This window comes from Vipera ursinii, assembly GCF_947247035.1.
Source record: "Vipera ursinii genome assembly, chromosome: 2".
NCBI classification, from domain to species: Eukaryota; Metazoa; Chordata; class Lepidosauria; order Squamata; family Viperidae; genus Vipera; species Vipera ursinii.
The window spans coordinates 56584824-56703554 of NC_139513.1; the positions used below are offsets into that span (position 1 = coordinate 56584824).

Genomic DNA, 118731 nt, shown 5'->3' on the forward strand with positions numbered 1-118731 from the left:
TTACTCAATCCAATTTGGGGTGTTTGCACAATATTGTTGTTACAAATACAAAACATACTATTTTGTGATTTAGTATATAATATGAACATTGTCACACTTAAACCAGAAGGTAGAAACTGCACACATTATGAAAAAAATTAATCAAACCAAAATAGAATAGAATAGAGATGGAAGGGACCTTGGAGGTCTTCAGACCCTCCCCTCCCCCCCCCCCCCCCGCTGAAGCAGGAGAACCTATACCATCTCAGACAAGTGACTGTCCAGTGTCTTCTTAAAAATCTCCAGTGATGGAGCACCCACGATTTCTGAAGGCAAGCTGTTCCACTGGTTAATTGTTCTCACTGTTAGGAACTTTCTCCTTAATTCCAAGTTGCTTCTCTCTTTGATCAGTTTCCAACCATTGTTTCTTGTCCTGCCCTCTGGTGGTTTGAAGAATAACTTGACCCCCTGTTCTTTGTGGCAGCCTCTCAAATACTGGAACACTGCTATCATGTCTCCCCTATTTCCTCTTTTCTTTAGAATAGCCAAACCAAAGTCCTGCAGCTGTTCTTTGTATGTTTTAGTCTCCAGGCCTTGGATCATCTTAGTTGCTCTTCTTTGAACTTTTCCCCCGAAGGTCTCAACATCTTTTTTGTAGTATGGTGACCAAAATTGGTTGCAGTGAAGGTCCCTTCATTCTATTCTATTCTATTCTATTCTATTCTATTCTATTCTATTCTATTCTATTCTATTCTATTCTATTCTATTCTATTCTATTCTATTCTATTCTATTCTATTCTATTCCTATCCCAATCCCAATCCCAATCCCAATCCCAATCTTAGTCCCTATTCTATTCTGTTCTATTCTGCCCTAGTCTTAGTATAGGGACGTGGTGGCTCAGTGGGTTATGATGCTGAGCTTGTCTATCAGATGGTTGGCAGTTTGGCCGGTCGAATCCCGAGTGCCATGTAACAGAGTGAGCTCCTGTTACTTGTCCCAGCTTCTGCCAACCTAGCAGTTCGAAAGCACGTAAAAATGCAAGTAGAAAAATAGGGACCACTACGGTGGGAAGGTAACAGCGTTCCGTGCGCCTTTGGCATCTAGTCATGCCAGCCACATGACCACAGAGATGTCCTCGGACAAGTGCTGGCTCTTCGGCTTTGAAACGGAGATGAGCACCGGCCCCTAGAGTTGGAAACGACTAGCATGGATGTGCGGGGGAACCTTTACCTTTACCTTTAGTCTCAGTACATCTGAACCATCACAGCACACTGGATTTTACATATTCTTAATACACAGGGCAGAAGCTGGGACTAGTAACAGGCGCTCACTCTGCTAAGCGGCACTCGGGAGGGGGAACTTTTACCTTTTTTTTAAATACACAGGGGTCGTCTGAATGGCACTATTTTATCCTTTCAATATTTTAAGAAGAAAGTGATATTTCGTATCTCGTCACCCATATTTTTAACGACAATATAATTGACATTTTGCACGTTGGTCAAAATGCTCGTAAGGCTCCTCTTTAGAGTTCAGCTGCTAACTTAAGTGGCCGCAGAGTGTCTCTGAGCCAAGGTTAGGACACCTTTTCCGCACAGGCCGGCGTTCGTCTTTTAAAGATGCTGCAAGCACCCTCTGGAAAGGCAGGAATTGAAAGATAAAGAGGCGCATTCGGCACCGGCCCAGCGATGCGTCCCTTTTGGAGAAATAAAGCAAAGTCAACGCCCGTAAGAACACCTCCACCTCCCCGTTTAGCAAAGAAAGCTCCTTCCTCCAGCTAACCCTCGGGCACCGCGAGCCCTCCTCGCAGGGCGGGTGAATTTAAAGCGGAGGGCGGGACCGTCCGCCAAACAGACCTCGTGCCCATAGCAACCAACGCCTTGTTGACGACCCGGTGCAGGAGCTGGTGGAGTTGGACGCCGGGCCTCCTTGCCGTCGTCGGTCCCCTTATCTCGGCAAACCCCAACCGATCCCACCTAGCTTGAAGCACCATCACTGAGAAGAGAAGGTAACAGGCGACTGGGCTCGGCCGGATGCCTCCCAAACGCGGCTGCAGACCGAGAGCGAGCGAGAATATATTTCAGACAAGGGGGTATTTTATGGCTCCAGGAGTTCAGCTAGCATTCCTTTTGAAGATTTACTGTATTTTCCGAGATTGGGCAAGGCAGCTGTTGCTGCAAATGAAGCTACCTTGCTCTTCCTGCAAAACCAACCCGCCGTTGAATTCACGGCAACTTCTCCTTCCTATGCAGATGCTGCGGTTTCTCGGGGAGGCGCTTGAAAAATGAACTGAACTGATGTGATATTTAAATTGCTTGTAGTTATTTTATAAGAGTTAAAGTGCAATAGATTTAATAGTTTATTGTTGTTCGCATAAGGTAGATTATGATTGTTTGTATTTTGACACCCTGTATTGAGCTCTGGGAAGTCGGGGAAGGGGGGAGGGGGAGGGGAGGGAGGTGTTGGGGAGGTTTGGGGAGAGGGGAGGGGGTTGGGAGGGGTTTTGTCTTTTTAAAAAAATGTATTGTAAAACTTTTCAATAAAAAAAAAAGAAAAATTAACTGAACTTACCCATACTCGCCTTGCAAGTTTGCAGGGAGAAGAATAAAAACACCTGTTTTGCTTTGTGAACTAACTCATGGCGATCTTTTTCCTTGGGGAGCCATTTCTCTGGAACGAGAAGAGCTCGTATTCCGTTTGGGGCTGGATATAAATAGATGGTGTATCTCGGTATTTCTTGAACCCTTTCCTTTCAGGACCCCCCTTCTATTTTAAAAATGGAGGCCCTCAAATGAGATTTAGCTTGTATGTGATTTATATCGACCATATTAAAAATGGATGCATTGCCTTCCACTAATGCTTCTCACAATTGCTTGATGGGATTTCATTACTGAATTATTTTTTCCAACATAAGCTGGCAAATGATTTTGATTTTGTGGAATCTGAGAGGGTTTTGAGAGACCCCAAGGGTTCACACTTTGAAACACACTGTATATCTCAATTGCTGGAAATGGAAATGGATGCAAAAATCCTCTTATTGTTATTCCCTATTTAGTGGTATTCGGTACCATATTGACTAGATAGGTACTTGAATGGTTTGTTGCACAGTCAGCCAGATATTTAGACTGGATTTGGCATTTTTATCTACCTATCGAGTCCTTCACAAGGACCTGGAATAGGCAGATGATGCTTAGTTTACAGTGTTAGAGGTGTTAGGTTATTTTCTTATATATTTCTCTAATTCTCCCCTTCTTGTTGTTGTTGTTAGCTATGAAGTCGTGTCCGACCCATTGTGACCCCTATGGACAACGTTCCTCCAGGCCTTCCTGTCCTCTACCAAATTCTCCCCTTACAAATGTTTTTGAAATGATTGGCCCTGTTCTCACATAATACTATAGCTTACAAATATTGAACATATCGGCAAGCTGCACAAAGTAGATGGAAAATTTCTCGTCTTATGCAATCAAGGGAAAGAACAATCTGTATTGTATTTTTTATTTAATAGATTCCTGATTTGTCTTTACATGTTTTATCCTAGCTGGTAAAGATGAACCAGGAAAACAATCCAGCTACTTGGTGTAGGTATATCAATTGATGTAAGTTTCTTAAAATGAAGTTCCTGATGCATGTGTTCAAACTGATTTTGCAACATACTACGGTATTTTGGAGCAATAGGCAAGTAAGGAATTTGTCTATGGTATTCCAAATATGACTGAATCATATTTTATACCACAGCACAATATTTTTATTTTCTGTCCCTTTCTTAGTTCCCCTAGCATGGAATTCACATTTTTGCACCATTTTTGTGTATTTCAGTCAACAGTTCAGTTTTTCTTATATGGTAATTGTAAGAACTGCAGGGTATATACTTTCAATTTACTAATGGAGCCACTGAAAAATAAGTGTATTTGTCCTGTGTAACTCTACTGTAGGTTCTGTATCTTGAGCCATATCAAGAGTGAGGAATATTAGAAACACCTTTTTTATACATGTATATATGCCTTCATACAAAAGTAATCACAAGTTCTGGCTTAAAATGAGGGTCATATTCAGGAATCCAAAGCACTTAATTAAATCAATGGTCATGAATGTTATTAGTTTCCATTATTTATTAGAATATTGAAAAAGAACTGTATCAGTCAAATGAAAATGTATATAAAGTTGTATAACACTGCACATATCAACATAGGATTACTTAATATGATATATTATTACTTCCACCCATCTCTGCATAATCAGTAAATTAACACCTTTATCTACATTAAAATGATTTTTTCATTGAAAAAAATCATATTGGCGTAATCTGATTTTTATGAAAATTAGTTTAATAATCTTACTGTTTTTCTGTTTGTCAAAAATACTTGCTTTTATTTTAGATGTCAGCTCCAAGTAAATCAACAAACTCTCGTGATGAAGATGAAGATTTATGGAACCTTCAGTTACCACCTATAGCTCTTCCTTCCACATCTAAGGAGCCAACTGAAAAACAGAAGAAATTGATGAAATACCGAAGAGTAGTGGAACAGCAGAAGTTGCTTAACAAAATCATGTAATATCTCTCTTTCTGTACAGCAATTATTATGGAGTGGTAGTAGTTGTGTTTGCCTTATTCTCTGCTCCAGGGCTCAAAAGGCAGTTTGTAGATTCCTACCTGACATACATGCCTTCCACTATTTTTCTACCTATACATCTGTGCTGTAAGTTGTTGGACATACAGATATTAACAGATGGTCATGTTTGATTCAATACCAAATGCTTTGATTTAAAATGTACAGAAAAGCAGATACTTAAAAGGTAAAATATCCAGCATGAGCGGACCTTACATAGTACAATGGTATAAACCAGAGCTCATGGTTGCAAGTAGTTCTCAACTTAAAACCATTCACTTAGCAATTGTTCAAAGTTACAATGCACTGAAAAAAAGTGACTTATGACTGGTCCTTGCACTTACAACCTTGGTGTGTGATCATGATCTGAGTGCTTGGCAGCCAGCTTGCATTTATAACAGTTGCAGCATCCTGGTGTCATAAGATCACCATTTGCAATCTTCCCAACTGGCTTCTAACAAGCGAAGTTCCCCGAAATGGAAGGGAAGGTTTCAAGTCACCTCCTGTAATTGAATCCCTCCACTTTGCTGTTGGTCATTCTCTTTTTGTCTTTCCTTCCACTCTTTCCCAGCATTATAGTCTTCTCAAGGAATCTAGATCTTTTCATAGTGTGTCCAAAATTAGAGTCTGGTTATTTGTGCCTTCATTGAGAACTCTGGATCAATTTCTTTAATGATCCAATTGATTGTTTTATGGCCTGTCACTGACATTCTCAGAAATCCTCTTCAATACCAAAGTTCAAAAGTGTTGGAAGTGTCAGTACACTTTCTATCTGTTTTTTCCAATGCCAATTTCTTTTCCATAGACACTCAGAAGGAAAACCTTGCTTATACAATTCTGGTAGTTGTAGTTATAGGCACATCTCCACATCCGTATACTTTTTCTAAGACCTTCATGGCTACCTTTCAAATGCTAGTCTAAGGCATATCCCTTGATTGTTGAAGCTTTATGTCAGGCCGAAAGTCCAGGTCCACAGGGAAGGTTCAATTCAAATGATTTATTGCTAAAAGCCTATGTAAAGGAATTTTCTCAGACAGTACCTGGTTAGAATTAGATAAGGGTCAATGGCACTCAAGGCGGGTGGGGTGGTGGTGGACTTGGTTCGCTTGTGCCTATGTAAGGGTTCTAGGCTGAGAGTTCACCTACCCCCAGGTTCTGCCATTGATAGCTATTTCTAGTAGGCAGAAGCTATCATCTGCTTCAAAATGTTCATTGTCAGTTCTAAGGCTTGACCTGTTATGATTAGTTTAGTTTTCTTTATACTAGTTCTTATTTTTCCGAACATTGCTACATATTTTCTTCAATGTCATTTCTGTACTCTTCTACATTTACCTTGTTATAACATGTCTCTTTCCATCTCTGATGTCTTTACAAATGTCATTGTAATATTGCTTCTTGTCTCCCTTGTTTGAAATGCTTTGTTCCTTCCTGAGATTTTTTTCTTCCTTTGCTTTAGCGTCTCTTCTTGCAATTTAAAGTTTCTTCTGACATCCAATTTATTTTCCTCTTTTTCTTGGTCTTCGTCTCTTTTTTCACATTCATCCATAACAACATATTTCAGTTTATTGCAGAGTTTCTCTGGTTCAGTCAGGTGTGGAAAACCAAGAATGACACATGTAAATGCCCAAAGTAATTCTTTTATTGCTGTTCACCTAAATCAGACATGTCAAACACAAGGCCTGTGGCCCCCACTGCCCTGGCTCCGGCCCCACCCAGCCCAGCTGTCCCCAAGGTACACACACAGGAGGCGGTGAGTGCACGGGGCCAACGTCATCCGGCAGCAGGGAATGCATAGCCTGCTGTGAATACCGGCCTGGCCCTCAAGCAGCAGAGCTGCAGTGGCACTGGCAGCACGTGGACTCGGGGCACATGATATGGACCACCTAACATGCCTACTCCGTCCCATCTCTTTTTAATTGGAGAGCAAGTCGCCACTGCCCATCTCAGCCCCCTCGTGGGTCTTGCCCTTGGTCCGTGGGTGGAGCACATTCCCCTTGTGCACCTCAGTACCTGCCGCAGCTATGGCCACCAGACGCGCAGGTCCATTAGGCCACCACCCAGAGCTGCAGGTCTGTCCAGCACAAAAGAGGTGAAGTGGTTGACTAGGAAGCCCCAAGTAGAGGTGGTAGAGCATGCCCAGGGCCAGCAGGCAAAAGGCCACCCTAAGCAGGGAAAGCCGGATCCCCATCAGCGCCATGGCCACCCAGCCCCAGCAGAGTTGGGGGGAGGCACGCAATCCTGGCTGGGCCTGGGAGGCGCCGATAGGGATCTGGCTTTCCCTGCTCGGGATGGCCTTTTGCTTGCTGGGCGTGCTCTACCACCTTTACTTGAGCTTCCTAGCCAGCTGCTTCACCTTCCTTGTGCTGCGTGGGTCTGTTGCTCCAGGTGGCGGCAGTGTAATGGACCTGTGCGAGCAGGTGGCACCGACCTAAAGCGGGGCCAAGGTGCATTGGGTGCGTGAGGGGAACAGGCTCCATGCATGGACCAAGGGCAAGATCTGCAAGGGGGCCAAGGAAATGACCAGCAGTGACCTGCTCTCCAACTGCAAGCAAAAACAGATGGGATTGAGTAGGCACGTCTGGTGGTCTGCATCACACGCCTCCCCCCTCACCTTCCCTACTCCACCTGCTGATGGATGGATGGCCTGGTATTTGCAGAGTGCACCGGTTGAGGGGCCAGCAGACTGGTTCACTGGCCTCTGTGTGTGGGGGCTGATGGTGTCAGGTAGTAGCTGCCCTGGCCTCTGCCTCACCTTGCCTTGTCTCGTGGCAACGGCACCCTTGCCCTCACCCCCTGCCTCGCCTTGCATCACCCCGTAAGACGAGCCTTCTGCCCACCGCCCCACCTGCCAGAGACCCTCTGGATCTCCCGCAACCCTGCCCGGCCCCCACAGGCATCCCCCCATCGAGCAATAGTGAGGTAGTCACATCCACCCCACCCACACCCATCCAGTCAGCTGTGACCACTGCAGCCATGCCTACCCAGTGGGCCACACACCCCCAGCCCCCCTGAGGGCACTAAAATGCTGATGTGGCCCTCAATGAAATTGAGTTTGACACCCCTGACCTAAATAGGCAGAATCTTCCCAGACTAAAGCACACACTACACAACTATCTGTGAAGTCTAATTGTCTCATTCCACCGGAACTGGTCTGCCAAATCTGTGCTGGCAGAAGAGACATAATTTGAGCTCCGTTTATAAAGGAATTCCAGTTGGTGAGGTCCAGGAGAAAGCTTTCTCTGCTGTGGCTCCTGCTCTTTGGAACATCTTAACCCCTTGAGGTGTGATTGTCTCCCACTCTTTTGTCCTTCTGCAGGAACCTGGCTCTGCCAGATGGCTCAGGGCTCTAACTGGGGAGCATCTCACTTGAGGTGGTTGTTGAATTAATCCCACCTCCCCCCACCACGCATCCTGTACTCCCCAATGTTTAACTATATTTTATTTTGATTGGGATTTCGGTTTTTATTCTTTCAAAGTTAATTATTGGTTAGGATTTTGATGTTTTGATTCTGGAAGCTGCCCAGTGTCAATTTATTATGAGATGGGCAGCAAATAAATTCAACAAATAAATAAATATTATTCAGTTATTAACTACATTGTACAAAGTGATCTTAACTTCATTCTTTAATTGATTTGTCTGTTATGTTCCATGGATAGATGGGCATTTATACAAATTAATTAAGTGTACATGTATAATCTTTGCTATGAGTTTCCTAAATATGAAAGCGACATAAATTTTCCTTTGTTGTTTTTTATTATCTGAGTACTAACTTCTTTTGACTATAAAATCCAATTCCAATCTATATTTGCTGATCCTAAGATGACAATGTCTACTTGATACATTTCATCTTTCGCTAAATTCAGATTTTGCACATTCTCATCATTTTTGCAACTTTGGATTTTCTTTTCCTGCATGGCAATATCTGCAGTCAGATATTCTGAAGGTTTTAAATTAACCTTCATAATGTTAAAATACCATTAGCTTTTTCTGAAGGGCCATCATCTGGTACTATATCACTGATCACTTTATATTTGTATCCATGTGGTTTTCTTTTTAAAATACAGGACTGGTTTATGAATGACTTTTCCCATGCAATATGAAATCATGCCTTTGCTGTTGTCACTAAGGTGATCGTCTGTTTCCAGCAACAACTTATATTGCTACCTATCTGTTGTTTTAATTGGGCAGCTGGGTTGACTTTCATCCCTTGGATGACCCTACTGAGAGTATATATTTTTGGCATATGTTACTGATCTTCCTTCATCTTTCCATGGAATATACCATCACCAGTGTCATCATGACGCTGTGTAAGAGAAGAGGGGCTAAATTTAAAGTAGGAATAAAATAGATGTTGAGACTCTAGAAAGAGTGCAGAGAAGAGCAACAAAAATTATTAGAGAACTGGAGGCTAAAACATACAAAGAACAATTGTGGGAATTGGGTATGTGTAGTTTAATGAAGAGAAGGGCGACGGGTGACATGATAGCAGTATTCCAATATCTCAGGGGCTGCCACAAAGAAGAGGGAGTCAAGCTATTCTCCAAAGCACCTGAAGGGAGGACAAGAAGCAATGGATGGAAACTAATCGAGGAGAGAGCCAACCTAGAAATAAGGAGAAATTTCCTGACAGAACTATTAATCAGTGCGACAGCTTGCCTCCAGAAGTTGAGAGTACTCTAACATTGGAGGTTTTTAAGAAGAGATTGGACAACCATTTGTCTGAAATGGTATAGGGTTTCTTGCTTAAGCAGGAGGTTGGACTAGAAGATCTCCAAGGTCACTTCCCTTTCTGTTATTCTGGTAAAAAAATATAAATAATTAAATGGCTAATCCTTCTCAAATCTATGTGACGTAGTTTGATTATGTTTGAATGTTAGCCAGTTTGCTGTTCAGTATCAACTTGGTAAGGAATTGATTCAAGTCTGAGATACGTACAGAAATATAAAAGAAATTTATACTGCTCACTCTTTTTTGTTGTACTTCAGAGTTAATGTTGCCACAAAAGATTATACAATGTCCATGGAGGAATTTATTAACAGAGAGCCTGAGCCTGTTGCTCCACAACTGCCTTATACTGTAAGTTTTTATTTCAACATATATATGGATAATAATAGTTGTTGTTGTTTTTCTTTACAGCACTGTCATGTCAGTCTGTATTGTATTCAGTCATGATGAATTGCTAGTTTTTAATCTCCTGAATTCAAACCAGTTTGCATCCATCTTCCTTTACCTTACTGAATATGATTTATTCTTTGAAAAACATTTGTGAACAATCCTGGCGACACAGGCTCACGCTTTTTCAAGTAGTTACATATAAACCCTGCAGTAAAGAAAAATTCTGTCATTACGTTTCAACAAAATATTGAACAAATTGAGGAGCAATTTCAGAGAAATAATAAATATTGGTGTGAGGGAACCAGCAACTCTTTGCTTTTTGGAAGAGAGGAAAAAAAATGACACCACATTCTTGAGTGGTTCATAAATAACACTACACCATTAGTGTAGTGTGGTTGGTTTTCAATTATTGTTGTTCATTCAACCAACTATAGGTCAAGAAATCATAGGCTACTAATATATAAATGCTACTATTGGATCTATTTCAATCCTAACCAAAGAGACTTGATCCTCATTTATAAAAGTCCCATAGCCTTAGATAGCAGATAATTTCAATTAAATTGAAGAGGAACCTGTGAAAAGTTTTTTTATTAGTATAAGCAATACAATCACTGTTGATGCTATCGCTATGAGCACTTTAGCTACTAAGCATTTATGATTCTCTGGGCAGGTGTTAACAAAGTTCCTTGTTTTTGAATTTTTCACTTTTACTGCATAAATGGTTACACTGAGCTCTGGAAATAATTAAGATCTTTATTTCGTGGAAATCATATTAACCGTTTTGAGGCCCTTATTGGTAGAAAGGTGGAGTAGATAGAATAGATAAAAAATATCTTATAATAATGTCTAGGTCAGGAACTAATTGATTACTTTGAAAGTCCAGTTCTTTCATCCATTCGGGTTGCAGTAAATATCTATGTTTCCTTACCTGCTGTTTTTCCCCCCTCACCACGAATACTCTGCTTTGTTCCCTTTCTTAATGCAGATCTGTACTAGCTGGGTGAGCTGCAATGCTGCAGATATCAGCAATAGTACAAAACAGGAGGAGTTTTCATTTACTGTATAGCTGTTAAAAGTTATAGTTTAGCCTGATTGAATTTTGAACAGAAGTATTTTTTTATTGTCTTATTCTTATCAAGAATTTCTCATTCAATTTTGTGATCTTTTCTTAATTTTCCTCCCCAACAGATGAACAGTGAACAGAAACAAATTAGAGTAAGTGATTTAAGGATTTTTAAAAGGCTTATTATGTTTGTAACAGGTTGCATAAACTTTATAAGTTTATGAGAGATGGAAATGTGGCTAATATTCATAGGGTTTGTTGTTCTTTATCTGTAGAACTACAAATGATGAAGATGTTCTATACCAGGGGAAGGCAACCTTGGCTCTTTTATGACTCATGGACCTCAACTCCCAGAATTCCTGAGCCGGCTGGCTCAGGAATTCTGGGAGTTGAAGTCCATGAGTCATAAAAGAGCCAAGGTTGCCTACTCCTGCTCTATACTATTTATTAATGTAATTTGAAGATCATATTTGTTAGGATATCCTAACGTTGCAAATTATTAATTTAACTTGACAGTCATGTTCATGGTTTTGCTAGCCTTGACAAATCAAAATTATAAAGATTTTGATTAACATATTGGTAACATGAATTTCTGATTTTTAAAATAGTATTCATATTTACACATTAATTAAGAATTCTAATTAAGATATGCAAGATTTTTTAAAAAGTTTATGTATAATTTAATAGAAATATAGCATATATCCCTCCTTTACCATATGTAGTACTTTTTTGTGTTAGATTATGCTTGTAGAGTGTAAAGATAAAAATACTGAACATTAGTCAGCAAACAATGCTAAACATATTCTTTCCTGCATAGGAAGATAAAAATAAGCTAGGGTCTGTTCATTCCTGGGAGGCTGGACAGGGAAAGTTATTGTTCTGCCCAGGCCATCTTTTTTAGGGCTGTAATATTTTATCTCAATGGCACAACTTGGAAAACTTTGCCTTAAAACTGAAAGAACTGTAATCAGGCTGCAGGCAACAAAAAAGACACAAGGCCAACACTATTTGTCTTTTAGCAACAGCTAGCAAGACATTCTCATACTGTAGAGCGGGGGTGTCAAACTGCCAGCCCGCTGGTCGGACGCATCACGTGGAAGCCACGCCCACCCCATTTCCAGCAATGGCAAACAGTCCCAATACATTGTACAACATCATGTGATGTTATGAGTTTGACATGTCTGATGTAGATTATGGAATATAAGGATAAGCTCTCGGAGTAATATTACAATTTATATATTCAAATCACAAACAATAAAAATCATTAGTTGTATTTCATTACACATTGATGGTTTCATTTCAGAATAATTATCTCTTTATGAAGAAATGTGTTGAAAGTAATCCAGTGGTACCTATTCAGCAGGAATGGTTAATCTCCATGCTCACATTGGTACCTCAACCTCTCATGGAGGGCAAGGATAGAGAGAAACTGGTTGAAGAACTCTTAAAGGAGATAACAAATGATTATGAAATGAGTATGAAAAGATATATGGGTAAGTTCCACTAACAATATCATGTTACAATAATACCCCTTTTCTCATACATTTTTCTATATATTTCTTTTTATAACATAAAACATGTAATTCTTGCCTAGATTGCAAAACTATATTGATATCTGATTCTATCAGAAATATTATCAGAGATATTTTTCTCAAAGCATGATAATATGTTACTTACCTATATGTTAACAATAATCATTTATATATAGGACTATTGTATGCATATATATGTAGTCCTTGCCTTACAACCATTCATTTAGTCACCTTTCTGTTACAAAGGCACTAACAAAATTGACTTGCGACACTTTTGCACATTTATGACCATTGCAGCATCCTCACAGTCATGTGATCAAAATTTGAATGCTTGGCAAATGATTCATATTTATGACGGTTGCAGTGATCCAGGGTCATGTGATCACCTTTTGTGACCTTCTAACAAGCAACATCAGTGGAGAAGCCAGATTCCCTAAACAACCATGTTACTACCTTAACAATCCAGGAATAAACTTAGCATTTGATATCCCTAAAGTATGCTGTAGCTTCTATGTAGTTGTTACATGTTTTTAAAAGCCAAATCAGTATCAATTATTTTGTCGAAAAGAAAACATTTTAAACATTATTTTATGAGTAGTATGCTAAAATAGTATGCATAGGCTGTTTCTCAAAATACCAGCATATCTCTGTAGTGTGTCATGGTGCTGACAGACAGAGACAAATAAAGCAGGACTCCGAAGCTTGGAAATTCCTCAAAGAACATGTTTATTAGTTACAAAGTATCGGCACATCAAAAGTGAAACCAAGTCTGAAGACACACATAACAATTCTCCAATATAAAGTTAAGAAATCCCACCTCTAAAGCTATGCAAGCAACTATGTTCTCCAATGCATCTTCTTGGCGGGCTTCTCACAGAACGTCCAGCCAGCAGTCTCGGGAGCAGCCAATGACCTTAGTTCCCACGGGGCAAAAGATTATTTTGACTAGTGAAGCACCTGGCAATCCCCGCTTCCCCCTTCAATGTGTCAACCAAAAATGAATAGGGAAAATAGCTACAGCCATGCTCATTTTCAAAGTTGACATAATGTTTTGAATAGTCCTTGAAGATAAATATTAATCTGTAAAATATTACTTTTAAATAACATTTCCTAACACATATTTCTGATATATCACAGTACGAAGCGTTCTTATCAAGCCTGAAGTAAAATTACTTGAATATGAAAAAGAAGGACCTTTGCTAGTTGAACCTGAGTGAGTAAATTATATTAATAAAGCTACATTCTAGATGTTTTTCTGAAGCAAAAGTGAAAATCTTTTTTCTTATTTCTGATAGTCTGAGTTTGACTTTTAAAGAGTTTAAAATTGAAAAATGTTTCCCTGTTTGTTAATCAAAGTAATATTGTTTCTTTTTTTCTCCCATGTATTTAGTATTGTTGTTTTGTTTATTTTGTAGAGGATTAGACTTTTCTAGACCATGGCATAAAAGTTTCATACAAGCAAGAAAACAGATTTTTGAAAATTTACATATTCTCCATCCAACTTTAAGAATGCTCCTTGAAATTGATTACAGAATGTTTTCCAAGTTACTTATAGTAGATGTATCTGGTTTCAGGTAACATTTATAGTTCTGAATTTAATTTTCTAAATACAGAATATATGCATAATTCTAATTAGGCACACTGCTTATTAATTGTTATTTATTTTCTTTTGATAAAATATATCACTAATATAATTTTTACAATTCACTTTGAATATGTTAGTATTTGACAATTAATTTGTGCAGGATTCTTAAGATGATATAAGATATCCACCATATAATATCTACTACAATTGATAGTCTCTTCTCCACATTAATTATGAATTTATTCTCCAGTGGGATTGTACATAGCCAGAGCGACACATGTACAGACAAGAAGAAATATGAACAAGATTGGGAAAACATCCTTATTAGCAATCAGGAAAAAATAAATTCCATTTTATGAAAAGAAAATTTAAAAAGAATCCTAGTGAAGAGTGAATGTGACTGAATAGCGGAAAATCTGAAAAAGAAGTGGAAGTGGAATAAACATAATTGTAGTTCCCCAGAATTCTGACATTCCACATCATAATACTTTATTGCATATTTCACTTAATTTTTATGTGAGTTTTAAATCAGGACCAAAAATACACCAATAATATAAGGACTCCGGTTTTTAAAATAACTGTTATCATGTACATTTGTTTTGCATTTGTTGTCCATTGATTTTGCTTGACATTGTTTCATTTCTTAAATTGATACAGGTCAAGAGGCCCAATAGAATGTGAATCCCTTCAAAATGATGTGTCTATAAAATGCTTAAAAACAGAAGAAAAGATATTAAACACATGGTATCCAAGGGTTATCAATCTCTTTACCAGAAAAGAAGCACTGGAGGGTGTGAAACCTGATCAAATGGATTCTTTCTATAACTGTGTGACTACACTTATGTCTAATCAGGTCTCTTTTTCATGACTTTTCAGATCTCTGTAGAGCATTATGCATGCATCTTAAGAATTTTTGTTTTCCATCACCTTAGCAAAAGAAGAATTCAGATCATTCATAAAAATCTTTCAAAAAACCTTTCTGAAAGATTTATGAATCTGAATATATGAGAGGTTATTGCAAGAGTTATGTGATTGTTCCTGTTTTATTCTAAATTTCAAAATGTAGATGTTTATATTATGGAAGTTGTGAATAAACAAGTCAGTATAGAGGATGTGCTTAAGATTGCTTTAATTGTGTGTACTGAAATCTTTTTTAAACCTTACTTTTAGCTGAAGGAGTTATTAAAAAGAACTGTTGAAGCTTATGTGAAGTTGTTTGATTTAGAAGATCAGAGATGGCTGCCTTTGTTCAGAATGGAATTGACTTTTGATGATGAGAAAATGGACTTTTATCCTAGCTTTCAGGATCTGGAAGAAACCATTTTATGTATTGTTACTTTGATTGCACAAACTTTGCAGGTTCTGTTTTATCTATTTTACAATAATCTCATCAAATATGTAAAATTTATATTGCTTAATAACTACGCATCAGCTCTGATTTAGATTCCCATATGTTTCAGATATTTTCAGGTAATTCACAGATGATTGTAAACCTCACATCCAATGCTAAATGATTTTCATTATCCATGAACGTAAAAATAACTTTCTTGCACTTAATAGTTAAAACACAAACATTGTTTGAATTGTGAATCTGCTCCGGAAACATAGGCATTACTATCTAGGCTGGATTTAGAGCAAAACAGTTCTTTCAGTTTATTGAGAAGCAGCTGGCTACAGAATTGGTTGGCTAGCTCTTGGGATATCAACACCTCTCTTCTCTGAAGCAGTCTTGAGGAATATGTTTTTTTTAAAATGAATGAGAAATTACATGAATTTATATATAGGCACTCATAACAACTCATAGTCTATAGTAACCAGAAGTGAAGAAGACTAAATAAATGCTTGATTTCCTATTAAATGGAATACTAGAGATATTGCCATTGGAAGGACAAATTAGGCTTGTGTGAGAGGAAAAAAATGTCAGTTTTTTTTACAATTCCTCAATGTAAAGTCTAGTTTTAGGTGTTACAAATAGAAAACATGTGAATAGATTTATTGTGCTGTTTTATGAATAAGGCTGCTTTAAATATGAAAAGTATGTACTATATGCAGTGACTATGGAGATTCTGTCATCCAGGTCGCAGTTATCCCAAAGATGCTTTTTCACGAGGCAACCGGACTTTCTTGTTTTTCTTTGAAGACGTTTCACTTCTCACCCAAGAAGCTTCTTCAGCTCTGACTAGATGGTGGGAAATGGAAAGATTTATACTCCTTGCCGACAGCTGGTCATTTTCCTTCTTTTAGTGTGGAACCTGCTTGGAACTGTTGAAAGGACTGGGTTGTAGAGGGGGAGGGATATGACATCATCTATCTCCACTCTACAACACAGTCCTTTCAACAGTTCCAAGAAGTTCCACACACATTTGCACCCACAGAGATAAGCCTCAAGGTAGCACTAATGACTCGCTAAAAGAATGCAAATGACCACCTGTCTGCAAGGTGTATGAATCTTTCCATTCCCCACCATCTAGTCAGAGCTGAAGAAGCTTCTTGGGTGAGAAATGAAATGTTTTCAAAAAAAAAAAACAATCCCAAGAAAGTCCAGTTGCCTCGTGAAAAAGCATCTTTGGGATACCATATGCAGAACGCTACTAGGAAAAAAAGGGAAATCTTTCAAAATAATATTCCATGAAAACCTGGATGCTACTCGTAGCAATAGTTAGAATTCAGTATTGCAGACAATTTCCAGGGCTCAAAGTTGACTCATTTTCCAACTTCCAGATGTGTAAAATGAGGACTCAAATTGTTGGGGCAATATGTTGACATTGTAAATTGCCCAGAGAGAGCTGTAAAGCACTATGGGGCTGTATATAAGTCTAAGTGCTATTGTCACTGCTAGAACAAAAGGTGCATTTCTGAGTGCATATTGATGATAGAAAAAAGAATTTAATTTTTTCTCAGATTCTTAATTTGTAAAGACTAGGGATGCATAAATAGCCTGTTTCATACAGTTGGATGTTCCACAGAGCTGCTGTGGTGATCTCTTTTCGAAAATATTCACTTGTTTCTGGAATGAAAGTAAAAGGTGATAAGGTTAGTTAAGAAGCAGAGTGATATGCAATATATTCATGTGTATGTTTATTCAGAAGTCATTCTCTTTGGTCAAAAGCAATTCACGTGTGTTCATTCAGTTTTACTCTGAAAGCATATTCAGAAATATTCAATTACTGTAAAGCTGATAAGTACATTAATGTTTACAGTAATTTTTATGAGTTTGTGTTGAGCAAGCTGGTATGTAAATAGTATTACATATTATGAAATGATTTCTTAAAAGCCATAAATAATCCTTGAATTTCTTTTGAATAGAATGTCCAGACAATACATTCATGGTTAGGAGGTACAAACGTAGTAACAACTATTGACACTGAGCTTCCTGACCATGTTATAGCATGGGCTTCATCTGTACTGAAGAGAGCAATCAATGAGAATTTGAAAGGTGCAAAAGCACATTTTGATTCTTATGGTGAGTGGTTTACAATGATTCTTTTCAAAGTCATCTTCCAAACTTAATAAAATTGCTGTTGATTTGTGGTGACTGTTATTACAGGAGAATTCTAAGATCATTTAGGATTAAAGACCAGCACACAATCCACTGATGCACAAATTGGCTTATTACAGTGCCAGAAGCAATAGACAAGCGAAAAATAGGTGGGGAAAGCATATTTTGCTTGCTTTATTTTTGTCACATTCTCTTCTTCATTTTCTTACAGTGGAAAAATATGGCTGGCTTGTAGATGGTGCTGCAGATGACCGTATTAAAACATTTATAGCTGAGGAGCATAGTTTTGATGAATATGCAGAGGTAATTTGTTAAATTGTATAATTTATAAGTACACCTGGCTTTTGTTCTGTAATATACATCAAATAAAATGCCATGACTCTTATTTGAATTATGTCAGTTCAGTTGAATATTCAGTTGATACTTTTTCTCAACAAATCAGGACTTCCATCTGAGCCTTGGGGGATGATCTATGAGGGAAAATTTGTGCTTTAATCTTTGCAGAGATGTAGGGTTCCAATTTTGTCCTTAAACTTCTAACTGGGAAAATTGGCCTCTTTTTCCCCAAAATATTTTTAAGTGTTATGGTGCTTTAAATCTTTGTAAAGCTTAAACTTTTCATTTTTCTCCTTAAAATACCTCCTCAATCCCTGATGGCTCTAAGGGAAACAAGAACCATTATGATGCTCACCATAGATCAGGGCTTTTCAACCTTTTCACTCATTGTACCACTTTTAGGATATGGCAATATCCAAGTATCACCAGTGGCCTAGCAAGGTCTCAAAAACTTAATGACCCCCCCAAAAGAAAAAAGTGATGAAATACAGGTAGTCCTCGACTTACAACAGTTCGCTTAGTGACTGTTCAAAGTTACAATGGAATTGAAAAAAGTGCCCCCTAAGCCACAGCCAAGCAAGGCACCTGCCTGTTCACCCGGCGGTGCTCTTCTTCTTGCCCAAGGTTTTCATTGTTGTAAGCATTTCTGTTGAAGATTGGCTGTGGGGGTGGGGTGGGGTGGTGTTTGTTTTTTAATCCCCCTGTCTGCTGGGTGGTTGCAGCAGGTTTAAAAAAAACAACACAAAACTTCACATGACCCTGGGACACTATGACCATCATAAATATGAACCAGTTGCCAAGCATCTGAATGTAAATCACAAGACCCTGGAGATGCTGCAACATTCCAGCTGATCAGCGCTTCCTCTGGGCTCAGAAGCGCCAGGATCAGCGCTGAGCTCCAGCTGGAGCCTGGCACTTCCACTGAGCCCTGAAAACCCCAAAGAAGTGCTGATCCTGGTGCTTCCACTGAGCCCTGACAGCCCTGCAGCTCCAGCCGTCTCTCGCTCAGGCTTGTGCAGTGCTGCCACCGGTTCAGCTTATTCCCCTCCCCTGCTACAACTTTTCTAGGATGGTCACGTACCACCTGCCAGGTGCCAATGTACCACAGGTAGTACCCGTACCACTGGTTGAAAATCCTTGCCATAGATAATTGATTGCTTTCCCCTGGTATATTTTTCTCAAATCAACCCTGACAACCAGATTTCACATTTCTAGCTATTATGAGAGTACCGTAGACATTTTGACAAAAAATATAAGTAACCTGATTTGAAGAAATTGTATTTAGATGTCTCCTTTATAGTCTTTTCTTGTAGTTTCTTTTGGGTTTTGTTTTTACAGCTCTATACTGCTCTAACTTCTTTTGATTCAATATATTTTGCACTGAAAATAAACAGTACATTAAAAAAATTACACAAATTTTACAAAAATTACACAAGCAATCTTGATTCATCTCTGCACCAAACTCCCAGTAGAACAGGATAACTTTTCATAATAGAAGCAAGGTGGGACTCCTATTACCTATTTTATAATGGTGAAGTTGTCATTAAGAATGGACCCCCTCTTAATCTCACATGAGATGGGTACCCAGAAGAGGATTTCTTGGGAAGAATCCACATGGTAGGCTAATTCTGGTTGGGAGAGACAGTCCTACAGGTAACCTTGGTGTCAATCCATGTGGCATTTTAAAGATCAAAACTGGGATTTTCAATCATGCCCAGAAGCCTATTAGTAATCAATGCTGCGATTTCTGGCTATATAGATGTCGCATAGTTGAACCTATATGCTGTTTACTACATGGTTGTAGTAATTATGATACCTTGAACTATATGTGTGCCAAGTTACAGGCATTTAGATGTGAAATTAATATTACTTTAATGCCTATATACTATGACCAAACAAACTGAACTGCCCAGTCAAGCCACAGAACAGCAAGCTTGTATATAATTTACAAAAAAAGAAAAAAGACTGTTCATCATCTGTAGCTTGGTAAGCTAGGAACGAATATGCTGTGGTGATAGAGTAATAGCTTGGTTTGCGATTATGTTCCATGCGCTCAGGTTCAGTTTTTTTCCTGAAACAAAAGACAAAATGTCCCCTTAAAATGCCCACCCTTAATTCCACAACCTGATTGTATAATAGTGCCTGGAATCACAACTGAATTTCCCTTTAACGTTGGATGACAGATGTGCAACCTTCACTGCACCACTGCAGCTAGCTCACTTATTGCAAATGTGGGCAACTGATGGCCCATGAGTTGTGTGGGAACTTCAGCACCCTTTTTATGGTTCCCAGAATCTTTTTGTGGCTTCCAGAGCACTTACATTATATGTGGTATGATTTGAATTTTGGATATGAATAAAACAATTCTTAAAGAAAAAATATTTTTGAGTTTTGATGATGTATTCATAATCAGTAGGAGGCTGCTATTTTAGAATAGGCTTGATCTCACTTGCATGAAGAAAAACAGAATGCTATGCTAGCTGCTCCCATCAGTGCTTTTTGCAAGTAATTGTATAATGAAAATAGTACTTTATTTACATAAAGTACTAGTACATATCTATATTAAACTGATCATAAAAAGTTCTTATCAGTTTGATGGAACTTTCTTCCAAATACTTGTTTCAAGTGTATTCAATTATGCATCTGTACGTAAAGTAACAAATATAATTATGTTTTGAAGCTTGTAGACGAATTTTTAAATCTTTCAACGGAAATAATGAGCTTGCCAATGATAGCTCACTTCCCTATGGTGCGTTTAGATTGTGATGACTTGAAGCAAGGGTTATGTGAAAAAGCAAAAAGCTTTGCATATAAATTATTGGATTTATTAGCTTGCAATCATAGAGAAGAAAATAACAAGTGAGTAATTTTTTATTACAAATTATCTCTTACTTAGAAAAATATTGCCACATATTGTATATAGCACTGTTAATTTTTCATTTTGTATAACAGATCTCTCCAAGTTCCAATGCCCCCCCCCTTTCCACCTGCATTTTGGGTGTTTGGCAACCAACCTGCATTTATGGCTGTTTGCAGCAATCCTCAGACACATGATTATATTTTATAAAAAATTGCTGAAAATTAGCATTTATTTCCAAATTGCAAGGAAACTGACCCATAGTGAACAATGACTTCACTTAATGACTGTGATATAAAAGTTGTGAAATCTGTTTGGTCACCTTCTTTATGACCATCATGACTTATGACCATAATGGGTAGACTTCATTATTGTTGTAAGTTGAGGATTACCTATATTGTTTTCTGACAGTTTGATTTTTCATTGTTGCACTTAAAAATTAAGCACTATGTATAGGTCTGTATAATATGCATTTCAATGTAATGATCAGTAATTGTTATTTTTACATAACAGTTATATTGTTGCAACTAGAGCACTAAAGGTACTAGAGATAGAAATGTACAGAATTGTGTTACAAATCTAAAATGTGTAAAACTCACATTAAAATTATTTTTAGGATATGTAATGAATTTGAAAATATTAAAGAACGTGCATTAAAAGTTCCTGAGACAACAGAGGAAATGATGGAAAGTATAGCCTTTATAGACAAGGCTAAAACCATAGGTATCCAGAAGTTGTATGAAAGGATTAAGGTAACTATTTTAGCAGACCTGGTTTTCAAGTGGCAGATAGCATGTTAATTTAATTTCAGCTAATCTTGATTTTTCTCCTATATTGTAAGATGTAAGTATTAACATCTAGTCATTGCAGCATAATTTCAAACACGACTGTTATAATATGAACTTTTGGGTTGTTTACACATAATGACTTTTTAATGTTTTAATTAGAGTTGGTGGTTTTGGGGTTGAGCTTGAGTCCATTGTACATGAAGGGTAGGTAGAATTATTAGCTCCTTATAGTCATTTTGAGAAGATTGAAATATATTATTTTGAGCTGTTCTTCCCTAATTGGGAAAAAGTAATAGGTGTTGGAATGATATACCTAGTCATATAAATGAGCCCAATCTGTCTTCAAATTTACATCTTGTTCAAAGCAGATGTAAACTACTTAATTTATTTTATAGGAATGCCAGCGACGAATGAATTATCTTTTGGATGTTTATTTATTTGAACCAGAAGACTTAACACTGAATGCAACTGTTTTGTTGTGGCCTCAAAATATTAACCCTATCTTTGATGAAAACGATGAAGTAAATATATTTTTTTAACCATTTTACATGCTATATTGTCTGAGAAAAAAATAGTTTTGTAAGTATCTCAGCTTCAAACTCTTTAAGTTTGAAGACTGCTGCTAAACAAATTTACTGTTACAGACCAAATAATTCACGAATGGTATGTTTGAATTGATTCAGTGTGATTTAATGAAGTTAGATAATGCTATCTATAAATGCACTCCACTTCTTCTTTGTCTTATAGATTATAGAAATGTCTAAACGGAAGGGTGAAAGTGAATTATTAGCCAAACGTGAGAAACTGATAATGGAAGTAGAAAAGCAGATTCGTCGTATGCATGAATTCACAGAGTACTGTGATTTGGACCGCATGCAACAGGTCTGTGACATTTGGAATAATTTTTGCTTGGACTTTGCACAAGGAAGATACACAGCAGTAAAATAGTAGCAAAAAAGTACTATCTATATAGTCAGAGGACAAAAAATTACATTGATGAATCTTGATGTTCTCTAATGCTTAGTAAATTAAATTCTGTTCCTGACAATCCCATTAAAACATTGCTACTTCTACTATTAACATAAATGTATTTCATTGTTGGAATGGTAACATTAAGGTGTTATCTTCAAAGTAGAAAGTCCTGAGGCAGCCATAGTTGATGAGATAAAAGTTTAATATTCTTTGGATTTATATGTGGGATAGTAACATGTTTGCATCTTGATGATGCTACAAGATGATTTAATGGGCTGATGACATTTGTATACCTTAGGTTTCATGCAGGAGTTGCAATAAAAATTAACATTAAGTGTTTATTTATAAGAAATTTACTGACAAAATGAAATTTGAACATCAGGAATATGCTGTATATCTCTTCAAAAGAAGTACTGAGGTGGTAATAAATGTAAACCAAAATGATTTCTTGCTTTGTTCTGGTTTTTATACAAGAATCTGAACAAATCTGTTTATTTCAGCTTGTTTGATTTAAAAAAAAACATTTATATTTATAAGTACTTGTGTCCCTTAATCTTAAATTTAATCAATTTATTCTTTTGGAATTTGAAATTTCTAATGATAGATAAATCTATTTTCAGTACGTGACTGACATGAGAACATTGCAAAAACGCATACAAGATGCTGATGAAACAGTTACTTTTATTAATAAAGAAGAGAAGCTTTTAAATTGGGAACTGACTGAATATCCAGAGTTGGAGACTTTAAAAGTTAACACTGAGCCATATCAGAAACTTTTTGTTTTTATATTGAAGTGGCAGCGGACTGAGAAACGGTAAGTTATACAAATATTTTAAGGGAGTAGCAACTAGTATCTAGATAGTTTTTTAATCTGAATTCCATAGCAGTTGTATGATTTTTGCTAAAAAGAAAGTCTATGATTTTCATTCTTTTATAATTTACATGTTTGATTTTAATTATCACTTAGGTTAGTGTAAGTATAATTAAGATGAATTTAATAAAGTTATAGTCATTGCAAGTGATGGCAATGTTTCTGGATTTTTACAGTGCTCCATTCACATTGCCTCTAATTTACAAAATAAATTTATACTTAGTGCAAAAACCAGTGATTAGAAGGTGTGCATCCAGAAATTATCAACTGTTGTTCATTACATGAGAAATAGCTGTGTTTTTCCCATTGTACTCAGTGTTCAATCTGGGGATGAAAAAGGGTCTTCTTCATCAATATCAAACCCCTTTCTTCACGGACCCAGACAACAGTACAGAATGATTAGAATATTTACTCTGGTCTTCAGTTTAGTTTCCTGTAGGTAACATCAGAAAATTGAGGAGAAATATAGTAAATAATTTTTTTTAAAGTTCAATTTACCTCCCCTAAAATTACAGTGATGTTGCCAGCTGTGCAGAGAGAGTTAATAATTATTCACAAGCATTTTAAAATAGATGTTGAGGGTAAAACCTACCAATTTATTCTCATTGTACAGCCAATTCCTACTACTCAAGAAAGATGTACAGAACCCCCCAGGCAAAAGAATAATAGAACGGCCTTCCAATATTCAGGTCTACATCAGTTTCATCCATACTGTCTCATTATTTAAGAAGGACATTTAGATGGGCTTTACTCTAGTCTTTATGACCTCATAAATTGCGAATTCTTCATACAGACATAAAACATATGCCTTCCAATTTTTTGAAATTATGCTATTTTTTTTCTTTCCAAAGGTTGAGGAAAACAAAAGATCAGCTGTCCTTGTTTTGATATACAGTAATTATGGGAAAGATCTAGTTGAGGAAGTGGAAGTGACAGAAAATTGGGAAAAAATAATCAATATAATACTTGAGATCTTGGTTTTAAAAGAAACTAAAACAGTGTAGTCAAATGTGCATATTTATTAAAATTCTAAATGGATTTTATTTAAATGGATTTTAATCAATGCAGAGCATTGATAAGATCCAATGGCAGGAGAAACTAGTTGTAAATATTGCTCAAGATGAAGACATTAAAGGTATAATTATGAGCAACTGTAATGAGGAAAATGAAAAAGAAGTCAACAGGAAAAGCCAATATGACTACACAAAAAGCAAAAGTGATGTTCTTAAAAGAGTTTGTTTAAATATGTTCAAACAGAAAGAAAAGCAGTCAGCAATAACTTACTCAATGAAGACTGGAAATTACTATCAGCAAAGAAAAGGCAGAACTATTCAATACTTATTTTGGTTCAGTTTTTTTCTGGCAAAGAAGTATTTGTTCCATCAGGATACTTTGAAGAGCAAGATGAATGGATCAGAGTGAAGACTGAGACTGATAACAACTTATCATGGAGTACTCTTTCATTTTGAATAATAAATTTCCAAGATCAGATTAATTGCACTTTAGTGAATTAAAGGAACTAATTTGTGGTTTGGCTGAACTTTTATATAGCATCTTTGCAAGTTCCTGGAGAACTAATGAAGTACCAGATGATTGGAAGCAAACAGATATCTTCAAAAAGGTGAAAAAGGAAGATTCATCCAATTTTATAGAAGTCAGTTTGATACTTGGCCAAATTCTTAAACAGATTTAAAAAGAAATGTATCTGTAATCCTCATCAAAACAATGCATCCATTACCAGATATCATTATGGATTAGTCAAGAACAAGTCTTCCCAGACAATCAATGACTGACAGTTTGATTGGATAACTTTCTTAACAAATAATGAGAATGATGTAGACATCAACATGCTCTTGATTTCAACAAAGCATTTAGCAAAGTCATCCATAACATGCTGATTGTCAAAATAATTAAATGTGAGTTGGATGGCATGCCAATTAAATATATGCAAGGCTTATTTGACAACTGTATACAGAGAATTGCCATAAATGCTTCTTCCTCATAATAAGGAGAGGTATGGACCTTGGGAAACACAAAAATCAGTGTGAGGTTCACTATTAAGGTTGGAATAACTAATACCTTAGAAAACAGAAATAACTGCACAATGATCTTGAAAGGTTAAAGAAATAGGCTAAAGTAATATGCACAAATGCTAAGTTCTTCACTTAGGAAAAAAACCCTAAATGTTAATAAATAAAAATAAAAAATAATTGCGATAGAACTTGCCATTATACCTATATCTGTACTTGTAAGAAAGTTTTTGGAATACTAAGTGATTAGAAACTGAATATGAGCCACCAATATGGTGTAAGTGCCAAAAAGGTAAATGCAGTATTGGGCTGCATTAATACAAGGATATTTTCCACATCATAGAAGGTAAAATTCCATTTACTCTGCTTCAGTTGTGCCCCACCCCGGAGGGTATATTCAGTTCTGAGTTATTATTAAGTAAACAATAAAAATAGGATGTACATCTGAAAGTTGGCTGTGAAGAATCTGCTTAGCATCTGATAGAAAAAGCCACTTGGATTTGTTTGCATTGGACTCTGGCTCAGCCATTCCTATGGAGCTGACAGAAGAGAAGTCTATGAGACGTTTGAGCCTGTGAGAAATTTAAAGCCTGGCTCTTTCAGTAGGATGAGATGATCTATCTATCCCTGTTAGTGTATTTTGTTTTTATAACAGAGATGGAGTTTGATTTATCCTTCTTCAGTGTGTTGCACATATTACATTCGTCTTGGTTATTGCTTTTATTTTGTTGTTTTTAAACCATAATATGTAAGCTTCCTGGAATTAACTCTGGTGATAGGTGTGGCCTGCAAGTAAAGAAATAAATCCGTATCTAAAATGTATTTTCATTCATTTCTTTTTTAGATGGATGGATGGTTCTTTTCTAGATCTCAATGGAGAAAAGATGGAAGGTGAAGTAGATGAATTTTTTCGAGAAATTTATAAGACATTAAGATTTTTTCAGCAACAGCTAAAGAAAGCTGAAATAGAAAGAAAAAAGTCACTGCGAAGAGCAGTAGTTGAAGAGAGAGTAGAGGAAGAAAAGAAAGACAGTCCAACTATTTCAATGTGTAATGCTGTAATGCAGCAGATTAAAGATTTCAAAGTAAGTGATTTAATTGTAAAGCAAAGTTTTTAAAAGTACATGCTAAGATACACTAAGAAATTTTTTACAATGGTGATAATTCCATGATATGCTGAATTGCATCATGGGCAAAACTAATGTGCTATACAAACTGTTACATCCAGTAAATGAAGAAGTTATAGAATAGCAGATTTAATTCAAGTAAGGTTTAGATTTAAAGGCTCTTCCCTGGTCAGCTGAGCCACGATAATAATATTAACTCAGTCAAAAGTGGAACAACAGCCTAACCCATCGGTAGGCAACCTTGGCTCTTTTATGACTCGTGGACTTCAACTCCAAGAATTTCTGAGCCAGCATGGCTCAGCTTGGAAACCTCTCCCTTTCCCCTCAGCATGGCTGGCTCAGGAATTCTGGGAGTTGAAGTCCACGAGTCATAAAAGAGCCAAGGTTGCCTACCCCTGGCCTAACCTATGTAGTCAGTCTCAAAGAGGAAGAACTGAGGCTATAGAGTGGTTAGAAATGCACAGTGTCTATTATAAAACATGTTGCTGGAGACCCTGGCAGCCACTGACCACCCATTCTTTATAGTGATCGCGGTGGCTCAGTGGGTTAGGACACTGAGCTTGTCGATCAGAAGGTCGGCAGTTTGGCGGGTTGAATCCCAAGTGCCGTGTAACACAGTGAGCGCCTGTTACTCGTCCCAGCTTCTGCCAACCTAGCAGTTCGAAAGCACGTAAAAAAATGCAAGTAGAAAAATAGGGACCACTACGGTTGGAAGGTAACAGCGTTCCGTGCGCCTTTGGTGTCTAGTCATGCTGGCCACATGACCACGGAGATGTCCTCGGACAAGCGCTGGCTCTTCGGCTTTGAAACGGAGATGAGCACCGGCCCCTAGAGTTGGAAACGACTAGCACGCATGTGCGGGGGAACTTTTACCTTTACCTTTATATATAAATCAATCAAGCATAATACCCCAAAACTGAGTTCTTTTATCCTTTACCTTGGGTTAATCTACTAAATCAATGGGGGTAAATATGGAAATGAGATTCTCCCCTCCCCCCCGAAAAAAATAATAAATTGAAAGTTTATTAGATTCATAGCACACTGATATAAAAATGATAAAAACATGTTATAAAATGGTCCATAAATTCAAAACAGAATAAGTGAAGTAGTTGCACTGCAATTGTTTAAAATAATTAAATTGTGGAAATGGTAAACTAGGGACCAAAGAAGGCATAGCTGATGGAAAAATGTACTAATTCAAATTAGCAGAAAGTTTATTAAATTCCAAACCTTTTCCAATGTAAGCATGTATAAATATTTTAAATAGTTAATGTTAACATTACTTACATGAAGATTCAAGATTCTTAGATAGTTTTCAGGTTTGGATGATAGTAGCAAAAGTACATAGAAAAGCTAATAAAGGAAAAGAGTTCTAAAGAAGAGACATTTTCACATCATTTCCAAATGGCCTCTTTCTGCATCTTGGGAGAAAGGGTTAAAAGCATAGAATTATACCATAGTACCCAATAAAAAGCTCTTGTTTTGTCTGGGGCATGAGATTCTATGATCTGACCACTGTGCTTTAGATATCACCACAAATTGCAATGGTCACTAGTTTTCATTCTTATTGGTTACTGGTTATGGCCTAGATCACAGGTCTGCAACCCGCGGCTCCGGAGCCGCATGCGGCTCTTTCAGCTGTCTCCTGCGGCTCCCAGTCCTCTGCCATGTGCAGTCCAAAAAAAAAAAAAAGTGGGACTAAAAAATTTCAACCAATCAATTCAAATATGCAGGGTAGGTGCATATCTCGCCTTGGCTCCACTCTTCAGTCAAACCCTGTTCTGCACATGCACGCATGTATGCGCATGTGCACACATTTTTTGCGGCTCCCAGTTTTTCCTTTTGTGAGGGAACCGGTTCCGAGTGGCTCTTTCACTGTTTCAGGTTGCTGACCCCTGGCCTAGATAGAACCTATCACCTAAAACCCAAAATATATCAACAGACAATTAAGCTAAAACATTATACATTCTTACATTTTACACTTTTTAGCATTCTTTCTAACTTACATCTGGATTGTACTGCTAGTAACCACGTTATAATTTAATCATTCCAAAGGTGTTATTGGCACCAGTCAAGAAGGCACTGGTGATTTCCACACGTCTTGTCAATACTGTTCTGTGTGAAGGATCATGGAACATCAGGCAATTCCTGAAGAAGGTGTAAGGGGATTGCCAAAATATTGACCCAATTAAATGAGATGTGAGCTGCCAGGATCACCACTAAGGAGATATGACTGACTGGATTGGTATTATGCAGTTAGGGCCAATGTCTTCTGAAAATTATAAGCAATTTGCATTAGAAATGTGTGTGTGAGAGAGAGTATGTGCACAAGTATGTATGCAGAAATAAATATGTGCTTTCAGCTAACCTGCCAAAATTCCCAAATAAATTTCAAATTTTATGTAACATTTTAATTTTTTCCCTCTCAATTAGGAAAATATCCCCTTAGTGACTATCCTTTGTAATCCAGGCATAAAAGCTCGTCATTGGAACCAGATGTCAGAAATTGTTGGATATGATTTAACTCCAGATTCTGGAAGCACCTTAAGAAAAGTGTTAAAGCAGAATCTAACTCCTTACTTAGAGCAATTTGAAGTCATAAGTATGGGAGCAAGTAAGGTATGATAAAACACTAACTATTAAACTCAACATCTCAAGATCCAAGGGAATTAAATAATAAAACAATGTATTTCCTCTATGGTATAGGAATTTTCACTAGAAAAAGCAATGCATAATATGATGGAGACCTGGGATTCAATTTTCTTCCAAACTAGCTTATATCGTGAGACTGGAGTTAACATTCTGGCTGCTGTTGATGAAATCCAGGCAATTCTAGATGATCAGATTGTAAAAACACAAACAATGAGGGGATCACCATTCATTAAGCCATTTGAAAAACAAATGAAGGTATTTGCTTTCTCTAGTCTCTTTTAATTCTTTTAAACTGTTGACCCACATTTCTTGATAAATTTGCTCTGGACTGTAATCTTTAATCAAAGGTAATCAAAATATAATTTATAAAACAGTTGTAAGGTATTCATTACACACACACACACACACACACACACACACACACTTCATACATTAAAAGGTGCAAATCTTTAAATCTTAAACTTACATTTTTTCTTAAATATTAGGTTAACAGAAAGATTTGAAGGGGTGCTTTAGTTTGATAAAAGTATGTATAAAGAGGCTACTTTCTTTCACTTTTCACTCTAAGCCAGACATGTCAAACACAAGGCCCGGGGGCCAGATCCGGCCCACAAAGTGGTTTCATGTGGCCCCAAAAGCCATCCTGGAAACAGTGAGGGAACAGTCCCCGCTGCCTTGGCCCTGGCACAGAGACCCTCCTTCTGCCAGAGACTCCCAGATCTGTCCCATTCCTGCCCAGGCCCCCATAGGCACCCTTGATGCCAATGATGTAGAGCTGGCCATGCCCACCCAGTAGGCCATACGCACTCCAGCTGCGCCCACCCAGTAGGCCACACCCACCCTGGCCATACCCACCCGGCCCCCTGAGGGCAATCACAATGCTGATGTGGCCCTCAATGAAATTGAGTTTGACACCCCTGCTCTAAGCCCTTATTCACCCATCTCATTCTGAGTAAGCAAAATAGGAGTCTGCAGAGACATAGTACACTCACAAAAGTAGTTCCTGGAGCTCCTGCTAAAACTTCAGAGCAAGATGAAGTGACAAAATAGATTTCATTTCCTCTGTGGCTGAAAACACTCTGTCAAGATAAAATATTGTTCCCTCATACTGTACATTCAGTTTAGTATTTGATTAACTGATTGATTGAGGGTCTTGCCCTTCCACTTGATTGAATGAGAATGGGAAATGGCACGCCAAATGATACAAAAGTAAGGTAAAGTAGGACAATGAAGACAGAGTTAAGATGATCAAGTAATTATTAAAACAAACATAATTTTCAAAATCTGGGTTCAAGAATTACATTTTAATCCTTTTCTAAAATTAGAGAAAGTGAGGATCACACCCAGTTCTTGGGTACATTGTGTCCCATCTTTCAGTTATTTGCAGATAAAACCTTTCTGTGGTAATGCCTGCATTCTAGGAATGCTGTTCTTAAAATATAAGATTTGCCTACTACTGTATCTTTTATTTAGATTCCCTCGAAAACTATCTCTTTACTCAGAATTGCCCACTCTCAATTATAGATGAGACATAAGGAATTTCTAAAGTAGCCCAATTTAAATGAATGGAAGAGAGTTTTCAATTTAATTTGACCATTATTCTGATTTTGACTTTGTCTTTCATAATATATGATATATATAGATACTCTGTGCTAAAATCTTAATGCATTTTTAGGAATGGGAAGAACGCTTAATCAGAATTCAAGAGACTATTGATGAGTGGCTAAAAGTGCAAGCTCAGTGGCTTTACTTGGAACCAATTTTTTCTTCAGAAGACATTATGCAACAAATGCCAGAGGAAGGGCGCCAGTTCCAGACTGTGGATAGGTATTGGAGAGATATTATGAAATACTGTATCAAAGATCCGAAGGTAAAGTAGTAGTGATGAGTCTGCTCTGATTAGGTGAAATAAGTATACCACCTATTTAAGCTGTGCACAAAACTTTTAAGGGACTTTTTGTTGTGATTCAGTGTCAGCCTGTGCTCCCAGCAGCTGAGTCCAATGAATCTGAGGAGGAGGAGGAGGAGGGGTTTGGAGAGCCTTTGGTGTCAGAGGGAGGCTCTGATGCACTGCAGGACTCTCAGCTTGGCCCCTCCAGTCATGTTCCTCATGAGGCTCAACTGTGTGAGTATGAGGTGTCGGACTTAGATGAGTCACAGTGAATCTGTTCAGAGACGCTAGAAGCAGAAGGCAATTCAGCAGAGCAGAGCAGAGCAGAGAAAATCAATGAGGCAAGTCAGTGAGAGGAGGAGAAGGCAATGAGAAGCCATGCCTTGGGACTGCTAATAAAAGGGGAAGGTGTGGGCAGGGCTGGTTGCTGAAGGCAACTGTTTGGAGACATTCTAAGAGAATTCTGGTCTGTTCTTCCTACTTCTGTTTAACTCTTGTTTGTTGACTCTTGTCTGATATTTTGATTTATTTATTGAAGGAAATATTCTGTTGCTTTTTTGTTTGAACTGTAAATAAATTTGGGTTGGGTTTTTCCAGCCTATTGACTGTAAAAAGGAAAAAGGGATTGTCCCTGACACACAAACAGGGCCAGTCGAAGGCTGGAACAGAACACTTTTCTTTTGTGAAGTAGCCTATTAATTGTAGTTGCAAAAAGCTATTACTGAAAGTCTTATCATACTATGTGAAGCAGCAGAATGGCAGAAATTTATTTTTTTAAAAAAAATCTGAATATATTGCAAAAATATACCAGCTTTTTTATATGACAGGTGGCTACTTAATAATTGAAAAATCTACATAAAGAAAAAAAATTCTATTCCCAAATCTAAAAGTCAGATTTCACATGAAACAAAAATTAGTGTACAATTGATGAAAAATGACTTTGCACAATGGAATGTTTAATTATTTTTATCATTATTTCAAAATTACTAAAGGATGCTTAATGAAATAAGCTTTATAATCTATAATTATGATTCACTCACCAAAATTTCAAAAATAGAAATATTTCAGTGTTAAATAATACAATAAAATTGGCACTCTTAATCAATTCCTAAGTTTGATAATAGGCTGGGATGAAAGTGAACAAACCAAAACAGTCATCAGATAATACTGCTGTTAGTAGGAAACCAAGGTCCGAATTTGCGGCTCATTCAGTTCAGAATGGGACCATACTCTGATGTAAGGTTTAACCAATTAACTGATGAATTGTCACGTTTGGTTTAGGGTTAGGATATACAGCTGGTAATTGTGCAAATCTATTCCTTGACTGCTTGACTACTGCAAGGCCATGTCCAGAAACTTAACAAAATATGACAATTAGGTCGTGCATGTAGAGAGGTGGCTATGAATATCAATATAAATAATTATCGATTTCCACTAACAGTCCATTTTTTATTAATTTTTGATTAGCTGATGCATGCTTAAACATTAATATTTGTCAGATGCCTGGTAAAATTTCTGAACTTAGAATCGTTTATAAATACTGCACGAATAACATTTTTGGTAGACGTATGGAAGAACATTACTTGCATCTTCAACTGTGTAGTGCTTTCAGCCACATGAAATTAATGAAAAAGTGTTTAGAAACAGTCTGAGGCTCTATGAAGAACATGTTGGTGTATGTGTTTTTGCCACTTTTTCAACATATGAAATTAGTAATAGGTTTTTCCAAGCCCTTGTTGCAAATGTACTTAGCAGTGTAATTGTTGGACAAGAAATTCTAGTCTAGGGTTTAGTTTTGTTTTCTCTTCTTTTTTAGGTTCTTGCTGCCACTTCATTGACAGGGTTGTTGGAAAAACTTCAGAACTGTAATGATCTTCTTGACAAAATCATGAAAGGATTGAATGCATATCTTGAGAAGAAGCGTCTCTTCTTTCCACGGTATGCTTCTGTTGTTCTTTAAAGCTGGAATAGATTATACATTAAAGTGGAATAGATTATACATTAAATTCATATTTTATGCAGACATACTTAACTGTAGTAATTGATGCATTATTAATTTATTTTAGCTTTTTTTTCTTGTCTAATGATGAGATGTTGGAGATACTATCAGAGACTAAAGACCCTCTCCGTGTCCAGCCTCACTTGAAAAAGTGTTTTGAGGGCATTGCTAAACTTGATTTTCGACCAAATCTGGATATTAAGGCAATGTATAGCACTGAAGGTGAACGTGTGGAATTTATTTCAACTATTTCAACTTCTGAAGCTCGGGGAGCTGTTGAAAAATGGTTAATACAAGTTGAAGATCTTATGTTGAAGAGTATTCATGATGTTATTACAAGATCAAGACTGGTATATTTTCTGTTAAATATTTAGAATCTTATTTAGTTGATATGCACCATTATTAGATCTGACTAAATTGGATGTGTTCTCTCAGTCATTTTGAGGGAACCTACAGCTGAATAGATGGGAGAGTGAATAGATTTAGATAAGTCAATGGGAGGAGCTTGAAAGTTTTTTCTTCCACGTAGATTAAACTCAACTAGTAATCAGTATCGAGATAGATTACAGTTAGCCAACTGTAATAAGTACTGTAGAACAAATTTCACTAACCTCACTCAAAACTGCTTATCGTTTATAGCTGATGGTTATTAAAATGGACGTGGATATTCTGATCTTCACCTATTAGCCATTCCAAAAATGGGGGAAACACTGGCTTAGCCTTGATATTGTAATGCTAATCTTTGGTTTTGCATTTTGTGAAATTAGTGGCTGGGTTCAATTTAGTATATTATTAATCATGATTACTCCTAAATAACACTGATAATTACCTTAGGTATATCCAGAAAGCCCAAGAAAGGATTGGGTGAGAGAATGGCCTGGGCAGGTAGTTCTATGCGTCTCACAAATGTTCTGGACAAGTGAAGTTCATGAAGCCATAGCTAGTGGCCCAGAGGTACTATCATGACTCATATTTTTTCTGATATTATTTTTGTATTATCTTTTTAGCCATGTTATATTTATTCTACGATGCTTATGATATTAAGTCTCTGTTGAATTAATGATGCCAGTTATATATGTAAATGAAATATAAAAGTCAACGCTCCATGAAGCTGAATTTTGCTTTTGGTGACTATATTTATATATCTATACAGTTTTGTTTTTGTTCTGTCAGATAATTTGTAATTGTTTTTCTTCTTGAAGTTTTTCTCAACTTTCCAATCTAATTTATCCATATCTAGAAAAGTTTATATCTCAAGGCTTTATTAATACTGGAGACTCTTACAGTACTAAATTTTATTTATCTCAGTAGTTTTAGAACAGTAACATCAATCCAACATTTGTTTTCTGGATATTGTAGTAGGGTTATAGAGCTACACTGATCCAAAATAGAAAAGGTGCTTTAAAGAGGAAGTATGTCTGCTTGCATGTCAACTCTAGAGCACCTTTTCTGACACCTTTTCTGTTTCAGATTTAAATGCAGATTCCTACAATTTAGTCATTAAGTAATAAGATTTCTAAAAATTAATTCCCGATTAATTTTTTTTGGTACAAAAAATTATGTGCGTACGTGAAGGGAAAGTCAGAAATGTACATGACCAGCATTTGGTTATTAAAGTTATTATAGCAAAACTTGATGTTTGATGAAATTGGCAATAAAGAACAGAATAACACAGAGAAACTCTTATCTATTCACAGTAAAGTGTGTTTTATAGTTGAATTTTCCATTTTCATTGTTCAGGGTTTGAAGAATTATTATCAGGCTCTTCAACATCAGTTAAATGATATAGTAGAGCTGGTAAGAGGAAAGTTGTCTAAACAAACAAGGATTACATTGGGTGCTTTGGTCACTATTGATGTGCATGCTAGAGATGTTGTCATGGAAATGATTGAAAGTGGTATGTAACATAATTTGTATTCATCATCATAAAATAATACATACTGTTGTGTGCTTGATTTTTGCCTGCTTATTTAAGAAATTATTTTTTAAATTAATTATCTTTATTAAAATAATAATTCTGTCATCTTAGATAAGTCTTAATTATTTTTGGATTGTTTTCCTTTTCTGTTTTCTTGCTAAAAAATATTAGGTCTAAAACATATTCCTTCTTTATATTCCACTAGGTGTGTTAAAGGAGACAGATTTTCAGTGGCTTGCTCAGTTGCGATATTACTGGGAATATGATAATGTACGTGTGCGCATCATCAATTGCAATGTAAAATATGCTTATGAATATCTTGGCAATTCTCCTCGACTCGTTATTACTCCTCTCACAGACAGATGTTATCGAACTCTGGTAAGGTTTTAAAAATTCAGTTTCTAGTAAGGATTCTAAAAAATCAGTTAATTACAATAAATCCTAATTGTATTTGCATTTTTGAAGCTACCTTGAACAAATATTATTGTTCTCAGAATTTCTGGTATTAAAGAGTGAGATTGTAATACTCTACCCTTGTTCTTAAATTTATTAATTTAATAGCAGTATTGAATTCTCCTTTGCTGGATATTTTCATCTGTAGTTGAATGGATTCTTTAATTTGAATTCTTACATTGAGCAGAGAGTTGGAATCAAAGACCTAATGTTCTCTTTCAGCCCTATGATTCTAAGCAATGAAATTTATGTATAAGTAGTGTTCTCTAGATGTAGAGCAATTCCTCAAGTTATCTAATCCTGATGAAATACAATAACTGATTCTGATTAACTTCAAATAACATTGTGAAAAATGGCAAATATAAATGAGTTTGTTTTGAATTAGGAATCTGTTCTTGGAATAGCAAAAAAGCTATGCACTGCATTATTGATTCAAAGGAAATGACAGGTCTGGTTTGAAGTTAGCTATGCGATTACATATAATTTCATTAGTTCTCAAGTGTGATGGTTTACATTTTGAAATATTACCATTAATGTCTTTCTTTTAGATTGGAGCATTTTATTTAAATCTTGGTGGTGCTCCAGAAGGTCCGGCTGGGACAGGTAAAACAGAGACCACCAAAGATTTGGCTAAAGCTGTTGCGGTACAGTGTGTTGTCTTCAACTGCTCTGATGGCCTTGATTACCTAGCCATGGGGAAGGTAAATTGAAATTGCATTTTTAAAACTGTGATTTTAATTTTTAAAATATTCCCAGGTTTCATAAAAAGAAGAAATGCTTGTAAGTAATCCCACTTCATAGTTTGTTAGTAATTTTTTCATTCTCACAGGGCTGAATGCAAAGTTTAGTAAATTCTATTTGTTTTTTAATTGGTTACATTAGGTGTAACAATTTATTCTATTTAAAACTTGTATAACTGCCCATCTTAAAACTAAACTGTGGGAAGCTTACAATCCAAAAATAAAACAAAATATAACCAAAGAAACAATAAAACCAAAATCAGAAAAACCTGGCAGTACAACCACACAAGCTGCAATATTCTCATGTCACTGTAAGTTCACACTATCCCAATGCTTGGAGAAATAACCAGGTTTTAAATATTATTTCATGATCCCCATTCATTTACAAAATTAGGCATCCTTTTAACACAACCAACAGATATGGTGGTATCTAAGACATATGGTCCCAACTAAATAACCAATTTCACCAGTTTAACACCTTATTGATTTGGAAGGTTTAGCTTGATAGCTATATAGCCTCTGGAATATAAATTGAGAGCAAACCTCACTCCTTACTAACACTGATGATGTTATCTAGTTTGGGTAATGAAACATCTGCAAGAAAACAACCAAGCTCCGAGAGTACCAAGGACCCCTCATTTCAACCCTGAGCTACAAATATTCTCCTTTATTGGTGTGTTAGGTTCTGAGGATCCTGACTCAGATGGTTAAATTATGTCAGCATGTTAAATTATATATTATTGCTGTGTCTGCTGTTTTGTCTTCAGTTTTTTAAGGGTTTAGCTTCTTCAGGAGCTTGGGCCTGCTTTGATGAATTCAATCGCATTGAACTGGAGGTACTGTCTGTGGTAGCCCAGCAGATTCTTTGCATCCAGAGAGCTATACAACAGAAGCTGGAGATATTTAATTTTGAAGGAACTGAACTGAGGCTTAATCCCAATTGTTTTGTTGCTATTACTATGAATCCAGGTTATGCAGGTCGCTCTGAACTACCAGATAATCTGAAGGTAAAATAGCAAAATAAATAGATTAATAGGGTAATTCAGATATACTTTTAAATAGCCATGTATTAAGACTGTGAGTGCTTCACCTAGAAAGGCACATGTATTTCATATGCATAAAATAGGTAGTCATATAAACATCATGTGCCAATATATTACTTGTATACCACTTAACATTTCTAACAATAGATATGCATATAAATTAGTGAAAGTGGCAGTTGTCTTGAATGAATTAATAAACTAATAAATTGAAGATGGATATGATTTTCTGAGAATGGAAGAATTAGAGATCCTATAGTACTGTGTTTCCCTGAAAGTAAGAACTGGTCTTTCTTTCTTTTGGGCTCTGAAGTAAGCACTAGGACTTACTTTTGGGTATTGCTTACTTTTTACCGGTACCAGCAGGCTGCGAACACGCCCCGTCTTGTTTCTCTTTCATGCTCCTCTGCTGCCACGTGCAGGGAAACAAAAGAAGTTCCTGGGGGGAAAAAAGGTCAATCAATCAATTCCAACTTCTCACGAAAAAACATAGATCTCGCAAAGTTGGAATTGACTGATTGACCTTCCCCCCCCCAAACTTCTTTTGTTTCCCTGCATGCAGCAGTGGAAGAGCATGAAGAAGAAATGGGACAGTGCTGGAAGTCAGGCAAACAAAGGTATGCAATTCCTGGGTGAATTGAGGGCATCTGGGCAGTGGTGTGGCAAGCTCTCCAGCTCCACGGGGAAGGGGCAGCTGGCATGGGCACTGATGGCAGGACACCTGCTTGATACAGCACCCTCCCTCCTCGAGCCTTCGGTGCTCCCACCTGCCACTTTGGTGGTTCTGTAGGCAGAGCTATGAAGAGGGCCAGGTGACCGAAAGCGCCAGCAGTCTGGCTTGAATGTGAAAGGAAACAGGCTAGGCAGGTGAGGGGGGAATCTGCCCACTTGTTCTGCGGCTGCTTTTGTCTGAGCCGCATTGGGCTCACCAATGGCACGGCCATGAGGCCGCGGAACAAGCCAGCCGGCGGTAAGGAACCGGTATACTAGCACATGGGTCAGATGGAGCCTCATGGTAGTGGCATTGGGCACAACACGTGAGGTGGCAAATGGCTGTAGTCTGCAATAAATGGCCATGGCTGGCAGCAAATGGCCAAGGCAAACGGCCGTTTGCTGTCTCGTGCATCACACCCAGTGCTGCTGCCACGATGCCGTGGAACAAGCCAGGCAGTGGTAAGGAACCAGTATACCAGCATGTGGGTCAGATAGGGGGATCCCCCAAGCCTCATGGCAGCGGCAATGGCCGCAACGTGTCAGGCAGCAAACGGCTGCAGCCAGCCGAAATCAGCTATGGAACAAGCCGGGCGGCCATAAGCAACTGGCATACCATGGGTCAGATCCCCCCTCCCCCACCGGCTTTGCCTCGTCGCAGAGGTCTGCGCAGGCTCTTAAGTAGGGTTTACTTTTGGGGGAGGGCTTATATTAGGCCCATCCCCCCAAAAATCAGCTGGGGCTTCCTTTCAGGGGAGGGCTTACTTTCAGGGAAACATGGTAATATAAATTTTCTTTCTAGGACCAAGGTTGAAAAGCATTGCTCTATAGGCTTTTGAAATGATTCAGTCTGAAGTGAGCACTACTGCTTTATAAAGAATGCTTACTGGTCACACACACATCTAAAATAAACCTTTACTGCAGAGCAATTTTATTACATGGCTTTTTATTGTGAAAGATTATAGATATTGCTCATACAAACTACAGTAATTTTGTGATACTCGTTTTCAGAGATCATAGCAATACATACATTTTTATTCTATTCTTTTAGGTTCTTTTCCGAACAGTTGCCATGATGGTTCCTAATTATGCCCTCATTGCTGAAATCTCTCTGTATTCTTATGGATTTCTGAATGCTAAGCCATTGTCTGTGAAGATAGTGATGACCTATAGATTGTGTTCAGAACAACTTTCATCTCAGTTTCATTATGACTATGGAATGCGTGCAGTCAAAGCAGTACTAATAGCTGCGGGTAACTTAAAACTAAAATTTCCAACAGAGAATGAAGATATACTGGTAAGAACTGCCTTGCAGTGTACAAATTTGAAATTAATGCATTCAGGTTAAGTGGATAGTTTTGCAATTAACCATAGATTAATTTTGCTTAATTAAGTTGCTTTTTCTGTTTTGTCAGCTTCTTCGATCAATTAAAGATGTTAATGAGCCTAAATTTTTGTCTCATGACATACCTCTATTTATGGGAATTACAAGTGATTTATTTCCTGGCATTAAGCTTCCTGAAGCTGACTACAGTGTGAGTATATTTGTAGAATTTTGTTTGCCAGTAATATTTTTATTTCCCCTAATTAATAATTATTTGCTACATATGCAGAATGAAGACAAAGTTTTGAGTTGTAATTATGGTAAAGAAAGTTTAGACCATTTCTGTGAAACAAAAATTCATTCAAGTTCAATGTATTTGTAGAAGTTCTTTAACTTTTAATAATTAATGAAACACATTTCATTCTTTCAAAATGTGGCTTAATTTTGACATTTATGTCTTTGTTTCTAGAATAGTCTTTCTAGACTTTTGATAATCTAGCCCAGCTTTCTTGATAAATATGTTTTTCAATGTCGTCATAATTTAAAAAGTCCAACTCCATTAGCAAACAACCAGAATAGCTGACCGATAGTATAATTCTATGCATGTCCACTCAAAAGTCACTCAAAAGTCAACTACAAAGGATGGTAGTTGAACACAATTAAACTCTTGTTTAATATATTTAAGATTATTCAGTACATTATAAAGGATTGTGCAGTATGTTCACAGTCACTCATGCTTTGAGCAGTTCCTGATTAGATGATTGCAATACTACATGTGGCTTCTTTTGAAGAGGACACTGAAGTCCATGGTGTGGGTAGTTAGAGGTACACCATGGCACACTCAGGTTGTAGCAATACTTCACAAGCTGCACTGGCTTCAAATACACTATTGGATGCAGTTCAAGATGCTGATTACATTTGTAAAACCCTTCATCGCACAAAGGCAGACTGTTTTCAGGACGGCCTATCTCTGAACATTTCTGCCCATTCCACAAGACCCAACAGATTGGAATTACTTTGGGCCTTCTATCTGAAACAAGCCATCTGATGTGATATAGAAAGCCTGTTTCTGTCATGGTGCCTACCCTATCAGAGATTCAGAGGCTTTGACCCTGTGGCCTTTTATAAGATTTTGAAAATATTTCTTGTCCTGGCCAATTGACAGTGGTATTAGTTGAGCCATTTTTTTAAGGATTAGGTTACTATGTTCCCTCTCGGATACATTGTGTTTTATTTCTATTTTGGGTTTTGCTTTTGGTTATTCTTTATTTTTAATCCAACATTAGCTACCTTCTGGAGTTGTAATAAACAGGATGAGAGGCCATTACAAATTGAATAAATAAATCTAATAAATTGATTAAAGAAACAAATGTGACTTACCTCAGTGTTAATTTTCTTTCCAGGGCCATTCTTAATATATTCTTGATATCGAGTAATGTTATATTTTGAATTATATTATTCAATTATATTCAAGAAATGAAAATATAGAATTTATTTTTTAAAACTGTATTTCAGGATTTTCTGGAATGTGCAAACGAATGTTGTAAAGAGCATAATGTTCAGCCTGTTAAAGTTTTTCTAGAAAAGATGATACAGACTTATGAAATGATGATAGTTAGACATGGGTAAGTAAATTTATAATAAGTAACCTTCATAAGTATTTGTTATGGTTTCACCAATATAATAGTTGGTTTACAGGAGAAAATGTTAATTGCAATACAACTAAGAATAATGTAAGGTTATCCCATTGGGGATCAGATAAAAGTGATATGACTGGGATGGATAGGAGAAAGATGATGCCATACCATGTGTATGCTGTGGTTAGATGCAAGGGTCATAGAAAACAAGAAGCTTAACTTTTCCATTATATAATGACAATAGAAGAAGATTTAACCATGCTAGTATAGGTGATGAATGAACTCAGGGTTACTTCATAACTTCAATCTAAATGATGATGATGATGATGATGATGATGATGATGATGATGATGATGATGATGATGTTGGAAGGACCTTGGAGGTTATCTAGTCCAACCCCTTTCTCAGGCAGGAAACCCTATACCATTTTGGACAAATGGCTGTCCAGTCTCTTCTTAAAACTTCCAGTGTTGGAGCATTCACAGCTTCTGGAGGCAGGTTGTTCCACTGGTTAATTGTTCTAACTGTCAGGAAGTTTCTCCTTAGTTCTAGGTTGTTTTTCTCTTTGGTTAGTTTCCGTCCATTGCTTCAGGTGCTTTGGAGAATAGCTTGACTTCATTTTTTTCTCACTTTCCACTTTCTCACATTCTTTTTTAAATATAAGGCAACAAAACAAACCATTCCATTCCATTACATGATCACAGTTGTATGAACTTGCACTATTCTGTTGTAATTCACTCCTGGATATTAGCCAGGTTTTAAGTGTATTCTGTTTAGAGAAATAAGTCAGTCCAGCTTTTGGAACAAAGCAGATAGAGGAGGAGTCAGGGGTAAGAATAAAACAGTAATATAATATAATTTATTTTGGTATTAATAACATTTATTACAATATTTCTTGGTTTGGGGCATGTTTTTTATCATATTCAAGAGACCCGATGGAGTAAACCTAATAAGATTGGTCCATACAGTGAGTTAAATGTTAAAGTGACAATACTATGTGAAAAACTCAGAACTCTGAATTATAATGTATTTGTTTAAGGAAATTCAAGTTTGTATTAAAAGTGAAAAAGATATTTGGACATGGCAAAATGCCATGGTATGCAAAATGATATATTTAACTATTTGTCTAGAAGTGATTCTCCTAAACAATCTTGCCATGTTGTCAAAGACAGAGTAAAGAAGATGAATGATTAAGAAAAGGGGCAGTTGGAACTATGGCTGATTTTATAAATGTATGCTGTTGTAAGGAGTTCAACATAGGGAGTCTATTATTGGATTCACATAGTATTCCAAAGCAGTGCAAAATCTGGCACATTATGACTTTAGTGCAATATGTAATAAGTCAGACATACCTCTATAACTGTACCTAATGTATGATCACCCTGCATTTTTGGAAAAAAGTGTGAAAGAGATCTTCCAATGGAAAAGTGAATGGATATATGCAGCTTGCATACATGCAAAAGAGTACTGTAAAACACTATGAGACTGTATATAAGGCTAAATGCTATTGCTATTGCTATGACTGTCGCGGAACAATTAACAGTCCGACCAGAGGTGGATGGACCGTGGTTCATTTGCATGGTCAATATCAAAGAAAAGAAAACCAAGGCATATTCTATAGTAAAACTTTTAATGAGAAAACAAAAGACCTAGACTGACCACATTCTCTCATGAGGCAGAAGAAGGAAGTAAAACTGAAACTGAACTTTTTTTTTTTTAGGCCTGCGCACAAAACAGTTTAAAACCAAAACATTGGCTGGACATAGCTGGAGTCACTATGGTTACAAGATAAGATAAGGTGCAGAGCAGAAAGAGATGTACAATTAGAAATGAGCGAAGCTGGCAAAACTAAAAAAACACGCAGTGACATCCCCTTCTTTTGTCAGCGAAGCAGAAAATCAGATAAGGCACATCTTCTTGCGCAGATACTCGTGTTGGGCTGTAGGAAGTGGTTTGTTCAGCATATCAGCAATTTGGTCATGTGTAGGCACATACTGCAATTTGACAAAACCTTGTTTAACTGCTTGTCTTATATTTTGGTAACGGATGCCAATGTATCTAGACCTGGAACCTATAAAACGATTCTCAGATATATAGACCACAGATTCGTTGTCCTCCATCACAGTGATCGGTTGAATTGGAGGTGTCCAGATATCTGTGACTAAGGCATCAAACCACGTTAGAGAATTACATGCATCTGAAACACAAGCATACTCAGCTTCTGTAGAAGAACAAGAAACAAAATTCTGTTTACGCACATGCCAGTAAACAGGACATCCATTCAAAAACATCATATAACCTGAAGTGCTTTTACGTGATTTCTTATCACTTGCCCAATCTGAATCTGCATAACAACATAACTCTGCATAGTCAGTATGTGTGGGTTCTAACAATAACTTCATGTCTTTGGTGTGTTTTAGATATCTCAATAATTTCTTAACACATGTCCAATGAAACTGTTTTGCCTTTCCTACATGTCGTGATAGGAGATTAACACTAAGTGCAATGTCAGGTCTAGTCCAACTACTAATATATAGCAGCGACCCAATGACTGAACGATAAAGTGTTTGATCCTCGAACTCAGGACTCGGTTCATGTGTCAAGTTGTGAAAGTCAGTTTGCATGGGTATACTCACAGGTTTAGCATCCTTCATGCTGCAGTGATGCAATAGTTGTTCAATCTTATCTTCCTGTGTAAGACTGAACCCCTTCTGAGTTTTGGTAACTTGAACACCTAAATAAGTGTTAATATGTCCTAAATATGGCATCAGCAGCATCATCTCTAGGAAAATAAACTCCAGGATCGTTAGAATGAATCCTGGACCAGTTAGCATCTTTCTCAAAAACAGCAGATTGTGAAATGACTACGACATGATGAGAGTCAATGTATTTGCTCCATTTTGAATTATCATCAATGCCCATAAATCTCATCCTTTTTGCTGCAGGACCCCCTTTCTTTCTTTGGGCTAAGGGAATATTAACCATAGCATAGGAACCAAAAATATGGAGATGTGAGAGGTCAGGCTTGTGTCCATATAACATGAAATAAGGGGTCTGATTTATCACACTACTCCAAGTGCGGTTGATGATATGGTTAGCATATTTGATAGCTTCACCCCAGTATGGAAGACTGAGGTTAGCATCTTCAAGGAGGCAACGCATCATTGTTTGCAGGACTCCATTTCTGCATTCTACCACTCCATTTTCAGCTGGAGTGTAAGGAGCTGAGGTCTGGTGTAGTATCCCATTCTTACGCATCCAGTCCTGGAAACGCTGAGACATGAATTCAGCACCACGATCACTCTGAATTCTGGCGATGCTGACTTCGAATTGGGTATAGACAAGATTGGCAAAGTCTTTAAAGATCTGAAAGGTCTCAGATTTTTCTCTCATAGGAAATACATAACCATATCTAGAGTAATTATCAACAATTGTCAAGAAATATCTTTTACCACCAATTGTTGGTGCAAAAGGACCCACTATGTCAGTGTGTACCAAATCAAAAATGCATGTTGACAGGCATGTAGCGCATTTTGGAATTGCTGCTGCTTTAGATTTGGCTTTCTTGCAGACAGCACAGTCCAAGAACACCTTACACCCCTTAAGATCCAAACCTCTTGTGAACTCTGGCATCTTCTTCAGAACACGGAAACTGGCATGACCCAATCTTCTATGCCACTTATGGATACACCTGGAATGCAAAGGTTTACCTGTTAGTGAATTCTCAACATTAGCATTTTTATTAGGAACCTCAGGCTTGCTGTGAGCAACCTGTGTCTTATTTGACCTTTTATTGGCTTTAGGAGCCTTTGAAGTAGTAACAGGATTTCTCTCTGGGACATCTCTCACTGGGCCTGTGCTCTCCCTTTTTGGAGCTTGTATACTTGCCTGCTCTTGCGGCTTAGACTTTGGTGTTAAGTAATAAACACCACCAATCAACATGGTTTCAGCAACAATATCTCCATCTTTAACTACATAACTTGCTTTTTCGAGATGGTGTACCTGGAATTTTGACACCCTAGACAAGTGACTCTGACTAAGCAAACTATTATTAGCTGATGGTACGTAGTAAACATCGGGAATGAATGCACTGAGCTCTTCAATATAAACAGTTCCTTTTCCCATGACCTGAACAGGATGATTTGAAAAAGAGTACAGTTCACGAAGTTCAGGTTCAGGCTCATGCATCTCTGTGTAAAGCTCTTTTCTGTAGGTAACATGTAATGCTGCTCCGCTGTCCAAAGTCCAAAGTAGGCGTCTGTCGTACTCTGGTTGAGGCTGTGGATCGTTGGTTACAACCAATGTGGCAAGTGGAGCTTGAGAATCACGCCTGGGACCACGACCACGACCTTGTCATCCGCCTCTACCTCTGCCTCCTCTGGAATCTGTTCCTCTGGGCTGGTACATGGCGGGCGCTGGAAACCGTTGGGGACAATCCCGGGTGGCATGTCCCACACGATTGCAGATGTAGCATCTTGGCATCCTTGGAATGTAGGCCCTTCCACGGAAGGAACGCCTCGCTGAAGCTTTTGATGCAGGTGGTTCCCTTAAATGTGGCGTGGCTTGCATAAGTGCCTCTTCTTCGGTTAAAATTCTGCATACATGATCCACTGTGCGTTGAGCAATAGGCACTTGATTAATCTTAGAAATAGCATCTTTCCAGTCATAATTCAAAGAGTTAATGATAATGCTGATCATTTGAAAGTCATCAATAGGATAGCCTCTTTCACCCAGTTCTTTTCTTATTCCTTTCATTTTAGTTAAGTGTTCTCCGATATGCTCACCAGGTTTTAATCTAGAACCATGGAACTCAGACAAAAGCAAACATGTAGACTCAATGGACTTAGGCTGGTAACATGCCTCTAATTGAGTCCAAATTTGTTGGGCAGTTGCATCTTGTGAAAAAGTGAGCTGCAATTCAGTGTCCATGGACATCAATAACGTTGTGCATGCTCTATTATTCAAGTCCCTTATGTCAGGAGGCCATGGCTGGGCAGGAGGATTAAACACCATCACATGAGTACCTTCTCCACGAAGCAAAAGTCCAACTTCACTGACCCATGCCCTGTAATTCTGTCCTGACCGCTTCAGTTTTGAATCACCAGCCAGTGGTACAATAGAGGGTGCCTGTTGAGGAACATGCAATTGGGGTACTGGCTGTGCAGGTTGTGCAATTGGAACTTGGCCTGCAGGGGGCACCAGTGGCGCCTGTGCAAGGGCCTGTGGCAGTTGCATTGAAGCTGCTACAGGTATTGGTGCTGGGGGTGGCTGTACTTGAGCTGCAATGCCACCCTGGCCAGCAGAAGGTGCTGGTGCTTGAGCTGCTACATTAAGTTGGCCTGCAGTCAGCACTGGCCTTTGTATTTTAGGAACCAGTGGAGGCTGCACTTGGGGTGAAGGCTGCTGTGCTCCATCTGAGACAGGAACTTTAATAGTAGCAGTATTAATAGGCATTCTAACTGAAGCTCCCAATGAATGAGGAGGTGTGGCAGCTTGGAGTGATGCCTGCTGAAGGGATATCTGTGAAACTGCATTCTGCATTCTTTGAAATGCACCTTGTAAAACAGATTCACAATCAGATGGTGCTATAACATTGGATTCAGGCACCATTGTATCCTCATGTGTCATTTGACACAGAAGGCAGTCAGGCTCCCATTCATCTGACACAAGATTCCACTGTGGGCGTGCCTCTGTCTTTGAGGGAGAAGGCAAAATGGCGATCCCTTGTGGGTGTGGCTTTGCTTGTGAAGAGGGAGGCAAAATGGCTGATTCTGGAAACTGAATGCCAGCAGAGGTTCTCCCATGCTTTTCATACCATGCTGCACACAACTTTGCGTTTAGCAGATCCTTCTCTAAAATTTCAATTTGTTCATAATAACTTTGCAAAACTGACCTTGGCTCAGTGTAGAGAACCCAGACCTACAAAAGACCTTTTTTAATTCCTATATTAATCTGCTTTCCTCTGCCTGCAAAAGACCTTTTTTGATTCCCATATTAAAAGAGTTTAACACTTCTGCCTTTTCTCCAAATCTGCAATTGTAAGGCCACATTCCTACATTCCATCTCTGCCTCTGGTGATATAACTCTTTTCTTATTTGCAACCACATTCCTGTCTCTGATTCACATGTGTTTACAACAAAGACTTGTTTCATTTAAATTGCCCAGTATATAGTTTTCCTGAAGATGTCCTTGCTTCAAGATAGGGCCTCTGCCTTCCTGTGATAAACCTTTGCTCCTTGCTTCATAACAAAGACTTGTCTTTTATGTTTCAAGTTATGTTTCAAGTTATGTTTCAAGTTATGACAACCCTTATATTCTCTGTAATATAATAAGCTATGCTTTATTGTTTCCTGTAATGACCTTTATCAGTTCTCTGTTAGCATAAACTATTGTTTCCTTTGACCTCACATATGTTCATTAGCAGACGTATGCAATGAGTTATGTTTTTCCTTTGTGTTAATTCCTCATGTGTACTTCACCCCTCCCAAATGAAACAGGCTAATAAAAAAAGGGTTTGTGGAGCTGTGAAGAGGGGACACATCATCCACCCCGAGCACTCCATGCTCCCTCACTTTCTTGTATTAGGTGCCTCAGTTTGTCTTACCCTGTCTCTAACTCTGCCTAAATCATCGCAGTTCCCAAGTGTGACCGTCGGAACTTCCGGCATACTGGGTCGGTGGTAAAAGGCAAGATCCTTCCTTATTCAAGGTGTTCACCCTTGCCGAGGGTCCCTCCAAATTCTCACCCCTGTTAAGGGGCTCTAAGAGTTGAAGCCAGAACCCTGACCGGTTGCTCATCGCAACAACTGGGGGCTCGTCCGTTGGATCGCTCAGCTTCAACTCCGTAGTACGACTCCTGTCTAGGGGTGTGCTACCTGCATTCCTGTTTCCACGCACCTCGGAGAAGGCTTTACTCGTGAGTAAACGGGCTCATCACCTTTCAAAGTTTCGTCAGGGCATAGGGACGAACTTTTTAATATAATGCAGAATGCTAATTTTGTTCAAAAACACAATGGCACCATGGTCCATCTTGTAGGAAGGAGACTTTTAACAAAACTTTTACGATATATTAACAAAAATTGTCTGGCTTATCCAGAATCAGGCATTTTGTCTGTTACAACCTGGGAAAAGCTACGTAAATATCTTCACAATCATCCCAGGGCGCCTGCTGATATTTTGTCTGCATGGCAAGCAGTGATGGCAGCATTAAAACTCTTGCCATCTCCTTTAGATCTAACATCTTCTATCTCTAAACCTCTTGATCACTCTTCTGATCTTCTGCCTTCATCCGTGCCACCCCCACCCTATGAAAAATCAGAGAAACTTCCTCCTATTGCTGTGCATGTCCCCCCCTCTGCTCTGCCTCCAGAGAATCTTCCTTCTGCCTTTTATTTTTGCCCTGCTGTGCCTGTCTCTCTTTCTGCTCTCGGCAAAGAGGAAAAAGCCTCTGAGCTTGTTGATATTTCTAAACCCCCCCCTCCCCCCTTCCCTCCTCCTCCTTCTCCAAATCTCTCTCCTCACTCAAGAGGCACCTTTTGTTCACTCTATGCCTGTAGCTCATGCCCCCCGGGACATTTTTTTTATTCTTTTCTCCTCTTAATGCTTCTAACCCATCTGAACTTCTCACGGATTCTCTTTTTCATTAAGCCTTTTTCAGTTTGTCATCTTGTTATCTTGTTAATTTTTTGCCGCCACCAGCAGCCGAAGGTTAACCAATCCACCCTTGCATCATGACTTCATCAACTATGTGTAAGGATTTTTTAATAAGTATAGGTAAGCTAACATGATTTTGACTCTATCACAATATCTTGTTTGGGAATCTGAATATAAATAAAAAAGAAATAGAGAAAAATTTCTGCTGTATTACCTCAAGGAATAAATAGGGATCAATTATTTGGCACGGGACAATTCATTACTAATGACCAACAGGCTCAAAGCCCAAGGGAGACTTTTAATTTGAAGAGGCTTTAGCAACTTTCCACAGGATATCCTCACGGAAAAGCTAAAATGTCTTTTGCAAAAGTTTATAGACTGCAGGAAGAAATAACAAGGCAAATAGACAATGAATATGCCCGAAATGAACTCCTGTTAAAATTGGCTTATGTGGGGCTTGAAAGAGCCTCTTGGGGCGAGCTGTTCTCAGTAAAATCCAGGGGCATGCCTGTTGAATTCAACTGCCTGGACCTGCCTGAGATCTAGCTAGCTCTTTGGATTATTGTTTTGGCCTAAAACCCCAAATTGATATGTGTGTTTCGTTTTGTTTTATGTGTATGTATATATATATATGTATATATATGGACATTTGGAACATTAAGCTTGGACTTGGAATGGTGAGAAAAATAGGAGATGGTTAAAGGGCCCTATAGAAACCATGTTCGGTTGGAATCAACTCATGATTTTTCTCACCTCTCGTAGGACAAGCCATATGTCTAAATAAATGTTGTTTTAATAGTATCTGTGTATATATGTCTGTCTGTGTTGTTCTGTGTTATTTCCAAGACTTGGAAGAGGGTCAAAATCCTCTCTGATAACACCAAACAAAAAGGCCTTATTTAATAATGTATGGTTTGTCTAGAGAAAGTATGAAATGGAATTTTTGTAATGTATGGTTTGTCTGGAGAAAGTATGAAATGAAATTTTTGTATGTGAAATTGTTTATGCAAGCAGTCAGAATGGAAGTGAATGAGTTAATTTGCTGATATGTACATGTGAGTGTGTTAGCCCTCAAAACTGCAGATTTTATTGTTGCAAAAGCCATGGATGATGTGTGAGAGTAAATGCATGTAAAGGAGAGCAAACTATATTTATTTATTTATTTATTTATTTTGATGGTGAGATTTTTGTAAAGTTTCTTTTACTCCCCCCCAACCCTGCTGTGTTACTTTAAGAGTGAGAAAGGGAGAGACAGCCAGAAGGAGGGGGGGTGGCTGGTCCTTTTAACCATTTTTTTTTCTCTGCTTAGAATTCCAGTCTGAGAAAGGGGGGGGTGGATGTGAAGCTTGATGCCCACTCTTGCAGTTTCAGCTTGCAATTTTTTTTACTCGAAAGAGGAGAGATTCTTTGTTGGAGAAGTTTTTGGAATTCTTTGAGTTTTAGTTAAACTTCACCTAAAAGAAATTACTCTGATCTTTTTGTGGAGTTGTTTTTTGTTTTTGTTTTCTTGTTTTTGATGTTTTTGTGTCTGTGTGCAGGACACATTGATAGAAGGTGATATCTGGGAGAATTTTCCTCCCTTAATCTGCACTATTTTATGCCTTACAACAGGCTCTGAGATTGTTAATAAAGATACACTGACTCCACATATGATTAATGTAGAGGATTGATTAATAGCTAAGAGAAACAGTTGGCTCATGCAAAAGTTGATAGAAGCTGGAAGCAGAAAAGTCAGAAATTAGGCCAGAATGGCAGAAGGGCAGTGAATGAATGGAAAAGAGAAGGGAGAAACAGAAAAGTGGTTTTTAAGTTGGTTTGCACAGATTTGTGAACTGCATGCATGAATTGTATGCCTTAACACAAGCCTTAGAATGCTGAAGGAACAAGAATGTACTATAGAAATATGGATAGGGAGAAACATGGGAAGTAGTAGAAAGAGAAAGGTGGATGTTGCATGATGGGACTCGGATGTTCCTTTTGCTGCTATTATTTTAAACACGCCTGGACTATTTACTGCTGTTATTGTTCAATGTGCTAACCAATTGAAAAGTGGATTCATTTATCCCATACGCCCAAAGTTTCTGTTTTAACCAGAGAAGCACAATTAGCTCAATTATTTTTATGTCTTTGCAAATTTGGGAATCATTTTTTCAAACCTCAAGTGAATTGCAATTTTCCTTAGCTGATTGGCATGGCAAGGTTTCTTGCCACCCACCACCCGATTATCGTTTGCAATGCAAATTGTTCGCACTAACCAAGCAAACAACACCCCAGCGGTCAGCTCAAAAAGCTGAACTGGCTGCTTCAATTTTTGCTTGTCAAATTTTTTTCCTTTCAACCTATGTTTATCACACAATTCAAGTGATTTATGGATCTTATTTATCCCCCTCCATTCAACCAGATTTGTTACAACTTTTTTTAACCTTGCAAAATTTGCTTTTTGAACGTCAACATCTTATTTTTTTTTGCTCACATTCTTAGTCATCAGCCTTTTCCAGGTTTTTTGCAAGTGGGAAACAATGTTGCAGATCAGGCTGCCTCCGGACCTTCAGCCTGTTCCTTGCAACCCCTCACCCCCTGGGAAAGTCATTCATATTTTCATCAAAATTCCAAAGCTTTGCAGAAGCAGTTTATTTTCATGTTTCAATTGATACTTTTTCAGGATTCATCATGGCCACCCCCCTAAGGGGAGAAGCCACCAAACATGTAATCAATTATTGTATTCGGACCTTTGCAGTGCTGGGATGTCCAAAAGAACTCAAAACAGATAATGGCCCTGCCTAACCACACCTTGAAACATGCTTTAGATCGTTATAAAAATCAGAACAGGGGAAAACGAAACTCCAACCTCCCAGCAGTGCAAGAAATTCTTAATCTTTGCCTCTACACTCTAAACTTTTCTAACTTGACTGGCTATCCCTTAACCACAGCTGCAGAGCAGCATTTTTCTTCTTCTTCTTCTTCAGATCTCCCTAAGCCACAGGTTTGGTATCGCCAACTTCCAGACCTAACTTGGAAAGGCCCTGCAGACCTTCTCACTTGGGGAAGAGGCTACGCAGTTGCTCAACTGCCAGACAAAGTGCTGTGGATCCCAGGTCACCACGTTCATTCATATCATGCCTCCACAAACACAACTGCAGAACCCATTAAAGATGACAGCATGGTTTGTGACTTTTTTCAGCTTTGTTCTTACACCACTGACTGATGCCACTAAAACACAATTTCATCTGAAAGCTTACCCCAGACGTCAACTCCACTTCATCAGCTATCCCATCCAGTTCTTTACAATGACTCACACCTTTGACATTACTTCCAGTCAAAAATGACTCTTTTCACACTGTTTTTGCCCATCTCATGGACCCAGAGGGAACAACCTGTTGTTAACAACGAGTCTACCATCATCATCTATGTGAACTCTGTAGCTCATGTTCCTGTCCAAACTTGAAATGGTTTCAACTTTCAGGAATTACTTGGCTCCTGGTTTCCCAAAGTACCTGGTTTACACGCTATTGTAGCTTTTATTAGTATGATTGTATTAGGATGTATTATTTTACCTTGTGTCTTGCCTATTTTTATCAGAAGTATTACTAACAGTATTTCTTTGATTGTGCTTGACTCCATGGCAGAATTATACTTGGTATCAAGGAATGTTTAACTTCTCTCCCTGGCTGACCACCCTTCTCTCAGCTATAGCTGGTCCTTTAATTTTACTATTACTTGCATGTGCAATTGGCCCATGTGTTATGGGTAAACTTTTAAATTTTCTACACCGAAGGCTGAGCAGCATTAGCGATGACATTCTGTTGATGAAACACACTGTTGACAGTGAATACAAACACCCTCTTTTAGAATTCACTTCTGACCCAGAGACTGATGCACCCTCACACCAACACTCTTTGAAAGGAACATTGACGCAGGCTCAGGAGGTATCGAAGGATTTCTCTTTTTCCAGCGTAAGTATCCTAGAAGAGAAAGTTTTGGATTTTGAGGGGCCTTCTCAGTAATTGGCTTTAAAAAACAGAAAAAGAGGAGTTGTAGAGAACCCAGACCTACAAAAGACCTTTTTTAATTCCTATATTAATCTGCTTTCCTCTGCCTGCAAAAGACCTTTTTTGATTCCCATATTAAAAGAGTTTAACACTTCTGCCTTTTCTCCAAATCTGCAATTGTAAGGCCACATTCCTACATTCCATCTCTGCCTCTGGTGATATAACTCTTTTCTTATTTGCAACCACATTCCTGTCTCTGATTCACATGTGTTTACAACAAAGACTTGTTTCATTTAAATTGCCCAGTATATAGTTTTCCTGAAGATGTCCTTGCTTCAAGATAGGGCCTCTGCCTTCCTGTGATAAACCTTTGCTCCTTGCTTCATAACAAAGACTTGTCTTTTATGTTTCAAGTTATGTTTCAAGTTATGTTTCAAGTTATGACAACCCTTATATTCTCTGTAATATAATAAGCTATGCTTTATTGTTTCCTGTAATGACCTTTATCAGTTCTCTGTTAGCATAAACTATTGTTTCCTTTGACCTCACATATGTTCATTAGCAGACGTATGCAATGAGTTATGTTTTTCCTTTGTGTTAATTCCTCATGTGTACTTCACCCCTCCCAAATGAAACAGGCTAATAAAAAAAGGGTTTGTGGAGCTGTGAAGAGGGGACACATCATCCACCCCGAGCACTCCATGCTCCCTCACTTTCTTGTATTAGGTGCCTCAGTTTGTCTTACTCTGTCTCTAACTCTGCCTAAATCATCGCAGTTCCCAAGTGTGACCGTCGGAACTTCCGGCATACTGGGTCGGTGGTAAAAGGCAAGATCCTTCCTTATTCAAGGTGTTCACCCTTGCCGAGGGTCCCTCCAAATTCTCACCCCTGTTAAGGGGCTCTAAGAGTTGAAGCCAGAACCCTGACCGGTTGCTCATCGCAACAGCTCAGAGGCTGCTTCTCCAAGACGTGTACCCGATGCCAATGGAGTCTGTAAACTTGAAGGAAGATCTCTCTGTGAAACGGCTGCCTCCTCCTCAGCAGAGGGATAATCGGCCTTCCTCTTTCTGCTTTTCCTGGGCATATTGTCAGCAATGAATCACAGCCTCCTCAGTGCTGGACTAACTGCCTAGCTAATTGCCTATCAATAAATCTTGAAAATAAAAATAAACCAACCTCGGGGACCAAATGTCGCGGAACAATTAACAGTCCGACCAGAGGTGGATGGACCGTGGTTCATTTGCATGGTCAATATCAAAGAAAAGAAAACCAAGGCATATTCTATAGTAAAACTTTTAATGAGAAAACAAAAGACCTAGACTGACCACATTCTCTCATGAGGCAGAAGAAGGAAGTAAAACTGAAACTGAACTTTTTTTTTTAGGCCTGCGCACAAAACAGTTTAAAACCAAAACATTGGCTGGACATAGCTGGAGTCACTATGGTTACAAGATAAGATAAGGTGCAGAGCAGAAAGAGATGTACAATTAGAAATGAGCGAAGCTGGCAAAACTAAAAAAACACGCAGTGATAATGACTGAGCTGTTGGAATTGGGATTCATTATTTATTTGATTAATGTGATCACCTGGTGATAAACATATGTCCATAAAATACATTATATGTATATAGTGTAAATATAAAAGAAACAAACAATAAAATAAGCACAATGATACAATAAACAAACTCTTGACAAGCAATAGTATTCCTTCACACCCCATAAGACTTTGAATTAATTGGGATTTTAATAAGTTATGGAAAACCAGTAGAGGCTGACTGATGTTCTGGAGGGACACTATTCTGCTTGAAAAATTCAGCTGGTTTTCCTTATTGTAACTTCGTAAAAACTCAGTGTGCTCCTGCTCTCTCATTCTTTCCTTTTCTATAATTCCATTTTCACTTTTATGGCAATAAATGGGTATAGATTTCTTCAGGATTAATTATGTGAATAATCCCTTTGCTTTTCTGGGCTGAAAAAAAATGCTGAAAAACAACTTTTATTTTACCAGGTTTATGCTTGTAGGAGAGCCTTTTTCTGGCAAGACCAAAGTTCTGCATGTATTAGCAGATACACTTTCCCTAATGAACCAGCATGGGTATGGAGAAGAAGAAAAGGTAATACACAGAACTGTCAATCCAAAAGCTATTACTATGGGACAACTCTTTGGACGATTTGATCCAGTATCTCATGAGGTAAACATTATACATTCCTTAAGGCTTAGATTACGAAAATGTATCTTATAGTTTTGATCAATCTAAATCTTCAGGTAGGGTAGCTTCATCAAATTGCTAATGTGTACTTGTATATTTTTGTGCACGTTTCAGAAAATGTTCCAAATACAAATTAAAGTGAAGAAGATCAATCCTTTTTTATTTGATTAGTTAAGGCTACCCATCTTATCAATTGTATAATTAAAATGTAACATAGCAAAACATAACTGTCCACACAAGGCAATAAGAATGACATATTTTTAGGCTTCACAAACACCCTAACCTAGCAGCACAGGCAGATATTAAGGGGCTGCCCGGACACTTGGAGAGCGGGAGTCATACATATCTCCATGGGAATGGTATTCTAGAGGGTGGAAGTGTTTTAATGAAATTTATCAAGTCACTGCACAATTGTCAGCAATCATGGAGAAAAATTCTTAACCTTAGTTTGATCATTTAATAGTATATGTAGTTTGCTGACTGTCAATTTAATATGGTATGTGTTTGAAACACGACTAGTTTATTTTATTTTATTTATTTAGTTACATTTATATACCGCCCTTTCCCTGAGGACTCAGGGCGGTTTACAGGGAATTAAAAAATCCAACATACAAAAGTTAAAAACCAAATTAAAAAATATTAAATTGACCCTGTATGCTTAAAAACCCCAATTAAAAATTTCTCCTCAGCCTGGGCCCGAGAGCTCAAAGAGCCAGGTCTTCATATATTCGCAAATCAGTGTACATGTTAGGTTATTATAAGCAATTAAAGTTTCCTTATGTCTCTCTTCTTCATTCTAGTGGACAGATGGCATAGTTGCCAATACTTTTCGAGAATTTGCTTTAACTGAAACACCTGACCGCAAATGGGTTGTTTTTGATGGTCCTATTGATACTCTTTGGATAGAAAGTATGAATACTGTGTTGGATGACAACAAAAAGGTAATGCTGTTAATTACATTGGATTGCTGGGTGGGGGTAGAGATTGCATTAGCTTCCAAATTATCTGCTTCTTCCAATTATTGTATACATATACTGTACTTAATTTTCAGTTAAACAGAATTTAGGAAGTTTATTTTTTCTATTATTTATGTTTTAATTATTCATATAATGTAAAAAGAAAAGTTCAATTATATTTCAGCAACAATCTTCATTGTGCCTATTTTGAAAAAAGACTTTGCAGTACAATATGTATTATAACTCACATTTTTAAAAATACGTTAAAGAAAAGGGGATGCATGATTAAAAAAATAAAAAAGGATTGAATACAAACAACTGCAGAAAAGGAAATGAAAACAATTAGTTCATGTGTTGAGCAAGAATGTAACAACCAAGTGTTTTGTAAAAGCTTTCTATTATAAACCCCAGGGTTTTTTTTCTCATAGAAAGCTCAGAACGGAGTTCCGGCACCTTTTTTGGATGGAACCTTGTAGGGTAGGCAAGGCAGGTTGTATAACATGTGTGAGTTCCGGCACCTTTTTGTTTTACAAAAAAAGTACTGATAAACCCTATCTTTTAAAAATACTCACGAAGCTTGTCCTTTAATAACATATTAAGATTTACCATTTCTACTAGTAAAAGCAACAGAACTGCTGTCATGGGCTGTATACAGCAAACCTGTCACATTATTGTATTCCTCCTCGGGACAAGTTTCAAGGCATGAAAAATCTTACAGAAACTATGGTGATTTTTATGTTTAGCTATGCTGAATGCATCTACTAGGTTGGCCTTAACTTGAGACACTTTCTTTCTCAACCCAAGGTTGGCAGAATCCTTTATAAAAGGATTGCACACATATAATTTAGATTTTTTTTGGTATCTGTTTTTGTTTGCAGCTATGTTTGATGAGTGGAGAAATTATTCAAATGTCACCTCAGATGAGCCTCATCTTTGAGGCTATGGATCTATCTCAGGCTTCAGTAAGTTAAAACCAAGTTAAAATAGTTTTCTGAATCTGAAATTGGTACCAGAATGAGATTCTAAAAATATATTTATTATTCTGCTGTAGCCAGCTACAGTCAGTCGATGCGGAATGATTTATTTAGAGCCTTTGCAGTTGGGATGGAAGCCACTTGTTACTTCATGGTTGAGCACACTTCCCGAACCCCTGAATGAAAAGGAATTCCAAGACTTGTTTGAAGACCTTTTTGATTGGTTAGTACCTCCTGCTTTGCGAGTTCGTCGGAAACAGTGCAAGGTAATTTGGCATTCTCTAGGAAAATGATTTAATCAGCCTATTTTTATTGACAGACTCGTATCTTGGTGAAGGCAGGTTTCTAGTTCAAAGATATGAATAAACTGCTTGAGTATAGGGAGAACTCATTTAGCAACCACAATAAGGACCAGTACCTTAGTATGTTGTTAAGCAAAGCAGTCATTAAGTGAAAACAAACTGCTCAATGACCTCAGTTTAGCTTTCCTTTCCTTTACAGACCTGCGAAGATCATAAATGCAAGGACTGATCATAAAGTTACTTTTTAATTACTATCATAACTTCAGTTACTAAACAAGGCAACTGCTAAATGAGGATTACTTATACTAAGACTGGTTTTTTGAATCTTGCTCCTAGTTCTGCCAGAACTCTCAAATCTTGTTTGCTATTATCCATAATAACTGCTGGAGATTATTTCTTGGGTTGGAAGGTTCTGGCCTTACTTACCTGTAGGGATGAGTTCAAATGATGTTGACTTCTGTTTTACCCTGTGTCTGCTAGGCTCTATCCATGCCCCCAACCCTCATTTTTTAAACATCTGCATGAAATTGCTGGAGGAAGTAGAGTAATCTAAAAATTGTAACTATCCAATTATATGGATAGTTCAACCTCTGTTCCATTATCTATTATGCAAATGTAACCTACATCGTCAAATTAAGCTGGGAAGGGATAATGTGTTGATATGAATAGAACCTTACAAATGAATGGATAGAAAACTCCCAAAGAATCAGTTACTCTGTAATCAGTTTGCATGCTACCTGTCAGAATCCATTTATATCACATTCATAAATGTATGTTTAAAACTTTATCCCCGCCCCCTGGATTCTGCCATCTCCCGAGGAAGGAGGAGCGGATGTGGATTCAGCCTGCCTTAGGTTATTTCAAAGGCCAAGGGAAACCTTTTGAACTGGGGGAACAAAGGGGAGGGTTAGGGAAGAAGGCATCTGTCCTGTGTCTCCATTTGAATCTGTAAAGGAAGAAGGCAATAACCGTAAAGATCCGAAGTTCCCTTTTTCCCACGAAAGGGATGACACGAAGTAAATGATGGGGGGCTGACCAAATGGGGTTGAGGGAAGGGGGGTTAAACCGGGAACTCTTTAAAAAGTTTCAATCTGCAAAACAATACCAGGTCCTGTCTTGTATTTCCACAACCAAACATGTCCTAGTAAAAAATCCTTTTGGACTAGAACTGACTCCAAGAGTTTTTGTTTTCCTAAGACTTGGATTGGGGTGGGTCCTGACACTACCCATGTCAACAAGTGAGTCCACATGGACAGCAAAATAAAAATAAAAATCACAATCAGCCATATAAAAATTAAAATTAGCAGCTGCTGAAGGTAAAAAATTAAGAGACACCAACCTAGACAGGAGACTCGTCTCTTCACACACTTGGGGCCTCAGGCCTTGGACACATAACCAGTTCTTTTGTGCCTGGTTACAAAGGCCATCAAGACTGTGGCCATTCTAATCTCCCCAGGCAAAATATTTCATAGGACAGGTGTTAGATCAGAAAAGGCATGTCTCCTGGTCTGACCAACCAGCATTTCATAGCTGTGGATAATTTTAATTTGTATGACTTAAGGTTTTCTGTACATTCACTATGATGCTCTGTTACAAAAAATAATAAAAGTTATTTGTTGAGTAAGTTTTACAAGTAATTAAGAGAGAAGCTACATGAAATAAAAACAATTATAAACTTTTAATAAAATATTATAATAATATCACTTGAATCATATCTGTAGCTGTTCAAATATGCACTCTTAAAACATAAAATATGGTCAAACCTAATAGTACAATAATTATGATAGAAATTTCTATATATGTTCTGCACAAGTACATGTATACTGTTACTCTTCTTCTCTTACAGGAGTTAGTTCCCACCAGCAATAGCAATAATGTGGTATCTCTCACACGGCTGTTGGAAATACTGTTGTGTCACAAAGCAAAAAAAGATCCAAGCAATAAAAATATCCATAAATGGGTTACGGTTGGTCTCATAATTTAATATATGTTTTAACCTTAAAAATTGGTTATAATTTTTTGTTAAATTTCACCCTTTGAGTTAATGTAAGAGAAAGTATAAAATATTGTGTTACTATAGATAAATAATGCGCACTTCAAATATTTTATCTGGAAATTTGCTATAACTGTAGCAAATGTATTGAAATTAGAATAATTATATTTAGTTACTAATTTCTCCATGAACATATTTTATGAAAATACAAATTATTTATTTATTCTTTTGGAAGGGTTGTTTTGCTTTTGCTATGATTTGGTCTATTGGAGCAACCTGTGATAGTGATGGTCGGATTATATTTGATAACTTTATGAGAGATATTGTCATAGGAAAGTTGGATGAACATCCAATACCAGCAGGCATAGGAAAATGGGAACATCCATTTGAAGAAAAAGGATTGGTATATGATTATATGTTTGAGGTATGGAATCTGCTTTAGACTAATTGATAATTATTTTAATTTGTTACATTTGTTCTCATATTTGCTCTATAAGAAAGAAACAAATCATCACTAATATTAGCTTTCATTAAACACTAGTATATGTCTCAGGATAATCTGTGCATATGATCAAGTGTTGAAAAATTCATGAAAGATGTAATACATTTTTTAAGTAATTGTCTTTAAGACAAACCTCTTTAATATTATCCCTTTCTGTACTAATAGAAGAAGAAATAGGTAAAATCTTCCTTCCCATCTAGCTTTTATAGGAAGTAGTAGTGAGAAGCTATTGATATGGGGGACATGGGGTGGAGGAATGTTTGAAAAAGTTTAGTTTGCAGTCAAGAAAATACGTTTCTTCATTTTTTCTAGAGCAGGGTTTCCCAAACTATGAGGCATGCCTACCTCTCTTGAGGAGGTACAGACAGAGTACAGGGAAAGTGTGAAGAATCTCTTTATTGTACATTGTTACAATAAATTTATCTTTCCCAAAGTTACATTATATTGCTTTTATTGTTTATGTTGATTTATATTTGTGTTTTTTAAGGGAAGTATTACGCTAAAATGAGTTGAGATGGCAAAAAGTTTAGGAATCCTTGTTCTAGACTAGAGAATAGGGTTTAGAGAAAATAAATGCTTTATCATTAGTATGACTTCTAATGGAAACACATGTATGGAAGGGCCCCCATTATTGGTATAGAAGCAGAAAATGTGCTTAAGTTACATAGTGTTTTATCCTTTAACATGTTTCATTGTTTTAACTTAATTGCTTTGATATTAAAAGAGATGCTGATACCTATAAAGTTCTAATGAACCAGAAATTATTTCTACATTTCTTCATAGTTAAAAGGAAAAGGCCGTTGGGCACATTGGAATGAAGCTGTTAAAAACATCAATTATAGTGATAAAAGTATTAAAGTTCAAGACATTATAGTTCCAACAATGGACACAGTCAGATATACCTATTTGATGGAATTGTGCATTAAATATGGAAAGTAAGAGCGTGTTTCTTTTAATTATACAAATGTTTCATTTTCCACATGAACTCTATGTAAAGCATCCAGAAATTGTTTTACAGTCTAATTAACAAAAAAGAATCTAGTGTTACTGTGTTTCTAATATTAAGTTCCACAAAATATTCTTTAAAACAATATGTTCTTGTGTACATCTGATTTAATGAGTATTAACTTTTATCTTAAATTTAAGATAAAAGTTAATACTCATTAAATCAGTTGCATACAAGAACATATTGTTTTAAAGAATATTTGTGGAGCTTAATATTAGAAACACAGTAATATTAGATGGTGTATTATTATTGTATCACAAAATATTTAGAATTGTAGAACTTTCTCTACGAAAGTAGAATGCTCAATTGCTTTAAAGGTCATTTAATTTCATTGTCCTTTCTAGCACCATTTCACTGCATACATATTTCAAGCCAATATGCAATAGGATGTATCTGCAAAGCAGGCCACCATAAAATAGAAGGAGAGGAAATTATGTGGAGAGGTGTTCCATTTTCACATTAGAACTTATTATGTTCTCAGAAAAATGCTGAAGTGAATTCAGTGTTAAATAGCTTTATAAAGAGGAACTCTGCTAGGCTTAAATGCATAGATTTATCTCAATAAACCCTGATAAGCTATAAAAGATTGGTTTCTATTAATTTACATAGGCTAATATATTGGACTGTTGATCCAATATGTTGGTCCACTGCTCTATGTAGAAGCTACTCAATTTCTATTTCTATTCCAATGGACACCACTGGACTTTGCCTTGTTTCTAATAACAGTAATAAAAAATTTGACTAAGTTTGACTGCTGTAATAGTAAAATACCTTAGTACAATAAGGTAGCTTACTTAGGAGCTGTGTAAATAGCAGTGTAAATATTAAAAGGTATAATAGTGGTGCCCTGGGCTATGAATAATATTCAAAAGTTCCTCATGATCAGAGGTTTTAAATCCAGTTCAGTTGTAGTTTTTGTCAAAGTTCCGACTAATGAAATCAAATAAATCACAACTCCGAGGCTTGAAGTTTCCTCAAAGAACATGTTTATTGGATACATAATATCGGCACGGTCAAAAGTGAAACCAACTCTAAAACCAACTCCCCTTAGAGTTTCAATGTAATTAAATCTAACAATTCCCTCCCCTCTGCTATGTGATTGATCATGCTGACTAATGAAAGCAATTGGCGGGCTCCATGAAACTTCTTCTGTCCATCTCCCAGCTCCTTTGGGAATGACCTTGGTTCCCATGGGACTGCTCTGTGTTTAGTCTAGCAATGCTGTTGTTTTCTTCCCTCCCCCATCCTGTGGCAACTCAGAACAACAAAGATGGCTTCAGCCAGGTTTGTTCCAGAAGTTGACAGTTTTATTTATTTATTTCATGTATTAATTTTTAAACTGCCTGATAGCCAAAACTCTCTGTGCAGTGCACAATATAACTCATTAAAATATATTCTCAGTTAAAACTCCATATGATAACATAAAATACATTGCAAAATAAAAACATTATATTAACTAGGCAATAGCATAGCAGCCATTTAAAACTAAGAATTACAATAAAGTTAAAATACAATTAAAAGTCAACCAAATGCTTGGGAAAACAGAAAGATCTTCACAAACGCTAATGATGCTAATGTTGTCAGTGGTGCCACTCAGGAGTGATGATTTTAAGTCCACAACAGATAGATGATGTTTGAAAGTAGCTCAGATGGACACCTTCCAAATCCACTGAAGTATAGGAAGGAGGAGATATAGCACAATCAAATGTGCAAGTCTGTTATTATAGCCAGTCTCAATAAATATAGTTTAAATCTTCCTGTGGAGTTGACTCCTAGTGGTCTAGTCCATTCAGTGAGACTGACATCAATCTTGCACATATGATTGCCTGAATTTTCTGCTTAAGATATTGGACTTCTACATGCATTTCAATTGTATTTATTTTTTTTATTTCTCTATGATTCCATCAATAACTAAAATTATAAAGCAAGTCATATGATTCTCAAGCAATAAAAAAATTGTCAGAATCAATTGCTGTTGTTTAATAGTACTAACTATCTAGTTTAGCCTACTCATGAAAACCTAATGTCTGTCTGAATTTCTTACCAAGGGCTCTGCTTTTTGTGGGACCTACTGGTACTGGGAAGTCTGTATACGTAAAAGACAAGCTAATGCACCACTTACAAAAGGATCTCTACTTCCCATTCTTCCTTAACTTTTCAGCTCGAACCAGTGCCAATCAAACCCAGGTTAGTGAGATAGTTCTCTTTGGGGAATTTGGAATCTTTTATTACAATTTGAATTTTTTAAAATTTATTTTTGCTGGAACCCTACTTTGTTTTAGACCTGCAGTTTACATTTAGATTTATTTGACATGAATGTTCATTTACTTCTATTATTTACATAGGTAAATGATATAATTAACAATAAAACCAATGGTGGGATTCAGCCGGTTCACACCACTTCTCCAGAACCGGTAGCTAATCTTTTGTTGCCCAGGCCCAGAATGGACTTCCGGAAGCGGCATCCACACAGAGAACCTGTTGTTCACATATTTGAATCCCACCACTGAATAAAACATATTTAAGCATAGACAATCTTGTAGGGACATTGATGTGACCTCTCTCACATCAATATTGTTGTGGGCAAAAATAGGAGAATGGTTCAAGAACTCCTATGTAAAAATGTGTGTGTATATATCTCTATATCTCTATAAAAATACATATTTTTGTTCAAAAATTAAGTGGATTTTATTTAAGATTCACAATCAGCTGTTTTACTTACCCACAAACCTTTTATAAACCATTTATAAATCATTTTAAAATTACAAGTTAGATTAACATTTGTCTGCATCTGCATTTTGTGTGCTAGAAATGTGTCATACTGCAATATACTCTGCAGCATAATGTGGCTTGCATCTCTGTTTAGTTTTACATACTTTCAATCATCTGGGTCAATATCTGATTAAATCAGGAAGGATATTGCCACAGATGCATCCCTGTTAGAGGTGAATTGATACGTTTGTCAGCATATGTTTGCTGTAAGTGGCTATCTGCATTTATTATGGATGCATGTGGAGAAAGCTATTTGAGACTCATTATGTGGATGAGTTCTTTTAATTTTCTTCATAATAATTATACAAGATATCCCTTTTATCTTTAGAGTAGAAAAATTGAAACTTCTCTTAGGATCAGAGGATGCTGAAACAAATGATTGATTCTTCATGAAGTTTCAAAAATAACAATAATGCATACGTTTGAGTTTTATAATGTTCCTACTAGTACCACAGGTTTTTTTTATTTCATTCATCTCATAAATAGTTACTTTTAGGAGTATACAGAATAATAGAGCTGCCTGTATATCACCTTTCAGTCCCATCTGTTGATATGAATGCATATGACCTGCTTGGCTTGTTCACATTTCTGTTTTTCTTAGCTCCACTAGCTAGACCAGACCAGGAAATCAACTTTGTAGAAAGACTAAGACTACTTTATTCAGTTTGATTATTTATTTATTTTATTTATTTTATTAAATTTATATATCGCCCTATTCCCGAAGGACTCAGGGCGGTGTACAGGGAAGATTAAAACAAACATACAAAAATTAAAATCAGATTAAAACAATTAATTAAATAAAGTCCCCAAAATTTAAAACTAAAGCCTAATAAAAAATTAAAACCCCTCAGCCTGGGCCAGACAGCTCAAAGAGCCAAGTTTTCAGGTCCCTGCGGAATGAGCGAAGGTCAGGGGCAGTCCAAAGTTCCATGGGGAGATGGTTCCATAGGGCCGGCGCACCCACAGAGAACGCTCTTTCCCTGGGAATAACCTGCCGGCATTCCCTAACCGGTGGTATCCTGAGAAGGTCCTCCCTGTGGGAGCGCACGGGACGAAGGGAGCTTGATGCTGGCAGCAGGTGTTCCCTCAGATAACCCGGACCCAAGCCATTTAGGGCTTTATAGATCATCACCAGCACCTTGAATCTCACCCGAAGGGCAACCGGAAGCCAATGCAGCTCGCGGAGTAGAGGTGTTACATGGGAGTATCAGGAAGCCCCGATCACAACTCACGCGGCCGCATTTTGCACCCGTTGAAGCCTCCAAGTGGTCCTCAAGGGCAGCCCCATGTAGAGAGCATTGCAGTAGTCTAAACGGGAGGTCACGAGCGCGTGAGTGACTGTGTGTAGGGCATCTCGGTCCAGATAGGGTCGCAACTGGCACACCAGGTGAACTTGGGCAAAAGCCCCCCTGGTCACGGCTCCTATATGATCTTCAAAATTGAGTCGTGAATCCAGGAGGATGCCCAAGTTGCGAGCCCTATCAACGGGGGGTAACACCTCACCCCCCATCGTTAAAGATGGAATAGTCTGGGTAACCCGAGATGCCGGTATGCACAGCCACTCAGTCTTGGCAGGATTGAGACGAAGCCTGTTTCTCCCCATCCAGACCCGCACCGCCTCCAGGCAACGGGACATCACGGCGAGGGCATCACTGGGTTGGTTCGGGGTGGAGAAGAAAAGTTGGGTATCATCAGCATACTCCCCAAACGAGAGGCCTCGGGGTGGACCTCTGCCCTCCCGTCAACACCGACTGCGAGCGGCCTAGGAGATAGGAGGAGAACCACTGCAAAACAGTGCCTCCCACTCCCAACCCCCTGAGACACCGCAGTAGGATACCATGGTCGATGGTATTGAAAGCCGCTGAGAGATCTACTAGGACTAGGACAGAGGAACAACCCCTGTCCCGAGCCCGCCAGAGATCATTCACCAGCGCGACCAGTGCCGTCTCCGTGATGTGCCCGGGCCTGAAACCCGATTGGTACTGGTCCAGATAATCAGCTTCATCCAGGAACAGAGGAAGCTGATGCGCCACCACATTCTCAACAACCTTCACCAAAAAGCGAAGGTTGGAGACCGGACAATAGTTATTTAAAACAGCCGGGTCCAGGGCAGGCTTCTTGAGGAGGGGTCTCACCACTGCCTCCTTCAGGGCGGTGGGGAAGATACCCTCCTTCAAGGAAGCAGTTATTACTGCCTGGAACCAGCCTCGTGTCTCCTCCCGAGCCGCATAAACCAGCCAGGAGGGGCACGGGTCCAACAAACAGGTGGTGGAGCTCAGCCTCCTCCTCATCCTGTCCACATCATCAGGGGAAACAGGATCGAACTCAATCCAGATAACACGCTCAAGACCGTCCGATTCCTCCACGTCAGACTCTGCCCAGTCAGAGTCCAAACTGGTCCGAATCTGAGCGATTTTATCCGTCAGATGATGACTAAACTCCTCGGCCCACCCCTGTAAGGGATCCTCCCTCACTTCCCTCACTTATCATAATAGAATCTTGCAAAACTGATTTTACTTATTTCTTATACTTCAGTAAATTAGGGAGGTTTCCACCTAAGTCACTTCTGAATATTATCTTATTGTTCTGGACGTAAAAATATTTCAGCTCCTTTTGCCCCTGGTAATGGTTCCTGCATATTTCTGTCAAGGTCACGTTCCTTACTTTCTACAGTTTTTGTGCTACTGTGATGACAGTTCTGAAATTGGTTCCGCTACAAATTTCTGATTTAGAATTCTTTGAACAAGATCTTCAGTAATAAACGCTTTATCATTTGTTGCATTTCTTGAAGCTTCTGTTTCCAGTTTGCTTAGATTCCACATTTTGCAGCTGTAGATCATCAGCATGGTGATAAATGTGACCTCTCGCATTGGTGTTGTCCAGAGGGTTGGTTTTATGCAGTTAAAGTTGAGCCGTGTCACTCACTGTTTGTTCTTTTTGTGCATTGTAACGTGAGGCATATATTAACCTTTATTTTAAAAAAGAATGCAATAATTTGATGTGTTATTTCTCATAAGTTATTTTTAGTGAATGGAAACTTGTTCTTTTTTATTGTAGAATATTATCATGGCCAGGTTGGACAAAAGGCGGAAAGGAATATATGGGCCACCTGTGGGAAAGAAGTGTGTAATCTTTGTAGATGATATGAATATGCCTGCACTGGAGCAATATGGAGCTCAGCCTCCAGTTGAACTTTTAAGACAGTTTTTTGATCATGGAAACTGGTAACTTTTTTTATTTTGTATAATAAGTAAATATTTGAATGTTGTTAGACTATCAATGATACAAAACATCTGTCTGTTTCAGATGTGAGAATATACCACTGTGTTGTTTTTTTTTGCCTTTTTGGAGAGGAACTGCTTCAATATAAACTAAACTTTTTCTCTTCTGTAGCTGTAATATAAACTAGTTTGCCCTTCATACTCAACCTGAGGGGTCCTTCTTCAGAGCAAGATATTTTGAAGCAGGTAGACGTGAATAATTTTTGTGCCATAGCAGCACAAACCCTCCAGGATTACATCCATAATTCTTCACTTTTTTTAAAAAAGGACATATCATTTAACCATTTGGTGACTCTGGAGAGCAACACTAGACATTTTCCTGAAGCAAACACTGGCCCAGTAATGGGATCCTTAGACCATTGAAGGATCCTCCATGTAATGCAAGTTATTCTAGAGCAATGATGGCAAACCTTTTAGTCACTGAGTACCCCAAAACCACCCTACCCGCCCCCACTCTTCCCCCGGCTCCGCCTGCTCGCAGGGCCGCCTACTGCCTCCATGGCCCGCCGCAGATCATACCAGGTGGCCCTGCAGCACCATAGTGGCCACACCCTCTGCCCGTGCCCCACAGCATCATCTGTGTGTGACGGGGCACAAGGGTGGAGTCTTGTCCCTGCTGCCCAGCTCCCATGTCCTTAGCTGCACTGCTCTGCACAGACTGCTCCCGGAGGTGACTCTCCTCCAGGGGGGCTGCTGGAGGAGGTGGAGCTGGGGCAAAAGCATACATGCCCACAGAGGGGGCTCTGCGTGCCGCCTCTGGCATGCATGCCATAGGTTCTCCACCACTGCTTTAGAGAGTTATAACATTATTTTTTGTCACAGTGAGTTGTTGAGTTGCCAGCTACTCTAGAGAAGTAGATGTCTTCCCACCCCCCCAATGCTATTCTGGAGATACAACCAGTAACCAGTACGATTCTCCTGAGCAGCCAACATGCTCAGTGTCTTGTTTCTTCCTCATTAAAATGCATGACCATAACTGGTAGATTCAGCAGTTTAAATCTGAGAGCCAGAAGTCACTGCTGTAGCTAGCCAGAGAAGCATCCTGTTAGTCTTCCTGGTTGGAGATAAAAAGAAAAACCACAAAACTCTGCCCTGTCCAGTCCATAATCTGAAAAAGTCAGTCATTTCCTCCCACATATTTAATTCTAAGGTGGATTTTTTAGAAGATAATTTTAGATATGTATATATTATTAAAGGGACACGGTAGCTCAGTGGGTTAGGATGCTGAGCCTGACGATCAGAAGGTCGGCAGTTTGGCGGGTCGAATCCCGAGTGCCGCGTAACAGACTGAGCGCCTGTTACTCGTCCCAGCTTCTGCCAGCCTAGCAGTTCGAAAGCACGTAAAAAATGCAAGTAGAAAAATAGGGACCACTACAGTGAGAAGGTAACAGCGTTCCGTGTGCCTTTGGTGTCTAGTCTTGCTGGCCACATGACCACGGAGATGTCCTCGGACAAACGCTGGCTCTTCGGCTTTGAAACGGAGATGAGCATCAGCCCCTATAGTCGGAAACGACTAGCACGCATGTGCGGGGGAACCTTTACCTTTATATTATTAAAAGGAAGCTGCATTTCTCATAAAGTTTTAATGAATAATGTAGATTAAGTGTACATTTATAAATATATATCCTTAAATATCCATATACAATAAAGCTTTATTTTCTTAGTGAGTGTTTTATTACTCATAATAGTATATGATAGTGCAAGTGTGACTCCATATGGAATCCCCTTTCATGTGATCATTTCTGCAGTATGAAGAAATTGTGGTATTGTACCAAATTTTGTCCTGTTGCCAATAGAATTCCTTTTCCATTGGAACAGATTTGGAGGTTTGCAGGATGATGTAAAGATGAGAATTGGAAAGAGAAACTCTTGCTGCACAGTTAATATATAAATACTATATATTAGCTAGTTGAATATTAAAGTATTTTTATGCTATTGCATAAATCACTGTGGTTGTCTGAATATCACATATTTGTTTTAAAGGTATGATTTAAAAGACACAAATAAAATAACACTAGTTGATATTCAGTTGATGGCTGCCATGGGTCCACCAGGTGGTGGAAGAAATCCTGTAACACCTCGTTTCCTGAGACATTTCAATATTTGCACCATTAATTCCTTCAGTGATGAAACAATGGTCCGGATTTTTTCTACTGTTGTTTCTCTCTATCTCAGAGTAAATGAATTTATTCCAGAATATTTCACAATTGGAAACCAGATTGTCAGTGGCACTATGGAGGTACGTCATATTCTCTGCTTAGTTATTTGTGTTAAAATGTAAACTAAGAGATTTTCAAGATGACTCAAATAGTCTCATGAGTGTATCATTTGGGGGAAAAGTGCAACTAATTTTTCTAACGGGCAAATATTTTCTGAAATAGTATTGAGGAAAGTGTGTGCAAGGGATTGATGAGAGAAATTATGAAATGAGCATTGTATTATTGCAATGTAATCACTGCCTCTTTTGTATGTCCAGGACTGGTTCAAAATACAGTGGCATGGGGAATAATGGGAATGTCTTGCTATGCCCATGTATCTTTGCTGCTTCACTAGCGGAACAGATTAACAGTTGGCTTCTGGTTGCAATTAAAAGTGCTGCTTATCACCTTTAATGGCATAAGGTTCAGATATTTGAGAGAGCATCCGTCTCCAAATCTTTTGGCCATCTAGTAGAGTTGGTATGCTCTGATCCCTTCTGTTAAATGTCATCTTGCAGGAATGAGGAAGCATGCCTTCTCTGCTATGGCATCTGTCCTCTGGAAGAGCAGCCCCCAGAGATACATACAACTCCCATCCTTCAAACAGAGCCAGTTTCTTGTTTAATGAAAAGAAGGAATAGGGATGACATGATAGCAGTGTTCCGATATCTCAGGGGTTGCCACAAACAAGAGGGAGTCAAGCTATTCTCCAAAGCACCTGAAGGCAAGACAAGAAGCAACAGATGGAAAGTAATCAAGGAGAGAAGCAACCCAGAACTAAGAAGAAATTTCCTGACAGTTAGAACAATTAGTCAGTGGAACAACCTGCCTCCAACAATGGAAGTTTTTAAGAAGAGATTGGACAATCATTTGTCTGAAATAGTGTAGCGTTTCCTACTTGAGCAGGAGGTTGGACTAGAAGACCTCCAAGGTCCCTTCCAACTCTGTTATGGATTTGGGCAACCTTGAAATCCAATACAGATGTAAATACATACATGTTTAGTGATCTAAGTTTATGAAGTTCATAATTCTAAACGCCTATGCTTTTTTTCTTTCCAATAATTAAGGTATATAAGAAAGCCATGGCAAACCTATTGCCAACACCAGCCAAATCCCATTATACGTTCAATTTGCGTGATTTTTCACGAGTTATCCTAGGCTGCTTGCTTATTAAGAAGGATTCAGTTGTCAACAAGCATACAATGATTCGTCTCTTTGTACATGAAGTATTTCGAGTGTTTTATGACCGGCTTGTGGATGATGCTGATAGGGCTTGGCTGTTCAAACTCATAAAAGAAATTGTGAAAGAACATTTCAAAGAAGCATTTGAGGCAGTATTTTCACACCTGAGACAAGGAAATGCACCTGTAAGTATTCACAGTACTTATTACAAAAATATCTCTTATTCATTCCTGCCTGGCCAGCTTCACTAGAACTAGAACAAAATCTTACAACTGTATGTCATTCCATATGGCAAAGCAAGATGTTTATTTGCTGGATGTTGATTTCAGAATAGCCATATTTTCTTTACTTGCCTTTAAAAAAAACAAAACGGAAAAAACAAGGATATTTGAAGACATTGTAGCCCATGACTCCTGATACATCTTCTGGCTCTTTTGAGAGGTTACATAATATGACTGTTAGGATATATTGCAGTGGCTATGCCATTTGAGTGAGTTATGGTTGGGAAGATATCTAATTGAGATATCTGGGTGGCGATATTCTCTGAAATAAAAAGGAAGTTCAAGAGAGACCCACATGATTTCTTGCTGCATGACAGTTTCAAAAGCTCTCATTTTTTTTACAGCAAAAGTTTGAAACGGTAACATTGTCTATTTGAAAGAGAGGGAAAAATCTGACATTTAAAAAAAATACTCCATGGTTTGCTGCCTTTGGAGGAATATTTTCACTTCATTTTTTTCTCTTCATGTTTTTTTAAAACATCTCTGAAGCTAAACATGCACATAAAGAATAGAAAAAGTTATCAGGGACAGAAGGGAAAGAGTGACTTCTGTCTCTTTCCCACATTATTTTTGGCACTAAAAATAGAACCTCTTTGGGAAGACAGAGAGAAGCAACAGCTCATGAACCTGCTTTAGCAGGACCCCTCAAATATATATACTGTAGCCATTAGCCTCAACTGCCCTGAAGGAAAGATCCTTGGAGGAAAGCCCACAATGATCATCCAAGAGACCAGCTTCTACTGCAGTCTTGTTGCCACAGTGCTACCAAGTGTATGTAGCTGGATCCTAGGCATTCCTATTCTATTGTTGAAATATTATTTATTTTATCTTATTCAAAATTATTGATATTGCCAATTAGGTATGATTTGTATTTTGGAAGTAAGAAATGGTACATTAGACAGTTTATAGGATTGCACGATTTGTGCTGAACTGATTAATAATCTGGGTGTCTACTTAGAGTCATAGCTCCTGTTTAAAGAGCAGGTGGTAACTGTGGCCAGAAGGACCTTCATACAACTCCATCTTGTATGCTAAGTTACAACCATTTCTGGATTAGGAGGTACTTTTCATGGTAATTCATGCCTTCATCATGTCTTGATTCAACAATTGCAATGCATGGAGGTGCCCTTGAAGTTCATTTAAAATATATATGTGATCTAAAATACTGTATATCAATGTAAGATATTGGTGTTGCTTATTTTGATGAAGTAGTACACTAGTGCAACACCTGAAATAGTTATCAGTTGGCTTCTGGGTGCAATTCAAGTTGATGCTTGTCAACTTGAAAATTCTGCCTGGTTCAGGACCAGTGTATCTATCAAACCGTGTATTCCCATTAGAATATAACAATCTGATAAGATATGGAAGCTCTGAGATATCCATTAAACCAGAGGTCCCCAACCTTTTGGCACCAGGGACCAGTTCCGTGGAGAGAGGTTTTTCCGCGGACCGAAGGGGCATGGTTTTGTGTGCTGCCTGCATCCCACGGATGGGGCTTTGCTTGTATGTGTGGACCGGTTGCTGGCATGCCACGGACCAATACTGGTCCACAGACTGTGGGTTGGGGACCCCTGCATTAAACATTATGGGAATATCTTATTTTGTTATCTAGGGTCAGAATTAACTTGGACTTAAGGACACTATTCCTAAATAGGTCTACAACTGATAAACATTTTCTATGAGCTCCTGCCCTTCTGATCCCTCAGAATTAGATTCACATTAACAAGTTTTGCCAGAGAGCTTGGACTAGATAGGTTGATTCCATGTGACAAATACAGTTCTACAGATACGTAGAAATTAAGCCATATAGGACTTAAATCAAGATTTTAGACCTGAATCAAGATAGTGATTGTAAAATTAGCATAGCAAAGGGTTATTATACTAACACTCAGTAATGCTTAGTACCGTTTTGAGTAGCAATTGTATTTTCTGATTTAATTGTTGTAATCTGAATATTTCTTGCATTGCATTCCATGATTTTTATAATGTATTTGAGGCTTTGAGGCTTAAAATGACACATTCAAATCTTTATCACTAACCTTTTATTACATTTGTCAGTACAAGTATTATAACCTAATTTCTATGTTCTTAATTGCACATAATGGTGTTAAAATAGACTGAATGTCATTTTTTTTCCCACCAATAGATAAGTGAAGAAGATATGAGAAATCTCCTGTTTGGAGACTACATGAATCCTGACCTTGAAGGAGATGAAAGAATTTATTATGAAATTCCAAATATACAAATGTTCAATGATGTTGTGGATCTATGTTTGGATGAATATAATCAAACTCATAAAACAAGAATGAATCTAGTAATTTTTAGGTGCAATAGCTTTGTACATTACTTTTGCCAACAATTATTCACAGAATACTTTTAGTCTTACGTAGTTTATTTCTATTTAGAAAAATACAAAGTATAATTTTACTCAGGAACTTGTCCAGTCCAAGTCTGGTAGCAGTAGTTAAGTACCTTATATAGAACTTCTTAATCATACTGACTTTTTTTCCCAAAGTCAACAAATTGTATTTTTTATAAACTGTATAGATTTTGGAAATAAATTAGACAAATTTTACGAGTCACAATCAAAACATTTAAATAGTGTTATTCCCTTAACATGAGCATCAGGTTTTTCCCCCCAAGTCCTCATTGTTTCTTTAATTTTCCAGAATTTTCAATTTAAGTAAAAGATAAGGAATGATATGTTTCAGTATATAGAATGAGAAATAATTCTTTATAAATATTTAGCCAAACTTGTCTATTTTTTCTTAATGTTCGGCTTCAGAATCTGAGGTTTCCCATTTGTAAAAGTATATTAAATTTATATTACAGCTTATACCACTGTTTTTACATTTTCCACTTCAAAATGATGGAAAATATTGTTAATTTCCATCTTTATATGAAAATGATTTGATTTTAATTGTTGCTTGCTGAAATTGATATTTTTCGAATCAAAGGTATGTACTGGAACATTTATCTCGTATATGCCGTGTGCTCAAGCAATCTGGAGGTAATGCTTTACTTGTTGGAATGGGAGGAAGTGGACGACAATCCCTGACCCGATTGGCTACATCCATGGCAAAAATGAATATTTTCCAACCTGAAATTTCCAAGAGCTATGGAATGAATGAGTGGAGGGAAGACCTAAAGGTAAAAACATATACAATTAAAATTATATTGCTCAAAGTCTTCTTAATAGTTTTAGAAAGATCTGAAGGACCAGGCTTGGGCCCAGTGATTCTGGAAAAAAATCTATTTTGTGGTGGCTAAGAGTTGATATCACCTTGGTAGAACATAATTAATTAACTGGTTTTTTAGAATTATGCTCTTACAACCACCCTGGAATAAGTTATACAACCAGATGTGATGCAGGATTTTACCTGTTAAACTTATATAGTTTAAAAGGTCAGTCAGCAATGAAATTTTCTGTATGCTGGAATACTGTACTTATTCCATGAGGTATTTGAGTTGGTGCTTTGTACTCTGGCAGTGAAAGATTTGGGGGAGGGGAATTTGAAATGAGTAATACATGAATTATCCTAATCTGATAGATAATGATATTATACATATAATACATATACAAACACACAAAATTTATATATATAAATTTATTTAATTTTTAAAAGAATAAAAAATACAGATTTTAGAAATAAAAAGTAAAAAACTAATAAATGAAAGAAGTTCAAAGAAAGAACTAGGGAGAGGAGAGTCTTCATAACAGCAGTTATAACTACTGTGAGGTTCTTGGTGTTCTCTGAGCTTGGATGTTTTCTTGCAGACATTTTGTTATCTAAATAGGTAACAGTGTTGATGGTCATGGTAGTTCCTTAATGGGGTTGTTGTCTCTATTGCACTGAATGCTTAATAATGTTTGTGTTACTTCTAGAACCTTCTGAGGAGCGCAGGTATGAAGGGCTTGAAAACTGTGTTTTTGATCACAGACACACAAATCAAAGAAGAAGGATTTTTAGAAGATGTTGACAGTGTGCTTAATACAGGAGAAGTACCCAATCTTTTTGCAGCTGATGAGAAACAGGAAGTTATGGAGGTATTCCCATATATTATTTTTCTCATATATTATAATTACTTATTAGAATTATTTTTTAAAAAATATTAAGATTAGAATTTAAAATATTACCGTATCATGCATGGCCACAACTAAGACTGTGGTTTAATTCTGCTTTATTTAAAAGGGAAATAACTTGTAATTTGCTTAACCTCAGTTGAACCATGCCCCTAGTTGATAAATTAAAACCTCTCTGTATATTATACTTTATAGTTAATAATGCACCACTAATAGACTAATAGGAGGCCTTGTAACGGTAATGCAAGCTCTTATCACTTTTTGGGTTTCCCACTGCAAATGTACTTCATATAGGACTGTTATTAGAGACTACCTGAAACCTACTGTTGCTGAAGAATGACGTGCTCCCTATCTAATGGCAAGTGAGAACCAGCATAACTATGTACAGCATTGGTTTTGCAATTGCTTTGTTGGCTTCAAAACGCTTCTGGGGACAGTTCAAAGTTCAAATACATGGTCCTTTATGGATTGGCACTCAGATATCTTCAGGATTGCCTCCTTCAGACAGAACCAATCTCTCAGATATGCTGTTCCAGATTTGGGATGCTGAAATTATCCCACATATATGAAGTTGGGGATGAGGAAGCAGAAGAAAATGTTTTTTGATTTTGACTCCATCTCTTGAAAATGATCTCCCCCAAGACATTTGAATGTCAGTCTTACTGATGGTTACTTGAATGTAGTTAGGATAAAACTTACTTTCATATATATATATATTTAGATTGCTAACAAAGAATTAAATTAATTAACAAGCATTTAACATATATATATATATATATATATATATATATATATATATATATATATATATATATATATATATATATGTGTGTGTGTGTGTGTGTGTGTGTGTGTGTGTGTGTGTGTATGTGTATGTGTATGTGTACGTATATGTCTTCTGCCAACCTAGCAGTTCGAAAGCATATAAAAATGCAAGTAGAAAAATAGGGACCACTATGGTGGGAAGGTAACAGCGTTCCGTGCGCCTTTGGCGTCTAGTCATGCCGGCCACATGACCACGGAGATGTCCTCGGACAAGCGCTGGCTCTTCGACTTTGAAACGGAGATGAGCACCGGCCCCTAGAGTCAGAAACGACTAGCACGCATGTGCGGGGGAACCTTTACCTTTACCTTTACCTTATATGTATATGTATATGTATATGTATATATATAATTAATAAAAAGCAAAAAAAGGAAATAGGACAAGTGTCTTAAAATAAAATGCAATTTAAATAAATCTTATCACTAGCTTCAATTGAAAAATATTAATATTTTAGATTTTTATAGTCCATTGCAGTTATTGAAATTAGGGGATTTATTTACCATCCAGAATCACTGAAAGTTGGGCAGCATATACATTTAATAAATTATTATTATTATTTGCATATTTATCAGTTTAGTTAGCATCATTTTCTCAATCAGACATATTTTTACAAGTTAATTTCTTTTGATGAATACATTACAGTTCTTATTAGTGGTCAGATTGCTTTCTAAAAGTAGACTTTGGAACTGGGTACTTCTGTGCTTTATTTTCTAGGGAGTTCGTGCTGTAGCCCAGTCAGGCCATAAGCATGAAGAGCTTGGTCCATTGGCCTTATTTGCTTTCTTTGTGAACCGTTGCAAAGACAATCTCCATGTTGTAGTAGCTTTCAGTCCAATTGGAGATGCTTTTCGCAATCGACTGAGACAATTTCCATCTCTCATCAACTGTTGTACTATTGACTGGTTCCAGGTTTGTAGAAATACTTAAGAGTGATGTCAGTATATTTACCAGCTGATAAAAACTTGCTTTTTACTCTCTTTGATGTTGATAATGTTTTTCTTACATTTTATGAATGTTAAAAAGATTCTGTCTTACAGAGAATAATCCAACTTTGAATTATTAGTAACTGTTAGCAGTCACTGGGACTGGATGCTTGTATACTACATAGATTTTTTAAAAAGTCTCTTAAAGCATCTCAGTGCCATTAAAATATATATTCTTTTATACTATTGAATGATATAGTGGAATTCCACTATAAGCTACATATTCTAGGATTATATATATTTTTACTCCAATATGATCATAGTGGAGAATGGTTCTTGCTTGACCTATTGTGTTGTGTATAGTGATGTATACTGTAAAACAATACCTTATTGTTTTACATTGTCTATGTAGTGAATAGAGTGGATTAATCACTTCTCTTTCATTTACTGTCATTCATTATATTCTGTGTAGAATATGGTATGGGGGGATCCACTTCTGATCTATCTACTAATACAAACATGGTTAGAGAACTTAACATATTGGTATCAGCATGGAGATATTTTATGGGATCCAAAAAATCCCTGGATGTGGTCTTTTGGTGCCTGAGGTAGATTGTTAATAAATAATACAAAGGAATATTTATAGTAAAATAAATAAAATAAAATGAATCTGTAAGAGGAAAATTCATCTGTTGACTAAAAAAAATTAAATGGTTTTCCCCCACTATTTCTCAAGATGGTCATTATATTGATTAAGACCTTATGTGAAATGCAAGGAAAGGGAATATCTTTGGAATGAGGTAATGTGAATCCTTTTCCAATTTCTTTGCTCATGTGCAATTGACAAATTTCATGGCAAACTGTTAGTGGAATGGAGTAGCAAATACAATGTATAATAAGACACATTATAAAAAAACATTATATCCTTATGCTTACAGCCATGGCCTGAAGATGCTCTTGAGCGTGTGGCTATTAAATTCTTGGAAAAGCTTGAGCTCACAGAAAATGAACGTCAAGAAGTGGTTCCCATTTGTAAACATTTCCATACATCTGTGTTATCACTTTCTGAAAGGTTAGCTTTCTATATAGGTTTATGCTCCTAATATAAATGCATAAGAAAGAATTCCAGCATATAAAACAATATTGCTAACCCCCCCTAATATTTAATAAATAGATTAAAACATATTCTCAGAAATAAAGCTGTAATGTCATTTTCTACTTGCTTTGAATTATTTTATTGTACAGTATGTATAATACTTTATCAAAGTAAATAAGTTGCAATAAATAAACTTATCTCCACACATAGCTATTACAGATAACAACAATTATTGAATGGGATTATCTATCGATCTATCGATCTATCGATCTATTGATCTATGCAGGGCTTTTTTTGTCATAGAACGCTCAGAACGGAGTTCCGGCACCTTTTTTGGGTGGAACCTTGTAGGGTAGGCAAGGCGGGTTGTATGACGTGTGTGTTCCAGCACCTTTTTCTTTGACAAAAAAAGCACTGTATATATGTTACAAGTTGGGAGGAGGGATCATTTGAAATTTCCCTGGCCTCTACAGGAAAATCCTTCTAAGAGTGTCCAGTAAAAGATAATTTACAACAGGCTACTATAGGACATCGTACTTTTCCAGCTGGGAAGCCCTTGACTCTTCTATCCAGAACTTCTTCATTCACCTTGGCTCTAGGTCTAGGAGAATAGTGTTTTGAATCTTCTTGGTTAAAGCCTAGAACCATAGAATTTAACAAACCATGTGCCAGCACAGAAATGCAAGAGGCAAATGCAAGAGGCATTGCCATGGGGAAGATGTTATTGAAAAATTCTCTTAGAAAATGAGTGAAAATTAATCTCTCGATATAAAAGGCAATACTGTATATTGGGGAAAGAGAAATACTCAATGTGTGTGTGTGTGAGAGAAAGGAGGCAATGATCCCCTTTGCAAAATTCCAAATAAAATCAATATAATAAGGTTAGATTACATACTGTTTATGTATTACTTTCTTAAATAAACTGGCTTAGGCTCTAGCTTTCACTGCAAAGGGATGGTTAAAGCAAGAACATCTCTTCTTGGATTTTTGTTCTTTTATTGCCTCTTCTTCTCAGCATTTACCAGATTTTCAGAATGTGGGGGGATAAGTGAAAGTGAGCCTCTTTGAGGATACTGATTAAATAAAAAGAATGCCTGTTTTTGATATTTGGCTCTAACCAGAAAATCTGAAACTATTGGAGGCTATCCTACTTTCATAATGCACTTTGAAGGAAGTATATAGGAATAGTCTGGTTTTAGCCATTATATAAATAGGATTATATGGAAGCAAAAGCTGAATTATACCTGTTCAAGCCTTTCAAAGTCGATTTATCAAATGCTTTAGGGGGTCACTAGTTTTATTACAATAGCCATTCCAATTATAATTTCCTAATTTAAATGTCTTTCTTATTCTGCTACATACACATAGGGAAAGGAACAAGCATATATATTATCAAGAAAAATAGATCTTTTTCTTTGAATCCTTGTTAATTAATGCATTATTTTTATTGATGCAGATTTTTGAACGAGTTGGGACGACATAACTATGTTACACCTACTTCCTACCTTGAACTTATTGGTTCCTTCCAACTTCTTTTGACACAGAATCGTGATACTATCATGAAGGCAAAAAAAAGATATACTAATGGATTAGACAAATTAGCTTTTGCTGAATCTCAGGTGAATCAATAATAAAAGTACACTTTTGTCTTGTGAAAGTAGCTTCATAATTTCAAAACCCCACTATCTTAGCTTTTCTTTTATTTTAATTGCGTTGTTTCTAGTGCTATTTGTTTTAAATAAGAAGTTACTAACTACTTGCATTTATTTCAAGAAATAAAACCACATTTGCATATGATTTGATTTGTATGGCAGCCTAGAAATTCCTAGCATGTTTACCCATAAATAAATATCATTGGTTCAGAGGATCTTCTCCAAAATCAATGAGTTTAAGATTGTAATCCCAATAGTACATAATAAATGTTTTATTTCTTCTTTCTAGTTTGTGAATATTAAACCAATCATGTGCAACTACTATTGGTTTCAGGTTGGTGAAATGAAGAAAGAACTTGTGAATTTGCAACCTAAATTGGAGCAAGCAAAAGTGGATAATGCAGCCATGATGAAGGTAAAATTTCTGATGCTCAGGATAATGTGGTTATTGTAGTATAGAACCAAATGATCATACTAATTATAATATTTTAATAATATGGTGATTTTATAGCTTTGTGTTAGAAAATTTGTATTTTTATGACTTTTAGGCTAAACTATTCATACTGAAATGTTGGTAAATGTTCATCATTCTAATATTTTGTGGGGGTCAATCACAAAAATAAAGATTTTGTTGTGCTGTGTTGTGCTATACATGGCAAGCTAGTGATATACCGTAAATGATAGTGGTTAGCTTACATTAGTGTTAAATAAAAGTCAGATGGCAAATTACAACCTCTAATGCTTCAGATTGCTTTCAAAACTATTAAGAATTATAGTAATTATTAATTAATAAATAATGTCTTGGTTTTTCTCCTCTGAGATTTTTGTAATATTAGCGGTCCCAATTGCCATGACAACTTGACATTGTCAAATACTTGACAATGGTGATTTTTCCCTAGTGGAATCTGTCTTTTAAAACTATTTTTAAATCATACTTACACGCAAACACAAATATGTACAAACACACAGAGAACATAATTAGCTTGTCCCAGTCAAAATTGGATTAAGGGTAACCCTCAATTTAAAACTGAAATTTAATCCAGAACTATAAATCATAAATAATATGTAAAACGATCATATGATTGGACTTATTTTTTTTACTTATTTGTAGCGAGTGTTAAGCAAATACTGTGTTTGCTAAACAAATCAATTTTTCCCAATGAGTATGTTTTTGCTGGAAAATGCCAGAAACTGGCAAAAAATATCACAAATTGCAGTACGTGACCAAGTATCAAAATCTGATCATGGGTTGTGTGGGGGTTGTAAGTAGCTTTTGAAAGGTTTGTTGTAACTTCAGATGGTTGTTAAGCAACAGGTGGTAAGTGAAGGACTACCTGTAATAAAAGTCTGTACTTTCCTAATAGAGTGTCATGGCTGCATCTCTCCTATCCAAGCTTCATACCCTGACAGCCAAATATTAGCAATGGGTGGGGGAGAACAGGAGAGGGAAAGATTGGACTGTAAGGAAGAAGAAGGGGGGGGGGGTGAATGGAAGCCTAGCTAAGCCTTGTGAGAAGTTTCAGCCAGCCAAGGTCAACTGTTGATATGCAGAGCTGGGAATCGACCTGTTTCCTAAACCACGTACAAGCATCAAATTGGACATTTACAGATAACTGGGCATGGCTGGGGGGGGGTGAGGGGAGAAGAGGAAAAGTTACTTTGTATTGTTTGCATGGGAAAACCTCAGATTCAGCATAAGCTACTTCCGTAACCACCTAAATGTCAGTATACTCTTGGCAAAAACAAATGGCCAAGAGTCTTTCTTTGCTAGATGTCCGAGTGGGACAGTTGACATGGATGTTCATATATTTGACAGAGGCATGCTTTCAAAAAACATCAATACAAGAAGTCACAGACAATAATTCTAGTGGCAATCATTAATTTTATGCAGAGCTTAATTTTTTTATACTGACATTTGGTCTAACTAATTGAATGCATGACTCTAATGGATTGTGCACCTTTTTCATTATTATTGTTTATTTATTACTTTACCTTCACTCTCTAGATCATTGAGAAGGAATCTGCTGAGGTTGAAGCAAAAAGCAAAACTGTAAAAATAGATGAGGAGCTTGCTACAGAAAAAGCAGCCGAAGCTCAGGCACTGAAAAATGAATGTGAGAGTGACCTTGCTGAAGCAATTCCAGCACTAGAGGCAGCATTGGCTGCACTTGACACCCTGAAGGCAAGTTAGTGATAGTAAGAGTTTATGAAAGAAACCTAAATAGAGAGACTTGCTTGGAATAGCATTCTTTTGATCATTGTTTGATTGAAGGAGCATTCTATCACTTACTCCATCCAGAAGATCAAAGTTTAGTCCTTGATCTTTTTCAAATAAGAACAGGTAGCAGATCTGTTTAAATATGTAACATTTTGGAAACTACAACTTGACAATATATAATATTTTAGCCTGCAGATATTACAATTGTAAAATCTATGAAGAATCCACCTTCTGGAGTTAAACTGGTTATGGCTGCCATTTGTGTCATGAAGGATATCAAACCGGAAAAAATTGCTGATCCTTCTGGAATTGGAGGCAAGGTAAAGTAATTGAAGCAAAGCAAAATGCTTTTAGTGGCAAAACCCATTTTAATAAACAGGAAACATATACCTAGACCTAAATAAAATATAACTGCGGGTATGGTAAAGTTGCTTTATCAATACTTCATCTTCATGAAAATTGTCTTAGTTTTCATCATGAAATGAGAAAGTGCAGGGAACAGTAAATTGGATTATTGGTTCCATAAATACATTGTTAGCAAAGCATTTCTATCTTGATATGAAGAATGGCTAGGAATGTGGAAGTGGAGTTTATAAGAAGACCGAGAAAATAAGATTGCTTGACAGTTGAAATTTATGTGACAGACTAGTGGATTTTTCAGTTTTTTAATTCAATAGTTTGTTTCTAATAGCGGTGTAAAAAGAGATAATAGAGGAAAAATCCACATTTTAGTGAAAAACAGGGAAACAAACTATGGCTTTATTTCATATGTTAATAGTTTACATGGGAGGATTATAATGATGAAGCTCAACATTTTTCAAACATGTAAGATGGATTCATTTTCATACATATAGTGTGCAGAGAGTTGGGTTGTGTAGAGCTTTGGAGTTAAAGACATATCTTCAGATCCATAAGATGCCTCTTATGTAGCATCTCTCAGCAATCCATAAAGCAGCACTGTTGTTTCCTAGAAACCACAGCTGCCACAAACATGAAAAGTCTTGTTTGCTTAAGAAATTGCCAACAGGTGTTAGCTGTGTACCCATGTATACGCTAAAAAACCTTTATGTCTTTGAGTCTGAAGTGCAAATTTACAGTCGGCTATATATAGCCAGTGATAGTTGTTTTCTTCTGTACAAATTATTTTCTGCTCCCTCTTATTGAATATCCTTCAAATTATACATTCATTAGAAAGCCCTCTGCATTTTCCCATTTTCTCATTACCTTTACAAATATTTAATATAATTCTTTAACTTTCTTTTAGATTTTAGACTACTGGGGACCTAGCAAAAAACTTTTAGGTGAAATGAATTTCCTTAAAGATTTGAGAGAATATGACAAGGATAACATTCCAGTAAGTCTTTGTATCTTTCAAAAATAATAAATTGTGATTCAATTAGAGTGAACACAATAGACTCTGTCTCTTGTCTTGTCTTTAAAAGCCAGCATTTTTTTTAAATGGAAGAATGACATTCACATGTTAGTCATGTGAGAATAATAATTGTAAGCCCTTTCTTATTTCCATTGAGCTAGGGCACAAACAAGGCCCAACCACATTTTTTTAACCACATGCTCATGATCTTGCCTTGTTTTCATGCCTGGTTCATATCTGGGGGTAGCTTAAAGTCACTGCTACATGTTCTACCCTTTAAGTAATGTGTTCTCATTTAAGCAGGCAGCAAGCTATAATAATTTTTCTGTGGCTGCAGTGATTCTTCACTGACCATTTAGTCTCTGGTGCAGATGACTCCTAGGGATGGATTAGCCCAGCATCTACTGGCCACTTTAGATTGATGTTGGCCTCTGTCCTTCCATTCAGTTCTTGGGCATTGTTTCCAACATACATTGCAGTTTGGGGAGCAAATGAGGCTGGTTCTTTCTGAACTGATCTGTTGATATTAGCAGATTGTTAGACTTCTTTTGAGCATGGTTTAGCACTATTTCAGAATAGGGCAAAAACACTGCCCAGAAGTTGATAGTCTCCTGTTGAATACATCTGTGCAAATTATCCCATGCCAAACCAGAGCCATCTGGCATCTGTCAGAACTTGCCATCTCCTTAAAGCTCCAATCCAAGCCCTATTCTACACTGAGAGTGATCTCTAAATGTTTTCCTATCAGCTGATGACAGGAGAGGAGAGAAACAAACCAGAGGAATCCATCAATTTCTGTCATAAATATGCCCAGGGCAAGATAGGGATCACAGGCAGAGGGAGCAAATCGTAGCTTGATTATAAAAGCTACCCAGTAATACATGATTAATAATAGTCAAATGATTTAGAGAATTGTTAACTGTTGAATCCTGTATTTCAGATGTAAGTAATGCGTGTTTCACATAGGTATCAGTGATGCAGAAGATTCGTGCGGAATATCTAACTAATCCTGAATTTGATCCTCCCAAAGTGGCTAAAGCATCTTCTGCAGCAGAAGGGTTATGTAAATGGATTATGGCAATGGAGGTTTATGATCGAGTAGCAAAGGTATTATTAATTTTTTTTCTTTTAATATTGAAAATATGATTGCTCCCAGTCAGATTCCCTTGGTATGCTCTTGCATCACAAATACAATTTTTGGATGTACACTGCTTTTGAATATGGAAGTTCAGTATATCTTACTATAATTATTACATTAGTTTAGCATAAGATATGTAGTATAAACCTCTAGTCCATAATTCTGCCAGTCATTTTAGTCATATACTAGTAACAGTGTAATAGAGTGTAAGATCCCTGAAAAAAAATCTATGTGTACAAATCAGCAGTAAGAAATCTCATGATAATGTCTTAACAGGAAAATAGTCTTCTGCAGCAATCTATCCGAACAGTACAGTGTTAGAAAATAATTCTACATTGCAAATAAGAAGAGATCTAGAAGGAAGTACTTAATATTAATCAGAATAGAACTGGAAAGGACCTTGGAGGTCTTCTAGTCCAACCCCCTACTCAAGCAGGAGACCCTATATCATTTCAGACAGTTGACTGTCCAGTGTTTTCTTAAAAATCTCCAGTGATGAAGCACCTACAACTTTTAAAGGCAAGCTGTTCCACTGGGTAATTGTTCTCACTATTAGGAAGTTTCTCCTTAATTCCAGGTTGCTTTTCTATTTGATTAGTTTCCATCCATTGTTTCTTGTCTTGCCTTCTGGTGCTTTGGAAAATACGTTGATCCCATCTGACAGTCTGTCAAATATGGGAATACTGCTATCATGTTACCCCTAGTCCTTCTTTTCTCTAGATTAGCCATACCCAATTCCTGCAACCATTCTTCATATGTTTTAGTCTCCAGGCCCTTAATCATCTTAGTTGCTCTTCTTTTCACTTTTTCCAAAATCTCAACACATTTTTTGTAACTTGGTGACCAAAACTGGATGCAGTATTCCAGGTGTGGTCTTACTAAGGATTTATAAAACAGTACTAATACATCACATGATTTCAATTCTATGCCTCTATTTATAGAACCAAGAACTGTATTACCTTTTTTGGCTGCTGTCGTACACTGTTTCATGTTTAAGTGATCATCTAGGATTCCAAGGTCCCTCTCACAGTTAAGGTTTTTGAGCCATGTTTCGCCTAATTTGGACTTGTACCTTTGGTTAATTTCTGCCTAGGTGTAAAACCTTGCTTTTCTCCACATTAAATTTCCTGTTGTTAGATAGGAGCCATCGTTCAAGTCTGTCAAGATCTTTTTGGATCCTGAGCTTGTCTTCTGGGTGTTGGCTATTCCCGCCAGCTTAGTGTCATCTGCAAATTTGATGAGTTTCCCTTCTATTCCCTCATCTAAGTCATTTTTGAAGGTATTGAAGAGTACTGGGCCTAAGACGGAACCTTGTGGTACCCCATTGCTTACTTCCCTCCATGTAGATATATGTATGTGAATCAACATATATATGTGAACCAACATATATGTCAACCAATATATATATGTCAACCAACAACCAATTTGCCAAACACATTTGATTCCAAGTGTCTATTGTGTTAAGTCATTTGTATTCTGATTCCATTTAGCTATTGCTAGAACTGTGGCAATGACATTTTGCTTTAATTGAAAGTTCTCAGTCATTTTCAAGATCAACTCTTTTTGCATCATAATAATCCAATTGGGAGGTTGCTGAAGAATGGAACAATTTGGCCTAAGTGTACTGAAGAATAGGCAATCTTGTTATATTTAATCATTTTAAAAATTCTTCTGTTTTTGTTTTTAAAATCATAATTATATAATAATTATATAATAATCTAAATTTATAGGTGGTTGCTCCAAAGAAAGCCCGCTTAGCAGAAGCCCAGCAGTCATTAGCACAGACTATGGCATTATTAAATCAGAAGAGAGCTGAACTTAAAGCTGTTGAAGATCGTTTGGAAGCATTGCAAGAAACCTTCATTGAGAAAACTGAAGAAAAAGCTCGCTTAGAATTCCAAGTGGATCTGTGCGCTAAAAAGCTAGAAAGAGCAGAAAAGCTGATTGGAGGACTTGGCGGAGAAAAATCAAGGTCAGAGAAAATACTTTGTTCTCATTTTAGCAAAACCATTATAAAGAAGAGAATACATACTTTTCAGCGATACTTAAGTGTAATCAACATTGAAAGGGTTTGCATACTATTTACTAGTTTTTAAAACTTTTTTACAACCTGGAAAAAATGATAAAATTACAAGTTATTGATAAATTGTTTGTTTTAAATTGATTTTGTGCTGCTATATGGGGCTATTTTCATGTTTTATGATATCTACATAATAAAAGGTTTATTTTGAGCTCTAGTTGTTTTATTGTTTGTATATTCTAGACAGACTCTCAGTGGTTAACATATAAAATCTATAAAATAATAACAATCCTTCTGCAAAGGAAATAGAACATGTCCTTTTCCTTTTTTTGTAATATATTATATTGATTTTTTAAAAACATAAATCACTGGTGAACAGTGTGTTACAATCACTAACAATTGATTTCTACAATCCATAATCCACATAATAGTTTTAGTTGATTTCCTCTTTTCCCAAAATATCCTTTTTTGCAAACATTGAGTTAATACAATTCTTATTGTTTTGATAGATAATAATTAAATATATATTTTCCCAATAGTCCTAAAAATAATAATCGCATCAATATATTTATTTTCTATCCAATCATTCTGGTTGCCTTATCATAGATCCTGTTACAGTCCTTATTTTAATTTGTTTCTCCCACCAAATTCTAGATATTCTTACTGATTAAAATTTTCTCAAAAATTAATTACATTTAAGAATTTAACTTTATTTTTCCATATGAACCATCTCACACTTTTACATTTCTTAACAAACAGATAAAACAGTAGGAAAAAAGAAAGAAAAGCAAGAGTAAAGAAGCATAAAAAATAACATACTTCTTAAAATATACATATCATTCCTGAGCTAATATGTATTTATTTCCTAAATTTCTTATTCTTTTAAACCATAATTAAAAATACGTTTAATCTTTAAACATTCCATTTAATACATCTAGTCATCTAGTCCTTTAACTCTTATTCAAAACACTTTTTACCCATTATAATTTTCTCAAACTCAATCACATTTAAATATCTAAAATATTTCCTTTATCTAAGTTATTTCAACCTTTTTATATTACTCATATCAAGAAAGAGAACAAAAAAAGGAAAACAGCATACTGTATTATATTTAGAGAATTCATCCCTCTTAGAGTGACATATATATTCCAAAACCTTTCTATTTCTTTAACCATATTCAAACAAATGTTTCTTTTTTAAGTAGTATTCTCTCTGGTAAGTCCCATCATCTATTTTCTTAGTTTCCATTTTAGTCTTTTTCTTTTGCCCAGTGTCTTTCTTAATCAATGTATTTTGCTGAATCAGAAAGTTTTTCCGTATGTTCATAAATGTTGCTGTAGATATAAAAAGTAAATCTGGATGAGTGTTTTTGTACGGGACTTCTGCCTTTCCATGTTTGTTGGAAAATCTTTTTCTTTTTCTTTCTCTCCGCTTCTCTTATCATTTCCTTTCTCTCCAATGTTCCTGATATCTCTACAGTCCATTTTATCCAATCTATTTTCTTGTCCTCAGATTTATTTTGTAGTCTTAAGGGATAAGTTGTTTTTTCCAATTCTTGTGAATTTTTTCCCCACTAGGATTAAATCATGTTTCCTTGTTTTGTTAAGTTCCATCTTTAAGTCTCTATTCTCAATTCTATATCCATTTATCTGTTTTATCTGCTCCTTCTCTGTTGTTTTCTGGGAATTTTTGTTGTCGTAGAATTAATTTGGAAATAGATTGATTTATATTTTCAAAGTTGTTTTGGATTTCTTCGTGGTTTAAAGTCATTGTTGTTTGAATTAGTTGCAGTATATCTCTCCTCCTGTGAAGTATTTGTTTTCTTGATATGTTCTTTCTACATGTCACTGATCCATGATAGCCAAGAATTTGAGTTTTCCTCTTCCTTTTTTTTCTCTGCAAATAGCTTTAGAATCCCAATTAGATAGATATTTGTAATCTAAATAGTTCAAAAAAGATTTTTTTCTGAAATTTATAATTCTCTTTGTCTACAGCCCAGATTATTGTCTTTTTTTGTCACAGCTGTTCTTTGTTGTTAAAGCTTTGAAGGTCACAGACACAGATTAGCTTTTTCCAGATTTTGCCAAGTCTTATATTAAAGTCACAGCTGTCATAGTCTTCATCTGCCACTAGGTGTCAGCAACTATTTGTTTTTCAATTTCCAAAATGAACAATTATCTTTAAAATGAGAATCTTAACCATTCAAACAATTTTAGATTTATTCAGATTTAAGTTTTAAGTTTCAGGTTTTATATTTATTTCACTTCCATATATTTTGATCCTCCATAAAAAGATTAATTCGCCAGTTCCTTTAGTATAAGGGTAGGGCAGAAATCCCCCTCCTTCCCTTTCGGAGGTATTTTACTTCTTGGGGATCTTTTCCAGGAAATTAAATGTAAAATAGCAAAAGAAGATCGAATTCCTCACCCAGTTTCAAGCACACTGTTGTGCTGGTTAGTGCTTTTGGACTTTGGTTGCTAATAGCTTGGGCTGGTTGATGCAATACAGCCAGCCTTTGTCCTGTCAGGTTAGAAGGCTTTCCCCAAGTCAAACAGAATGGCTGCCGCCGTTCTAGAATCGCTGGAGCAACCTTCTTTCTTCATCACCTCTCTGGGGCGACTTAGACCCATTTAGGGTCCCCTGGCAGGGCGAAATTATCCGTAAGGGTGCAGAGAATCTGCAAGCCCGCGACCGGTCACTACCGTGCAAAACCAGAAGTCTCCAACATGTCCTTTTCCTGATAGCTCTTTCTCAGACACATAATTATTTTTAACAACTCTGATATAACAGGAAATAAAAATAAACCCTAGTAAACTATCCAATATGTCACTTTGGTTAATCTGCTTATCTTTTCTCCCTTAGATGGTCTCATGCTGCAGATGATCTTCAGAATACTTACGATAATTTGACAGGAGATGTTCTGGTATCAGCAGGAGTGATAGCTTACCTTGGTGCTTTTACTGCTGGATTTCGACAAGAATGTACTAAAGAGTGGAGCAAACTCTGTCAGGTAGTATTAGTCTACTGCTCTATTTCTAGAATACACATAGACTTCTTCTAACAATAACTCTGTCAAAATAGATCATATATATCTTGTTATTAGCATGATGGAAATAATTTTAACATGCATTATGATTTTTAATACTATACATCATAATGGCAACAATAGTTAAATCCAGTGGTGGGATTCAGATATGTGAACAACCGGTTCTCTCTGTGAATGCCGGCTCTGGAAGTCCATTCTGGGCCTGGGCAAAAAAAAATTAGCTACCAGTTCTGCTGAAGTGGTGTGAACTGGCTGAATCCCACCACTGGTTAAATCTGTATTTAAAATAGTATAGAAGAGTCTAAAAGTGAAATGCTTTTCTAAATCTTGCTTTAAGTATAGGAACTTTTCCTGGTATTGCCTATTAACCTTTCCTATGTAATTTCTCTTGACTCTTAAAAATGAGATTAAATTCAACATGACCTATGTTAATACTATATGTACACATGTTTAATAATAATGAATATCAATGCAAACTTCGTCTGTGCCTACAGGTAAAAAATATTCCTTGTTCTGAAAGCTTCTCTCTAAGCAAGACCCTTGGTGATGCAATAAAAATTAGAGCCTGGAATATTGCAGGTCTTCCAACAGATCAGTTTTCCATAGATAATGGTGTGATTGTTGACAATTCTAGACGTTGGTAAGTAACTAGCATTATTTAAAAATTAGGTTATTGAAGCATTCATATTGATAGTTTTAAAGCTCTGGTTATGTTTTTTTCTGTTTTCTATATGTATTGTTGCATCTTAATTATTTTATGCCCACCAAATTGTCCTTAAGGCAATTGAGGAAGGTAAAGATATATAGATAGTTAGATGCAAATACATACTTATCTATATAAAATTTTAAGTAGTACTTCAGGATAGGGAACGGTCTGATTTTTTTTTCTTTGCTATAAAAAGATAAATGAGAGCTAGTTTGGTGTTGTGGTTAAGTCACTAGCTGGAAATCAGGAGACTAGTTCTAGTCTTCTCTTAGGCATGAAGCCACTTGGTAACTTTGGATCAGTCATTCACTCTGAATTACAGAGACTCATTCAAGCAGTTGCCAGGAGTCAAGACTGACTTGAAGGCATATTTACCTATCCAAAACAATAGCTGACTGAGGTAATAAATTTGCAGTACTGAGTACATTTTTTAACTATAATGAAATCATACTATACTATTTAATATTATTTAAGTATATATAACAGCTAAAGTGCAAAGTGCGGCGGCACGGACACTCTTGGGAGCCTCCCGATACTCCCATATCACACCTCTCCTCCGTGCGCTGCACTGGCTTCCGGTTGCCTTCCGTGTGAAGTTCAAGGTGCTAACAATGACATTCAAAGCCCTACATGGCATGGGTCTGGACTACCTACGGGAGCACCTTCTGCCGATGTCAGCACCCCACCGTCCTGTGCGCTCCCACAGAGAGGGCCTCCTCAGGGTGCCACCGCTCAAGGAATGTCGGCTGGTGGCCCCCAGGGGGAGGGCATTCTCAGTGGGTGCGCCAGCCCTCTGGAACACCTTACCTACCGAAATCCGGATGGCCCCTGACCTCCGTACCTTCCGTCGCGACTTAAAAACTTTCCTGTTCCAGCAGGCTGGCCTGGCATGATAGCGTTAATTGGGGTCCCAGTTTGTGTTCATTAGTGTTTCTTATTATTTTATTGTTCGGTCTGTATACCTTCCTTCCTCTGTACACCGCCCCGAGTCCCTCGGGAGAAGGGCGGTTTATAAAAACTAATAAATAAATAAATAAAGTATAATCCTTGATTATTGATTCAGTGATATCAGTATACATTATTTTGTGAAATTCATTGATGGTTGTTGGCACCTTTCTATCAATTTTCAAACTCATCTCCTAGGACAAATGTTTATTATTAAACTTTTTTTAAAAAAAATAGTACTAAAACAATTTTTGAGCTTTTAAACTGAAATCATTAAAATCATTAATATTTTGCGCTATTTTGTAGGCCATTAATGATTGATCCCCAAGGTCAAGCAAATAAATGGATAAAACATTCTGAGAAAGAGAACAGACTGAGTGTCATAAAATTTACTGACTCAGACTACATGAGAACTCTAGAAAACTGCATTCAGTTTGGAACTCCTCTTCTGCTTGAAAATGTCGGAGAAGAGATAGATCCTTCCTTGGAACCTTTGCTACTTAGGCAAACTTTTAAACAAGGTACTAGAAATAATAAAAGCTATTAAAATTCAAAGGAAATGTTTACTGTTTTTAAATAGTCCATTACACTGTTTCATGTGTTTCTTTTTATTCCTCAAATATTGCTGCCTAGTAACAGATGAAGGTAATGCAGTTTTTTTAGTACTGTTATTTTTATTTTATAACCAAATTTGCATGCATTGCAGATTTAAATCCAAGAACCTTAATCTGCTGTTATTTAGTAAGAGCCATGTTGCATGTAAAAAAATTGATTAATAATTTCTTGTCTGTTTTTGCTTTCCAACATTCAGGCAAAGGGAGTTGGAAAATAAAAGCAGATAATCTGTTTCCTTGTAAGGACGATAGAATGTCCATTATAAGTAGGACTTTGATAGGTCCATTTATTTGGGCTTCTATAGAACTCTTCTCTTCCATTCAGCTTTTATTGTTTGTTCAATTTGTTTAGTTTTTCTATCAGGTTACAGAAAAGTCTGTGCTAAAAAGATATGAAATTATGGGCTAAGCATAGATTAGTAAATATATAATCTGTTGCTTCCAAAGAGGCAGAAGAGCAGAGTCATTTCAATCAGAATAGTTCAGGATGCTTTTTCTCTCCTGTATGTAGGCATAAACTTTCAGAGAAATTGTATGCATGCTAGCTAAAGAGATGAAACTATTGGGTTTCTATACTAGGCTTCAACATTATTCAAAAGGCAGTAAAGTGAGTTTTAATAATGTGTGAATAAAAAAGAAAGAAATTGGAGTTAAAATAACATTAACAGATATCTCTGATAACTCTAATTCCTAGCTTTAATGGTCCCCAACATTTACCCTCTGAAATTTGAACACATGGGGATTGCATGTGTTGCAATGTGTTGCAATATCTTCAATGCAGATATTCCCATGGTATGAATAGAAGGCAATTAAATCCAGGAAGGGACCAATAGTGTTAGCAAGACAAATCTAAATAAGTACAAAGGTTTATTTTATTTGGATGGTGGTGACAAAGATGTGCCAGGGATTAATTGAATGGAAGAGGGAGTGTCATGAGTGTTAGGCATATGATGATAGCTAACAATGAGGTACAAGATTATCACAGAAGCAGGTGATGACTTACTTGACGAAAATGCAAGAGTAAGTGTTGCAAATAATAAACCTAATGTAGATGTTCCCAAATTTTCCTGATTCACAGGGCTTCTAGCAGTTTCCACACAATGCACTGTGATGTGCTAGGACCAAGTTTGGGATTTTCAGGCCTAAGAAATAAAATCAAAGGGGACAAGAAAAAAAAAACACAACATGAATTTCTTATTAACTTTCAGTTTGTAACATTTTGCTGACTTGAGCAAGCACAGATCTATCTACATTTGGGGTCTTCATGGATGTCTCTATTAGCAACCTTGGGACTTCAATTCTATTCTTTTATTTTCTTTTTTTATTTTAAAATGCTATTTTAAGACTAGTTGTGCAGGAGAGAAATGGAACCAGTGTTACATGAATCCAAGGGTATCCCAAACTATCATTGAACGTGATATCTGAATAGTTATAGTCTCTTTAACTATCATATGTGTAATTTATTTTACATTATTAAACTGCTAAACATGCTGCCAGTTAAAGGCTGTTGCTGTAGAAAACAAATACTTTTTTCTTTAACACTAGGGGGCATGGATTGCATTCGACTTGGTGAAACAGTAATTGAATATTCTTTTGATTTCAAATTTTATATTACCACCAAATTAAGGAATCCACATTACTTACCTGAATTAGCAACAAAGGTTTCTTTGCTAAATTTCATGATTACTCCAGAAGGACTAGAAGATCAACTTTTAGGCATTGTTGTTGCCAAGGAAAGGTAAGTGTTTGAGCTTTCCTCAGGAAATTTAATTCATAAATAAAATTCCATTTCATTCTAATTCAGGAAAGAATTGTTGAACATGCATGCATACATATAAGTATATACATGAACATATGCACATGCATGGGTAATTAATAGGTACAGACTTTTCAGAGAGACCAAATTTAATTTTTTTAATTAAAAAAATAAGGGAAGTGGGTATTAACATAAGCTGAAGTGTGCATTCTTCTTGTACAATAATAAGTATGAGGTAGTAGAAGAAATCTTTGTCAATGTTCTGTATTTGGAATACTAAGGTGATTGGAAGCAGCAGACTGCAATGTATTGAAGCTGTGATAATATGTCCCTTGCAATTGCCTGTATGCCAGTATGGAGCCTGCCCTAACTTTGATAGCTTGATTGAACTAAATGACATATGAAAGTACATGCACGAGTCTACTAATAATTTTACAGAATCATTTAATCCAATAATGAAGATCAAAAGAGAATATTTTACATTGTATAATTTTTTTAAAAAAATATTTAAACATAATTGTGGCCAACAAACCTGACATAAAAAAACACAAAAGAATCTGAAAAACAAAACAACCCACTAACAAAAAAGGGTATTTGTCATTTTAGGCCAGAATTAGAGGAAGAACGAAATGCTCTTATCCTTCAGTCAGCTGCCAATAAGAAACAACTAAAAGATATAGAAAATAAAATTTTAGAAACACTGCAGTCTTCTGAAGGTAATATTTTAGAAGATGAAAGTGCAATTACTATCTTGGACTCGGCAAAATTAATGTCTAATGAAATTACAAAGAAGCAGCAGGTAAGCAACTTCAGATTTCACAATATTTATTTATTTATTTATTTTGACTTCTATACCGCCCTATTCCCGTAGGACTCAGGGCGGTTTACAGGGCAATTAAAACCATACAATACAAAAGTTAAAATAAATTTAAAACAAGTAATTAAATTTAAGCCCAAAAATTAAAACTTTAAAACCCAATTAAAAACCCCTCAGTCTAGGCCAGACACCTCAAAGAGCCAAGTTTTAAGGTTCTGGCGGAACAAACGGAGGTCGGGGGCAGTCCTAAGTTCCAAAGGAAGTTGGTTCCAAAGGGCAGGCGCACCCACAGAGAAGGCCCTCTCTCTGGGAGTCACCCGCCGGCAGTCCTTCACCGGCGGTACCCTAAGAAGGCCCTCCCTGCAGGAACGCACAGGACAATGGGGAGTTGATGCTGGCAGCAGGTGTTCCCTCAAATAATCCGGACCCAAGCCATTTAGGGCTTTATAGGTCATCACCAGCACCTTGAATCTCACCCGGAGGGCAACTGGAAGCCATAATAGCTATAAATAATTGTTAATGTGTTGATCCCAAAGCCAAACATACCCCTAGAGGTGCACAGCAATGCTGTAATAACAGTAGCATTCTGTGTGCGATTAAGCTAGCCAGTCATCTAAAATTATGGCACCAGCCATATCACTTGCACCAGCTGGCCAATTTATATTTTGTTTATCTTAATCTGCTCTATTTCTCTGTCCTTTCCCATAGGGTTATAATATATGGGCTGCAAAATCAGATGATCAGTAAATATTCCCAAGACTTTCTATAGTTCAGATATGATAATTAGCCTCTTGCTATCTTATGGCGGACAATAAGTCTGTATAGTAGCCAGGAACACTGCTCTGGTGGGAAGAAAGTGGGAAGGGTCAAAGAAATGATGACAACAGAAGCAAACTTTCAAGCCTGTTTTCTTTTTCTTGTTGGCCAAACTGTGTGTGTCTGTCTGTGTGTTAGTGTCTGTGTGCGCATGTGTGCTCACTCTCACACGTGCATAGGAGATATGGAGGTGAGCAACAGAATAATTTGTGTATACAGAAAATAAATGTGTGTGATGAGGAGAGTGCTGTCTTTTCTTTTGTTATTTTTGCTCTCACATTGGGTCACTGGGTCCCTTGTTTAGGGTATTTCAGTTATCACTCCATCTGCAATAATTAGGGAAGTATTTTGTGGCACACTGATTATTATTTGAAATTATATATGCTGGTAATTTTTCCCATGGAGATCCAGTTTGGTGTAGTGGTTAAGGCACCAGGCTAAAAACTGTGGGATCATGAATTCTAGTTCTGCCGTGGGCTCAACTGCGTGACTCCAGTCAGGGTCTCTTAACCTTAGCCAAACCACTTCTGAAAAATCTTGCCAAGAAAAATGCAGTGACTAGTCCAGGCAGTCTTTAAGAATCAGATATGTAAGGGGGGAAAAACATCAATGCTTGGAATCAAGCATAAGGGACTTATAAAGCTCAACACACAAGAAAAGTCAGCCTTTAAAAACCTCAGAATTTTAATATGCATCAAAAGTTTTCCTCCAACATGTCTCTTCTCTATCCCTACTTATTGAACTGGACTCTATCCTTACTGCTAATATGAACATTTCAACTAATAGGGTGTTTGTGGAAAATTGTATTGGAATTGTCATTCCAAAAATTTGCAATGTGCTGTCACATTATTAACTTGGATAATGGAAGGAAAGAAAAGATGGAAGGATGAAAAAACATTTTGTTTTGAATCTACTGTCACTGCTATGCTTTCCCAATTACAAGCACCTACTAAAAGGAAGTGTTTTTAGGAGTCAGGGAAGCTGCTTTTCTGAAAAACAATGCTTTTCTGAAAAGAATATCTAAGTGGTTGTCCACCTCTGTTTAAATAGTTTTCCTCTTTGGTTGAACTGCTTTTTATCTTTGAACTATCTCTTTGGCTTTTAACCTTAAGCTTCAAAAGATACTGATGTAATCAGATTTACAAATATGCTAGCATAAAATACCGTAGTCTAAAACGTGTGTAATATACTGGAAAGATTTCAGCTTTCTCTGACTTCTCACTCTTTGTGGGTATTCATGTTTTATACAAACACACAAATCTAATTATAGGACTTGCCTCCAGCTAATAAATAGGGCGCTGGTGATTGTGATGGTATAATGCAAGAAACACTGGTAAGAAAAGGCTTTGTTCGATGCTTAGGTTTTATGTCAATAACTATGAAATGTATTTTCTTTAGATTGCAGAAAAAACTGAAATTAAAATAGCACAGTCTCGAGAAGGCTACAGACCCATTGCAAAGCATTCGTCTGTATTGTTTTTTAGTATTGCTGATCTGGCTAATATAGACCCAATGTACCAATATTCTCTCAGTTGGTTTGTAAACCTTTATATCAACTCTATTCATGACAGGTAAGCAGTAATTGCGTTCGAGTATTTAATTTTTCAGAATATACCTGTTTTAAACCTATTTATAGTTTTAAGTACATTTTTTTCTGAAAATGGTAGTTTTTCTCTTTGTATGCAAACATTTATAATCTGTAAACCACCAGATTTGCTTTATAGGGGATGTGCTGGTCCAGCACAGGGGAAATGGGCAGTATAAAAAATTAATTAAAAACCATTTCAAGTTGTAGATAAATATAGCCCCAGAAGTTCTTAAGAACTCAAGAATTTTTTCTCCCTCTTTTTTTGTTTTTCTTTTATTTTGTAATTACATAAGCCTACTCAGGTGCACATATTGTCAATATTGCAATATGTTCCATTTAAATCAATATATGAATATGTATCTTTTATTTATTGGGTATGCACTTTCTAAATATGTTTTTCTATTTTTAATAGCAACAAGTCTAAAATTTTGGAAAAAAGGCTACGATATCTAAATGACCATTTCACATACAACTTGTATTGCAATGTTTGTCGCTCCCTGTTTGAGAAGGATAAGTTGCTGTTTTCATTTTTACTCTGCTGTAATCTTCTGATGTAAGAGGCTCTAGAATTTTTTAATATAAAGAGAATGTTGATTATTTATCTCATAGCATCTTAAATATTAGGAAACATTGTATTTCTAGTAGTAGCATGTTTGTTACTTGCAAATCACAGATGCAAAGAAGGTGTTAAAATGCCTCTGCATAACAGAACAAATTGAATTGGGATTCAATTGAGATGGGGTTTAGTAATTCAGTCCCATTAATTATTTTATGAAATATATCATTTATCCAAATATTTACTGTTCTACTTTCTTCTACCTTCTGTAGGACTTCTTGAAGACCTTTTGCTTCTCCTCCAAGAAGCTTCTTCAGTTCTAATTAACTGGTGGGAAAGGAAGGATTTATACTCTTTTCAGTTATCCCGTCTTTAACACTTTGACAGTCATTGAAGCCACCTGGAAATTAATGATACAAGTAGTCCTCAACTTACAATCACAATTGAGCCCAAAATTTCTGTTGCTAAGCGAAACATTGTTAAGTGAATTTACCCCATTTTACAACCTTTCTTGCCACAGTTATTAAGTGAATCACTGGAGTTGTTAAATTAGTAACACAGTTGTTAAATAAATCTGGCTACCCAATTGACTTTGCTTGTCAGAAGTTGACAAAAGGTGATCACATGACCTTGGGACACTGTGACCTTCATAAATATGAACCAGCTGCCAAGCATCCGAATTTTGATCATGTGACCATGGGAATAGATGCTGCAACAGTTATAAGTGTGAAAAACAGTCATAAGTCATTTTTTTCAGTGCTGTTGTAATTTTGATTGGTCATAAATGAATGGTTGTAAGTTGAGGACTACCTATAGTGAAATTTAAACAATTATGGGTAGTGAATTCTGGATACTCAGTAATTTCTAGTTAATATATACATAGATATATACAAAAAGTTTGTTTTAAAGTCTCAGTTGCATTTTAAGCTAAAATAATAGTGTGTTTCTTAAATTGTGCTTGGTTGTTGTTTTTTAAAACAGGGCTAGGAAAGAAATTGAATATCAGGAGTTTATGTTTTTATTAACTGGAGGGGTTGGTCTCAAGAGCAAATTCAAGAACCCTGATCCATCTTGGTTACAAGATAAAAGTTGGGACGAAATATGTCGTGCAAGTGATATGTCTGCTTTTAAAGGATTACGGTACAATAGCAACTCTTTTATAATTGTTTTTGGGGGAGGGATAAGCATTTTTTAATGTAGAAGTTATGGTATGTTTTGTGCAAATCAACATGCAAAGAGTGTAGCTTTGCTTTGTATCTCACCCAGATTCGACTCTGAGATTTCAATAAAACAATTGTTATTCACTGTCTTTGCTGAAAAAAATGTAAAATGGATTTGAGGCCTTCACAAAATGTCAGTTTTGCCAGAAACCACTTGAGGACTTCTCTTTCATCTATTATATCCCTTTTTACTTTTTAATTCTCTCATCTTCCTCTCTCCAATTTCTCAAAGCTTTCTGCCTCTTCTTTTCTAGACAGTGTACAGTTTACTCTTTACTTCCATCCTCCCAATGCAGCAATGTGGTATTTCTTCACAAAAAAGGTGGGCAATCTGTGGCCTTGCATGCTATATTGTTGTAGAAAGAAGAGACTCACACAAGCTCTTCAGGAAAGGAAAGGTTTATTGCGCAGGTTCAGAAGGCTTAAACAAAGCAAAAGGTCTGAACCCCGAAGGGCTCATGAACAGACATATTTATACACCTCTAATTCCTAGTTATACATTGTTATACATTGTTCCTTATATGGTTACATCCTGCACATTCTTATCAGAAGACAGTTTGCATAAGACAGTTGCAGGGGAATACGTGCAGCTACGCTTACAGGATTATGGCTATCCCAATCAACATCTACCTTAAGGACAAGACTATGTTTGCTTAAACAAGGACTTTAGTACATTCCTCTTTAACATGAAGGCTTCAAATCCATTTTAGGAGCTCCTGAAATATAACTAACTTACATATGATACAGAATGTTATTATTAAATAACAGTTTTAAATAACAGTTTTTATAAATAATTGGTCCACTCAGCAGAAATTGAAAAACAGAATATAATAACCCCTCTCCAATGCCAATGACACTACTCTACCAGGAAAAAACCCAATAAGAAAATAAAGTACTAATGGAAGAACCCAATCATTTTGGAAGCATGGTGGCAAAGAGATTTTAAATTATACTATTCTCAAAATAAACTTAGAAGATATACCATTACTTGCCAAACGAACTGGGCCTCACCACTCTTACTCTAGAAGAACATCTAGAAGAGTTTTTATTCTTATATAAAATTGCAATCTAAATCTTTCAAGTTTATTTTATTGTTGTAGGAATCATGTGACTTCACAACCCAATGAATGGCGTAGTATTTATGACAGTAAAGAACCACAGACTGTTCCTTTACCCAAACCGTGGAATACGGACTTAAATGAAATAAAGAAAATGATTGTTCTCCGATGCTTGAGACCTGACAAGGTAAAGATGATTTATGTAACATAATTTCTATTGGCAGTTAATTAAGTAGCTGTCATTTGAGTTCCTAAATATAATTCCATTTATTTACAGTATGTCTATCTTGCATTTTTTAAATGTAAGCATTCAAAACAGCTAACAATACAAATACAAAATGCAAAAAATAATCCTCTAGCCAATGTAAAATCTCAGAAGTGCCAATAGCATTTCAACAAATGCACTGAATAAGAAAATGCTTTAGCTGACTAAGCTACCAAGAAGCCATCTTTTTCTTTTATTTTTAATCCCATTTATATCCTGCCCTTCTCCGAAGACTCAGGGCGGCTTACAATCTAAAGCACAAATCAATGTGCTTAGCAATAGCCTTCATTCTATGTATATGCCTGCTTATTAGGGCTTTCGCGGCCCCCCCCAGCGGCATTATTACAAAGTCAGCTTATTGCCCCCAACAATCTGGGTCCTCATTTTACCTACCTCGTAAGGATAGAAGGCTGAGTCAACCTTGAGCCTGGTGGGATGCGAACCTGCACTAATTGCAGGCAGCTGGTGTTACTTAAGGAGGCATTAGCCCACTGCTCCACCAAGGTTTTAGCAGAATTTCTTCACAATTGAATTGCTTCAATGTTGTTAAAGACTATTCAAAATCAGGTTTAGTTTTGATACTGATAGCTGACCAAAAAGGGATCCCATTAATTTGCAAAGTGTCAAAGAAGTCAAAGAATCATTTTCAAGTTGAATTCAAAGAGAAACTGAACTTCTTTATTATACCCAGTGATAAAAGTTAATTACAAAAATGTTAGATTGTCATGCATCACAGATAAGCAAATGTGAAATCAACTACACATTTTCTTTCTAAAAATTGAAGCATTAAGCAAATGTACTAGCACACCTGTTTCCTTCCAACATTACATGCACTATATATTGAAAGAAAATCTTCTGGTTTTAGTTATTTAACTTTTTAATTCAAGATTGTTCAAATCACATTTCATTTTAAAATAAGAAAGAAAGGAAATAGTATTACTGCTTATAAAACTAACAGTTTAAAAATATGTAGAAAAAACAAACCTGCCAACATATAAGCTTTTGGATCATTGCAACAATTTGCCACAGTGTTTAGATTTGTTTGAATTATTACATATTTCAATTATTAAATATTTACCAGTTAAACTGCCTTGAAATAAAAACTGTATAATTTACAGCAAATCCTATACTATGCTCACCATTTAATTTGAAAACAGATTACACCGGCTATAACAACCTTTGTGACTGATAAACTTGGAAAGAAATTTGTTGAGCCCCCTCCTTTTGATCTAACAAAAAGTTACTTAGATTCAAATTCTTCAATCCCTTTAATCTTTGTGCTGTCTCCTGGAGCAGATCCTATGGCAAGTAAGTTCACTCATTATACTTGGGTTTTTTTTCCTTACAAAAGCTTCTTTTAGTTTGGGGGTTTTTTTATGTGAAGTTTCTGAATATCTTTCAAATATAGCATTTTGTAATTCAACTTTTGGTTTATCGTTCATAAAATTGAGTTTGTGTTTTATGTTAATATAAAACCTGTTATGGTTCCGATAGATGAGACCAGAAGAAAATAATAACTCTGAGGCAATTGCATTCCTCAAAGAATACTTTTAATGCTACATAGTATCGGCACAGTCAAAGGTGAAACCAAGACTGAAGTCTCCCTCCCCACAAGGCTACAAAATAACAAGTTGAATTTCCCACCCTTATAATATATCATAAATCACAATCCCCAGTTATCTACTTTGGTGGGCTTTCTAACGGAAACTCCAGCCTTCCAAAACCTAGATAGCTTGACCTTGGTTCCCACAAGAAAGTATTTGTTATGACTAAACTAAGAGAACACATCTCCCTTTTCCCATTGCTGTGGCAACTGAAAATGAGCCGAAGATGGCTGTAGCCAGGATCATTTGAAGGTTTGACTAAAACCATTAAAAGATACTATATAGAGAAAATACATTTTCAAAACATTCCTAGGAATGGGGAAATTGAGAGTTGGGGAGACAAATGCCCTTTATTTTGCTATCCTGTTTGTTTTATTTGCAACCTTCATTTATTTTTGTTTGTGACTCTTGTAAAATAAATAGCCAGCACAAAACAAAATTTAAATCTATTATGTATTACTGATGCATTAGCCAGAGGAAGAAAGGAGGAAGGGAGTAATCCTCTGGAAGCAATTGATAATGATCAGATGTTCTGCTCTATAAGCAGATATATGTCAGGACATATATGTTACGTTGGGCAGATAAGTGGTTTTGGGGTCCTCCTGAATTTGCAGCTTCTGCTGAAATAGGAAACAGAAGTTATGGCCAAGAAAAATTTTTCACAGCTTTGGTATAGTTGAAACCTTCCTGAACCAGAATCTGAGCAAGGATAGCTCAAACTTTTATCACCTCTCATTTGGATTACTTCAATTTGTTGCATATCTGGCTGCCTTAAAGTTAGTTTGAAACTACAACTGATGGAGGATGCAGTTGCTGACCAACAAACCAGTAAAGTCTGCTATAGCAGAATAACATTCAACTTGCATGAACTGCATTGGGTATCAGTGGGTTTTCTAGCCCCAATTTAAGATGCTGTTTTTCAGCTGTAATGCTCTTTGTGACTTGGGTATTCTACATCGGCATTCCCCAATCTTTTTGGCATCAGAGAACTGTTTCATAGAATGGGTCCCCAACCCCCGGGCCGTGGACCATACCGGGCTGCGGCATGCCAGCAACCGGTCCGCACAAACAAACAAAGCCCCATCTGCAGGATGCAGGCAGCACACAAAACCATGCACTCTTCAGTCCACAGAAAAACCTCTCCTCACGGAACCGGTCCCTGGTGCCCAAAAGGTTGAGGACCTCTGTCATAGAAGACAATTTTTCCATGGACCCAAGGGAGGGGGATGGTTTCAGTTTCATTCGCTTGCCCGCTGCTCATCTCCATCTGTGTTTCCCAGTTCCTAACAGGCTGCGGGCCAGTATTGGTCTGTGGCCTGGGGGTTGGGGACTCCTGGTCTACATCTTTGGGGCTGCTTGCTTCAAATTGAATTTGCAAGCCAAGAGAGATGCTGCAGATTCTTTCCCAGAAAATGTTGAAGGGGCAAGAATCCAAAAGTAGAGTTTCTTGATTCTATCCTCTTCACTCTGGAATTACTTTTTCTCAGATGTTGGCTTTTTCCTCATTATCTTCTTAAAAAATAATAAAAACAGTGATTTTCCAAATAAGTTTTAGAAGGGATTGTGGACTGATAGTAGTTTACTCAGGAGATCTGTGGGCTGAAAGATCAGAAATACTGTAACCTAGTATTTATTGTACAGATTTATGATGCCTCTATGTTTTGGTTTTTATGTTGAATATTTTCTTGTAAGCCACCTGGAATTGTTTGATGGGATGATATGCATATATGCATAAATAAATAAATGTTATTTTGTAAATGTCACTATTCACTATTATCTTTTCATGAGCTAAAGAGATGAGATGTGACTCAGCCTCAGAAGTTTCAGATATTATGAGCAGAAGTAACACTAGGAGATATTACATATAATATACTAACAATGTAACTATCTTTTCTGATGGTGTAAACATACACATTAAACATATTTCCAAATTATAAAGATGCAGTTATTTGTGTCTTGGTGTATGTAAATTGCCACATATTAATCAATTCATTTGCCGCCTGAAACCTACAAATGAAATGTAGATATTTATCAAATCTGATTCTGAATACAGTGCCTGGATAAACTAAAAGGCATGACTTACAAATAGTTTTAGATGTGTGCTCTATAATTAACTTCAGACAAATATTAATGTATTACTGTTTTCATGCCAGGTCTTTTAAAATTTGCAAATGACAAAAATATGATTGGAAGTAAATTTCAGTCCATCTCTTTGGGACAAGGGCAAGGACCAATAGCAACAAAAATGATTAGAGAAGGAATGGAGGAAGGGACCTGGGTTTGTTTACAAAACTGCCATCTTGCTGTTTCCTGGATGCCAATGCTGGAGAAAATCTGTGAAGAGTTTAACAGTGAAACTTGCCATTCCTCTTTCAGACTCTGGCTGACTAGTTATCCATCACCCAAGGTATTCCAAATATGAAATGTATCTGAGTATTTATAAAAGAAATTGTATTCTATAGTAAATATCTTTCACGGCTATCATCAGATAGTCCCAAAAATGTTTTCTGCAACTCATCATGGCTTATAATGCTGCTTTTTTACTTAGAGAAGGAAAGATTAGATGAGTTTTTTTGCCTTAGTGGTATCCATGCTATGTGCAGCATTTCCTGCTAATTGTCTTGACAGTGCTGGAACCTCATGGTTTAATTGATTGGTTGATTCATTGATTGATGTAAAGACACAAAAAACACCACAAACAATATTTTTAAAAGGTAGTGTATGCTGAATAATTCAAAAGAATGTTAGCAAACTTTACTGTTAGTAAAGTTACCATGCTCCCTTTGCCTAGTTTCCAGTCACCATTCTTCAGAACGGTGTGAAGATGACAAATGAACCTCCTACCGGCCTCCGGCTGAATTTACTTCAGTCTTTCCTCTCTGATCCGCTTTCTGATCCTGACTTTTTTGCTGGGTGTCCTGGAAAGGAGCAGGTAACTTTCTTCATAAAAATTGGTAATGAGATAATTAATTAGCAAAATTACACAGTTTTGCTCACCAAGTATTAAAGTGTAGCTTTAAAGCATGGGCCTCTATTTAAGGTGCTGGTACTTACCTTTAAAGCCCTACATGGCCTAGGCCCGGGTTATTTGCAGGACCATCTGCTGCCGGGAACGATTTCCCATCGCCCAGTGCGCTCACACAGAGAGGGCCTCCTCAGGGTGCCGTCGGCTATACAATGTCGGTTGGCGACCCCCAGGGGGAGGGCCTTCTCTGTGGGTGCACCTGCCCTGTGGAACCAACTCCCCCTTGAGCTTCGTATGGCCCCGGATCTCTGGTCCTTTCGCCGTGACCTCAAAACTTTCCTTTTTCATCAGGCTGACCTGGATTGACGATGGGTTTTTAAAATGTTTTAATTTTTAATTGTTTAGTTAATTTTTGGGGGCTGTTATTTAATCTTCTTTTAACTTTTGTATTGCTGTTTTTATTGTTGTTAGCCTCCCTGAGTCCTTTGGAAGATAGGGCGGCATATAAGTCCAATAAATAAATAAATAAATAAATAAATAAATAAATAAATAAATAAATAAATAAATAAATAAACAAACAAACAAATAAATAAATAAATAATAAAAGACTTTTGTATTCCCTGGCCTTTTTATAAAATCTTTACTCCACATAATTGCTGATATCTCCCTGTTTTGTTATCTTTTTCCTCTGCCACAATTTCAAAACTTTTGTATCCATCAGTAACATAATCCTACAAAACTGTTAACTTCAAGGAGGCTAAGTTCTCCATCCTTGTATAATGCCTGTAAGGAAGAGTCTGTCATCCAATCAATATATTAAAATAAATGCTCTGTGTGGGCTGCCTAGCGAGGCAGCACTTGGGCAGGTGGCAAGCCTCTGAAAGGATGCAGAGTAATATAAGATTTTGGTCCTGAATAAAATGAACTGATAGGAAAAGGCAACTCATTGGAGTTAGTGACAATATCACTATATCACCAAAACAACTTTTGAATGTTATTATCAGGCACGAGTTTTCTAGATACAGAATTTTTCATTTGTGTTTGCCTTGTCTTATTTCCATCTGGGTTAACTGAGTGTTTTTCCCTTTAAAAGAGATGGGAGAAGCTGCTGTTTGGAGTTTGCTTTTTTCATGCCCTAGTACAGGAGAGAAAAAAATTTGGGCCTCTGGGATGGAATATTCCCTATGGATTTAATGAATCAGACTTGCGAATCAGTGTCAGACAATTGCAGGTAAGTCTCTTCATTGTTTCCTCCAATATTTACCCAAGGTTGTATCAAAAAGTTCATAAGCTGATATTTGAGTAGACTCTACTACTCTACTACTCAGATATGCACCAAGCTATCAGTCTGTATTTTGTGCCTAATATTTCCTTACTAAAGGAAGCTAAAAAAACCTAGTAAACTTGCTTAAAACATGAGCTATTCTGTTAAATATATTAATATTAATGTGTTTTTTCCATGTTTCTTTGATGTGCTTTGAAGTAGGCATTCCAGAACCCTGCTGGGAAAAATAGTCCAGTCTTGAAATATTTATACTCTTTTAACAGATAAAAACCTTTCGAGAAGTTTAGAGAACACCTGAATATTGTTGTTGTCCTCTGCTGTGTATTTTGTTTACAATTTCAGTTGTTTATAAATGAGTATGAACACATCCCATTTGAAGCAATAACTTACCTTACGGGTGAGTGCAACTATGGAGGAAGAGTGACAGATGACTGGGATAGACGTCTACTACTGACTATGCTTGCTGACTTTTACAACCCAGATATAGTGGAGAATTCACATTATACGTTTTCTCCTAGTGGCAACTATTATGCTCCCCCAAGGGGCAATTATGATGATTACATTGAATTTATTAAGGTATGATTTTATGTACAGGGTTCATACTTTTAAAAAGATTTAGCAAGCTAAATTCATCTTGAGCACATATCTGTCTATAGACAACTGTAATATATTATATTTATAGAAAATAGTGCCAAATGAAATCCAAATAAAAAAATATCAATGTTAAGTATGATGAATTCCAGTATAGTATTGGTTTGAGTAGATTTTCTTTTTTAATGCTAGAAGAAAGATCTCTGCTGATTATCTGCAGAGCTATTCAATTTTCTGATGATCTACTAAACTAATTGATTAGATTAATATTTCCTCAGTCCTAAATAATTAATTCTGTCTTATTATCTAGAATCTTCCTGTTAGTCAGCAACCAGAAGTGTTTGGGCTGCATGATAATGTAGATATATCAAAGGATCTCCAGCAAACAAAAATCACTTTTGAATCCCTTCTGCTGACACAAGGAGGAAGCAATCAAGGAGGGTCTAAAAGTGGTGGTGACAGCACTTTATATGAAATTGCAGATGACATCCTTAACAAGGTAATATGAACTGAAATAAAACTATAACTGCTTCAGAATTATTTTTCTGCTGTTAGTCTAATCTAGTCTAATCTAGTCTAATCTATATTGTTTAAAGTTCTCAATTATTAAAGTATAAAAACTTCATACTAACGAAGATACATATTGTGAAAGCTATAACTTTTCCAGTTGCAACATGTTCTGAACACTGAATGATCAGAAAGAATAAATGAAGAAAAAATGCTTTTGAATTAAAGTGCTGCAGAAAATTGTTAAGAACACCATGAATTGATCATTCAATTGATAAAGCAAGGCCAGATTGTTCCCTTGAAGCCCAAGTAATGAAACTAGAACTGAAGATTTTTACACATAATGTAAAAGCAAAAATCACCAGAGTAGACTTGAAAAAATCAAAAGCAGGCAAAAACGAAGCTGTCAGAAGGTAAATTGATTGGCATTATCTCTAACACCAGAATGAGCTTACAAAAACTCATCAAAATTACTGACATGCAATCCAGGAGAGGGAATGTTTTTCCAGATCACAAAAAATGTCAGAAGCAACTGAACAAACAACAGATTTTACACAGGAGGAGGAGATCCAAAGCCCAGAATGATAGAATTTAGTGCAACCTTATGAGCATACTGAAAAAAACAAATACATTTGCACTATTCAGATGACCCTGACAGCACAGGTAAACCTCCAGGTGGCCTCAGCGGCTCTCTGAAAGAATGCAAATGACCAGCTGTCTGCAAGGAATATAAATCCTTCCATTCCCCCACCATCCAATCAGAGCTGAAGAAGCTTCTTGGATGAGAAGCAAAACATCTTCAAAGAAACACAAGGAAGTCACAGCTCTGGGATGTTTTGGAAACAATATAAATTATCTCAATTTAGACTTGTTAGCAAAATGCTTGGCAGATCCTTTGGGGGACACCAATATACACATATACACATATATACATACACACACACACACACACACACACACACACACATATGCATACACACAAACACTATTCTCCAAAACAATGGATGGAAACTAACCAAAGGGAGAAGCAACCTAGAAACACACACACACACACACACACACACACACACACACACACACTATTCTCCAAAGCACCTGAGGGCAGGGCAAGAAGCAATGGATGGAAAGTAACCAAAGGGAGAAGCAACCTAGAACTAAGAAGAAATTTCCTGACAGAACAATCAATCTGTGGAACAACCTGTCTCCAGAAGCTGTGAATACTCCAATACTGAAAGTTTTTAAAAAGAGACTGGACAGCCATTTGACTGAAATGGTATAGGGTTTCTTGCCAGAGCACAGGGTTGGACTAGATGACCTCCAAGGTCCCTTCCAACTTTATTATTATTATTATTATTATTATTATTATTATTATTATTATTATTATTATTATTATTGTTGTTGTTGTTGTTGTTGTTGTTGTTGTTGTTGCTGTTGTTCTTATTGTTATTGTAGATGTGAATTATGAATCTGTAATCTAGCTTGTAGACTCCATTCACAACAATGTTAAAAAAATACTGTATTCTCCTGATTTTAATTTAATGGGGAAAATGAAAGAAAATAATTTCATGTGATTTTGTTGAAAGATATTTACCTCCTTAATTGATCTTCTCATGCTCTCACTGGAATAATACTTGTACTATATAGAATTTGTGTAATAGCAATTGGAATTTTGCAATAGGAATTTCAATTCTTTTTATTTGCCATAGCTTGATTTATTATGGTCATATAAATACAGTCATAAAACAAATTTACATTTGTCAGAATTAAAATAAATATATCAACCTTTCTAGCTTCCAAATGATTATGATATTGAGGCAGCACTTATTAAATATCCTGTGAAATATGAAGAAAGTATGAATACAGTTCTGGTGCAAGAAATGGAACGTTTTAACAAGTAAGGGCTTTGTTTTCTTCATATTTTTATATATGCACATGGATTATATAGATTATATTAAATCTCCTAATCCTACAGTAGAAACTGTTAAGTTACAAATACGTTTTAAAGCTGTCATAAAATAACAGTATCATTTTTAGAGAATAGAGAAGTACAGTACAATCATTTGTACATGTAATTATTTATAGGATATATAAAACTTGTAACTTGAATTATGTGTCTACATTTTTTGTACATTTAGTTTAATAAGAACCATACGGACAACTTTGGTAAATTTGAAGAAAGCGATTAAAGGATTGGTTGTGATGGATTCTGAATTAGAGGCCCTTTGCGCCAGTCTTCTTATTGGAAAAGTTGCAGAAAACTGGGCTAAACGTTCATACCCAAGTCTAAAACCACTGGGAAGCTATATTCTAGATTTTCTAGCTAGACTGAAATTCTTACAGGTAAAGCAAAAAGCATATAATTGATCATTTTATTATTGTGAAATAATTTGCTATGGTTATTAATAATTTGCCAATAGGTTTTATATAAAATATGGTTCTAAACCAAGATTATTCTTCTATTTCTTTTCCAAGGATTGGTATGATTCTGGAAAACCATGTGTGTTTTGGCTCTCAGGATTCTTTTTCACACAAGCATTTTTAACTGGAGCAATGCAGAATTATGCCAGAAAATACACTATTCCTATTGATCTGCTGGGATATGAGTTTCAGGTAAAATTAAGTGGCAAAGACTGAATTTTACAGATTACTGTCATGGTTCCGATAGATGAAACTGTTAAAAGAACTTCAAGGCAAAAATTCTTCCTTAAGGAACATTTTATTAGGAAACAAAGTATTGGCACTTACATAGTTGAACCCAAAACTGAGATTCCCTCCCTGCAGATACAAAGTAACAAGTTGCAATTCCCACCCCACAGACGCTGTCATAAATCACATTCCCCAATTAACGCAAAACACGGGCTTTTCTCGCCGACTCCTCAGCCAGCCAAAACCTTATCAGACCATGTCCTTGAGTTCCCACACTTCTACAAACTAAACCCTCAAGAATTTACCCCATCCCCCCTTCTACATCTGAACTCTAAAAGAAGAGAAAAGGGACGTTAGAAGCAAAAGTAAAAATGGCTGCTGATTGTCAGTTGTCAGAGCGATGACATCCATTATCACAGCATTGACAATTACATAGGAATTTGCAAAATCTGCAAAGTGTATTGGTACATACAGGGCTTTTTTTGGTCATAGAACGCCCAGAACGGAGTTCTGGCACCTTTTTGGGATGGAACCTTGTAGGGTAGGCAAGGCGGATTGCATGACGTGTGTGAGTTCCGGCACTATTTTTTTTTTTTTACAAAAAAAGCATTGGGTACATAACTGTGTTAATTCATATATGTACCTATTTTGATTCCTCAGTGTTTCGAAGTAGTGGAAGGCAGAAACAGGTACTACAATAAGTACTGGCATCCTACTTTTATCGTCATCATAATGGAATATTTAAAAGCTAAGAGAAATAAGGCAGGCCGATCTTAATTGCCTTTTACTCCATCCTGTCTTTCCAGGGCAATCACCTTTTTTTTGTAATACCTGCTGCATACTGTATTTAAATACAGAGATAGCCTTGGAGAAGGTACACAAGATCTATTAGGAAAACATAAATGGAGCCTGGGAAAACAGGCAGAAGTGAGGAAAAAACTAAATCATAGGGCTCAGTTCTTCTTAAAGGAAGAACTGAGTTGCAGTCAGGTGGGCCTTAAACACACAAGCAAGCGGTGCCCAGGTTGTGGTAGAGAACTTGATGTAGCTTTTTATCTTTTCCTCAGTCATTCAAAAAATTTGAAGGAGATTATTGTTTCCTTCCCAGATATTGGTAGTTCTTGCTTAAAGATCCTAACTGGGATCAGAATTTTGGTAATTAAACAAAGTAGTCATTAGGCGAAACTTCAAGTGACTGAATTGCTTAGTAATGGCAGTTCCGGTAATCCTGGTTATTGTCATTAAGCCAGGATCACACCATTGTTAGGCCAGGAGCACGTGCTTCTGTTGCCCGGCTGTGCTCACCTCAGCTTCAAATTCCCCCACCCACCTCTCTCCCCCACCATCGCTGCCTTTCTGGTTGCCTTGCATTCTGTCACTCCTGCCACTCTGCCCTCTGCTAGCTGGAGCCATGTTCTTCTTGACTGGCACTTTCGTTGGGTGGTGCTGACTGCCATCTATCAGCTTTTGCCATTTTGTGGTGCTTCAGAGACATCTAGTTTGCCATTTTCCTCACCTGGAACTCTCCCATTTTAATAGCAATCTAACTTAATTAGTGAAGACCTAGGGAGCAATTAAGACACTATTCATTGTTATATAGGTGCAGTTGCTTTGATCCAAAGTGGGAATGGAGTTTAGAACCCAACATCAGCATGCTTGCTGTATGTGTTAGATTAGAAGCTTGTTAAAGGAGCCATGAATTTTCCTACAGTTGGGTAGTAATCACTTAGGATGCACTTCATCCAAGCCACTGTTTCTTTAGGGAGCTGGTGACAAGAAAACCTGTGCCATGTCAGAAGAAATACTTTTCCTGCTTTGGATCCAAGTAGCTACATATCCCTATTCATTATTAATTTAGCCACGCTCAACAGAAATCAAGGTCTGGATGGAACAAAGAAGATATTTAAAGGACAATAATCTCTAAACACAGTACTTCTTCTGTTCATATTGGAAAAGCTAGTACTAAAATTATATTTCATTGCCAAAAAGATCACCATATTTCCAATGAACAAATGATGGTAACCTGAAAGCAATAATTTATTGTTTTCATTTTGTTCAGGTTATTCCAAGTGATACTTCAAATACTGCTCCAGAAGATGGTGTTTACATCAATGGGCTATTTTTAGATGGAGCTCGCTGGGATAGAGCAAAGTTAGTAGTAAATGTGTATGGCATATACAGTGTTAAAATTGCTTCTCCACCTTTTCTTGAATACTAATTTTCAATGTATTTTTGTAACTTGACATCTTGCATTCCCTTTTCCTAGCAAAATCAATAGGAGTAAAAACAGGGCCATCACACTGAGATGCAAAATGCTAGACAAGCACCAACTGGCATGATGCAGAAAACCTGAACTATTTGTTGCCCAACTATTTGTTTGGAGTGACCTGGATGTTTGCAACAGAGCTATGGCAATGCATTAAACTGTTTTATAAAAATCATGAGATTATAATATATTCTATAGGTTTAAAAGCAAATTTCTCTTTAGAATATGGGAATAGTAGTAAAATTTCCCCAAAATAGTACACTTTTTACCACTTCACGACTAATAGGAAGACATTCTTCAACACTCCCATCTTCTAACTTCTGGATGATCTGTCCTTTAAATTTCTGGGAGTTTACCTCTGCGAAGATCTGACCTGGAAAGTTAACACAACCCAGGTGGCTAGAAAGGCCCAACAGAGGCTTCACTTTCTTAGGGTCTTGCGGAAGAACAGGGTAGAACAACAGCTAATGACCCTCTTTTACCGGTCTACTATAGAGAGCATCCTCTCGTATGGTATTGTGGTTTGGTATGCTGGTCTGACAGCCGCGGACAGGAAAGTATTACAAAGGGTGGTGAGCACAGCACAAGATATTGTGGGCTGTTCCCTGACACCACTGGATGACATCGCCAGGGCTCGTTGCCTTGGAAGAGTGAGGAAGATTCTCAGGGATGACTCACACCCTGGACGGTATCTCTTTACTCTCCTACCATCCAGTAGGAGATATAGGAATATAGCCAGCCGTACCAACAGGCTGAAAAATAGCTTTTATCCGTGGGCTGTTAGGCTTTTAAATGGGATATAACCTTATGCAGAATTGACTTGGGAGGCCGGTGTGTGGTGTAGTTGGTTCACATGGTGTGGTAGGATGGAGGGTTTGTTGTCACTGTGTGTTGGGGGGAGAGAGCACGGGGGGGGGGGGAGGCTCAGCTAATCTCAATGTACACATGTTGTACTTTGACAATAAAGGATTATTATTATTAATATTTGCTCAGATCATTGCCCTTGAATTGAATAGAAAATGACATTCACAAATAACTTCACAAACATAATCACTCTGTGCTGAAGCACTAATACTTAATTTATGGTGGAAGATTAGATTTATGATGACTGGAGTGGCTATATTTTTCTTCTTTTTCCTAAATATGTTATATTACATAAAACTTCATTTTTTAACTGAATTATTGTAGTTTTCCACAGTTGTTTTTTTTCCCCACCAGAGGGCTCCTAGGTGAACAACATCCCAAAATCCTCTTTGACATGATGCCCATTATTTGGATAAAACCAGGTAAGTGAATCTTAGTCAAATAGTTATTTGGAAACGGTCAGTCCTATATCTTTTGCAACAAATTTGTGGATTCATTCATGTTAGATTACAGATTACAAGATTACAAGGTTTAATTTACATAGCAAGATGTCCTAGCTGTTTCCTTTCAAGTTCTTCACATCAGAACTTTTTCCAACGGATTTTCTAAGTTTTAAAAGTAACTTTTGAAAATTTGATGTGTGGTCCATGTGGACTTGAATCACCCTGTCGAGCGTAGCAGGTCAGTAGCAAAATCATTAAAACGGTGCATGCAGGCTGCTTGTGTATCAATTTCGATGCATGCGTACTTCGTCTGTGCTGGTTGTGATGGCGCTGCTTGGCTTGTGGCACTGCCGTTTGTGATTGGTCGTGTGGTCGCACATTGCAGTCACATGCTGTGGGTGGTGACAGTTATGTTTTGTTACACAACTGACGTGTGGGTCTGTGTACAGTGATTGACTCTGTGCGAATGGTAAATAATTTATCTTTAAAAATCATTGGTGAATTGAAAATCTTTTTAAAATTTTTAGTATAAAAGTGTGACCCCAAATTTAAAAATGAAAAAAAAATGCTAATTACTTCTCAACCACCAGTCCTGCTAAGAACTGAATATATAATTTTTTAAATAAAAGATTAACAAGATGTGAGTTCTAGCACATTTTTTCTTACAAAAAAGGCACTGCCCTTGTGACTCACTACATTATTCCTTTTAAGGGAACAAATTGTTTCGTACTATCATTTTTGGTAGTCATCGCACTACCAAGATACCACTGTATATTTTCTTTTCACTACCACCAACATTTTCCTATGTGCCAACTGGGAAAAACAAGGACCAATTGTTATCCCTTATGTGGCCATGAGATATAGTTCTAGCAGAAGCAATTTTATAGTATTGATAGTTTGCACCATTTCATTGTTTTTCACATAGATCACCTGGAGCTCTTGATCCATGGTGGTGGGGTGGTAGAGACTGCTTCCATGCAACCCCATCATCCTATCCTTGTGGATCAGTGCTGCAGATGATCAGTGTGTTGGTGGTGGTAGCTGACAGGTGTCATGGGTTGAAGGGAGAGATGGACAGGAAAATCATATGGTATATGTGTGACACTTGAAACTAATTGTTGCAACTTAAGTGTTTCATAGGAGAACATATGGATATGTACTAAGTCTATCAACTGTGTCAAATTAGTTTTTATATGTACCTTCTACATGTAACTGTTTAGAAAGATTTCATTATGATCTTTCAGTATCAAATGCAAACAGCTAATTGGCAGGGCTATTGCTTTCTACTTTTAAATGTTAATATGTCATTTATGGCCTGACATATTCTTTCAATATGTATTTCAAACTAGCTGTTTACACTTCTGTAATATATTGTGTGCAAGCGGCCAGTGACTCAGTGGTTAAAGACACTGAGTTTGTCAGCTGGAAAACTGACAGCCCAAGCACGAGGTAGCAGGGTGATCTCCCATTACTTGTCCCAGCTCCTGCCCACTTAGCAGTTCGAAGGCATGCAAGTGCAAATAGGTACCACTTTGGTGGGAAGGTAACAGTATTCATGAGCCTCAGTGTATAAACTTAGAGAGGGCTTGGGAAGGATTCCATGGATGAGAATCCTCAAAGGGAAAACAACTCAAGAAGCTTGGGAAATTTTGAAAAGTGAGATAATAAAAGCCCAAAATAGCACAATACCAAAAAAAGAGGTAAAATAACAGCTCTCAAAAGAAACCAGCATGGCTGCATAAAGAACTCTCTGATAAATTGAAAGATAAAAAGGACAAGTATAGAAAGTGGAAAGTGGGGCACATAACTAAGTCAGAATATCAGCAAATAGCCCGAGCCTGCAAAGATGAAGTGAGGAAAGCAAAGGCTCAAAATGAACTAAGGCTTGCAACCAAAGCCAAAAATAACAAAAAAAGCTTCTTTCAGCATCTAAAAAACAAGAAAAAAGTTAAGGAAATGATTGGTCCATTAGTGGCTGAAAGTGGGAAGAAGGTAACAAGCAATAGGGAGAAACCAGAACTATTTAACTCATTTTTTGCATCTGTCTTTACACAAAGGGAAAAAACAGACCAACCTATCAAAAACAGAATACAAACACAAGTTAAGATAGGCAAGAAAATGATAAGTGAGCACCTGTCCAGCCTAGACGAGTTCAAATCACCAGGACCAGATGGATTACACCCCAAGGTTCTCAAGGAACTGGCAGATGTGATCTTAGAACCACTGAACTATATTTTTCAAAGATCCTGGAGCACTGGGAAACTATCAGAGAACTGGAAAAGAGCTGATGTAGTTCCCATCTTCAAAAAAGGGAAAAAATAGATCCAAGAAACTACAGACCTATCAGCCTGACCTCAATACCTGGGAAGATTCTGGAAAAGATAATCAAACAACGAATCAGCAAACACCTAGAGGCAAAGAAAGTCATTACTAAAAGCCAACATGGATTTGTCAAAAACAGATCATGCCAGACAAATCTTATTGCATTCTTTGACCAAGTGACAAAATTAGTGGATCAGAGGAATGCTGTAGATATAATTTACTTGGACTTCAGTAAGGCATTTGATAAAGTAGATCACAACCTACTACTCAATAAGATAGAAAAATGTGGCTTAGACAGAATCACCACCAGATGGATTCGTAGCTGGCTGACCGGCCGTACTCAGTGTGTGGCCCTCAATGGAACTGCATCTACATGGAGGGAAGTGTATAGTGGGGTGCCCCAGGGCTCTGTTCTGGGCCCAGTGCATTTCAACATCAACGATTTGGACGAGAGGATAGATGGGGAACTCATCAAATTTGCAGATGACACCAAGCTGGCAGGAATAGCCAACACTCCAGAAGACAGGCTTAAGATATAGGAGGATCTGGACAGACTTGAACACTGGACGCTATCTAACAAAATGAAATTCATTGGTGAAAAAAGTAAGGTTCTACATTTAGGCAAGAAAAACCAAATGCACAGGTATAGTATAGGGGTAACTTGCTGAATAGTAGTAACTGTGAGAGGGATCTCGGAGTCCTAGTGGACAATCACTTAAATATGAGCCAGCAGTGTGCTGCAGCTGCCAAAAAAGCCAACACAGTGCTGTGCTGCATTAACAGAGGGACAGAATCAAGATCACGTGAAGTATTAATACCACTTTACAATGCCTTGGTAAGGCCACACTTGGAATAATGCATCCAGTTTTGGTCACCACGATGTAAAAAAGATGTTGAGACTCTAGAAAGAGTACAGAGAAGAGCAATAAAGATGATTAGGGGACTGGAACGTATAAGGAACGGAACATATAAACATATAAGGAACGGAATTGGGTATGTCTAGTTTAGCGAAGAGAAGGACTAGGGGGGACATGAAAGCAGTTTTTCAATATCTCAGGGGCTGCCACAAAGAGGAGGGAGTCGAGCTATTTTCCAAAGTGCCTGAAGGCAGGACAAGAAGCAACAGATGGAATCTAATCTAAGAGAGAAGCAACCTAGAACTAAGGAGAAACTTCCTGACAGTTAGAATAACTAACCAGTGGAACAACCTGCCTCCAGAAGCTGTGAATGCTCCAACACTGGAAGTTTTTAAGAAGAGACTGGACAGCCATTTTTCCAAAATGGTATAGGGCCTCCTGCCTGAGCAGGGGGTTGGACTAGATGACTTCCAAGGTCCCTTCCAACTTTATTATTATTATTACATGCTGGCCACATTACTACAGAAATATAGAAACTAAGAAACTGAGATGAGCACCACCCCATAGAGTCACACGCGATTAGGCAGTGGAAATCTTTATCTTTATCTTTAATATATTGCATGTAAGGTCATTGACTATTGCAAGAAATCTCCTTTGTAGCATGACATCAAGATTCCACACAAGGATTCATTGATTTGAATATTTATCATTATTTTAAAAAACAAACCTCAAATGCCAGCATGATTTATTTATTTATTTAATTTAATTTGTATACCGCCCTTCTCCCAAAGGACTCAGGGCGGTGAACAGGGCAATAAATACCAAAAATACAAAATACAAAAATTAAAAACAGATTAAATCATAGTGCCCAAATACAATAAATAAATTATTTAAAAACAATAATTAAAACCCCAAACCCATCAGATTGACATTTATTTCTAGGTACTAGTTAATGTATTACTTTGACTTCTAAAGCCCTAAATCATTTTGGACCAGATATTTCCTCCCATAAAAATCCAATCTGAGATGTTCTTAGAAGGCATGCTCCAACACTGGAAGTTTTTAAGAAGAGACTGGACAGCCATTTGTCCAAAATGGTATAGGGCAGGAGTAGGCAACCTCGGCTCTTTTATGACTCATGGACTTCAATTCCCAGAATTCCTGAGTTAGCAGCTGACTCAGGAATTCTGGGAGTTGAAGTCTATGAGTCATAAAAGAGCCGAGGTTGCCTACCCCTGGTATAGGGTTTCCTGCCTGAGCAGGGGGTTGGACTAGATGACCCCCAAGGTCCCTTCCAACTTTATTATTATTATATTTCTTTAAGGCATTTAACAGTTAAAATTCATCCTTTTTGGTGGCTCCAGTTAATTCAGTCTGTATCTCTGGAAGTGCTCACATAGCATTGCTACTGAACTTTAGCCACTAAATCAAGGCATTTTCCTACTCTTCTTTTTATGTTAGCATTTGTCTGTTAGAACTTAACAATTTTTAATTATAATTTTATTTTATTCTCAAATTTCTATTGTCAAAGTGGGATGTTTTAAACATGAAAATAAAGGAATCCCATCATATTCAATATAAGATGTCAGAGAGAAGGATAAGTAAAAAGTTAATCCCTAATATTTCACTTATATTTCCATGTTTAACGCCCACCTCAAGAGCTGCGATGTGCGTGGTTGTTTCCCTTCAGTTTTATGCCATCTTGCTGCAATGCAGTTTGTAAGCTGTTTGTAGGCATTCAGTATTTTTATTTAGTGGTATGCATTATTCTCAGTTATTTTACCTTATATAATTTTTTCCTTGCAGCAAAAACATCAGAGATTAAGAAATCAAATGCATATGTGTGTCCACTGTATAAGACAAGTGAACGCAAAGGAGTCCTTTCAACAACTGGGCATTCAACTAACTTTGTCATTGCAATGAAGTTGCTAACTGACCAGCCAGTCCAGCATTGGATCAAGCGAGGAGTTGCTCTACTTTGTCAGCTGGATGACTAATCATATAGAACTCAACCAGAGGAGACTAAATACTCCATATTCATATCTTTGCCTAGAACAAAGGACTTTCTAAATATTTTGATCATTCAGACTTTGAAACTGTTTACAATCTCTTACCATAAACTGAAGCCATTCTTTTGTTTATTGATGTTTTTTTTCTTCTCTTCTTTTATAAGAAAAGTATTCAATATGCAAAATATCTTATTTAGTCCATCATAATTCATTTAGAAGTTGTTGAAAAATAACTTTCCTTTTGCTCAAAAATGTTGTTGCTTCATTTCAACTCTTAACATTTGAATATCTAAAACATTTGATTGAGTCTGTGTTGATTTCTATTTCCTGGACAACTTTTCCAGACTCTGGAAGGTGGGTTAGATTAAAATTGTTAACTCTCATCTCCTGCTGGAAAGAATATCCTCAGTGGACTATTCTTTCTGCATCTTTTCTGTGTATGTTTTTTAAGAAATATAAAAGCATTCCACTTTACTACTAATATGTGGATGGCACATATCTTTAACCCAGAGTAACTGGAATTAATTCTTGATCGTATTGTGGAAAGTGTTGCTGTCATAGCATAATCGATAATATGTGTATAACAGAACTCCAAGACAAAAGGTTTCTTTAAAGAACATATTTATTTGGCTACATAGTGTTGGCACAATCAAAAGTGAAACCAAGCCTGAAGTTCCCTCTCAAAGCCTACAATGTTACAAAGTTGAACTTCCCACCCCAGTAATATGTCATAAATCACATCCCCCAATTAACTACTTGAGTGGCCTTTCTAAAGGAAGCTTCAGCCCGTCAAAATGCAATCAGCAATGACCTTGGTTCTCACAGAACAATTTATTGTTTTGACTAAGCTAAAAAATACTCATCCCCCCTCCTAATTCCATGGCAACCGAAAACAAAGGGAAAATGGCTTCAGCCAAATTCATTTGCAGTGTTGACGTGTTGTGTGTTATGGCGTCATTGCAATGTAAAAATTCAGGTATCACAGAAAAAGCAAGAAGTCAATTTTTATTTATGGACTGATTTAGCACAGTAGCCTTGTTTTTGCAACATGCGTAACTGGAGTGCAGGGGCAGAGTAGAAAATAAACTTGCCCTTCAAAGTTCTATGATTGAGAGAATATCCTAGGTTCCCTGAACAATTGATGTTTTCTTAACACTTCTTCTCTGATTCAAGTACACCTCCTATTTATACAGTAATGGCTTCTAGTACCAGAGATGTACATCTGGTTTGCATAGTTTTGGTCAATTCTAATGAAGAATAATACCTGGATTCTGTTGTTGCAAATAGGCTATTTGGTTTCTGATACGATGTGTATGATATCTGCTAACATTAGAACTGAACTCTCTCCCCGAAATAAGTTCATATGCAGCTCTAACAAATTCTTACAATGTATTTGGTAGGTTACTATATGTATAATAAGAGTGGGAAATAGCTTTTTTCTTTGGGATTGAATCAAATCCACCATCTCATACAGTGGGGTGAGTGAAGTTCTGTTAAAATTTTTAACTTACTAACCTGACATATTTTCTCTGTACCGGAAGACACTCAGAGTAGAAAAATATAGTTATCCTTGATACAAAATGGCAGTTCCAATCATTAGTGATGAAATAAATATTGTCAAGAGCCAGCTATTGATG

The 118731-nt window shown here is 37.0% G+C and overlaps 1 protein-coding gene across 1 annotated transcript; it reads left to right on the plus strand.

Moving 5' to 3' along the window:
- Nucleotides 1-4353: 4353 nt before the first annotated feature.
- On the plus strand, nt 4354-117360 carry DNAH12 (dynein axonemal heavy chain 12; the record flags this gene model as incomplete). Its single annotated transcript, XM_083356625.1, has 73 exons — nt 4354-4526; nt 9571-9661; nt 10889-10915; nt 12067-12256; nt 13433-13508; nt 13711-13869; nt 14538-14733; nt 15051-15239; nt 17187-17343; nt 17591-17682; nt 20396-20574; nt 21189-21324; nt 21756-21881; nt 22108-22242; nt 22953-23146; nt 26078-26318; nt 28794-28979; nt 29067-29267; nt 30688-30882; nt 32720-32841; nt 32970-33252; nt 33737-33856; nt 34643-34799; nt 35026-35198; nt 35822-35974; nt 36781-37020; nt 38816-39061; nt 39180-39299; nt 40604-40713; nt 54374-54557; nt 55376-55516; nt 56410-56493; nt 56583-56771; nt 58654-58773; nt 59036-59224; nt 60086-60237; nt 62357-62495; nt 66138-66304; nt 68345-68600; nt 69627-69926; nt 72169-72347; nt 72980-73172; nt 73909-74070; nt 75644-75838; nt 76791-76924; nt 78405-78567; nt 78935-79015; nt 80606-80782; nt 81007-81138; nt 82083-82172; nt 83157-83297; nt 85059-85300; nt 88211-88358; nt 88889-89034; nt 90352-90566; nt 92205-92397; nt 93022-93214; nt 95447-95619; nt 96049-96189; nt 97174-97332; nt 98513-98657; nt 99893-100043; nt 102493-102746; nt 103131-103271; nt 104398-104535; nt 104932-105165; nt 105491-105679; nt 107478-107581; nt 107823-108027; nt 108160-108297; nt 110393-110484; nt 111818-111885; nt 116892-117360. 73 exons carry the CDS (start codon nt 4354-4356, stop codon nt 117080-117082), a joined length of 11895 nt encoding a protein of 3964 aa, XP_083212751.1. The 3' UTR covers nt 117083-117360.
- Nucleotides 117361-118731: the final 1371 nt, after the last annotated feature.